The sequence below is a fragment of the Elephas maximus genome, chromosome 1 (assembly GCF_024166365.1).
Source record: "Elephas maximus indicus isolate mEleMax1 chromosome 1, mEleMax1 primary haplotype, whole genome shotgun sequence".
Taxonomy (NCBI): domain Eukaryota; kingdom Metazoa; phylum Chordata; class Mammalia; order Proboscidea; family Elephantidae; genus Elephas; species Elephas maximus.
The window spans coordinates 45,158,487-45,302,665 of record NC_064819.1 but is presented as its reverse complement, the minus strand read 5'-3'; the positions used below and the strand labels follow the sequence as shown (position 1 = coordinate 45,302,665).

The 144,179-nt window shown below is 39.6% G+C and overlaps 3 protein-coding genes across 13 annotated transcripts; 1 reads left to right on the top strand and 2 right to left on the bottom strand.

The window, feature by feature from the left end:
• Positions 1–14,486: 14,486 nt before the first annotated feature.
• FAM217A (family with sequence similarity 217 member A) lies at positions 14,487–21,225 on the top strand. Its single transcript, XM_049874633.1, has 6 exons — positions 14,487–14,549; positions 16,165–16,249; positions 16,456–16,469; positions 17,252–17,326; positions 17,417–17,484; positions 20,004–21,225. The coding sequence occupies exons 1-6, from the start codon at positions 14,487–14,489 to the stop codon at positions 21,223–21,225; spliced, it is 1,527 nt and encodes a 508-aa protein (XP_049730590.1).
• A 5,645-nt stretch (positions 21,226–26,870) lies between these two features.
• On the bottom strand, positions 26,871–36,039 carry LOC126058951 (polycomb protein SCMH1-like). The gene is made up of 3 exons (XM_049854449.1): positions 35,484–36,039; positions 27,371–28,108; positions 26,871–27,265 (listed from the first exon to the last, which is right to left on the bottom strand). The coding sequence occupies exons 1-3, from the start codon at positions 36,037–36,039 to the stop codon at positions 26,871–26,873; spliced, it is 1,689 nt and encodes a 562-aa protein (XP_049710406.1).
• A 13,702-nt stretch (positions 36,040–49,741) lies between these two features.
• Positions 49,742–95,289, bottom strand: PRPF4B (pre-mRNA processing factor 4B). Of its 11 annotated transcripts, none has more exons than XM_049869305.1 (18): positions 95,075–95,289; positions 83,572–84,771; positions 77,980–78,156; positions 74,317–74,472; positions 71,195–71,276; positions 69,547–69,757; positions 66,701–66,774; positions 65,185–65,275; positions 63,152–63,299; positions 61,917–62,054; positions 61,104–61,257; positions 57,763–57,877; positions 57,041–57,192; positions 55,637–55,723; positions 53,734–54,474; positions 52,131–53,225; positions 51,772–51,817; positions 49,742–49,924 (listed from the first exon to the last, which is right to left on the bottom strand). In XM_049869305.1, the coding sequence occupies exons 1-15, from the start codon at positions 95,209–95,211 to the stop codon at positions 54,271–54,273; spliced, it is 3,126 nt and encodes a 1,041-aa protein (XP_049725262.1). In that variant the 5' UTR covers positions 95,212–95,289; the 3' UTR covers positions 49,742–49,924; positions 51,772–51,817; positions 52,131–53,225; positions 53,734–54,270. The 11 variants fall into 11 exon arrangements, with proteins under 11 accessions (XP_049725262.1, XP_049727422.1, XP_049728155.1 ...); XM_049871465.1 differs by having other exon boundaries at positions 52,258–53,225; XM_049872198.1 differs by having other exon boundaries at positions 52,577–53,225.
• Between the last annotated feature and the right edge of the window lie 48,890 nt (positions 95,290–144,179).

Genomic DNA, 144,179 nt, shown 5'->3' with positions numbered 1-144,179 from the left:
TAAGTAAAATCTGTAAAGTTCTTCTTATTGAACATTCTTATCGTCATTCAGTTTAGAGAAGGAGAATTCTTGGGACTGATTCACAATACTCTGGATTCTGAGATTAGGGATTGATCAGAGTGCAAATGGTCAAATTTGCCAAGATGTTTTAAAATCATTACATCAATACCTACTTTCCTTTCTAGAACTCCTGTCTTAATCATTATAGCTGTTGTTAGGTGCCATCAAGTTGGTCCCGACTCATAGCGACCCAATAGGACAGAGTAAAACTTCCCCACAGGGTTTCCAAGGTGAATTCAAACTGCCCACCTTTTGTTTAGCAGCCAAGCTCTTAACTACCACATCACCAGAGCTCCTTAATCACTATAGCAGTTTCTATTTTGCTTTTCAAGTTCATGGGCACGGGTGCCTACCATCTGCCTTTGTTCTGCCTCTTAGCATGAACAATTCAGGAGGCAGACTCCACCCAATTATGCAAATCAGATTGGTCATCAGCCTCCCTGATAGAATTCCAGGAATGAGAGTCCACACCAAATTACAAAAAAGTGCAGGGTGCTGGGGTGGGCAGTGGTATCCAGCTTTTCTGTGGGGTAGTACAACTCTGGCAACAAGAGGAAGAAGTAGTAGGAAATAGAGCAAAAGAATAAACTTCAAAATCTAGCCTTCAACTTAGAAATTCTCTCACTAATCTTAAAATCAGACCTAAACTTTAAATTATAAATTTAGTATTATTTCCTACTTGATTGCCTTTCCATCTTTCCACGGCTTTGCCTTGCCTAAAGAAGAGTGAAAACTGTTCAACTAAAGTGGCATTGAGAAGGAATGGTTGGCCAGGCAGCGGAGCAAAGATGGCGGAATAGACAGCCACTTCTGACAAGCCCTCTTTACAAAAAAGACCAAAAAAGCCCAAGTGAAACGAGTATATTTATGATAAGCTAGGAGCCCTGAGCATCAAAGACAAGCTTAAAATGAACTGAGGGGCAGGGGGAAGAAGAGATGGTTCAGAAGCGGAGAAGAGTTGCCGGACCTGAATCGAGGGAAGCCTTCAGGCACCATTCCCAGGAGCAACTGAGGCAGGCTAGTACTAGTGTTCGGCTGCAGTTTCATCAGGAACAAGCAGCCAGCTACACAGCTTACTCACACCTCCGGAACCAGAGAAGAACAGCGCTCTCAGCAAAAGCTAAGTACGTGCGTATATTTACCGCGCCGCACCACCCGCTCCCCCGCCCACTGACCCCCAAGCTGGCTTCAGTGGCTACTGATCTCCCTGGGCCTGAGATATGCCCTGTTAAGCACCTAGAGCCATCCTCCTGGCCTTGGAGAAGGAAAAAATTTGCAACTGGGGGAAAAGATAATTTGCCAGATCCACTAACCGGGGGAGCTCAGGACAGAAGCAGCTCCTGTCCAGGTATAAACGGTCTGTGGACTTTGAGTAGCTTTCCTCTCTGCGTGGATCTGTGTGGGCCTATTTCAGGAGAACAGGCCCATTGTTAGCAGACTCCAACCATTTCAGCTCTGCTTTGTCTATTAAACAGGGTCCTCACCATATCAGGGGCTTAAGGACTGGTAGCACCGCTCAGGTCACCCAGCCACCTGCAACAGGGGTCCAAGGATAACTGGTAACTCCCAGTCCTTACAACCAAAAGTATTAGGTGCCCATGGTCCATCTGCAGAAACCATCCACCTGTACACTCTAGGGATCAGGGACACACTTTCCTCAGACACACGCGGGGGACGATTCTCAGCCCCCTGCCTTGTTCAGAGTGTGACCCCCTGCTGCAACCAGATACCGGTACCTACACCAATCACCTGTGTGCCCCTCTAAGACTGTAGGACAGAGCCTGTACCACACACTTGATGATCAGCTACCTGGACACCTGAGCTGAATTCATACAAGAAAAGTGAATGGACTCCTAGACTGATATACCTGATAACAGCTCTAGCCATCTGCGGACAGGACATCAGAGCTCCAAAGGCAAAAATAACCAAGCTAGCTCACTCAAACAACCCATTAGGGCATATCAAAACAAAACAAAGAAGCTACAACACAGTAAGCAAAGTTAAAATGAACTAATACAATAACTTATAGATAGCTCAGAGACAACACTCGATATCAAGTCACATAAAGAAACAGACCGTGATCACCTCAACAAGCTCTCAAAGAATCAACGGATCTTCTGTATGAAAGTGCCTGAGGCAGAATACAAAAGATCAATACACAGAACCCTTCAAGACATCAGGAAGGAAATCAGGCAACATACAGAACAAGCCAAGGAACACATAGATAAAGCAACTGAAGAAATTAAAAAGATTATTCAGGAACATAATGAAAAATTTAATAAGCTGGGAAAATCCGTAGACAAACAGCAATCAGAAATTCAGAAGATTAACAATAAAATTACAGAAGTAGGCAACTCAGTAGAAAGTCAGAGGAGCAGAATTGAGCAAATGGAAGGCAGAATTTCTGAACTTGAAGATAAATCACTTGGCACTAATATATTTGAAGAAAAATCAGATAAATGAATTTTAAAAAATGAAGAAACCTTAAGAATCATGTAGGACCCTATCAAGAGGAATAACCTACGAGTGATTGGAGTACCAGAAAGGGAGGGATAATGGAAAATGCAGAATTGTTGAAGATTTGTTGGCAGACAACTTCCCTGATATCGTGAAAGATGAGAAGATATCTATCCAAGATGCTTATTGAACTCCACATAAGGTAGATCTTAAAAGAAAGTCACCAAGACATCTTATAATCAAACTTGCCAAAACCAAAGATAAAGAGAGAATTTTAAGAGCAGCAAGGGATAAACGAAAAGTCACCTACAGAGGAGAGCCAATATGAATAAGCTCAGACTACTTGGCAGAAACCATGCAGGCAAGAAGGCAATAGGATGACCTATTTAAAAAATTGAAGGAAAAAAATTGCCAATCAAGAATCATATATCCAGCAAAACTGTCTCTTAAATATGAAGGTGAAATTAGGACATTTCCAGATAAACAGAAGTTTAGGGAATTCGTAAAAACCAAACCAAAACTACAAGAAATACTAAAGGGAGTTCATTGGTTAGAAAATCAATATCATATATCAACCCAAGACTAGAACACTAGGCTGAGCGATCAGAAGTCAACCCAGACAGGGAAATCAAAAAAAATAAAGATTAAAAAAAAAAAAAATGCTCAAAACAGGGTAACAGCGATCTTATTATGTAAAAGAAGACAACATTAAAACAATAAAGAGGGACTAAGAAATGCAGTCATAGATCTTCCATCTGGAAAGGAAGATAAGGCAATACAAAGGACTGATGGTTAAGTCAGTGCATGAGTTAATTCCACACCAAGCCCCCAGAGCATGGGCCTGCACAGTATAATCAGCACTGGACAAGCCCAACACCTCAATGGAAAGAAGCTCTTATCCATGCTAGAAGGAGAGGCAGTTTGTACAGGGAAAAAAATGTACGCTTCCTAAAAAGAGTTCGCACCCACACTACACCCACATACATTTTCTTTTGTCCTCTTCACTTTTGAGGGAGTAAAGCATCTCCATCAGACGACTTGGCAGCAGCTTGTGGAGGTCAGATAGAGTCTCAAAGGTGTCACGTAGAACTTCAGGAGAATCATAATTTTTCACCTTCTGACCTTTGTCAAGGGGTGGAAATTTCAGTGTAATTCGAGTATTGTTGCCTGTTTCCATGATGGTCCAATCAGTTACACAGAGGAAGAAATAGAGAATTTGAAAAGTGGCCGCCCTTTCTTCTGGCTTTCCTCCATCTCTAAGAAAGTATCATGGAACCTCTTTTCTGGTCTCTATTGCTAAGCATTCCGAGGGTCACAATGGCCCAGACTGATGATGTTAGCCTGAAACCCTGAGCATCACCCTGCATTGACAAAACAGAGGAAGTCAGTCCATCAAAAACACGCTGCCGGGGCCTTACAGAGATGTTAGGTAGAAACTAGCTCCCTGTCTGGACATGGACAATCCTTGAGGAAAACAGAGTAAGCTTTCCTGAAGGGGGAAGGGGGGAAGCAGGGCACACACCTCCAGTGATATTTCCCTGTCCCACATTTAGTAGAGGCCCTGAGGCCCTGCCCCCGTGTGTTCGTAATTAAGACTCCACAGACTTGTAAGCCCCAAGAGAGTGGTTACATCAGCAGAGTCCTCAAGCAGAACCAAGGAAAGAGCTTCACCATCCCATATTGAGGAAATGTCCAGACTAACACAGGTAAGAGCACAAACAGCTTCTGATTCTCTTATCCAAACGAACACTGAGGCAAAATAAAATAAGCAAACAAAAATGGTCAGGTCTAGCTTTGCTCGTAGGGGCCATACTTCTTTGTAGACAAAAGAGCAGAAGACAATAGAAATACTGAATAATCTTAAACCACCAAATTTGATAGCTCTGAGCAAGACAGAAGCTACCAAGAGCTACTCCCAGATTTGGGACAAAAATGCAAACAAGGTTTGTTACAACTGCTCTTAATTTCCCCATGGTCCTCTAGCTGACCCTGGCTCACCCTAATCACTCCATGAACTGGCTGGGTAACCACACTGAAAGTGGCTAGTATCGGGGAAAATAGTCACGTGACCAAGCACGCTATGGCAAAAGCTGGTAGTTTTCCAGGGCACCAAAGAAATCTCAGAAATGAAAAGGCAGAAGCTGGCAACAGAGACATGAGAAGAGGGCTAAACGGAGAAAGGTGAATTAAAGTAAATTGAACAAGGCCCTTGTTCAAAATAATACAGTCCTGGGAACTTGGAACCCTACCAAACCTAACAACCCTTGGCCAGGACAAGATAAACATCGTGATTATACCATGCCACGTTAGTGTTCAAAGCAGGAGATATAAAACGACACTGCTTAATTTTCAGCTGGCAAACTTAAAAAGTAAAGGTTTTAAAAAAGATATCAAAAGGTATCAATTAAATGTGAACATGTTCAAAATATGTTATAGAACTAACCAGAAACACTTGAATATAACTGTGTTTTTTAGAATTTTATGGGTCCTTTGGTGGGAGAGAGGGAAGTAGAATATCCTGGTGTCCAGAAGACATATCCCCTAACTTCTTTCATACACGAAAAGTTGAATATTTTACTCTAAATCCTCATTTACATAAGTAGCAAAGAACAAACCATGTTTTAAGCCTTTCAACACGCCAAAGAAATGATCTATGAAAATGTCATTCTTTACACTCCATGCAAATTAATCATTTTTTTTTAAATAGCAACTGAGGGAATGTTTATAGCTATCTGAAGCTTTTGAGCTTGATTGAAATTAGAGGTAGGCCTCAATTATTAAATTTTAAGTAAACTATCTGATGGATAAATCTTTTAGCAATGGGCAAGTCTTCTAACAATTCCACTAATTTTTCTCTAGTTATGGTGTGGTGGAAAGAACACTGTAAGATGGGAGTGAATAGTCGTGAGTGAAGGAAGCCTGGTCAAAGCTCTATGTGATCTTGGTCGGAGCCTGCCCAGGTCTCCACCTGTAGTGCCACTGTTCTCTGATGACACAAATGCTTCCATTTTGTATCTGGTCTTATACTCCACTTATTTCCAATTCTCTTCTTCAGTGATGAATATATTTACCTTTACAAAGTTTTTAATATATTCTCATGAGAAAAGATTCAAAAGAATCCTCCCCAGCCCGAGTTCCTGGTCTTATTGTGATGAGAAGTTGCTATGTAGGGCCTGCAGTGTGCTTAGGTGCTTGCAGTGTGTTATTAACTAAATTGATCCCACAGCAGAGCAGCTGCAGGGTGCTTGGTTGTTTTGCTAGTTAGGCTGGTCTTTCACTCGTGACTTTTAGGCAAACCACAATTCCTTTTTTTATTCCAAAGAGGGCTGTTGTGTCTCCTGAACACCTTCCCCTTCCCCCCTGCCATGGTGGATGTGACAAGATGAGCTGGCTTCCGGAAGGCAAAGTATTCAGTAATGTTCAAAGAGAGAAGATCATCACCAAGTTTCTCAAAGAAAGTGTTTTAAAGAGAGTGTTCCGCTCAAAGCAAATGAGGTGGGATGAGCCCAACTTCCAGAAAGAGGATCTAAATGACAGCATTCCTGGCACGAAAAAGTAAGTTCTAATTCTGAAATTTAAACCAAAATTGAAAACGAATTAGTGATATAAGGCTAGGAAAACACAATTACTGAGTATAGGCATCTGAAGGAGAGGAGGGCTTACAAAGCAATTCGAACGCAGGAATCAAGCCTTGCAGGAAAATCAAAAAAACGAAGGATATATAAGGTTGCAATGTATTCAAAAGTATGAGTTGCAACATATACAGACACAGAGCTTACTGCTTTGTGTTTATCTTTTTTCTTTCCTTTGGGAAATATTTCCATACACTCAATATTGCACTCGTTCTAGGAACAGATTTTAGACAAGATTTCTTATAATTAAAAAAAAAAAAAAATGGTGGCCCCCAAAATAAGGAAGCAAAGTATTAAAGGTTAATTTTTAAAACAAAACTACTAGCTAGAAAATATTTTAATATGTATTTCTTAAAAAGACATTCTACAAACACAAGAAAACTGGGATATTTGAGACGGATGTTCACAGAAGTGGACTGCTAAATTGGGATCAATGTAATTGGCCATTATTGAAAGAAAAAGTAGAAGCTGGAAAAGTGAAAAAGACCAGTTAGCTAAACCATACGCTTAGTATAAATTGCCCATAATTTAACTGAAAAGTTTCCCACAGACTTAGCATCTTATTTACTTGAGAATATGAAAGCATATTAATAATTAGAAAATACTGCCCTGACTTTCTGAAGATGTTTACATAATAACACTGAAAAAGATGTTGTTGTAGTACACGACCAGAAACAACCTTGGCAAACCTGTGCGGAAACATAAACGGAGGTGGAAGTGAACGCGTAGACAATGTAAAAATAGGAAAGGTACTAAAAGGGGTAGACTGAGATAGAAGTCTCCAGAATAATCAGAAACTAAGAAATATTGCTACTGGCATTTCTTTGCCATAACCTTCAACAGTGAAAAGGAATGTACATCAAAGTGCTTTCCAAAATAGTTATCTAGTGGTCACTATTGTCACTTTTTCCATAATAGAAGAAACTGAGGTGGGCAGTAAAGCATGCTTACTGGACCTACTGAATGATAGGCTCTGAAGCTTTCCTTTTGTTCTACAAATTTAAACCCCCTCCACTGGACTTATTGTATATGCACACACACGCACACGCACACGCACACACCTAGTTGCTGTCCAGTCAACTCTGACTCATGGCAACTTCATGTGTATCAGGGTAAAGCTTTCAATGGCTGATTTTTCAGAAGTAGATCACCAGGCCTTTCTTCTGAGAAGCCTCTGAGTGGACTCAAACTGCAAACCATTCAGTTAGCAGTCAAGTGCGTTTTAACAATTTTCACCACCCAGGGACTTTGTAATTAATAAAGAGGTTGTTAAATGCCATGAGACAGACAGCAACTACCTTACTTTATTCATGAAAGTATGGTTTCATTCTGCATTAGCTAAAAACTTCCAGACTTAAAATAAGCAAGCTTGAGGCTACCATTTAAAACTCTGACTCTTAGGAGTGACCTTGGAATGGCCTAGAAGGAAGATGAAGGTGCATTCTCTTGCGTCAAGAATTGATGTTAGAGCTGAGCCTGGGCTACCACAGAAAACTGCACACTGTCCAACTAACCCCTTCATTCCCAAGTTTGGACTAGAGCCAAACCAAACCCAAGAAGGTTCCATTCTCTTAGCGGTTTCCCCTGTATTTCACCCTCTCACAATATTCCGCACATATCTTAGCCTTGTCTCCTCACCACTTAGACTGGGGACCCCCCCACCTAAATACTGCACGGAAACACATGGGCACTATAGCTTTAAACCTGTAATACTAGAAACTCCATAAATTCAGTAGGTGACTCTGGAGTAGGGACAGACAGCCATGATGCTGACGTTGATGTCAAAGTATTCCAAAGTTTCCAGAGACAGTGAGAACAGTCAGATGGGGATGATGATAACAAAGGATGCTGTTTAAAAATATGTTCCATCTAGGGGAAAAAAGGACCTTAGACAATATGTTTATGGATGACAACTCTCAGAGGGTCTCGAAGAGATCAGGAATCAGCTCAAGGTCTGAAACAAAAGGAAAAAGCAGGAACAGTAAAATAACGCAGGAAGAATGGGTGATGCTTAAGACAGATATGTGAAATACACACGCACACACATGCACACATGTACACACACAATTTCTGTCTTATAGCCAAGGAATAACAACAAAATTAACCAGCTAAATCTATTTGTAGCAAGTATTAACTGGGAATATACAGACACCGATATTTACCCCAGCTTACTATTTTCAATAAGTTGGGAAAAGTTAATAAGTAATATAATAAAAGTTATTTAATAAGGCTCAGGTTACTCATTTATAAAACAGGAGTAATCAGTTGGTAATCTATATTACTGGATTCTTTAGGAATATTAAATTGGGTAATACATATAAATGCTCAGTACTATGCTTGGCACATAGTAACCATAGCATACATTCTAGCAAATATTATCACAGTATTTAAATTAACTCAAACATTTATAGTCTACTATGTGCATGTTTTTTTTTTATGTGCCAGGCACTCTGCTAGATAGAATAAGGCTGCCCAGGTGTTAAAACAAGAGTGAGATATTTTAAATGAATAATTATAACAGGGAGTAAAGAATTGTGAACAAATTATTGTAATATAACTTCCAATGCAGAGCTTTGAGGAGATCAGTAGCAATGTCAGGGAAGACGACTTGTGAGCTAGCTCTGCAGGAGTAGGGGAAGGGGTGTTACTACAGAAAAAGTAAAAATGATATGAAGACTGCAGGAGGGAATGTTTAGAAAACTGTAAAATATCTAGTGTGTTTGCCATGTAGTAGGTGTGAGATGTACACATTTTTCTGGGAAGATTCTCAAAGGGATCCCCTCATGTTAAGTACCAGTGCATTAGATGCTGAATGAAACATTTTGGAGGCTGAAGCTAGATTTTGGTGTTCAACCGAATACAATTCAACAGTATCATCAGAAAGGATCACAAAATTTCTTCTTTAAATGTCAAAGCTTTATTATAAAGAATATAATTGACAAACATGTTTTATTATTCATTTATTTAAATAAGTAATCAGTTTCTTTTATTTTTAATTTTTCTCTATATCAAACTGTTGGGGGAGTTCTGGGAAAGGGGATATTGTATATGCAGAGATACAAACATAGAGACCCACCACTCGTTTGTCAGTTTGTTGTACTGTGGTGGCTTGTGTTTTGCTGTGATTCTGGAACTTATGCCATGGGTATTTCAAATACCAGCAGGGTCACCAATGGTGAAAAGGTTTCAGCTGAGCTTCCAGAGTAAGACAAACTAGGAAGAAGTACCTGGCAGTCTATTTCTGAAAAAAAGTGGCCAGCGAAAACCTTATGAATAGCAGTAGAACAATGTCTGATATAGTGCTGGAAGATGAGCCCCTCAGGTTGGAAGGCACTCAAAATATGACTGGGGAAGAGCTGCCTCCTCAAAGTAGAGTTGAATTGAAGGACATTGATGGGGTAAAGCTTCTGGGACCTTCATTTGCTGATGTGGCACAACTCAAAATAAAAAAAACAGCTGCAAACATTCATTAATAATTAGAATGTGGAATGTATGAAGTATGAATCCAGGAAAACTGGAAGTCATCAAAAATGAGATGGAACGCATAAACATCGATATCCAAGGCATTAGTGAGCTAAAATGGACTGGTATTGACCATCAGGCAAGCATATGGTCTACTATGCCTGGAATGGCAGATTGAAGAGGAATGGCATCACATTCATCAGCAAAAGAACATTTGAAGATCTATCCTGAAGTACAATGCTGTCAGTGATAGAATAATATCCATATGCCTACAGTTAATATGACTATTATTCAAATTTACCCACCAACCACTAAGGCCAAAGATGAAGAAACTGAAGATTTTTACCAACTTCTGCCATCTGAAATTGATCAAACATGCAATCGAGATGCATTGATAATTACTGGTGATTGGAATGCAAAAGTTGGAAACAAAGAAAAGGATCCATAACTGGAGAACATGGCCTTGGTGACAGAAATAACACTGGAGATCAAATGACAGAATTTTGCAAGACCAATGACTTCTTCATTGCAAATACCTTTTTCCAACAACATAACTGGCAACTATAGACATGGACCTCGCCAGATGGAATACACAGGAATCAAGTCAACTACATTTGTGGAAAGAGATGGAGAAGCTCAATATCAACAGTAAAGACAAGGCCAGGGTTGACTGTGGAACAAACCATTAATTGCTCACAAGCAAGTTCAAGTTGAAGCTGAAGAAAATTAAAACAAGTCCACAAGAGCCAAAGAATGGCCCTGAGTATATCACACCTGAATTTAGAGACCATCTCAAGGATAGATTTGATGCACTGGATACTAATGATCAAAGACCAGATGAGTTGTGGGATGACATCAAGGACATCACACAGGAAGAAAACAAAAGGTCATTAAAAAGACATGAAAAGAAAAGGCCAAAATGGATGTCAGAAGAGCCTCTGAAATGTGTTCTCAAATGTAGAGTACCTAAAGTGAACAAAAGAAATGATGAAGTAAAAGAGCTGAACAGAAGACTTCAAAGAGCGCTGGAGAAGACGAAGTAAAGTATTATAATGAAATGTTCAAAGACCTGGAGTTAGAAAACCAAAAGGGAAGAACACACTTGGCATTTTTCAAGCTGAAAGAACTGATGAGCTGCAATACTGAAGGATTCTACTGGGAAAATACTGAACGACATAGGAAACATCAAAAGAAGATGGCAGGAATATACACAGTCACAGTATCAAAAAGAATTGCTCAACATTCAACCACTTCAGGAGGTAGCATACGATCAAGAATCAATGGTACTCAAGGAAGAAGTTCAAGCTGCAGTGAAGGCCCTGGCGAAAAACAAGTCTCCAGGAATTAATGGACTATCAACTGAGATGTTTCAACAAACAGATGCAATGCCAGAGGGGCTCACTTGTCTATGCCAAAGAATTTGGAAGACATCTACCTGGCTAACTACCTGGAAGAGATCCATATTTGTGCCTATTTCAAAGAAGGTGATCTAAATATCATTAATATCATGTACAAGTAAAATTTTGCTGTAGATCATTCAGTAGGGTTTGCGGCAGTACGTAGACAAGGTACTGGCACAAATTCAAGCCAGATTCAGAAGAGGACGTGGAACAAGGGATATCATTGCTGATGTCAGATGGATTTTTGCTGAAAGCGGAGAAAACCAGAAAGATGTTTACCTGAGTTTCATTGACCATGCAAAGGCATTCAAATGTGTGGATCATAACAAATTATGGATAACATTGTGAACAATGGGAATTTCAGAACACTTAATTGTGCTCATGAAGAACCTCTGCAGAGACAAAAAGGCAGTTGTTCCAACAGAATAAGGGAATACTGCCTGATTTAAAGTAAAAGCAGGCACGTGTCAGGGTTATAACCTTTCACCATACTTATTCAATCTGTATGCTGAGCAAATATCTGAGAAACTGAACTATATGAAAAACCCAGCATCAGGACTGGAGGAAGACTCGTTAATACCCTGTGACATGCAGATGACACAACCTTGCTTGCTGAAAGAGGACTTTAACCACTTACTGATGAAGATAGAATACCACAGCCATCAGTATGGATTGCACCTCAAAACGAAGAAACCAAAATTCCTCACAAATGGACCAACAAGCAACATCATGATGAAAGGAGAAAAGACTGAAGTTGTCAAGGATTTCATTTCACTTGGATCCACAATCAATACCCATGAAAGCAGCAGTCAAGAAATCCAATGATGCACTGCATTGGGCAAATCTGCTGTAAAAAGACTTCTTTAAAGTGTTAAAAAAGCAAACATGTCACTTTGAGGACTAAGGTGTGTCTGACCTAAGCCATGGTATTTTCAGTCACCTCATATGCACATGAAACCTGGACAATGAATACGGAAGACTGAAGAAGAATTGACACCTTTGAATTATGGTGTTGACAAAGGATATTGAATATACCATGGACTGCAAGAACAAACAAATCTGTCTTGGAAGAAGTACAGCCAGAGTACTCCTTAGAAGTGAAGATGGGAAGACTTGTCTCATGCACTTTGGACATGTTATCAAGAGGGATCAAGTCCCTGGAGAAGGACGTCATGCTTGGTAAAGTAGAGGATCAGAAAAAAAGAGGAAGACCCTGAAGGAGATGGATTGACACAGTGGCTCTAACAATGGGCTCAAGCAGAACAGGTGTTTTGTTCTGTTTTACATGGGCTTGCCATCAGCCGGAACTGACTCCACCACACCTAACAACAAATATACAGATACATGCTATCTCTTAATACAGCTTTATGAAAAGCTTTATGAAAGAGGCCCAAAATCAACCTCCTACGATCTAAAATATATCCTGGACAGAAAAAGAAAAAAATAATAACTTTTTTCTTCCGATTTTAAGACCTGTAACTGTCCTAATAACTGTCCTAGAACTAAGCAAAAGTGGGCTTGCACTCAGCAGGGATGCTTTTCTTCCTCCCCTTCTAATCATTTCATATACTAAATGGTAATATGCCTAGATACGGCTTTACATATATCCACACATAGACAACCACAAAACGAAGTCCATAGTACCAGGCACAGCTCCTGGCCTAGTTTGGATCAGGGTGACAAGGTGCTGCTCGGTCCGTAGGCGGGTGGGAGCGGCCCACTGGGCTCTGCGCGGAGGCCTCACGGCCCCCGGGCCACCCGTCGCACGGGGCCTCCAGGCCAGGAGACCCGGGAGGCTTAGGCCTCGCGGGAGCCCCGGGGACACTGGGGCCCTGACCTCGCCCGCGGGTGCGTGCAGAGCCCTGCAGCCGCCCCTCCCGCGATGGCCGAGCCGCCGCCTGAAGGGCCTGGCGGGGCGCAGGGGCAGGCCCCGAGGTGCGGGCCCTTCCCCCGGTGGCGGCGGCCGACCCGTGGGGTGACGGCCTACAGGCCCTGGTGGGCCAGGTGGAACGCCGGGCCGCCGCGGGCGCCCCTGCTGCATTGTAGTTGCCGGGAGACCCGGCCGCTCTGGCTGCCAGCGGAGCCGCCGTACCGGCCGAGGCTGACCTCGCTGGGTCCGGCCTGGGCCCCGGGCTCGACTCCCGCCGCCGCGCCCTCGCCAGCTGCCCACAGGCCCAACACCGCCGCCCAGGGGCCCGCGCGCCCAGCCGGCCGCCGCCCGCTGCCCCCCTTCTCCTCCCGCTGCAGGAAGGCCGAGTCGGAGGCTGCACCCCTCAAACCGCTCGCCCAGCTCGCCGAGGGACCCGGGCCTCGGGGCGGCGTCGCCCTCGGAGACGACGCAGGGAAAGACACGTGGGCGTGCGGCGCTGCGGGGTAAGAGGCCCGAGCCGGGGCGCCCCCGCGCGTCCGCCCCGCGAGCCCCCAGCGCGGCCTTCGTACCTCCCACCCGCGTCTCCTTCTAGGCTCCACCGCCTGCCCTCCCGCCCCCTTAACGCCTTTCCCGGACTCCCACTCACACAGGGCTTCTTGTCTGTGGGCTCCTGCTCCCGGTGCGGTGGCTTCTTCCTGGGTGCCAGTGTCCGCGGGCAGCGCCACCTGCTCAGCAACCTCCTTCCTTCTTCATTCTTCCATCTTAGTGCCTGGCATACAACAGGCCCGTCAGTACTTGTTGATTCAAAATTACCTGGACTGTATCTCCAGTTTCTCCAGAGCACACCTTTCCCCCAGGAGACAGTTGTAAAGAATTAGTAAATACACTGATTACTGCGATGGCTTTAATTTGGGATTCCTTTTTTTTTTGTTGTTTGTTTTTCCAGATAGATAAACGAACAAAAAAAAAGTTGCCGTGGAGTCGACTCCGACTCCTGGTGACACCTTACCGTACGTAATCTCTAATACATTTACCTTAACCGGTCGTAAACGTGTTAGGCGGCCGTGACAGTGTGATGTGGAAAATATTGTTTGGTCTGGTGGGCCTTTTGTGCCTCTGAAATTGCCATGTGTGGGTCTTGCTCTGCCTGTAGGTTAGGTTACCCTGGCTTTCAAATGAAGCACGTGTTTTCAGTGATTAAAAGCAGAGCTCATGGCGCCATTTTATACATTGCACTTAATTCGTCATGTTTTTTTCCAAATTTGTATTTCATCCTCTCCTCACATAACGTCTCCTTTCTCACCTTTGGCCCTAATTTCCAAATCTTGGGTTGAGGAAATCTTCCAGTTTGCTTTTGTCTCTGTCCGAATTTTCTCTGGCCTGCCTTTTATTTCTGGGTGATGTCAAGTTGTCCCCCACCACCCCGCCCCGGCCCCGTCCGCCCTCATAGTCCCTCTTCTGCTTTCGAAGTATTTTCTTAACCTCTGCTTAGATGAGAAGCCAAAGCTCAGCTCCCTTTTATATAAATGTTGTACCTTACCCATAAATGTGCCTTCCTGCAACCTTTGTAGGATTTTAAGGAAACAGAGGAACAGCTACAACAAAATGGGGAGAAGAAGTGGTGGCAACTGTGGCACCAATCTACGTGTGTCAAACATCTCTCACGAGGTATGGCAGATGATACTGAATTTGAATATTGTGGCAGCAGGACTCCTGTGGAATCTTACTGCCGAGATCCCTTGCTGTTTTGTCTTTGTGAGCGATTTGTGCTCAGTTTTCCTTTTGGTGCATTTAGAGTATCAAACAGAAAATTTTTTCTTTTAACAAAGGAAACTTTAACCAGCGTCTCTCGGAATTCAAAAACATTCCCAATTGCCATTGGATTTTCTTAAAGGTGCTATTTTGATTGATCGGGCAGTGTTCACTTTCCACATTATAAAAAAACATTGGTAAGGCAGAAGGGATACCAAAAAGAATAACCAAGTCCCAAACCTAAAGAAGTTTGAAATCTCCCTGACTAGCCTTCTGACCAACTGACAAGTTTGGTTATGTCAATGTTATAGTGTGGCCACAACAGCACAGTTGTCATCCAGTCTGTTAGTGTACCAGTGTGACATAGCTGAGAGGAGCTTAAGAATCCGTGAGGGAGGTATTTCAAATTCAAACAACTGGGCCTCACCCTCATCCTAGTGAACAAGAATCTGTAGGATTTCTTTTTTTTTTTTTTTTTTTCAACTAGCATCTTTAAAATACTAGGGCCCTGGTGGCATAGGGGTTTAGCATTGGGCCGCTAACCAAAAGGTTGGTAGTTCAAATCTACCAGCCACTCCTTGGAAACCTCATGAGGCAGTTCTTCTCTGTTCTTGAAGGGTCACTATGAATCAGAATTGACTCATCAGCAACAGGTTTATTTTTTTAAAAACTCCCCAGGTGATTCTCATGTAGAGACTAGACGTCATACATATTATCACAGAGAGCAGAGAATTAATTTTATTTTTCAAAAATCTCCAGAGAAAGATAATTTGCAGTCTCCCTACTATTTCCTTCCGATATTCAACTATCATTTCTATCAAGAGATACTTCCTTGTGGATAAATTAAATCCTCAGGCTGTATTTAAGCTTACTGCTCCCTCCTCCTTAGTGTGGAGATAGCCCCTAAGTTTCATTTGCATACCGCTCTAGAGTTTAATTTCTAAAAGGTTTTCTCAATTGAAATAGAAAATAGCTAAGTTCACCCTAAAAAAATTACTTTTGTTAATAAAATAATCACGTCTTCACTTTCCCTTTACCAGAATAAATTTTACAATCCTCCCCTATACACACCCCACACTTTTTTTTTTTTCCATAGCACTATGTACAATGTCAGGAACTTAAATAGTAGATGTTAGTACCTTTTTCTTTCAGTTCATCTTTTTGGCTTTCAGATCTGGTACTCAGTTATAGAAAATTTGATGAATGTGCCACTGTGTACCAGAGACACACCGCATAGCACATTTTATTTTTTTTAATTTATTTCAAAAACCTTTGTGCCATTATTTTTAATAAAATGAGAATGAAACCATAAATTATTGTAAAAGCCGTTCCATTTTCTGACTAGTAGTGTTCTCAAACTGAGCGTAGTTGGGTAAGAACATTGTATGCTCCTCAGAGGGTCTGATAGTCAGGTGAGAGAGCTTTGTGCCTTTTGTGGTCTTTACCTACCCAAAGGACATGTGAAATGATGTACTTGAGCTTCTTCAATTTTCTTAACGTTGAGCTTATTCTGAAACCAATATCGTTTTAGAACTTACCTAACTGGAGTTTGGATTCAGAAGTACCTGTTCCTGAAAATAAAAACCTCCCACCTGGAAGGGATAGTGCATCAGGTGGTAAGAAATCCGGAATGTGCATATTTATAATGAATAACTGTCATATTAATGGTGAACGTGTATATTTATAATAAATAACCTTCATTTAATGGTGAATGTGTATATTTATAATGAATAACCCTCATATTAACGGGGGCTTATTTCGGATATAACCAGTGTTATGTAACTATTAATTGTCATTTTCTTTTTCATACCTATTCTTTCAGGCACAATTAACAAGGTAAGGATAAATGTTTGGTTTTAAATAATTCACAAAACATATTGTTTTGAAATTATACGTACATTTTTAAAATTCCCTTCCTATAGGTGAAATTATAAATTGTATTTCTTCCAAGTTCTTCGAACAAGTTACAGCTTTTACAATTTTACAGGACTGTAAATTGGTCACTAAATTCATTTTTATTATTGTTTTTTTCAAATAAAAATACTTTAGCTGGAAATTAACATTATAGTGAATATAGCATCTTCTAGTCATTGCCAAAAGGGAAGTAGTCTCAGTCCTTAAGATGTCTTGAAGCTGTTGAAATGGTCAGTATCTTGTTATGAAGTAGTAAGAAAATCTTTCCATTTGCTCTTTTGATCAAAATATGAAACACTTAACTGTTAGTAAAATAAAGACCATCTTAATGATATTTCAGGCTTGTTCGTTAACACTGTTTAGTAGCATTTATAACCAAACCAAACCAAACCCAGTGCCTTCGAGTCGATTCCGACTCATAGCGAACCTAGAGAACAGAGTAGAACTGCCCCATAGAGTTTCCAAGGAGCGCCTGGTGGATTCGAGCTGCTGCCCCTTTGGTTAGCAGCCGTAGCATTTAACCACTATGCCACCAGGATTTCTATATTTATAACAGTTTGTGTTAATTTCTGCTGAAATCAGTGACAAGCAAATAATTTATGCATAAAAGCAGGTATCATAGGACTTTACTGTATAATCCTTGGTTAGAACAAGATTAGGGAACAGAGAGGTGTTGTGTTTAAAAATCTTCTGCTGATTTATAGAATCATCTGGAAATTCCAGTAGATCAGTTGATGCTAGAACTTAATTTGTCAGAGCATGCTCACAGAAGAACACAGGTGAGATTTTATTCATCGTGCTCTTAAACTATTCTGTTTGAAAAATTCATGCAGTTACTAAAATAATGACCATGACTTTTATATTACCAGAATAGTAAACAAGGCATATTTCAGTTATGGAGTTATCCTCTTAATGAAGGAAATACTGTGGAGAGCAGGTAAGAGAATATTTGTGTTTGTAGAACCCAAATTAATGAGATAAACTTAAATACAGATGAGTTAACTATCTGAAATACAAGGACAAAAATGAACTAGAAAAATACTGTGGGTGAATAGTGGGAAATTATGGAAACTCCCCCTAAATTTAGAAAGTGGCAGGCAGACCCCACAGACGTAATCATAATGTGGGTAGTTAAGAGTTGACCGTGCCCATACAATGAGGTTTAGATTGAGTTTGGACTTCAGATTGAAGGGGAGACAAACTAGAAGAGTAACATTCCATGTTCCAGGAACTGTCTTAATCCCTTGCATGTATTAACTCATTTAACACTCACGACAGTCCTATAAGGTAGGTACTAATATCATCATCCCTGTTTTACAGACCAGGCAACTCAGGCACAGTTAGAAGTTAAGTGACCTACCCAAAGTCACACAATTCATGAATGGTAAAGCCAGTATGTAAAAAGTGGCTTAGCCCAGAGTCTGTGCTCATCACCAGTATAGTGTATAGTTTCTCAGACCTTGCCTGGGTTTGAATTCTTCTTTTTTGGTTTTTAAACATTAGTGTGTATTAGATCCTCCAGGGTGCTTCATAAAAATGCAGGCTACTGTTATTTGGAGGAGAACGAACATTTATTGAGCACCTGCTAAGTGTTGCTCTTATAGACAGTGTAAGATACACAGTGTATTGTTTAATGGAGATCCTGAGTTCTCTTCCTCTCTTTTTTACTAATTTTTGACAGTAGGGCGGTTCACTTGCCAGCAGCTGTCTCCCAGTGAGAGGATTTTACCTCTGTGAGGCCAGGGTAAAGCTCACCTTAATGTTATAATTCAGGAGCGATAGGGAATTTTAGCGACTGATGCCCTAAGGGCATGTTGGTACCAGTAGGGATAGAAAAGGCTATTTTTTAAGAGAAAACTCATCTTGGAACAAGTATTTTCAAGGTAAGTGGTCAAATGAAGTTATGTTTCCAGAGTAGAATTTTGCCATAGTAACAGTGGAGCAAACCTATGGTAATGCAGGCAGGAGAGTGCAGTGGCTAAGATCTTGGGCATGGTATCCCACCACCTGGGTTCAAATCCCAGCTCCACCACTTACTAAATGTGTGACCTTGAGAAAGGTGCCTCATCCCCCTGTGCCTCGGTTTTGTTATCTGTAAAAGGTGTAAAATAGAAGTGCCTGTCTCAAGGGATTGTCATGAAGTTTAAACAGAATAATGTGCTTGATAGGTTAAAAAAAAAAAAAAAAAAACCAAACCCAGTGCCGTCAAGTTGATTCCGACTCCTAGCGACCCTATAGGTAGGTGAAAAAAATTCGCTATTATATTGAAAAGGGCTAATAATGTTGCAGAATTGGAAACTTGGTATCAGTGAAATATTTCATTACTGAGGTTTTTCTCAATGTACCTTCAAGAGGTAAACAGAATAAAAGCAATGGCAACTTTTATTTAGTGTTGAACATTTTACAAAATTGGTACATTCGTATCAATTGTCTTACTCACCTACTCTGAAGTTGGTGTTATCCTGTCCGTTTTGACTTCTCACTAGTGGTAAAAGGCTCAACCGTAGGTCTTCTGCCTCCAGACTTCAAGCTCTTTTACCGCACTACGTTGACTGTTATTAACTGTAGATTGAAAGTGATTTTCCTGTGGTTTTTCAAAGGCAAGGAGAATACCTAGTATTTGGTTAAATGAATAAATTTCTGTCATTTTGATAAAAATGAAAGTATTTTTCAACATTTTAGATATTACTTTGATATCTTTAATGTAAACTGCCTTAAAAGCTGCAAGAGGATATTGAAACTCTCTGTCAATTTATGCATCAAATCATCTTCCAACATCAGCATTTCTAGTAAACTTAAAAAAAAAATAAAAAGAAAGCAAAAGAAAAACTACCTAGAAACTCAATGTTTTTTGGCCTGGCTTTTTTACAATTTTCATTTTAATACAGTTCCTAGAAGCATTACTCCTAAAGTAAAAGTGCTCTCAGACGACAATCACCGTGGACTCAGCCTAGGGTCATCTTTGTTTGATAGAAGTTGTTTTGCTTCCTTTTGGGATAATTTTTAAGAGCCACAATGGCTAAAGTAGAAGCCTTTCTACAGTAACCGAACTACATTCTTTGTTTCCTTATCTGATTCTGGGTCAATAAACATTTCACTGTAATTTCAGTTCGAGTTGGATAGCCTCCTTTTTAGATCATAATTGCATTTTTAATATATTCATAGGCTGGTAGATACAATTAGCCACTTTAAACTGGTGGCTTTTCACAGCCGCACTTAGCCATGGTTAGGTAAAATGATCTACTGGTCCTCACCTGTGCTGTCACAAAGAGAGGCCTGCTTAATATTTTAGTCTATACTTGTACATAATGATGTAGTTTTGGAGTCAACATATTTCTGTGACAGATATACAACCATTGGAACTAAACATTTACCAATCTTTAATAAAGGTGACTTATTCATATCATTTCAATAGCATTTGAATTGTTACTCATTAATTAAATTTTTTTTTTAAAGGGATTTCAAAATATCTTCAGTAGAAACTGGCTTTAATGTGAGCGGTAATCCCATGAGGCTCTTCGCTCTGAACCACTCACTAACAAGTGCTGTAGTTGATCAGCAAGCTGGTCCTTACCCTGGTCTGCAGCAGCAGATGCCGTTAGGTCTCTGCTGGCCCTATGCAGATGGAGACTTTTTTAAGGACAGAAATGAAACTCATATTAATTTATCTTCAGCTATAGAAAGCAGCAGTAGTGAAACTTTATCTGCTTTGAATTGGAATTTTAAATATGCAAACAGCAGTGTGGAAGAAAATTTAACAGATGAAAGTGATTTATCAGAAAACGAAAAAGCAAATGATACTTTACTCAACTATTTTAAAAAGATGGACCTGAACTTAAAGCCAGAAACAATAGAAAACTTTGAAGAGTCTTTCACAGAGGAACCAAGTGAAGTCTTTCCATACCCCGATTTTCTCCCTCCACCTTTCAATACTCTGGACTTGCACAAATTAGCCCTCTCAAAATCTGAAAATTGGAAAGCCACAATGGAACCACCAGAAAGCTCTGTTGAACACTTGATAACTCGTTTACTGGAAATGGAAAGAATACAACATATGACAATACAGAAGGAGAGGACAAGACTGCAAACTAACTTGTATACTCCAGCGGTTACTGAACGACCCTCTTCCTCCAAAGCTATACCCAGAGTGAGACAGCCAAAACTTTCTGATTCTTTGAGTCTTCAGACATCTTGTGTAGATAAAAGTCGAGAAAAAAGAAAAAACAATTCTGGTTCTTGCAAGCTTGAACAAAATGTTTCAAAATGGAATTGGAGCCATGCTGGAAAATATAGGTGGAATTCTAGAGCAACATCTCTGAAAAGTTCATCCACCACAAAACAGTTGATTGCAACTTGTGATGACTTTAAGAATCCCAAAAACTCCATTTTAAATCCATGCCAAGAATTCTCAGCCAAGCCTAGTACTGCCCAAACAACTCAATCACTGGTTAAGATGGTCTCAACAAGATGTCTGCCAACAAGGTCTCCAATACCAATTTCACCCGTACCTCTGACTTTTCCTGAAAATCAGAGAGAAGAAATTAAGCCACCAAGGACCAAAAAGAAACTTTATCAAAAAAATATAGTACTGAATAGACCATTCTATATTCAGAAGCTAAACTGTTTATCACCTTCATTTATAGCTAAGGATAAGTGCTCACCCATTGACCAAAAATAACCCTTTTTTCCTCATACATCTCAATGTGAGCCAACCTATTCCAAGAAGCCTAGCTAAAATATGGCTCATCATTCCAAAACACACACACACACACACACACACACACAAACAATTGCTTGATGCAATGTGGAGTGGAAGTTGTGAAAATTACTGCTGAGATGTCTATATATAAATCCACGGGCTTCTGTGATGACATATTTGACAGTCTTTTGTATGTTATGTTTCAAAGAAATGTTTCGCTTAGTAAACTAAACCATTCTATTCAAAAGATTGTTCTTTTGTTATGAATATTTTGCAGTATAATTCCATCATCAATAAATGCATAATCGACTTATTGCTGCTATAGTTGTTTCATTATGTTCTTTTATACATAAGAGTTGCAGTGACATCTATCAATGATTTTTTAGCCCTTCCCACTCTGGTACCTTTCTTTCCCTTTCCATCTTCACAAATCTCCTTTATCAAGGATAGATTTTCACCAATCCTTTGGGCATTTGCTTGGCCTTTAAAAGCTAAAAAAATTGCTATTGTATTAAATTAATATATGAGGTCCTCTAGATCCTCCTATAAATCCTTTGAGACTTTCCATTTCCCAGGCTCTTCTTGGTCATACACATAAAAATAGCATCAGTTGTTTTTGTGGTCAAGCCACAGGTTTAATGTTGGAAACAACCCTCTTCTGGCTCAGACATAATGGTTTTAAAATGTCAAAGGAAAAATGGGGAAAAGGTCACTGTCCACACAGCAGCCAAACTCTGATGTGAATAGATTTTTTTTCCCCCTAAGAGAGGGCTCTGTATTGCTGGAAGTCTTAATTATTTGAAACTCAAATAGTTAAAGCTTAATTCATGAATCAGAGAAAAAGGAGATCTGCACATGACTGACAGACTTTACTGCACCTAAGAATCAGGGAAACAAAAAAGCAAAGCCTGGGGTTCTTTACCAGACATATTGAGACAATCTTTGGGAGTAGGACCCAGAGACCTGCATTATAAACACACACCCCGGTGATTTCCATGCAGGTGGTTCTTGGATCACGCTTTGAAAAACATGGTAAATGAAGAACTTGATGTAACATGCATAGATCAGAGGTTTGGATGTTTGGGATGTAGTGTGCTTTGGTTTTAGTGAATGGTTGGTGAATTCAGGCTAGTTTTTCTGAAACATTAAAAAATAATCATGGTTAAAACTTCAAACATTAGCCAAAGGTACAAAATGAAAAGTAAAAAGCTTCTTCCTACTGCACCCACCCCCCACACACAAAGGCAACCACTATTAACAGTGTTTGTGTCTCATTCCCAAAAATGAGATGGCATATTCGAGTGAGGGTTGGGTGAGATGAATTAAAAGGTAATTCAAATAAATGTTGAAGAGAGCACCTGTAGCTCAAGCTGCTTCTTTTATACCTTTAGTAAAAGAATAAGGCTCAAACCATTTTCTCAGAGGCAGGGGTCAGAGTATGCTTAGTTTTTAGGTTAATTACTTTCAAAGAATATTCTGAAACCATAGCAACACATTTTATAAGGCTTAAGTTTTTGTTTTTGTTTTAAAGTTCATAAAAAATAAAATTAACTAGACAGGGGCCCTTATTATAATGGAATTTTATCTGTATCCTGTGCAATTAGTCTATTATCCAAAGTGGTGTAACATCTCTCTCACAGAATTACAGTACAGAATGGACTTACATTTTCACTCAGTTCCTAACTTGCAGCAACCGATTCTTATTTCATTTGTCAACTATCTTTACTCTCATCTCTGCAATTCCCTATAACTTGAGTCCTGAACCTTACTTTTCTTTTTCAATAAACTTTATTATTTAGAGCAGTTTTAGGTGTACAGAAAAATGGGGCAGAAAGTATAGAGTGTTCTCACCACCACCCAACAAACACACTCCTGTTAACATCTTAGATAAGTCTGATACATTTGTTACAATTTATGAACTAATATTGATACCTTATTATTATTAACTACCATCCACAGTTTACATTAGGGCTTACTCTTTGTACAGTTTTATGGGCTTTGACAAATGCATAATATCATATATTCACCATTACAGTATAATGCAGAATAGTTTCACTGCCCTGAAAAGGCAACCACTGATCTCTTTGTCTCTGCAGTTTTGCCTTTTCCAGATGTCAAATAGTTGGAATTATGTAGTATGTAGCCTTTTCATACTGGTTTCTTTCACTCAGCAATACCCATTTGAGGTGCCTCCATGTCTTTTTGTAGCTTGATAGTTTGTCTTCTTACCTTTGAGTAACACTTTTTTATCTAGACGTACCGCAGTTTGCTCATCCAGTAACCTATTGAAGGATATCCTGGTTTCTTCCAATTTTTGGCAATTATGAATAAAGCTGCTATAAACATTCATGTGCGGGTATATGTGTGGCCATGTGCTTTTCAATCCGTTTGGGTAACTACCTAGAAGCACTATTGCTGGATCACATAATAAGCCTATGTTTAACTTTGTGAAAAGCTGCTGAATTGTCTTTCAAAGTGGCTGTACTATTTTGCTTTCCCATCAGCAATGAGTTAGAGCTCCTGTTGTTCCACTTGCTGCCTAGCATTTGGTGTTCAGTGTTTGGTATTCTAGCCATTTAAAAAGCTGTGTAGGGTTATCTCATTTTAATTTGCAATTCCCTAATAACATAAAATGTTGAGCATCTTTTCATGTTATTTGCCATCTGCTTATCTTCTTTGTTGAGCTGTCCAGGTCTTTTGCCATTTTTTAAATTGGGTTGTTTGGTTTCTTATTGTTGAGTTTTAAGAGTTTTTTTATATATCTTGGATATAAGCCCTTTATCAGATAGTTTCTCTCAGTCTGCGGTTTGTCTTTTCATTCTCTTAAAGTCAGTTTTGCAGAGATTTTTAATTTTAATGAAGTCTAACTTACCAACTTTTCTTTTATGGATTGTGCTTTTGATGTTTTATGTAAAAACTCATTGCCAAACTCAAGGTCATCTAGATTTTCTCCAGTGTTATTTTCTATAAGTTGTATAATTTTGTACTTAACACGTAGGTCAGTAATGAATTTTGTGAAAGGTGGAAGATCTGTGTCTACATTATTATTATTTTATTATTTTCTTTGGCATGTGGATGTCTAGTTATTCCAGCACCATTAGTTGAAAAGACTATCCTTTCTTCATTGGATTGCCTTTGCTTTGTTGTCAAAGACCAGTGAACTATATCTGTGTGGGTTGATTTCTGGGTTCTCTGTTCTGTTCCACAGATGTTTGTCTATTCTTTGTTTAATACCACATTGTCTTGATCACTGTAGCTCTAGAGTAAGTTATGAAGTCAGGTAGTGCCAGTCCTCTAACTTGTTCTTCTTCAATATTGTGTTAGCTCTTCTGGATATTTGGCCTCTCCACATGAATTTTAGGAGCAATCACTTTGCCAATGTCCACATGGCAACTTGCTGGGATTTTGATTAGGATTGTATTTGATAATATTAATTCTTGCTATCCACGAACATGGAATACCTGTCCATTTATTCAAATCTCTGATTTCTTTCATTAGAGTTCTGTAACTTTCCTCCTATCTTATACATATTTTGCTAGATTTATAAATTTCTTCTTTTTGGGGGGGTGGTGCTAATGTAAATGGTGCAGTGTTTTTCATTTCAAATTCCAGTTCTTCATTTCTGGAAAGCATTTGACTTTTGTATATTAACCTTGTATTATGCAACCTTACTGTAGTTGCTTATTAGTTCTAGGAGGTATTTGTTGATTTTTGAGGATTTCTACATAGACAGTCCTACCATCTGTGAACAAAGACAGTTTTATTTCTTCCTTCCAATCCATATACATTTTCTTTGATTTTTTTTGTCTTACTGCATTAGCTAGGCTTCCAGTACGATGCTGAATAGGAGTGATGAAGGGGGAAAACCTTATCTTCTCAGACTTAGAGGGAGAGCATCTAGTTTTTCATCTTTAAGCATATTAGCTGTCGGATTTTTGTAGATTTTTTTAAATCAAATTGAGGATGTTCCCCTCTATTCCTAGTTTTGCTAGAGTTTTTATAATGAATGAGTGTTGGATTTTATCAAATGACTTTTCTGCATCTATTGATGTGATAATATTTTTCTTCTTATCCTGTTGATGTAATGAATTAAATTAATTGATTTTTGAATGTTGAGCCAGCTTTGCATACCTGGACTAAATCTCACTCGGTCATACTGTGTAATTCTTTTTATACATTGTTGGATTTATTTTCCTAATATTTTGTTTAAGGTTTTTGCATCTATGATCATAAGAGATATTGGTCTGTGATTTTCCTTTCTAGTAATATCTTTGTCTAGTTTTGATATTAGTGTAATATGGGCCTTATAAAATGAGTTACGAAGTGCTCTCTTTGCGTCTATTTTTGGTAGAGCTAGTGCAGAATTTGTATATTTCTTCTTTAAATTTTGGTAGATTTCAGCAGTAAAGCCATCTAGGCCTAGTGCTTTCTGTTTTGGAATGTTATTAACTATTGCTTCAATTTATTTAATGGATGTAGGCCTATTCAGATTATTTCTCCTGTGTGAGTTTTTCTTTCAAAGTAGATTATCTTTCAAGGAATTGGTTTGTTTTATCTAAGTCATCAAACTTGTGAGCATAGAGTTGTTCATAATTTTTTTTTCTATATTGATTTTTATTTATAAACAAATCCACATAAAATAAGTCCAGATGGTAGCAGAGGCAGCTTGCTGCTGACTTGCTTACAAAGGAAGCAAATGGACAGCAGAGTGGGCGGAGCCAGACTCCAGCCTGGAGACCTCCCCTCCCATTCACTTTAGGGCTTCCTGGGCCTAAAATCGTTGGGCCCAATCTTCTTCTAAAGCATTTCTGGCCAGAGCAAGAACCTGGTGTTGGGGACAGACTGTCTGTGGACAGGGTAGGGCAGGGGCTCACATTCCCTTAGATGAGGCTCGGAGCTGCAAAAAGCCCAGTGGAGGAAGGGAGGAGAAGGTGACAGCGACCCTCTCCTCCCCATGGTGAATGATGTGGTCAAGGCTCCGTGGTCTGTCTACCCCAAAAGCAAGTACCCTAGGGTGGTATCCTCTGAAAAGAGGCCAGGGTAGGCCATTCTCCCACCTCCTTAAACGCAAGCTCCAAGGTGCAAGGACTATGAACTGGAGGGCTTGTCAAGTGCCAGAAACAATAAATTAACAATAAGAAAAGATCTTTTTTTAAAAAAGGTAGAGGTTTGCACCATCATTTTGGAGTCTAGAAAGCTGGTGGGGAGAAGGCAGGAGCTATGGGGCAATGGGGTATCACACTAGGCCTAGCAGGTGGTGAGGGGACTGGGCACCACTGCCAGTTCAAGGGCCTGTCTTCCAAGGTCCCAGGGTTGGCTCCTTCCTCCATCACTTGGAAGGTGACCAGTCTAGACTCCTGGGGAGAGGCTGGCCAGACTTGAGAAATAAATACAGGGGACCTCAGAGCCGAGGCAGGGCTGAGAGGAAGAGCAGTGCCAGCCCCGGGCCCCATGTTCTCCCCTCTTCAGTCCTTCATGGAAGGACGCATCTTGGCAGGAGAGGGTAGTGGTGGCTCCATACAGCCTCCTGGAGTCTTGAGGAGGCCCGAAATCCCACTGAGGCACCCGAGAGTGGGCTGACCACCCTCTTTCACAGGGGAAGAGCACCCCACCTGCTTGACCACTCAGTTGTCTAGGATGCACCTCCCTGCTCGGAATTTGCCGTGCTTCAGCCAGTCAACGTGGTAGGAGAGCTCGAGTGCCGGCCCCAGCTTCAGCCCCATGTACTTCATCATCACGTCACTGCGCAGCAGAAGCAAGGCCTTGCCGTCGAGCTCATGTTTGCGAAAGAGGTCAGCGTGGGGTCCAAGCTGAGGATCAGCACCCCGAACAAACTGCATCACGTCTTCGACTGTCCACGAGGAAGGGTCCCGGCCACTCAGACGCGAGCCATCCCGGCATTCCAGGTATCGATCTGACCCCCGGAACACAGCCTGTGCACAGCTGAGCCTGTGCTCTGTGGGAGCCCACACGATGGAAGCAAGGGCCAGTATGCTGGGCTCGAAGATCTTAGGAGGTGCTGACAAGGTTGTTGGGATTCAAGGCAGTGTCCATCGGATCTGAGTGAGGTTCCAGGAACCGGGCCTGGCTATTTCCCAGGACAAAGGTTTCACCTGGTAGGTACCTGTCGTGGCTGTGGCTGTACTCTGTGGCAGTGACAAGTAACTCTGCATAAAGGGCTGGTTGCCAAACAGATTGTCACTACGAAGGTTGTGGCAGAGTTTCTCCAGGAAGCAGAGGACGTAGGTGATGCTGTTGACTACTGGGAGGTTGAGGATGTGCTGCTCCCGGTCAAAGACGGCTGAGATAACCTCACCACCGTGGCCCTGTTTGAGGAAGCTGAAGACAGTTTTCTGGTGATAAACACAGTCGATGCAAGCCTGGACAGCCTGCTGCAACACCACAGAAGCGCGGGCTGGCCCAAAATGGTCAGGGAGCTGCTGGACCTTCTTCTTATCTAAATGGGGGCCTGTGTTGCCGTTCTTGTTCAAGTAAATACAAACTGTGGGGGCCTGCATGGCTGAGCTGGGAATAGTGGCAGCATCTTGGGGCACAGTGCTGGTATCCGGTTCAGGGGTGCTGGTTGTTGGTGAGGTGGGTGGTGGGTTCAGCAAAGTCTGAGGTTTTCTCTTACTGCCAGGTTTGGGACCCCTCTTCTTTGGGAATTTCAAAGGTTCAGCTGACTTAGATGGGGTAGAGATGGGATGGGGAATTAGGGTCTTGGGTGTCCGGCCCCATTTCTTTCCTGGTTTACGCCCCTTCTGCCCCGGTTGATGCTCCAAGATAGTTTTGGTGCTGCTGTGGGTGCTGGGCTTCTCAGTGTTCACATCAGATGCAGGATAGGGATTTTTTGGAATCATGACTTTTTTTTTTTTTATCACTTTTATTAAGCTTCAAGTGAATGCTTACAAATCCAATCAGTCTGTCACATATAAGTTTACATACATCTCACTCCCTACTCCCACTTGCTCTCCCCCTCTTGAGTCAGCCCTGTCAGTCTCTCCTTTCTTGACAATTTTGCCGGCTTCCCTCTCTCTCTATCGTCCCGTCCCCCCTCCAGACAAGAGTTGCCAACACAATCTCAAGTATCCACCTGATATAATTAGCTCACTCTTCATCAGCATCTCTCTTCCACCCGCTGACCAGTCTCTTTCATGTCTGATGAGTTGTCTTCGGGGATGGTTCCCGTCCTATGCCAACAGAAGGTCTGGGGAGCATGGCCGCCAGGATTCCTCTAGTCTCAGTCAGACCATTAAGTTTGGTCTTTTTATGAGAATTTGGGGTCTGTATCCCACTGATCTCCTGCTCCCTCAGGAGTCCTCTGCTGTGCTCCCTGTCAGGGCAGTCATCGATTGTGGCCGGGCACCAACTAGTTCTTCTGGTCTCAGGATGATGTAGGTCTCTGGTTCATGTGGCCCTTTCTGTCTCTTGGGCTCATAGTTGTCGTGTGGCCTTGGTGTTCTTCATTTTCCTTTGCTCCAGGTGAGTTGAGACTAATTGATGCATCTTAGATGGCCGCTTGTTAGCATTTAAGACCCCACATTTCAAAGTGGGATGCAGAATGATTTCATAATAGAATTATTTTGCCAATTGACTTAGAAGTCCCCGCAAACCATGTTCCCCATACCCCCGCGCTTGCTCCGCTGACCTTTGAAGCATTCATTTTATCCCGGAAACTTCTTTGCTTTTGGTCCAGTCCAATTGAGCTGACCTTCCATGTATTGAGTGTTGTCTTTCCCTTCACCTAAAGCAGTTATCTACTGATTAATCAATAAAAAACCCTCTCCCACCCTCCCTCCCTCCCCCCCTCGTAACCACAAAAGTATGTGTTCTTCTCAGGTTTACTATTTCTCAAGATTTTATAATAGTGGTCTTATACAATATTTGTCCTTTTGCCTCTAATTTCGCTCAGCATAATGCCTTCCAGGTTCCTCCATGTTATGAAATGTTTCAGAGCTTCGTCACTGTTCTTTATTGATGCGTAGTATTCCATTGTGTGAATATACCACAATTTATTTAACCATTCATCCGTTGATGGACACCTTGGTTGCTTCCAACTTTTTGCTATTGTAAACAGAGCTGCAATAAACATGGGTGTGCATATATCTGTTTGTATGAAGGCTCTTGTATCTCTAGGGTATATTCCCAGGAGTGGGATTTCTGGGTTGTATGGTAGTTCTATTTCTAACTGTTTAAGATAACACCAGATAGATTTCCAAAGTGGTTGTACCATTTTACATTCCCACCAGCAGTGTATAAGAGTTCCAATCTCTCCGCAGCCTCTCCAACATTTATTATTTTGTGTTTTTTGGATTAATGCCAGCCTTGCTGGTGTGAGATGAAATCTCATCCTAGTTTTAATCTGCATTTCTCTAATGGCTAATGATCGAGAGCATTTTCTCATGTCTCTGTTGGCTGCCTGAATATCTTCTTTAGTGAAATGTGTGTTCATATCCTTGCCCACTTCTTGATTGGGTTGTTTGTCTTTTTGTGGTTGAGTTTTGACAGAATCATGTAGATTTTAGAGATCAGGCGCTGGTCGGAGATGTCATAGCTGAAAATTCTTTCCCAATCTGTAGGTGGTCTTTTTACTCTTTTGGAGAAGTCTTTAGATGAGCATAGGTGTTTGATTTTTAGGAGCTCCCAGTTATTGGGTTTCTCTTCATCATTTTTGGTAATGTTTTGTATTCTGTTTATACCTTGTATTAGGGCTCCTAGGGTTGTCCCAATTTTTTCTTCCATGATCTTTATCGTTTTAGTCTTTATGTTTAGGTCTTTGATCCACTGGGAGTTAGTTTTTGTGCATGGTGTGAGGTATGGGTCCTGTTTCATTTTTTTGCAAATGGATATCCAGTTATGCCAGCACCATTTGTTAAAAAGGCTATCTTTTCCCCAATTAACTGACACTGGTCCTTTGTCAAATATCAGCTGCTCATACGTGGATGGATCTATGTCTGGGTTCTCAATTCTGTTCCATTGGTCTATGTACCTGTTGTTGTACCAGTACCAGGCTGTTTTGACTACTGTGGCTGTATAATAGCTTCTGAAGTCAGGTAAAGTGAGGCCTCCCACTTTCTTCTTCTTTTTCAGTAGTACTTTGTTTATCCGGGGCTTCTTTCCCTTCCATATGAAATTGGTGATTTGTTTCTCTATCCCCTTAAAATATGACACTGGAATTTGGATCGGAAGTGCGTTAAATGTATAGATGGCTTTTGGTAGAATAGACATTTTTACTATGGTAAGTCTTCCTATCCATGAGCAGGGTATGTTTTTCCACTTAAGTATGTCCTTTTGAATTTCTTGTAGTAGAGCTTTGTAGTTTTCTTTGTATAGGTCTTTTACATCCTTGGTAAGATTTATTCCTAAATATCTTATCTTCTTGGGGGCTACTGTGAATGGTATTGATTTGGTTATTTCCTCTTCGGTGTTCTTTTTGTTGACGTAGAGGAATCCAAGTGATTTTTGTATGTTTATTTTATAACCTGAGACTCTGCCAAACTCTTCTATTAGTTTCAGTAGTTTTCTGGAGGATTCCTTAGGGTTCTCTGTGTATATAATCATGTCATCTGCAAATAGTGATAACTTTACTTCTTCCTTGCCAATCCAGATACCTTTTATTTCTTTGTCTAGCCTAATTGCCCTGGCTAGGACTTCCAGCACGATGTTGAATAAGAGCGGTGATAAAGGGCATCCTTGTCTGGTTCCCGTTCTCAAGGGAAATGCTTTCAGGTTCTCTCCATTTAGAGTGATATTGGCTGTTGGCTTTGCATAGATGCCCTTTATTATGTTGAGGAATTTTCCTTCAATTCCTATTTTGGTAAGAGTTTTTATCATAAATGGGTGCTGGACCTTGTCAAATGCCTTTTCTGCATCAATTGATAAGATCATGTGGTTTTTGTCTTTTGTTTTATTTATGTGATGGATTACATTAATGGTTTTTCTGATATTAAACCAGCCTTGCATACCTGGTATAAATCCCACTTGATCAGGGTGAATTATTTTTTTGATGTGTTGTTGGATTCTATTGGCTAGAATTTTGTTGAGGATTTTTGCATCAATGTTCATGAGGGATATAGGTCTATAATTTTCTTTTTTTGTAATGTCTTTACCTGGTTTTGGTATCAGGGAGATGGTGGCTTCATAGAATGAGTTGGGTAGTATTCCGTCATCTTCTATGCTTTGGAATACCTTCAGAAGTAGTGGTGTTAACTCTTCTCTGAAAGTTTGGTAGAACTCTGCTGTGAAGCCGTCCGGGCCAGGGCTTTTTATTGTTGGGAGTTTTTTGATTACCGTTTCAATCTCTTTTTTTGTTATGGGTCTATTGAGTTGTTCTACTTCTGAATGTGTTAGCTTAGGTAGGTAGTGTTTTTCCAGGAATTCATCCATTTCTCCTAGGTTTTCAAATTTGTTAGAGTACAATTTTTCGTAATAATCTGAAATGATTCTTTTAATTTCATTTGGTTCTGTTGTGATGTGGTCCTTCTCGTTTCTTATTCGGGTTATTTGTTTCCTTTCCTGTATTTCTTTAGTCAGTCTAGCCAATGGTTTATCAATTTTGTTAATTTTTTCAAAGAACCAGCTTTTGGCTTTGTTAGTTCTTTCAATTGTTTTTCTGTTCTCTAATTCATTTAGTTCAGCTCTAATTTTTATTATTTGTTTTCTTCTGGTGCCTGATGGATTCTTTTGTTGCTCACTTTCTATTTGTTCAAGTTGTAGGGACGGTTCTCTGATTTTGGCTCTGTCTTCTTTTTGTTATGTGTGCATTTATCGATATAAATTGGCCTCTGAGCACTGCTTTTGCTGTGTCCCAGAGGTTTTGATAGGAAGTATTTTCATTCTCGTTGCTTTCTATGAATTTCCTTATTCCCTCCTTGATGTCTTCTATAACCCAGTCTTTTTTCAGGAGGGTATTGTTCATTTTCCAAGTATTTGATTTCTTTTCCCTAGTTTTTCTGTTATTGATCTCTAGTTTTATTGCCTTGTGGTCTGAGAAGATGCTTTGTAATATTTCGATGTTTTGGACTCTGCAAAGGTTTGTTTTATGACCTAATATGTGGTCTATTCTAGAGAATGTTCCATGTGCGCTAGAAAAAAAAGTATATTTTGCAGCAGTTGGGTGGAGAGTTCTGTATAAGTCAATGAGGTCAAGTTGGTTGATTGTTGTAATTAGATCTTCCGTGTCTCTATTGAGCTTCTTACTGGATGTCCTGTCCTTCTCCGAAAGTGGTGTGTTGAAGTCTCCTACTATAATTGTGGAGGTATCTATCTCACTTTTCAATTCTGTTAAAATTTGATTTATGTGTCTTGCAGGCCTGTCATTGGGTGCATATATATTTAATATGGTTATGTCTTCCTGATCAATTGTCCCTTTTATCATTATATAGTGTCCTTCTTTATCCTTTGTGGTGGATTTAAGTCTAAAGTCTATTTTTTCAGAAATTAATATTGCTACTCCTCTCCTTTTTTGCTTATTGTTTGCTTGATATACTTTTTTCCATCCTTTGAGTTTTAGTTTGTTTGTGTCTCTAAGTCTAAGGTGTGTCTCTTATAGGCAGCATATAGATGGATCGTGTTTCTTTATCCAGTCTGTGACTCTCTGTCTCTTTATTGGTGCATTTAGTCCATTTACATTCAGGGTAATTATAGATAAATAAGTTTTTAGTGCTGTCATTTTGATGCCTTTTTATGTGTGTTGTTGACAATTTCATTTTTCCACATACTTTTTTGTGCTGAGGCGTTTTTCTTAGTAAATTGTGAGATCCTCATTTTCATAGTGTTTGACTTTATGTTAGTTGAGTTGTTACGTTTTTCTTGGCTTTTATCTTGAGTTATAGAGTTGTTATACCTTTTTGTTGTTACCTTATTATTTACTCCTATTTTTCTAAGTAAAAACCTAACTTGTATTGTTCTATATCGCCTTGTATCACTCTCCATATGGCAGTTCTATGCCTCCTGTATTTAGTCCCTCTTTTTGATTATTGTGATCTTTTACCTATTGACTTCCATGATTCCCTGTTATGTGTATTTTTTTTTTTAATTAATCTTAATTTGTTTGTTTTTGTGATTTCCCTATTTGAGTTGATATCAGGACGTTCTGTTTTGTGACCTTGTGTTGTGCTGATATCTGATATTATTGGTTCTCTGACCAAACAATATCCTTTAGTATTTCTTGTAGCTTTGGTTTGGTTTTTGTAAATTCTCTAAACTTGTGTTTGTCTGTAAATATCTTAATTTTGCCTTCATATTTCAGAGAGAGTTTTGCTGGATATATGATCCTTGGCTGGCAGTTTTTCTCCTTCAGTGTTCTGTATATGTCATCCCATTCCCTTCTTGCCTGCATGGTTTCTGCTGAGTAGTCTGAACTTATTCTTATTGATTCTCCCTTGAAGGAAACCTTTCTTTTCTCCCTGGCTGCTTTTAAAATTTTCTGTTTATCTTTGGTTTTGGTGAGTTTGATGACAATATGTCTTGGTGTTTTTCTTTTTGGATCAATCTTAAATGGGGTTCAATGAGCATCTTGGATAGATATCCTTTCGTTTTTCATGATGTCAGGGAAGTTTTCTGTCAGGAGTTCTTCAACTATTTTCTCTGTCTCCCCTCCCTGTTCTGGGACTCCAATCACCCGCAGGCTATCCTTCTTGATAGAGTCCCACATAATTCTTAGGGTTTCTTCATTTTTTTTAATTCTTTTATCTGATTTTTTTTCAGCTATGTTGGTGTTGATTCCCTGGTCCTCCAGATGTCCCAGTCTGCATTCTAATTGCTCGAGTCTGCTCCTCTGACTTGCTATTGCGTTGTCTAATTCTGTAATTTTATTGTTAATCTTTTGGATTTCTACATGTTGTCTCTCTATGGATTCTTGCAACTTATTAATTTTTCCAGTATGTTCTTGAATAATCTTTTTGAGTTCTTCAACAGTTTTATCGGTGTGTTCCTTGGCTTTTTCTGCAGTTATCCTAATTTCCTTTGTGATATATTCAAGCATTCTGTAAATTAGTTTTTTATATTCTGTATCTGATAATTCCAGGATTGTATCTTCATTTGGGAAAGATTTTGATTCTTTTGTTTGGGGGGTTGGAGAAGCTGTCATGGTCTGCTTCTTTAAGTGGTTTGATATGGATTGTTGTCTCCGAGCCAGCACTGGGAAACTAGTTTTTCCAGAAAATCCGCTAAAAAAAAAAAATGCAGTCAGATCCCTATCAGAGTTCTCCCTCTGGCTCAGGCTATTCGGATGTTAATGAAGCCGCCTGGGGAGGGTGGGGGAGGGAACAGAGATATAGGAGAGTAGCCCCTCAGAATATAGCCAGAGTTGCTTGTCTTGCTTGGAATGACTATTATATCTGAGATTCCCGCGGGCGCGTCACCTATGTGTGCTGGCTGTGTGGAGATTGCCCCCGGGGGGTCTGGCCCGCTGGAGTCACGTTCAGATCCTCCGCTTCCAGCCCTACGCCCAGCGTCAAGGCTCCCCTACTGGGACGGTGCACTCTCTACTCCAAAATCAGTCGCTGCCTCCCAGGGACTTCTCGTCCCTCCAGCCGCGTGCCGTGCCGCCTCCACGAACCAGTTGGGCCGCCTCCCGGGGTTAGTTCAGATGGGTGGAGCAGCTCCCCGTGCTTGTGCCGTGACCGAGTGTCCCGGCTGGGACGCTGTTCTCCCTGCTCCAATACCAGTCGCTGCCTCCCGGGGACTTCTCCTACCGGCTGCGTCCCACGCCGCCCGCGCAACCCGGCTGGGCCCCTTCCCGGGGTTAGTTCAGGGGGGTGGAGCAGCTCTCCGTGTTTATGCCGTACCTGCGTCCAGTCCAAATCCCGGCGGGACAGTTCTCCGACTGGGACGCTGCTCTTCCTGCTCCAAGACCAGTCACTGCCTCCCGGGGATTTCTCCTACCAGCTGCGTCCCACGCCGCCCACGGAACCGGCTGGTCCCCCTCCAGGGGTTAGTTCAGGGGGGTGGAGCAGCTCTCTGTACTTGTGCCGTACCTGACTGGTACGCTGGCTGCAGGCTCTGGAAACAATTGCTGCTTCCCCGTATTAGTTCGTTCTCCGTGTCTAAATCTGTGTTTGTTGTTCAGGGTTCGTAGATTGTTATGTATGTGATCGATTCGCTTGTTTTTACGTGTCTTTGTTGTAAGAGGGATCCGAGGTAGCGTCTGCCTAGTCCGCCATCTTGGCTCCGCCTCGGAATCATGACTTTTGTGCCAGGCGGCTGTAGGTTGTCTCCAGTCAAAAAACACCAGCCCACAAGGAAGATGTCCCGGGAGTCGAAGCGGCACCAGTAGTCAAAGGCCCCTCGCCACGCATCGAAAGTGACGAGCACCTCAGAGCCCCGCACCTCCCCAATAGTGGCTGGGCAGATGAAATGAGGGTTCTTTCTGTCCACAGCTTCTAGCTTCATTCCCACTTTGAAGAAGTTGTGGGAAGGAGATGGTGGTTCCTTGTGGAAAATCCTGATGGGAGCCATCTCCGCTCCATTTAATGTCTTCAAAAGGAACATGGGCCAAGAGGAAGCATTCAGCCAAAAACCCAGAGGGGGCTGCAGCGTACCCCCATCCTTCTCACAGTTCCCAATAGGCTGGATTTCAGCTGAGTCAACCAGTCGCCAGAAGTCATTCTTGTTGTCACTTCCATCAAGGCACAAGCGAAGGCGGGCATCTGTCAGTCCAACTACTGTGGCAATACAGATGGATGTGGTGTTCCTGGGGTCCCGTGCTTCCAATTTCATGCTGATCTTGAATTCATTGCTTGGAGGTGTGTAGGACTTGACATTGGGATGTAGACTCTGATAGGTGACCATATTTGTGTTTCCTAACATCATTCCAGTCTATTACACTAGGCTGCATAGTTGATGAACTAGAACTGGTCAAGGAGTTAAGAGGCTTGGGATTTATCCCTGGATCCACCAATACCTTGCTCTGACCTCAAGCAAGTTAGCTCCTCTGCATGTTAATGTCTCCATCTTTTTGAGGATCTGATTTTTGCACGATACCATCAGCTATACCAAATAGGACATTGTTCCTCCTTAGCAAGATGGAGAAATCTGCGGGCGCGGCAGCAGCGACGTGGGGCGCTGCGAGGCTCACTCCCTTCCCACCGCCATGTTTCCGCTTCATAATTTTTTTTATTCTTTTAATGTCCATGGATTGAATTGTGTCCCCCAAAAGGATATGTTGAACTCCTAATCCCTGTACCTGTGAATGTCACCTTGTTTGGAAATAGGGTCTTTGAAGACATTATCCATTAAGTTAACATGAGGTCATACCAGGGTAGGTCCTGATCTCATTTGAGTGGTGACCTTATAAAAGAGGAGAAGCAACAGAGACGAAAGATAGCCATGTGATGACAGAGTTTGCTACAGCTGCAAGCCAAGAATCACCAGGGGCTCCAGGAGCTGGGAGAGAAAGAAGAGATCTTCCCCTAGAGCCTTTGGAGAGAACATGGCCATGCCAGCACCCTGAATTCAGTTGACAGGGTGAGACAGAATGGTGAGACAACGAAGCTCTGTTCTTATAAGCTGCCTACTTTATGGTACTATGTTATGGAACCCATAGGGAACACTCTGTTATAAGTATGTACGACCCATGAAGCAATATATTACTATTTGAAAGTGGAGTTACATTAATTGTAAATATACATTGTAAACTCTAGGGAAACCATTAAAAATTTTTTTTTTAGTGACCAACTCTAGAAATATTTTTATTAAAGTCAAAAATAAGAAAAGGATATGCACCAACACCACTATATATAACATTATTTAGACTGAAGTACTAGCCAATTAAAATAGGAAAGAGGAATACATATTGGAAGGGAGGAGGTGAAAATATCACTCTTCACAGATGATGTGATTTTTAAACTTGGAAAACCAGCAATTAATTGAAAACTACTATAAACAATAGTTCAGGAAGGTGAGTGCTACAAAATTAACATGTAGAAATAATATATATATAGACAACAACCAATTAGATGGTATATGAAAGACTCCATTTATAATAGCAATAATACATTTTCTAGAACGAACTTAAGAAGAAATGTGCAAGGCCTATAAGAAGAAAACATTATAAAAAAATTTAAAGCATAATTGATATGCTAGGAGGACAGAAAATGGAATCATATAAAATACTCAACTAAAACCAGAAAAAGCAGAAAACACGAGGAAGGAAACAAAATAAAACAAAACAACAAAGAACAAGTGCAAAGAGAAAAGAGCTACAAATTGGTTTAAATGTGCCCATTAAAAGACAATGACTGTCTTAGTTATCTAGTGCTGCTACAACAGAAATACCACAGGTGGATGGCTTTAGCAAAGAGAAAATTATTCTCTTGTGGGCTAGTAGGCTAGAAGTCCAAATTCAGGGCGTCAGTTCCAGGGGAAGGCTTTCTCTCTCTCTGTTAGCTCCGGAGGAATGTCCTGGTCATCAATCTTCCCCTGGTCTAGAAGCTTCTCAGCACAGGGACCCTGGGTCCAAAGGAGGTCCCCCCATCTCTCTGCTCACTTCTCTTTTTTGTCTCAAAAGAGATTGACTTAAAATACAATCTAAAGTAGATTGAATCCTGCCTGATTAACGTAACTGCCCACAATCCCACCTGGTCAACACCATAGAGATAGGATTTACAACACAAAGAAAAATCACATCAGATGACAAAAAGGTGGTCAGTCACACAATATTGGGAATCATGGCCTAGCCAAGTGGACAGACATTTTGGGGGGACATAATTCAATCCATGACAGCGATTATCAGAGTGGATTAAAAAAAAACCAACTGTATTTTGTCACACCTTAAATATAAAGACACAGATAGATTTACAGGAAAGGAATGAAGAAAGATATACCATGATAACACTAATTAAAAGAAAGCTGGAGTAGCTATATTAATTTCAAAGCAAGGAAAATTATCAGGGACAAAGACGAATATTACATAATGACAAAATGGTCAATTCTAAAAAAAGATGTAACAATTAATTGATTTTTGAATGTTGAACCAGCTTTGCATACCTGGGTTGATTTCTGGGTTCTCTGTTCTATGGTTCCAACTTATAGCAACTCTATGTACAACAGAACGAAACACTGCCCAGTCCTGTGCCATCCTCACAATCGTTGCTATGCTTGAGCCCGTTCTTGCAGTCACTGTGTCAATCCATCTCATTGAGGGTCTTCCTTTTTTTTTGCTGACCCTCTAATTTACCACACATGATGTCCTCCTCCAGGGATTTGTCCCTCCTGGTGACATGTCCAAAATATGTAATATGAGGTCTCACCATCCTCGATTGAAAGGAGCATTCTGGCTGTACTTCTCCCAGAAGAGATTTGTTCGTTCTTCTGGCAGTCCATGGTATATTCAATATTCTTTGCCAACACCGTAACTCAAAGGTATCAATTCTTCTGCTGTTTTCCTAATTCATTGCCCAGCTTTCACATGCGTATGAGGTGTACCTTAATCTTCAAAGTGACATCTTTGCTTTTAACACTTTAAAGAGGCCTTTTGCAGCAGATTTGCCCAATGCAATATGTCATTTATTTCTTGACTGCTGCTTCCATGGGCATTGAATGTGAATCCAAGTAAAATGAAATCCTTGACAACTTCAGTATTTTCTCCCTCTATCATAATGTTGCTTATTCGTCCTGTTGTGAAGGTTTTTGTTTTCTTTAAGTTGAGGTGCAATCCATACTGAAGGCTGTGGTCTTTTATCTTCATCAGAAAGTGCTTCAAGTCCTCTTCATTTTCAGCAAGCAAGGTTGTGTCATCTGCATATCACAGGTAGTTAATGAGCCTTCCTTCAATCCTGATGACAAGTTCTTCTTCATACAGTTCAGCTTCTGTCTTAGTAATATCAGAATAACCACAAGTGGATAACTTCAACAAAGAGAAATTTATTCTCACACAGTCTAGCAGGCTACAAGCCCAAATTCAGGGCATCAACTCCAGGGAAGGCTTTTTCTCTGTCAGCTCTAGAGGAAAGTCCTTGTCATAAATCATCCCTGGTGGAACAGCTTCTCAGGCACAGGACCTCGGGTCCAAAGGACATCCTGTGCTCCCAGTGCTCCTTTCTTGGTGGTATGAGGTCCCCCAACTCTCTGCTCACTTCTGTTTCCTTTTATCTCTTGAGAGATAAAAGGTGGTGCAGGCCACACACCCAGGAAACTCCCTTTACATTGCATCAGGGATGTGACCTGGTAAGGGTGTTACATCTCCACTCTAATCCTCTTCAACATAATCTAATCTTGCTTAGACAGAGATTAGGATTTATAACACACAGGAAAATTACATCAATCACAAAATGGAGGACAACCACAGAACACTGTCTAATTAACCATAGACAGAGATTAGGATTTATAACACACAGGAAAATTACATCAATCACAAAATGGAGGACAACCACAGAACACTGGGAATCATGGCCTAACCAAGTTGACACGTATTTTTGGGGACACAATTCAATTCATGACAGTTTCTCGTGTTATTTGCTCAGCATACAGGTTGAATAAGTATGGTGAAAGGATACAACCCTGACACACACATTTCCTGATTTTAAAGCACGCACTTTCCCCCCTTCTGTTCAAATGACTGCCTCTTGGTCTATGTACAGGTTCCTCATGAGCACAATTAAGTACTTGTTCTGGAATTCCCATTCTTCACAATGTTATCCTAATTTGTTATGATCCACAGTCGAATGCCTTTGTATAGTCAATAAAACATAGCTAAACATCTTTCTGGTGTTCTCTGCTTTCAGCCAAGATCCACTTGACATCAGCAATGATATTCTTCATTCCATGTCCTCTTCTGAATCCTGCTTGAATATCTGTCAGTGCCCTGCCCATGTACTGCTGCAACCATTTTTGAATGATCTTCAGCATAATTTTGCTTGCATGTGATATCAATGATATTATTCGATAATTTCTGCATTCTGTTGGATCATCCTTCTTTGAATGGGCACATATATGGATCTCTTCCAGTTGGTTAGCCAGGTAGCAATCTTCCAAATTTCTTGGCATAGACAAGTGAGGGCTTCTAACGTTGCATCTGTTTGTTCAAATATCTCAACTGATATTCCATCAATTCCTGGAGCCTTGTTTTTCACGGATGCCTTCAATACAGCTTGGACTTCTTCCTTCAGTATCATCACTTCGTGATTGTATTCTACCTACTGAAATGGTTGAATATTGACCAATTCTTTGCGGTACAATGACTCTGTGTATTCCTTCCATCTTCTTTTGATGCTCCCTGTTGCTGTTGTTGTCAGGTGCTGTCGAATCAGTTCTGACTCACAGAGACCCTATGTACCATAGAACGAAACACTGTCCGGTTCTGTGCCATGTTCAGAATCGTTGTTATGCTTGAACCCATTGTTGCAGCCGCTGCGTCAATCCATCTTGTTGAGGGTCTTCCTCTTTTCTGCTGACCCTGTAATTTACCAAGCATGATGTCCTTCTCCAGGGACTGATCCCTCCTGACAACATATCCAAAATATCTAAGACGAAGTCTTGTCATCCTTGCTTCTAAGGAGCATTCTTGGCTGTACTTCTTCCAAGACAGATTTGTTCTTTCTTTTGGCAGTCCGTGGTATATTCAATATTCTTTGCCAACACAATTCAAAGGCATCAATTCTTCTTTTGTCCTTGTTATTCACTGTCCAGCTTTCACATGCCTATGATGCAATTGAAAACACCATGGCTTGGGTTAGGTGCACCTTAGTCTTCAAGGTGACATCTTTGTTTTTCAACACTTTAAAGAGGTCCTTTGCAGCAGATTTGTCCAAAGCAATGTGTCTTTTCATTTCTTGACTGCTGCTTCTATGGGTGTTGATTGTGGATCCAAGAAAAATGAAATCCTTGACAATTTGAATCTTTTCTCCGTTTATCATGATGTTGCTTATTGGTCTAGTTGTGAAGATTTTTGTTTTCTTTATCTTGAGGTGTAATCCATACTAAAGGGTGTGATCTTTGATCTTTATCAGTTGATGCTTCCTACATCATTCAATTTTTTGTTCATAGAATCCTTCAATATTACAACTCAAGTCTTGAATTTTTTCTTCAGTTCTTTCAGCTTGAGAAATGTCAAGCATGTTCTTTCCTTTTGGTTTTCTAACTCCAGGCCTTTCACTTCTCATAATACTTTGTCTTATTGAGTTGCCCTTTGAAATCTCCTGCTCACCTCTTTTATTTCATCATTTCTTCCATTTGCTTTAGGTACTTGTCATGGATTAAATTGTTTCCCGCCAAAATATCTGTCAACTTGGCTAGGTCATGATTCCCAGTATTGTATGATTGTCCACCATTTTGTCATCTGATGTGATTTCCCTGTGTGTTGTAAATTCTATCACTATGATGTAATAAGATAGATTAGTGGCAATTACAAGATTAGATAGTGTTTTAAGCCAATCTCTTTTGAGATATAAAAGAAAGACGCAAGCAGGGAGACATGGGGACCTCGTATTTCCAAGAAAGCAATGCCAGGAGAAGAGCGTGTCCTTTGGACCTTAGGTTCTTGCACTGAGATGCTCCCAGACCAAGCGAATACTGATGACAAGACCTTCCTCCAGAGCTGACAGAGAGAGAAAGCCTTTACCTGGAGCTGAAGCCCTGGATCTGGACCGGTAGCCTATTAGACTGTGAGAGAATAAATTTCTCTTTCTTAAAGCCATCCACTTGTGATATTTCTGTTATAGCAGCATTAGATGACCAAGACAGTACTCTACGTTCAAGACCAAGTTTCAGAGTCTCTTCTGACATCCATTTTGGTCTTTTCCTTCTTTCCTGTCTTTTTAATAACCTTTTGCTTTCTTTATGTATGATGTCCTTGATGTCATCTCACAACTTGTCTGGTCTTTGGTCATTAGTGCTCAGTCAAATCTATCCTTGAGATGGTCTCTAAATTTGGATGGAATATACTGAAGGTCATAGTTTTCACAGAAGGTTGTACAATTCCATCCATAACAGAGTATTCCCAATTCTTCCCTCCTTTCCATTACATTTTTGTCATACATTTCACTTATACATAAGCTATAATCATTCACTATATATTTTTTATATTGTTGCTATTGTTAATTTGAGCAAACTGTTATCAGTTAGATCAGTTAGGAATAAAATATTTTATCTTCATTTATTTCTTCTTGACTACTCTTTCTTTATGTAAGTGCAACTGTCTGACCTATATAATTTTCCTTTTTTCTGAAGAACTTCTTTTAACATTTCTTGCAAGATAAATTCCCTCAATATCTGTTTGTCTGAGAAAGTCTTTATTTCTTCACTTCTGAAGGATAATTTCGCTGGTTACAGATTTCTAGGCTTTTTTTTTTTTTTCTTTTCAGCACTTTATAAATATTTCACTCCACTCGATTCCTCCTTGCATGGTTTCTGAAGAGAAACACAATGTAATTCTTACCCTTATTCCTCTATATGTAAGATGTCTCTCTCCCCACTGCATGTGACTTCTTTCAGGTTTTTTTTTTTCCTTTGATTTTCTGCAGTTTAGCTGAAGCTTTTGTTTGTTTGTTTTTTAGTATTTTTCCTGCTTTGGTGTTCTCTGAGCTTTCTGAATCTGTCATTGGGTGTCTGTCAACAATTTTGGAAAATTCTCAGCCGTTATTACATCAAAGAGCTCTTCTTTTGTCTCTTTTTTCTCCTTCTGTTATTCCCGTATATTACACCTTTTGTAATTGTCCCACAGTTTTTGGATTTTCTGTTCCATTTTTGTGTTTTTCATCTTTTTTTTCCTCTTTGCTTTATTGATTCTTTTCTCAGTCATGTCTAGTTTACTGATGAGCCCATAAAAGGCATTCCTCATTTCTCTTGCAGTGTTTTTGCTTTCTAGCACTTTTGCTTATTTCTTAGAGTTTCCATCTGTTCTTGCATGTTGTTTGCTTTCCATTAGAACCCCGGTGGCTCAGTGGTTAAGAGCTTGGCTGTCAACCAAAAGGGGGGCAGTTCAAATCCACCAGCTGCTCCATGGAAACCCTATGGGGCAGTTCTACTCTTTCCTATAGGGTTGCTATGAGTTGCTATGTGTAAATTAGTCATTGTTGCTATTGTTAGGTGCCGGCGAGTCGATTCTGACTCATAGCGACCCTAGGTACAACAGGACAAAACACTGCCCAGTCCTGCACCTCACAATTGTTGCTATCTTTGAGCCTATTGTTGCAGCCACTGTGTCAATCCATCTCATCAAGGGTCTTCCTCTTTTTCCCTGACCCTCTATTTTACCAAGCATGATATCCTTCTCCAGGGACTGGGCCCTCCTCCTAACATGTCCAAAGTATGTGAGATGAAGTCTCACCATCTTTGCTTCTAATGAGTTTTCTGGCTGTATTTTTTCCAAGACAGATTTGTTTGTTCTTCTGGCAGTCCATGGTATAGTTAATATTCTTCCCCAACGCCCTAATCCAAAGGCATCAGTTCTTCTTTGATCTTCCTTATGCATTGTCCAGCTTTTATATGCATGTGAGGTGATTGAAAACACCATGGCTTGGGTAAGGAGCACCTTAGTCCTTAAAGCAACATCTTTGTTTTTTTAACACTTTAAAGAGATCTCTTGAAGGAAATTTGCCCAATGCAATGTTGTTACTGGAGTAAGGTTCTTGCCTCTCACTGGTCAAGAATGAGTAGGTAAGGCACGAAGTTTTCCACATGACCAAAGCTTTATTGAAGAGGCTTGCAAGCGGAGACAAGGAGGACCTAGAGGAATGCTTACCCTCATCTCACAGAACAAAAGACAGGCCCGAGTTTTTAAAAGTTATTGGGTGGGAAAAGATTCATGTTTATTCATAGACACAGGCAGGGATATGTTAACTAAAGTGCATGCGCAGCAGCTTTCCAAGATGGCTCCTGTCCCGGAGGCCTCTGGGATTCGTAGCAGGACTTATTATGGGGTGTTGCGTCTACGCAGTCTCTCGCTCTCCAGGTTCGATTCCTTGGCTGGGGCTGTAGCCCCTCACTGCCCCTGGTGGGAGGTCACACACCGGTCACAGGTGGATGTTCTCTGCATGTACCTGGGCCTGGTTTTCTCCAGCTGCTTCTGAAAGGCAACTTTAAAGAAGTTTGCGGGCTATTCTTAGATACCCTGCCCCATTGTTCCGGGAAATGGCTTTGTTTCTGTGCCCTGGCCCATCTCTTGTTACTTTGTTTGCAGATTTGGGGGCCCCTCTGTTCCTTGTCTTACTAAGCCTCTAGGTTCCACACTCAACCCCCTATTACCTCCCTGATAAAAAAAAATAGTATAGTCTTATTTCTCTATTACTTGTTTCTCCTCTAACCACAGCAGTCTCTTCGCTATTTCTCAAACAGGCACCCTCTGATCTCAGGGCCTTTGCTCCCTGTCTTAATGTGTGGTCTGATTTCTTGACTGCTGTTTCCATGGGCATTGACAGTAGATCCAAGCAAAATGAAATTCTTGACAACTTCAATCTTTTCTCCATTTATCATGATCTTGCTTATTGGTACTGTCATGAAGATTTTTGTTTTATGTTGTGGTGTAATTGATACTGAATGCTGTGGTCTTTGATCTTCATCAATAAGTGATTCAAGTCCTCTTCACTTTCAGCAAGCAAGGTTGTGTCATCTGCATATCGCAGGTTGTTAATGGCTAGAAGTTAGGCTGTGTTCAGTATTTGTCATAGCTCTAGGTGTCACAGGCTAAAATTTCATGTGGTGTCCTTGTTTTTGTCTCCCCTGTTTTTTTGTTTGTTTCCCTAGAGATTCCTTAGTGTCTGGGCCTTGCAGTTCTCCTTAACTCTATGTCATGGATTGAATTATGTCCCCCCAAAAGTGTGTGTATCAATTTGGCTGGGCCATGATTCCCAGTATTGTGTGGCTTTCCTCCATTTTGTGATTGTAATTTTATGGTAAGGAGGATTAGGGTGCGATTGTAACACCCTTAGTAAAGCCACATCCCTGATCCAATGTAAAGGGAGTTTCCTTGGGGTGTGGCCTTCACAAAAGATAAAAGGAAAGGAAAGCTGAGAGTGGAGGACCTCAGAGCACCAAATAAGCAGTGCTGGGAGCAAAGAGTGTCATTTGAACCCAGGGTCCCTGCACCGAGATGATCCTAGTCTGGGGGAAGATTGATGAGAAAGCCAACAGAGACAGAAACCCTTCCCCTGGAGCTGACGCTCTGAATTTGAACTTTTAGCCTACTTTCCTGTGAATAAATAAATTTCTCTTTGTTAAAGCCATCCACTTGTGGTATTTCTGTTATAGTAGCACTAGATAACTAAGACATTGTAATTCCAGTATTGTACAAGGGCCCTAATGATGTTGCGGTAAGGTGGGGGAAGAAGGGGAGTGTTCTGCGATCATATAATTAGGTCTCAGTCTTTTAGTGAGCCTGGGCCCCTGGGCTGTAGCCTTTACACGCGTGCTTCTCAGCCTTTTTTCTCCTCACCCTTAGGCGAGGCAGAAAGGTTACAAAGCGTTGGAGTTGGGTATTTTTCTTCTTTCTCATGGAAACTAGTGAGGGCTGTCGTTGAGTATTTCTGTTCCTTCAGGTCAGTTAAGATCTGGTAAAATTCACATTGGTTACCACAAACCAAATCCACTGCCAAAAAGCCGATTCCAACTCATAGAGACTGTATGGGACAGAGTAGAACTGCCCCATAGAGTTTCTAAGACTGTAAATCTTTACAGAAGCAGACTGCGACTTTCTCCTGCACAGTCACTGGTGGGTTGGAACCTCCGAACTTTCCGTTAGCAGCCAATTGCTTTAACCACTGCGCTACCAGTGCTCTGGTAAAATTATTTCCTTTGAGGGCAGGCTATTGTTAAGGAGAATAGAGCACAATTTCAAGATGGTTACTTTCCCCCTCTTCCTGCTCAAAGCCCTCAAAGATTTTTCATGATCTTCAGTGAGAACCTCTGGGACTCTGGGAGGTGGAGCTGCTCCTAAGACTGGGCTATAGGAGTTTTTATCTCTGATTTTATCCTCGCTCCATCCCCAGTAGTCAATTACGCTTAGCATATTCCTACCTAAGGAGCCTTGGTGGAGCAGCAACTACTAACTGAAAGGTCAGCTGTTGGAAACCACCAGGGGCTTTGTGGGAGAAAGATGTGCAGTCTGCCTCCAGAGAGATTTACAGCCTTGGAAACCCCAAGGGGTCGATTATGAGTCGGAATTGACTCGGTGGCAATGGGTTTTGTATTGGTGGGTATTCCTACCCATGTGGGTACAGTGGTGGTTTCTGCTTCAGGTATACTGGGATTTTTTTCTATTTGCCTATATCTCCAGTTTTGGGGCTGTGGCTTGCTCTGCGACCTCAATTCTCTGATAGATCTAAGAAGAGTTGTTGATTTTTTTTCCTCCTGTTTTGAGGGTGAGTGTTGACTTTCAGTCTCTTTACATGTTGGTTCAGAAATCCAAAGTCCTGAACCCTACTTTTAAACAACCGTTTACATCCATTTTCATTTCTACCTTTATCCGCCTGGATTTTATCCCCTCATCTTTATCTGTAAAACTCCAGGAATTTTGGTCACCACTATATCCCCAACAACCATTTCCTGGCATGTAGTAGATACACCATAGCCAACTGTTTGAATCTGAACCCAGGGTTTGCTCCTTAACAGATTTCTTAGCTGTGCTTTACTTTCCTAATTTGTAAAATGGGTAGAATACCTCTTATAGAATTATGTGATGACTAAGTGAATGGAGCAAAAGTGCCTGACATGTAGCAAAAAAAAAAAAAAAAAAGATACACCAGGAAAATAGGCATGGCTCTTGTCAGTTCAAGATGCAATGAGCCACTTTAGGGTTGAACTGTCACTGGAAGAATAACAATTCATAACACATTATTAACACCCTACTGCTTGCAAGCAGGGGCAGATTAACCACTAAGCAAGTATGCATGGGCTTACTTGTGCTTACTTGCTAGTCTGTAGTGCACAATTTCATGTGAAAACAGGTGAAATTGTGCACAGCAAATTAAACCCATAGGTACCTTGCTTATTCCTAGGTTTATCTAGGGTATGGCAGGTATACCGTGTGCCCTGGGCCCTGCTTGAGGGGGTGAGGGTTGGGGGAACTGTGCCAACGGGCAGTTTCTATAGGCCATCACCTTTTCCAGCGCCAGTTGTGCGCAATCGTTCGGCAATTTAAAACTAATTGCTATAGGCGCTATTTTCCATAGATACTCTGGCTCGCTGGTTTTCAGCATGGCCAGGATTGGGAGTGGGCAAGGGAGATGGGAGACAGGAGATAGGGTAAATAATTCTGTCAGGTAAGTTGTGAAATAAGACTCCCGCACTAGGTAATTGGTTTGGTCCCTTTGAATGCACGTGTGTGCGCGCACACGCGCTGGGCAAGGGAAGTGCTAAAGTTAAACTTCTTACTGGAAACACAACCAGGCTACTTCATTTAGGATGCCATTAAACCTAAAAAAGGAGCTACTGAATCATCTAATAGTTTTCAATCATAGTTCAAAACTACTTTAAATGTAAGTGTAAATGTTAGAACTACCAGCAGCATTCAGTCATGGAGCAAAGGGACTAATGAATTCAACACGTCACGATCACTTAGTAAAGATACCGTTGCTGGGATTCTGTCCTTTGTGTTTGAGTCCCAAAATGAGGCCAGAAGTGGTGCTTTTGTAGGAAGTACACGATGCAGCTATCTCAAGTTCATCTTGAAGCCTGATAGGGGAAAAGATTTAATTAAAATAGGCAATACAAATGATTTCTATGAACAGGAAAACTAGTTATGAACTAACAAATACAAACGTCTTGGGTGTTTTTCAGACCTTTGAAAGCCAACTTCTACCATTACTTTTGAAGAAACATTTGGAAAAGTTCACGTGGATACATGTTTATAAATTTAGGTGATTCTGTTCAGGAAAATTTAGATGAGCTTGGCTGCTTGGCTTGCTCATCAATTTCCACATTTGGCTCTCCTGTAGAAATACTTTTACTCTCCCGCCAACAAGAAGACGTAGTATGTCCCAGGTGTTCCTCAGCCTGCAGTGCTGCCACCCTGACCCAGGACAGCCTGCATTTGAGGTTCACTACTTTCCCTACATGTACCAGAATACAATCACCTCAGAACCCTTCAAAGTCAGGCAGAGATGGATGTAAATGTAGCTTCTGTCCCCTGCCAGGCCAATGCAGCCCATTTCTTACAAAGGCGTGGTGCCGGCACTCTTCGGGAGCAGACTCTACCCGCTGCTCTTGTGTTATAAGCCCCAGCTGGGTTAGGTGTCATTCTCTATAGCCATGGGCTCTTTCCCTCCACCCTCAGCATAAGCTGAAGGTTTACACAACTTCCCTGGCCCTCTTAAACATTTCATTCACTGTTTTGAAAAGCTGAAAACTTCCATAGGAGAATAAAACTTGGGTAGACCGAGAATAAAAGCCCCATATTTGTCAGGCTTCTACATGTACTATGAACTAAATTACCTAAATAATTACAGGAAAGTTACTATGTTTCTATTACTAGGAAAACCAAATCAGAAACATACAAGCAGGAATACAACTGTGACACTCCCTCCAGTGTTTTGCACTTAGTGCTTTGAATGTGTTTTGATATCTGTGAGGAAAGTCAAACTAAATCAGCTGTTTCCAGGCTGTAGGTTCTGTGAAAGGGCAGATTCTGCTAAGTAGTTTGCAAAATGTTCGTCCCCACCTCCTCCCTCTCTGAGATCCACAATGGGCATCAGTATTTTGCTGACTTTTTTAAAACTGTGGTGAAAATTTCTGGTGGCTTCTACCTTACTGAATTTAATCCAGCAGTTCCCAATCAGATTTGAGCACTGAATACTTCTCAAAGCACACCTATTAACATCAGTAAAACATTTCTGAAAAACGTCAGGTAAGAATTCTTTAAGAAATATTTTTAAGTGCGTTAACAGTTGTGTTTTTTGGTAACAAGCTCAACAGACATTGTTTAAATGGACAGTTGAAGACAGAAATAGCCTAATTTTATATGACTTTTTAAAAAGTTACTAAAACACACCTCTTCCTAAGTATTTCCATGGTTCCTGTTTATATGTAATTCTTGGACTGTAGACAAAAGAGGTAACTGAACTTAAACAGAGTATCTAAGATCTGAAAAAAATTCAATATTTGATCTCTTAATAGTTTGTTTTTTAAGTTCCTTATTGAGTTGTAACTCCATTTCAAAGGGTCAATTTGTATAAACTCAAATTATCCTCAACTTCTCTCTCAAGTTACTACCTGATGTGTTGTAAATTTTGGACGAGTTTTTAAGAAGCCAAATCATTTCTCACTGTTTTTTTTTTTTAGAGGTTTTTATTCTTAAAGTTATATTTAATTTTTGGTGAAAATATATACAAAGTAAAAAACATGCAAAACATGCTCTCACTTAACAATTTTCTACACATTTTGTTCAGTGACATTGGTTACATTCTTCACATTGTGTCAACATTCTCATTATTTCTGCTCTAGTTGCTTCACCCATTAGACTCACTGCCCCCCAAACTTTTCATCTATGCAGAAATATTGTTTTAATGTAAAACTAAGTGTAAAAATACCCAACTCCAGCAAAGGAAAAACCAGGAGACAAAACGGCAGTAAGAGACATATTTTATTAAGTTTCCCAATAAGTTGACTGGGAACATGTGCTGCTAAATGCAAGTTACAATTCCAATGATACCACCACCAATTAGGATACACAGTGAGCATCTCAGAGATCAGCTTCCACGTCTTGATCACTAAATGGAAAGGTTCATCAGGAGAACAGTCCCTTACCCTACATACAGAAGAAGAAACATTAAGAAAAAGATACCATATGATATCAAAATAACTGCCAAACATTTTTTATGTCAATTTAGTGTACATATCATTGACACGTAAAAACCATGAATGATAGTTTGTAGTGAACATTTCTACAGCGGGCATTCCATCTAGAAGGCGCACTGATAAGATTCATGTAGAATATACGCTGGAAACTAAGGTACTATGAAAACAGAAATAAACATTTAGGAAGCCTGTTTTTAACAATGTCTTTATAACTAAAGGAGGGAAATTACATATTTGACTATCTGGCTTTTTCCCCATCTCCAACATTTGAAAGGACATTCTTAACTCTTGGGCTAAAATTTTAGTAAAAGAATTCCTTTATTTCATTTCAAAGGTTTTATCTGTACCTACACAGCTACAGTTCTGCTTACAAATGATGATAAAGCACAGGGAAGGCATAGTAGGAAGAATGCAAAAATGAAACCAATCTGAGAACATTACATTTCACTACCTCTACCACATACCCTGCAGCCCTGGTGGCGCAGTGGTTAAGAGCTACGGCTGCTAACCAAAAGGTCGGCAGTTCGAATCCACCAGCCGCTCCTTGAAAACTCTACGGGGCAGTTCTACTCTGCCCTATAGTGTCGCTGAGTCGGAATCGACTTGCTGGCAATGGGTAGTGGGTACCACAAACCCTATAACATTATATATATCTGTCTGTATTATCAATATAGCCTGTGTGTTATTGTTAGGAAAAAAGTGGTAATTACAATGGCAAGTAAGATAAAAATTATATTACTTTAAAACATGAAATTATTTTGATAAGAGTGAAATGAGATAGCCATTGGGGAGTGAAGCAGCAGGACGTTACCAAGGACTTAAAGGTGGAAACAAACACAGAGAGGGTCTTAAAATTTATGACAAGATGCTCCCCTTCAAAACTGGACAATTCCAACCTCATTTCTGAGGAGCTGTTAAGAGTGAAGTCTACTCAGGGAACAGAGTGTTTTAACAGTACATGCTTTCTGACCTCAGCTGTTCCCTGAAAAGTGGAAATAATACGATCTTTTTGAGGGCTATGTCCTTAGGCTTTTAAGAATCCTCAAGCCTGATAGTCACTTTACATAAGCTTTGACAAAAATGTAATCCTAAAGCAAAACTTCACGAGATACTTGTATCTGAAAACTATATAGCTACCCTGAAATATGAATGCAGGCTTGTTAAAAACAGCTCACTCACCTCAATCTAACAGAGGTCTTGCAGAGTTCCAAACTTATACCTTAGCAAAATTACATATTCTAATAAAGTTAGGGGCTGTCTACAGGGTTCCTTTCAAATAGATAAATTTAGGGAGGCTAGATTTGAGAATACCAAAGATCTACAGACCATCATCTTCCTCACTTTCCTTAAGAACAACTGACCATGGCTCAGGATATTTTGTCTGTTAAGACCAGGACTGAAGCAATTGTTACAAATGTTCCTAAATGGTAAGCTAAAGATAGAAGACACCTAAGGTTGCAGATGACTTTTAGATGTATGCAATTTTGGCAGTTGCTGTTTTCTAATAATCCTTAAAACCAATTTCAACCACCATGTGTTATGTGGGATCTCACCACTCAGAGTTTTTTATAAAATCACTCAATGTGACAAGTACTTTTTTGGGGGGGTCGGGGGGGAAGGCAGGAGAGGCAAGGAAGCCTGACAAATGAGCACTTTACAGATGAACACCACGAAAGCACTATTATTCTAAGTACCAAACATTAATGAAACCCAAATCATAATGCTGAAAATGAAAAAATTAAGACAAAAATTAAATGGAGTTCTTTTTTATTTGTTAATCTTTTATAGGACAGAAACCTTAGCTCATGTCTTCTGGTTGTCGTCATCCTCCACTGAGCTGCACCTAAAACACAAAGAACAAGTAACAAGCAACTTTGTTTTTTAAAGAATTTGTAATAGTTTTGAAGGCATAAGACGAACTGTTTCTAGTAGAAGTTAAATTACTTAACAATTATATAAAATGAAGCCATGAAAATCATCAGAAGCATCACAATGCTTATTTCATGTGGTAATAACTCCAAAAGACTCGAATATGCAGCATGTTATCACCAAATAAGTAATGGTGGGAAAAATCACTACCCATTTATTCAGGTGGAAAAGCTGCACTCGTGATGCCTTATTTAGAAGGCTTCACTCTACTTGAAGGGGAAAATCACCTGGTATTGATTTTAGTAAGTCTAAACCATGAGGAGACGGGCTGCAGGTTCATAGGTGGCACATTATCCCATCTATCACCTTCCTGGCTGCAGTTCATTTCATGGCTTTAAATGGAGCAAAACCCACCAGAAGAATGCTGCTATTCTGATTTTCCATTCTTGAATGCACCAAAATGTGCATGCTTGTTGTAATTAGGTGCCTGGGTGAATAAAAAAATCCCATTTACAATTTAAAAGTATGATTGAAACCCCTAAAATCTGATTTTTTCTACATTCCTCAGGGAGGCAAGCAGTAATTTTAACAAAAAGACTACATACACTTCTGAAATCTCTCTCCTACCATGTTAAAAATGCTAACTCCTCTGTGCTGCAAAACCAAGCTGATTTACATGATTTTGTTTTAAATTGTTGCTAAATGTTTATCTACACATGCTGTCAGAAATAACCTTGTAAAGAAGGTGAAGCTGGTGTCTCAGCAAATCAGACCCCTTGGAGAAGGCGTTGAATGGCCTGTGCCCCGTTTTCCTTTTTCTCTTTCCGCACCATCAAAAGGAAAAGTGAGAAAATAGCAGAAACATTAGTTAAATCCTGAATTATACCCCATAACCTACAGGAATAATCTCACTACACTGAAAGCTGACAATACTTGTAGGGCTTTTTGGGATATAATTAGTATCATTATTACTAATAAAATGATAAAACTTTTCACTAGGTTTACATTTTTAACAAATAAGTACTTTTAATTAAAGACTTACAGGAAAAATGAAAGGTTGCTTTTAACTATTTAAGGTTTACCTGACTTACCAGCACTGAAGACAAAAACTTTTAAAAATGGCTACAAATGCCTTGTTGACAAAAGACTTTATTATCTAATGATGCATCCTGAAAACATACAGAAGTCTGCATGGTCCACTTTACATGCAGTAGAACAATCTTCACTTTACAATAAGTGAGTGTCAACTGTTTTATGCAATAGACAACACTTTAAAGTCACATTCTTAAAGAAAAGCTTCATTTACAAAAGAAATAAAAGGTAAAGAAGCAATTACCGCTTTTAAAAAGCAGCTGCTTTGTTCAAGAGTGGAAGGTTTATGCCTGTATTGAAAGACAACATGATCACAAATAATGAAAACAATGAACAAATGAAAAACACTTTTACCATAAAGCAGTACACTTTCAAAATGACATACAAATAGTTAAAAATTTCATTATGTTGTCTAAGCTTTAAATATGAGGACTTTCAGAAGTAGGCCTCAACATCTGAAATTAGTAAATGAAAACTACGCCTGGTTTCTATGTCTCTAGGAACTGTATTTAACAAAATGTATATAAAGTCTATAGCAAGTTGATTAAAAAAAATTAAAGTTAATAAGAAACAGTACACTGAAGGTGTTCTATCCATCAAGAGCATACTCTCCAAATTTTAAATGTGATGAAGAGAACAGAAATTGTAACTATGCCACAGTTGCAATGCCAAAAAATAAAACAAGATCGGTTATCACACATGCAGGGAATTCTGTCACAAAACTAATATCCCTCATTTGTCAATCGTTCCAATAAAATAACATTTTAAAACACCAGTGATGTTGATGGTTTAGCTTACCTTCAGTGTACTGAATGTTGTACACAACCTGCTTTAAAAGAGGAGACCATCCCTGCAGGCAGGCTCAAGAAGGAACAGACCCCTTTCGGCACTGACTACACCAAGGGCATGCTGCTGTGGCCTGCACACACAAACCTAGGAAAACGTGAATATAAACAGCATTTATGCTGGCCATTTTATCTGAAGACCAAACTGAAGCCAAGTCTGCTAAAAACAAAGCAACCACCCAGTATTACTACTCATTTTATAACAGATGCTTTTGTCTTGATGTGAACTGCAATCATATACATTAGGACTGTAATTCTGAGCAGTCTTGGCAACTAAAACAGTTCTACGGTGAAATTTCACATAAGACACGCAACAGATTATCTAACATTTCTAAAAGAAATATCACCCTTGGTGTTAATTCAAATATATCATGCTTCCTCAAATTTGCTGGAGAAATATTTATAAGTTTATATACATTAATAAACTGCTGTGACATCTCTTCAGTCTTTGTATTTAATTACTCAAACCCTTAGAGCTTCTTCATCTGGTTTAAATTTTTTCCTGGATGAAGGCATGCTGTAGGGCCTGGTTGATGCTAATTCGTTTAGCTGGGTCCAACATTAGGATCTGGTCCAACAAGTCCTTTAGCTGGTGCACTTTTTTGCGTTGGTCTTCAGGAAGTCGCTGGCACCCAATCAAATCAGCCAATAGGTCCTTAGTTGGATTAATGGTACTCATGACAGTAACTTTCTCCTAAAAATAATTTTTAAAAATACACCTCTAAATAAGATACTAAAATATCGGACTTTTGGGTCTATATTAAGAATATATGTGTGTTTATCACCTACTCATTTAAAACTTGTACATGGCTTGCTGTGCCCTCTACATCTTTTCAAGAAGCGCTAAAAACACTTCAATGGACAAAGTCAACCCCGTTAGCTATAAGCATTTTCTTCTTTTTATTTCGGAGAAGATATACACAGCAAAACATACATCAATTTCTATGACAGTTTTTTTTTTTAAAGATCATTCTAGAACTTAATTTTATAAAAAAGATCACAACGATAACAGAAAATAATTCTATGATATTAAGAAAAAATAGTTAAAACATTAAACTACTTAATAGTAGCCATTTGCTGTTTGAACTGGACTTTTCCTACCCTGAAGGAGATTGCAGTCCAGTTAAGAGACAGACATGTAAAAGGACAATACAATGGCATGTTAACTGCTCTGACAAAGTTAGGAAACCATAAAATAAGGAGGAAAATAAGGAAGTCATTACTTCATCCTAGAAGTTTTAGAAAGGCACATACAGAACTCAGTATTTCAGAGAAGACTTGAAGTTGAGATTTTTTAAAGGAATTAGTATAGGAGATGAATTACGAGTACAGGGAGGTCTGGGAGCAGACACAGAGGTTTAAAACAGCATGGTCCTTAGATAACGGCCAGGCATGGACTATGGGCTTTATGAAATACTGTGCAGAGAGAGAAAATTGTTGAAAAAGGCAGAGTTCCTATCATGGAGGACTTAATTTGAAAAACTTAAATATTATCTTACAGGGAATAAGGAGCTAATGAAGGGTTTTTAAATAGAGAGAGTAACATGAACAGATTTGTTTCCAGGAAGGTCACTCTAGTATGAGTGCTCACAGAAGGTGTTAAGACCAAGAAAGTGATCCAAACGACAGACGATGGATGCTAGATGTCACCTACGATAAAAACAAACTCATTATACTAGAAAAGCATTTAAAAATCCCTTAATCTTTTCCATAATATGGTGTTTTATCCAAGAGTTGGCCAACAGCAGAAAAAGAATTATTTTTAATGTTATTTAAAAAATAAATATGCATAGCTCCTAGTACCACCCAGTACTCAATTCATTAACAGTAAGATATAACAATTAAAAGAGACTTACCCTCTCTGTTACTTTATCAACTTCTATGTACATGAAGTTGAGATTTTGATCAAAATGTTGGTCTTTGAATACGCCTTTTCGAATCATCTAAAGGGGAAAAAAAACTTTGGGTTTTCAACTATTATGAAAACAATGGCCTAAAACAATACATAACAAGTCATGCAAATTATTTAATCTCTCTGGATTTGTTTCTTATTTGGAAATGAGCTCAGATTTCCTTGCTCTCAAGAGTTTATCAGTATCTTTGAAAATGCTAAAACGAATGTTGCACCTAAACTACTTAACATGAAATTATATTTTTTCAGGCAGTGACCTAATCTAATTTGCATATCAAGTTTTGGTTTCATTATTCAAAATTTGGGATTAAACAAAGACTTAAAATCATTTGTTCTTAAGACAGGGAAGATATCAGACAATTGGAGCCTTTTCTCTTGGCAGTTAGGAAGCCGAATGGCATTTTGCACATCATGTTCTAAGAGTGCTAATACAGTACAGGCTAAACCCAATTAAAACAAGTAACAACAGAACTAAATTCAGTGTAACTAATTCTAAACAAATCCAACCTAACAGAATTTGAACAGTATCTAAAATCCATAATAGCTTCTGACCTACAGGGAGAAAAATCTCTCAGAAATTCAGCAAATAAACCGAAATCTTAAAAATCTAAGATACGGCCTTCAGACATTTTTATAAAGCCAAAAGTTCCTGCTTCACGTTAGACACACGAGAAACTGATATTACAGCTAAAGTATTAAGGGTGGATTTCTAAGAAAGACGTCTTATCAAATGAATTTTCTTTGTACCTTCCCTTCCCAAATAACCTCTAAACTTTAATAAACTGACTGCCATCAAGTTCCTCTTACAAAATCAGCCATTCATTCTGATCAGTAGGCACTAGTTTACATTTAAATAACCTCATCTGCATCTTTTTCATGCTATCTCCCAGGGGTGTCTGGTACTCTTACCAGTTCCAGTTGTATTCCCAAGAATATTGCTGCTTCTCTGCCCAGCACTGAAGGGCAATAAATGGAAGAAGTGGGACAGAGATATCAAATAGTTATGTTATGATGCTTAACAAATGTATGCTAACCAATTCTCTCCTAAACCACAGGGGGCTGCCCTCCTGCTTAATTCAAGAGGCTAGAGAATGAAGAAAAACACGAAGGGTAGACTTAAGAGGGAAAAGGAAAAAAGAGTTCTTTAGTTATCCTCTTAGCTCTTGGCTGATTATAACCATTAATTATGAGACTAGAAATGGGAAAGGACCTAAGGAATCACAATAACCATCTACCTGCCTCTCAATTTTTGTTTTATAGCCATCAGAGTTAAGTGTCAGCAGTCCATTAGTCTATAAGAAATTACTACTAAGACCATGGAAAAAACAAGCTTGTACTAATGTCCTACCTTATTTGGCATCTTTCCTTTGAGATCCATGGCGAGCTTCAACATATGGTTATTGGTTTTGCCAGGAAATAAGATTTTTCCGGTATAAAGTTCATATAAGGTACAACCTACAGACCACATATCTATGCCGTAGTCATAGCTTTTACCTATAACTGAAAACAAAATGAAGTTTTAATACATGAGCACAATAATCAACCATTAATTTTTATTTCCATTAATAGGGGAGCTTGGACTATAACCGCAATATTAATACCACAGCAGTCTGACAACTAGTTTCATGGCCTTTTCCCTTAACAGAGACCCTTCAAAATCTTAAAAAATGGGGTAAACTAATGTGGCAAAACTAAGAAAATGTGTATCTCTTCCTTTTCCATTTCACCTTTGGTGGAGGTGCTAATCAGCCTCAAAAGGGCAAAAGGAAGAGAAAGAAATAAAGGTCCCCTGTAATTCACAAGTTTGATAATCAGACCCTGAATAATCAAGAGCAGTCTTCTAAAGTTGAATTCTTTCCACAATTGTTTTGCTAGTCTTGCCTGACATGATCAAGACTCCTGTCACAACCACCACCATGCCAACAGAGGGGGATGAACTTGCTACAGTTCCCTCCTCATGAATGAGCCACGCAGCTGCTGAGGTGTGATGGAAAACAGAACCTGGAAATTAAATGTGCTGTTTTCACTGCATACCATAGCCTAGATCAAAAAACACCTGAAGACACTTACTGATTTCAGGAGCACGATAAAATCTACTGACAAGATACGGCGTTATGTCGTTATCTGCAACATGTGATGCTGACCCAAAATCGCAAAGCTTTAAAATAGTTTTTGATTCATTAACCTGCAAAACAAATTAAATTTCAAGGAAACTTAATTCAACCTAAGGGTTAAGACACATAATAAAAATAACTGGCTTTGAGAAGCTATACAAACTCCAATACTGAGAACAAAACCACTCATTTTAATATTCTTCTTCTATTTTTAGGTCGATTTCCTAATCATAAAAAATGAGAGGAGCTATCAAATATTTGACTACAATGAGTACATAAAAAAAAACTTTTCAGTAAGGGAATGTGGGGCAACGCCAAATTCATTTAATTTGAACAAACACCATTTTTAAAAAGGGTGGGGAGAGAAAAATCTCACGAAGCAAAGCCTCTTTAAAAAAACCCCAAAATACCTGAATACAGTCAAGTTACTATTTAAGGGAACATGAATACATTTCATTAAATGAAGAGATCAAACTTAACTTTCAGTTGCCAGAATTTATGATGGCAATGAAATCAGAAGGATGATTCAGGTTAAATTTCCACAAAGACCAAATAAAAACATTCTCTTCATTTGAAGCTGCTAAACCATCCCAAATTTAGCAATCACTTCAAGTCTAAAAAGTACTTAAAAAAAAAAAAAAAAGTACTAAAGTCCCTTAAATATAAAGAAGGTATTAGCCAAGAAAATGTTAAATATATTTGGTAAACTTGATAAATATGATCTCTATATTAGTCAATTGTTTCCCTTTTCCTTGGTAAGTACATCAACATACACAGTGACAGTGACATCTGCTGAGAAAGGCTGGAGGTGCTCCCATGACTGCTGCCACTCATGAGTCAGAGGAATGTTCACGATTAACAAGTGAAGACAATTCATATTCCAGAGTCCCTTCCCCCCTTCAAAAAAGACACACACAAATTTCGAGTTGGGACTTGAACTTGGCCTACTATTCCCACCCCAAATAAAACAGATCACTTAAAATAGACCTAAGCGTTCTCTATTGGGATAGCATGAAGCTTGGCCAGTATTACACACTGGTCACTGGTCTAATACAGATGACAGCCACAGGATTATGATAGTAACAGAAACAATTATTTTTAACTAACACATCAATAACCATTCTCTTTATTTTTGGGATCAGGAGTTATCTGAAAATGGAAAAGTACTTTTTTAAAAATGTTTTGAAGCATAAGTCGCATTCAGCTACTAAAAGATGGGTAGTTTCAATACCCAGAGAAAACTAAAGACCATTTTAAAATTAGAATCTCTGTGGCCTGATTAAAATGTCTTAAATAATAGCAGAGTACCCACACTCGTATGCACTTTAGTTTGTGACATCTATTCCCTCCATAACGAACGTGCTGTTCCTGCCAGTTGGCTGAAATCATGGGCAAAATGCTTTGGATTTCCATTAACAAAAATCGCCTTTATGTGGTCTCTGAGGTGTATTTATTTCTTCCTCAAGAAGTAGGAAAAACCTAGAATTTCTGAAATCCATGTAAAAACCTGTACTAGTTTAGGATTAACTCAATGACAAATGAAGTTCCAAAACAGGAGCTTCTCTACAGTGAAACCTGTGAGAACTGGCACTCAGTGGGACTGCCTTGACTTGTCTGGGCCTCGCCAGTGTCCCGCCTTTGACAGGGTGCAGCTTACCACTTTTCTATCTCTCTCTATTAAGAGAAATACTTGAGTTTTCATTCTCTGACAGGTTTCTGCCTTACACAGGTTCCGGCTTTCGCAGGTTTTACGTCCACTGTATAATTAATTACTTTTTAAGTTGTTGTATGTTTTATACATTCTTCAGTATGGATGATACATTTCACAATTAAAGAAAATAATTAAAGAAAAAGAAAAAGCTAAGGTAAAAATCGACTATGAAGTTGACTTGGCAATGCTGTAATTCATTTACAATGTACCTACCATTTCACTGTAATTACTGATCTCCTCTATCCCCAAGTTATAATTGACATACAATATAAACTAAGACAAAATATATGAAAATAATGTGCTTCATTATTAATGTGGTAGTCCAGAAGAAATATTTTTAAGACATTAAAAAAGAAAAGCAAACCTGAGCTAGGAGCTACATATTCTTGATAAAGTCCTTATCAAGCTTTAATTGAGATCACAACCTATTTTGTCACAGCCCAAACAGTTCACAATAAAGGGCACCTTACATACGTACTCGGCCTTTTCCAAAGGTCTCTCACAGGCATTAATTGTATGAGAGTTGACATAAGGTACCCATTAACCAACCAAAACCAAACTCACTGCCGTCGAGTCGATTCTGGACTCATAGTAACCCTTTCCAAAGAAAAAAAACAAACCCACTGCTGTCAAGCCGATCCTGACTCAGTGACCCTACAGAGTAGAACTGTCCCACAGGGTTTCCAAGGAGCACCTGGTAGATTCTAACTGCCAACTTTTTGGTTAGCAGCCATAGCTCTTAAGCACAATACCACCAGGGTTTCCAACGAACTTTTAGAGCAAGATATAACAAAATGTGGAATATGTTACTGGCAGGTAAGTTAGGAATTCTCCAAATTGTGAGCACTCCCCCAACAGTGAACAGCACAGGGCAGAGCCATGATACACTGGGGCTAAAGGGGGGTGCCCACGCACGAGTGCACATTAGTCACTCTACTGTGATAATATGTGATGCAGATTTTCAGATTTTAAAAACACAAACCCGTGAAATCTGCATGTTATTAGACCAGAAGTCATTAGTAGGAAAAGTCAAGACATTAAAAGGGATGCCTTTCAATATAATACCTAACCACGCTGAGTTTCACTGTGTTTGGATCCCCAGAAGCCAAAGCTCCTACACCAATAAATAAACCAAAGAGTTACTCTGGGACACCTTCAAACATCTGCTTAAGAAAGGTAATTCTATTAAATCTCCCCAACTCTCAATCTATAAAATAAGAGAACAAGGATAGAGAATACTCCTTAATTTCAAACCAGTAACATGTGCAGCACATTTTTAGATATCAGAGGAAGTCTCTCATTACTGTATTAAAGCACTCTTTGGCAGTCTGTGAGTACTGCAAATCCAACAATCAAATGAAAAAACTGGGATAATAGCCTATTTCCTCTTTCTGCATACTTTTTTTTTTTTTTTTTATAAAATCACATACCTGAATTTCCAAAAAAGTAAAAACTGGCAAAGTCATTCAGTACTGGTCAACTAGTATACTAAATTATGCTTTTAAGATGTCATTTATATCGTTAACAACCACACTGCTAGAAAGAAGGGATACGGATATATACGGTAGTGTAGCTGTTTGACTTACCAGGATATTGTCTGGCTTGATATCTGCATGCAAGATATTGCATCTTTTAAGGAGTTTCAATGCCAAGAACAACTGCTGACTATAGGATCTTACTGCTTTAATGTGAAGACCAACATCCTTACCATATTTTTTTAATACCTCTCGTAAATTCATACTTTTTGGAGAGATGGAAAAAAAGTGAAATTACAGGTTAGAATGCAATATGGAAATACAAAAGGTAAAAACATGTTCATGCATAAAGTCAAGACCAAAATACATTTTATAATAAAAATGTCCTGTTTGAAAACTTCCCCCAAAGTTTGATCAATTATTACACTGAAACAAGAGCATATGGAGCTGCGTGTACATATCCAAACAGGATTTTCCAATAAAACCCAATTTTCAAAATTAACAGAATGGAAGATATGCATGAAAAAATTTCTATTTTGACTTTAGAATGGGTTTACGTTTGAAGGCACAACAATGAAGCCATACACTGAAGATCAAAATCCTATTTCTGTCCGCACCAGTCCCATTTCTTTACATCCTGGCTTAACCCTTCCCTGAAGTATTTAAATCTCAAAGAATCTCTCTGTTGACCTGTAGGTTACATGAGATTAGTTCCTGGTGCAGAGTATGCAGTCAATTAAGGTTTACACATTAATGAATTCCAAGAAGTTCTAACTAACAGTTAAAAAACAATAACTAGCGCTGCTTAAAAAAAAAAACAAAGTCAAATATCCTGCAAATCTGTCACGGCATTTTTCCAAAACGAGGTCGGTAAGGGTGAAGACATGAACTCCTCAGTTTAATATGCACGTTTTGACAATGTACCTGAGAGGCTCAAATACGAGACAGAGATGCTGTTTGTGATAAAAGTGTCTAAAGAGTCGCAAACAATGAAACTTGTCATCAGGATCAGCATCATTAAGTTTTTTTAAGAACTCGAGTTCTTTTAAACCAGTTTTTTGCCTGAAATAAAAAGGAAAAATTAGGTCAAAATTGAATATATGCAGAATTCAGGAAAATCAAATAATATATATTTGACAGTCCCAGTCTGACTTGTGTTAAGTATTTCATGTATTTTCAAGAACTTATCTGTTGAGGGATGACATGTCTATGTATCGTTCACATAATATTTGATATTTAGCCAAATATCATTTTCATGGATGGAGTTATTTTCCAAAATAATCACTTAGTAAAACAGAAAGAGTGAAGAACAAATCTACCTTGTTTGAAACGAATCTGTACATTGTAATATAATAAAACACTGTGATGTAATTATTTCTTAATAAAAATGGAACTACATGCTATACTAGTCTCAGTTCCTTTAAGGATCTAATGATGGATATATCTTAACAAATTCTAATACTCAGATATTCTTTGAAATTCTGTTTATAATTTTCAATTATCTACATTTTAAAGTTGGCATCTAGAAAAAGAAGTTGGAGCTTACCATTCAAAGACACAAACTTTCTAAGCATGGGATGCCTAAGGCCTCAGCCAAGATCCACAGCACTGCTAGCTAGCTTTTCAGATCAGAGGGAAGCTGACTCTAACTCCAGTTCACTGTGTGGCACAGATTGTACATTAAAGCTTAGGCAATTACCTACTCTATTAGAGAAAAAGGCAAGGAATAAATGAGAGACACAAATAATACCCGTCACTATCTGATGAATCAGCTATATGTTCAGTGACAGCTAATCAATGTGATTTTTTTCATTTCTCACCTCCGGTCTTAAGACATTCACAGCAAAAAATGGCCATACAACAGGCAGTAGAAGGAATGGAGTCTACTCATATTAGTGCCTAATGCAGTACTCTGCACACAGAAGTACTGAGATGAACTAAATACAATCGGCCTATGGTTCTAGAACTTTACATATTTAACACAAGGCTATAAATAAAAAATCCACATTCAAAAAAAAAGTTTGTCACTTTGTAACCACAATACTTGTTTTGCAGATTGTGTTACACTTTTAAAAGTATATGTGAAATGGCATGTGAAAACAGGTTCATCTGTGAATACGTGCGTTACCAAAGACTCATCACATCTACTGTAAACGTACATGAGCTCGTTGTTCCTGATGATCTTCACAGCCACTTCCTGGTTGGCTCTTGCATTATCTCTGGCTCGTACAACATTACTGAATACACCTTGACCCGTGTAGCCATACACATTGTAACGCTTATCAAGGACTTCACCTATGTTCACACCTAAAAAGTAAATTAAAAAATTAGAACTTTACCATAATAAAATCAGGTTACTAAACAAAACCATGAGATATACATAATAAATTAGAAAGTACGAAAACACAGTGCACCACCAGCCCGAAAGCAGAACGAGATAGTGCCTGGGTACCACCAATGACCACCTTGACAGAGAAAACAACAGTGTCCTGAACAGAGCAGGAGAAAACTGCAGAACGGAATTCAAATTCACATAAAAAGACCAGACTTAATGGTCTGACAGAGAGCAGAGGAACCCCCAAAACTATGGCCCCTGGATGCTGTTAGCCCAGAAGTGAAACCATTCTTGAAGCCCATTCTTCAGACAATGATTAGACAGGCCTATAAAACAAAAATAACATGTGAAAAACATGCTTCTTGGTTCAATCAAATATACAAGACCAAATGGGCAGCTCCTGTCCAAAAGCAGGGTAAGAAGGCAGGAGGGGACAGAAACTGGATGAAAAGACACAGGAAACTGGGGGTGGAAAGGGGGAGCATGTTGTCACATTGTAGGAACTGTACTCAATGGCACAAAACGTGTAAATTTTTCAATGAGAAATTGACTTGAGCTATAAACTTCCACCTAAAGCACCAAAAAAAAAAAAAAAGTGTCACTATAAGCCTAGTCTCCTAGATACAACAGAGAATGGAAACCATAATGCCACTGGCCACACACTCCATATGTGGTCAGAAGTTGCATGCCAAACTTCACATCATTACATGAAGAGTTTCGGCTGTTCTATCAACTGCACTTGTGGCGCAGTGGTTAAGCACTTGCCTACTGTCATGGATTGAACTGTGCACCTCCCAAAATATCTGTCAACTTGGCTAGGCCACGATTCCCAGATTTGTATGATTCTCTACCATTTTGTCATCTGATGTAATTTCCCTATGTGTTATAAATCCTATCACTATGATGTAACGAGATGGATTAGTGGCAGTTATACTGATGAAATCTACAAGATTAGATAGTGTCTTAAGCCAAACTCTTTTGAGATATAAAACAGAGAAGCGAGCAGAGAGACATGGGGACCTTGTACCACTAAGAAAGCAGTGCCAGGAACAAAGTGTGTCCTTTGGACCTGAGGTTCCTGAGCTGAGATGCTCCCAGACCAAGGGAAGACTGATGCATCACAAAGACCTTCCTCCAGAGCTGACAGAGAGAGAAAGCCTTCCCCTGGAGCCAGTGCCCTGAATTTGAACTTCTAGCCTACCGGACTGTGAGAGAATAAACTTCTCTTTGTTAAAGCCATCCACCTGTGGTATTTGTTACAGCAGCACTAGATGCCAAGACACCTATTAATTGAAAAGTCAGTGGTTTGAACCCACCAGCTGCTCCACAGGAGAAAGATGTGGCAGTCTGCTTCCATGAAGATTTGCAGCCTTGAAAACCCTGTGGGGCAATTCTACTGCTAGACTCAATGGTAAAGGGTTTGGCTTTATCACCTGCTGATGATTTTAACACTGAGTAGGGAAAGAATCTGCTCAACGCAGCATTTCCGGTTGTAGTCCTACATGACAAAAACTGTGTGACTGGCATCCCAAGTCCTCGAGTGTTGTTTTTCTTGGTTTCAGATCAAGACATGCAAGTGAGGTACCCCTTTATTCTGGAAGATTATCTCATGGCTGAAAATAACTTTGAATACATTTAAGTAGTACATCAAGTTTTTACCTCACTTTAATTTGTGATGCTCTTGGGGTGCTCCCTAGAACATGCACGGGTTCATGCAGCTGTGAGAGGTGCCACAGTTTTTAAATGATGGAGCCATGGGGTGACTTTTCAGAGTTCTCCAGTGATGTGAGACTGCATCAAGAACAGGCTTTTACAAGGGATTACAAAGAACCGTAAAGTTACTAAGTGCGTACTTACGATAATAGCCTTCTGCATCAGTCCAGTTGTCCCTGAGGTTGGGATTCTCTTTGAAATCTTTGCCAATGCCAGCAGCCCGAAGACGAGCACTCTGAAATTGTGGAGGCAACATGAGCTATCTACGCACTAATCAATTAGACAGACACTTAATAGCACTTGCTTTAAAAGAAGGCAAAACCAGCTATAATTTAGTAACAGTATTTTCTATAAAATTAGATGAACTACTATTATCATTTATGTAAATGCGACATAGCTGAGACACGATTACCAAAGCCTCTTCTGTCATAACAATGCTCGGGGGGAAAAAAACCCTAGCAAATTATTTTCAAAAGCTTTTAGGAGTATAATTAACACAATATAAATGAAATTAAAAACTCTAAGTTTGCTTTTCCATAGTTATTGATAGACAGATTGGGATAAAAGTTAGACTGGCACTCAGTTAATTATAAGTTTAGAAAACTAGGGTCCAACTCTTTACCTTACCAATTTTCACCATTTCTTTCCCTGCCCTGTCCACAGAAGACATGTTTCTTTCCACATATGCATAAAATATTACCTGCCTCAGTTAACTCTGTGAGGAAAATTGAAAATTTAGAATACCTGATAGTTCTAATCAACCTTTATTACACATCAGCCTCCATGGTACCTAGAAGATCCTTCAGCATCATACAGGCAAATGATGGGTGCGAGTGTTTTAACTGGTTCAGTAATCATTTCATCACTTCTTAACCCATCTGTTTTTTGGTGTTTGATTGCAAAATATATACAGGTGATATATCTACTTGAATCAATTAACACCATCTTCAGGGTCCAAGACACTGACTGCTTATACTACCCCATTTTCAATTTCCCCGTTATGTGTTTATCTTCCCCACCTCCCCGAACTAAGGCTCGTTTCTCATGTGCGCTTAAATTTATAATGAAAATGGCCCATACTTTTGAATGTTTATAGTTTAAGACTTTTCAAGAAAAACATTAATACATCTCTAAGGAAAAAGCTACATGACCAAATTTCTAATTTTACTTCTTATAAAATTCTCCAACTCTTCAATGAATTCTATTAGGCTCCAAATCCTTAAGCTCTTGATCCCTTTTGATATAGATGCCCAAAGTGTTCTTATTAAGGCCTGGAAGATATTCACATCACCTTATCTTACATAACTACTAGACACACACACACACACACACACACACACACACACACAAGTGGTTTGTGAATGTGAGAATAAATTAAAAATACAGACCCTTTTAAGTTGTTTAATGTGTGACTTTTATGAAGTTCTCAAATTGTTCTCCTATACTCATAGTGACTTCAATTTTTAAAATGTTGATATTAATTGTACATAGAAGTTGCATAATTAGTACAGAGTTTCAGATATTCTTCACCCAGACTGTCCAAATGTTAACATTCACTTTAGCTTTCTAAATGAAAATGAATACACACGTTTATGATACATTTTTTTCTGAACCATTTACTGTTTAATAGTTGTGTTTTTATAACTCTAAAATGACTTACATCAAAATATGCAGCGAACATGTCATCGGATTCTGTAAACATATCAGGTGCCAACAGCTTCTTCTGAGATGAACCTTAAAAGAAGTTAGTAGTCGAAAAATGAACAGGTACAAATGAAACCAAAAATAACAACTCAACGGGAAAAATCACTAACAGTAATTCAAGTTTTTTCTTTCATGTAAGAAGTTTTTTTTGATTAATATTCAATTTAGTAACCCTTTCTAACAATTAAGATAAATACAATTATCCACTTTTTCTAAAGGATGCATTATGGAAAATCTAAAGACCTAAAAAACACAAATTCACTATCAGTCATTAAACTAATATGCTAATAGCTAAAAAAAATAGCCTATTAAGCAGGTGTAGCAATGTGGAAAATCATTTCAGACTGGACTGCTAGGAGTATGTATAGACTGCTATTCTCTGTAGGTATTGTAGGTAGGCTACAAATACAAAAACACACACACGAAAAATACATCAAAAACTTTCAAAACTGGTGAAACGTACCTTGTTTTATAGCTTTGACTTTGGAACCATCTAAATGTTTTAATAATTTAAAAAAAATCCTAAAACTCAAAAGTAAACAGAAATAAATAAAACTATATATCAAATTGGTGGTATAACCACACAAGAATTATTTCAAATGACTTTAAAACAAAATTGTGACTATAAACTTTGGAATATATACCCTAAGGACAAAAAGAACTGTAATTTCAAACTGCATTCAGTACACAATATTGACAATAAAAATGATACGTGTGTGTCTAAAAGTTTCAAAGTTACAATGAATCAGTATTAATGTTATTGTTTTCAGTTGCCATCCAACTGATTCTGACTTACGGCGACCCCATGTATGCACAGTAAACTGACCCATGGGGTTTTCAAGGCAGTGACTTTTTGGAAGCAGATCACCAGACCTGTCTTCTGAGGCAACCTCTGGGTGGGTTTGAACCACCAACCTTGTGGCTAGCAGTCGAGCACTTAACCATCTGTACCACCCAAGGACTCCGAGAGATATAAATATAAAATCAAAGAACATAACCTATGACCTAGAATTTGAATTGGCAGTATTAGTATGGGCTCTTCCTTTTCAGAAAAAGCACGTATTTCTTAGCTTTGTCCACTGAAAGGATGCAGAAACAATGGGCACCATTACGTGCCCAGATCACGACCTCTAAATGGTATTTCCTATTAAGTGGAACCAGATTATGTGGAGAAATGGCAGATTTTAGTTCTGGGGCAAGACATGTAGGGGATGAGCCTGTGACATCTTACTGTGCTAGAACTGGAGCTGTCAAACTTGGCCCACAGCTTGTTTTTGTACAGCCCAATTAGCTAGATTTACATTTTCATATGTATGCAACAACAAAATCAAAATAGTAGTTTGTGACACATGAAAAGTACATAAAATTCAAATTTTAGTGTACATAAATAGCTTTTCTGGAACACAGCCATACTCATTCACTAATATATGTCTAAGGCTACTTTTGCATTATGACAGCAGAGTTTAGCAGTTGGAACGGAGAAAATAAGCCTAAAATATCTACTAACTGCTCCTTTGTAGAAAAAATATGCTGACCCTGTCCTAGAAACTAATAAAGGGGCTGGGTCAAAGAGATATTAGAAGCCAACTTAAGGGGGCTCCTGCCCCACCCTGGATGACAAGAGAACAATTTGAGCTTCAACAAGAAAGATAATGGCAATAGTTCGAAACACCATAAACTACATAATGATACTAGACAATAAAAATCCCAACAGCAATCAAAATCTCATTCATTGGTCAACTCTGGAAACTGCTAGGACGCCAACCCTATGCTATTCTAAAAACTGGTTGATAGGGGGAATAGCTCAGGATGTATGTTGCCTTTCCTATACAAACTATATTTTGGGGTAATCAAATGTAGAAATGTCTTTTTTCATGATTTACAGCTAACAGTTCAAAAAGACAGACAGAAAAACAAACAAATCAACCCATTTTGGACTCCCCCAAAATAATGGAGCTAAGTAATGACTATCAGTGGCTGCTAAAACCATGAGGTGAACAGCTGGAGGGCTGCTCTAGACTGGACAGATGCGGTTCATCTATCTAAACACGGAATCAACATTAATGTCAACAAAAATAGGACAGCTAATGACCATGTGCCACCAGATGTGATGCAAGTATACAGCACACCTATGAAATGTTCTTGCCAAAAAATTAAGCCTAAGTCTATTCAATTCCTCAAAGTTTGCAAGAGTTACTGGAGAGAGAGGAAATGAGTTAAGTGACAAAAAAGTATGGCCAATCAGAATCACAGTGGAAAATTTTATAGGACACATGACCCGGTATCCTTAAGCAAATGGCACGAGGGGGAAAGAAAAAAGGATGGAAGTAAAAGCTATTAAAGACTAAGAGAGACTTACAGATATATACCTCAAGTGCAATGTGTACACCTTGTTTTGGATTCTGATTCAAACAAACTGAATAGACGTTAGATGACATTTAAAAATTATCAATTTTATTAAGTATGATAAGAAATGTTTTTTAAAAAAGTCTTTATCTCATATAGAAAAAACTGAAGTATTTATGGGTATGATGAAATCACAGCTGAGATTTGCTTTAAAATACTCCAGCAAAATGTAAAATGGTAATGACTACCTGAGTTCAGCATACTGTCCAGTACATATGAACCGTGTATGAAAAACACTGACAGCTTTCATTACATACATTTAATATTATTATAATTAGCAGGAGCAACATTCCTAATCTTCTGCTCTTCCTTAACCCAAAATAAGGTCTCTCATTATAACGTTACAGAAATTCAGCGAAAACCACGCTAATAATGTCAAAACAAAAATAATCTTACCATTATTCTGTTCAACTGTCATGAGATTATGCTTGGCTTTTACTGAGGCCTCAAATGTATCAACATTCTCTCGTTCGTACTCCTTAACGTCAGCAGCTACACGTTCCAAAATATCATCTGGAGAAGGAGACCGTGAACGGGTACTGCTCTGGGGGCTGCTTGGCTCAGATGGCACAGACATATTACTATCTTCAGCAAGGTATTTATACTTCTGAAATAACAATCCAATATGTTATTTTCATACAATCGGATGCTATCTGGATACATTAATTTGCTAAGAGTTGCTGAACTGAAAAGTTAATAGTACATAAATATTGAATAATGTAAAAAAAAAAAAAAAAAGGTATTTATACCTTGGGTTGAATCAGATCCACAATCCCTTATATGTAATGCCAAAATCCACAAAGGTCTGAACAAGCCTTTTCTTTGCTTGGTGTATAACATGCATGAGGTGGCAAAACCTGCCCAGGTGGGAGGCTTTTTACAGTCTTATTAAGCCCCCTCAGTGTGAATATTAACATGTCCTCACAGCAGAAATACTCATGTGCTTGATTATGGGGAGCTGCTCCAAACCTCACTGCTGGTATAAAGTGATACACATACACGCGCCATATCACCTTTCTACAATTCAAAAAATTTTGGGTTCTGAAGAACACCTGGCCCAAGGGGTTGGAAATAAGGGATTGTGGACTCAGGCAAGAACAAAAGGGAGTCAGCCATGTCTTCAGGGATAACAGTTTAATCAACAATTTCATCAGTGTCCCAGAAATGTAAGCTTCCTTGGGAATTCCCACTGGGCCCTTGTAAAGACACAAACCACAAGTCTTCTTATTATTTATATTACCTTCCCTACTCCTCTCTGCTGATTCAAGTTATCTCCTTCACTGTGACACTGTCACCTGATTTGTGGTTTGCTATGTATTTTCTTCTGCTGTCCATCTTACAGTACCCAAATGTATTTTTCAACCTTCCATAATTCTCTCTTCTAACTCCATCACTCAGCTTCCCATTCTAAGAAAATTCTGATGATCATGAGAGAAGTCACTCTACAGGGGCTGCCAGGCCACAAAGGGTCCAGTGGCCATAGCTTTACCTCAGTATGGCCAGGAAGAACTGACAATCTTCCAAGGCAGCAAACCTTTTTATTAAATGATCATGTCAGGATTTTGTATAACATCCTTCCCCACCCAATTTTATTAATCATTTAGTACTAACCCTATCTTGAGATGTTCCATTTAAACACATAACGTTTGCGTTAAAAAAAAGCGCCATTATTTTTTGTTAGTCGCTAAAATGCTTCTGAGGTCTCAAGCAGTAACAGGCGTGCCTTCTTTTTGGCTAAATGAAACTCCTCCCATCTACTGTACTCATTTGAGGGTTTGTCCATTAACTTACAAATAAAAACAAAAAACTAAACTTAAAATTTTCACATCTTACAAAACTTGGTTTATATCAGAATTTTATCATTTCAGCTTTAGTAAGAAAAATTCTTCTCCAATCTCACAAAGAATTTTGTGTATATTCTCCTTTTTTCAGACCTATTCAACTGCCACTACTATGTCCCTTCTTTGTTAAAGATATCTTCATTTTACTAGAAGAGCGATTACTTAACAGAGAGGCTGATCAAAATTTCACTAAAATCACGTACTTGAACAATAGCCTGCCTCTGTATTCTTCTCTGTTCTATTAGGGCTTCTTCATCTTCTTCTTCTACATCAAAGTCTTCAAGGCTTAAAAAACACAACAACAACAAAAAAAACACATATAATTCCAAACATCCTTCCAAAAACCAGAAACAAACACACACCACTGCCATCAACACAATTCATTCACAGTGACCCTACAGGACAGAGTAAAACTGCCCCAGAGTTTGCAAGGCTGTAAATCTTTATGGAAGCCGGTTGTCACATCTTTCTCCTGTGGAGCTGCAAGTGGGTTTAACTGCCAAACGTTTAGTTAGCACCCGAGTCGTAACATTTATACATTTTAATATTAAAGGCTGGAAAATGTAGGTCATGATTAGGTTAGAGAAGATGTCTTAAGCCATCTTATTCCTTTTCTTTTTTAAAAATAAATTTTTGTTGTTGAGAATATACACAGCAAAAGCACACACCAATTCAAGTTTCTACACGTACAATTCAGTAACACTGATTACATTCTCCAAGTTGTGCAACCATTCTCACCCTCCTTTTCTGAGCTGCTCCTCTGCCATTAACATAAACTCATTGCTCCCTAAGGTTCTAATCTTTCAAGTTGCTGTTGTCAATTTGGTCCCATATAGGTAAATCTGAAAAGAACACAATGGCCAAGGCAGACAGCCATCACTAGTTAAGCTAAACTACTGTTTGGTCTTAAGATGACTTCAGGGACTATTTTTAGTTTAAGGTTTAAAGGTTATCTTAGGACAATAGATTCTGGGCTTTATCCAGTCTCCATGGATCCAGAAAGTCTGGAATCCAGGAGAATTTGAGTTCTGTTACTCATTTCCCTCTTTTTGATCAGAATTCTTCTACAGAATCTTTGATCAAAATGTTCAGTAATGGTAGCTGGGCACCATCCAGTTCTTCTGGTCTCATGTCAAAGGAGGCAGTTGTTCATGGAGGCAATTAGCCACAATTCCATTTCTTCTTCCTTGTTGCTCAGGGAGGATAGAGACCAATCACTGTCTTGGATGGCCAAGTGCAAGCTTTTAAGACTCCAGGCACTATGCAACAAACTAGGAGGTAAAACAGATGCACTGAACACCTTATTAGGCCAATTAGCAGGGATTTCTTATGAAACCATGACTGTAAACCTCCAAATCAAAGAACCAAATCCCATAAGGTATCTGGTTGTACATAAGCAGCCTCAGCAGCTACCCTTTTTTGGTCATTGTAAATACAGAACTATTGTCAATTGTACTTTTCACAGGTGTACAACTTATTGACAACAATTACAGCAATCGGCTGTGCAATCCTACCCTCAATCAATGTAATATTTCCATCACTGTTAACTCTTCCTTGCCCCCTCCCTACTGTCCCTGATAACCACTAATAAACTTCGTTCTCTACACATTTTGCGTTATCTTTTTAAGTAAGTGAGGTCACATGATAATTGTCCTTTTGTGATTGACTTATTTCACTCAACATAATGTCTTCCAGCTCCATTCACATCGCAGCATGAATCCAGATATCATTTCTCTTTCTGGCTGACTAGTGTTCCACTGTTTGTATGTACCACATTTTGTTTATCTATTCATCTGATGATGGGCATTTAGGTTGTTTCCAGCTCTGGCTACTGTGAATAGTGCTGCAGTGAACATTGGTGTACAAGTCTCTTTTCGAGCCTCTGCTTTCAAGTCTTTTGGGTATATATCTAGGAGTGGAACTGTTGGGTCATATGATAGTTCTATCTGCAGTTTTTTGAGTAACCGTCACACTTGTTTTCTACAACGGGTGCACCATTTTGCATTCCCACCAGCAATGGATAAGGGTTCCAGTTTCTCTACATCCTTGCTAATACTTGTTATTTTCTTTTTTTCCCCTTTTATCTTAGCCATCCTAAAAAAAAAAAAAAAACCTGCTGCTATCAAGTCGATTCCGACTCATAGCAACCCTACAGGATACAGCAGAACAGCCCCACAAGGTTTCCAAGGAGTGGCTGGTGGATTCAAACTGCCACCCTTTTGGTTAGTAGCTGAGCGCTTAACCACTGCACCACCAGGGCTCCTTGGCCATCCCAGTGGGAAGGAGATGGTATCTCATTGTGGTTTTGAGTTGCACCTTTCTGTTGGCTGATGATGCCAAGCATCTTTTCCTGGGTGTGAGGGCCAATGAGAATGTTCTCCTTGGTGAAGTATTCTCTTTATTCTTGTTTCTAAATTGTCTCAGTTTCCTGGTTTGGAACCGTGGCCAGAAATTTAACCTTCCTTGTCTCTCAGTTTTCTCCTCACCTGTTTCATGGCACCAAAACTACGGACAAAAGAAAGGGCTCCTAAGTCTCAAAAAGAGTCATGGCCGACTGTCAGTGCCTTAGTAAAGTCATTTAACCTCCCTGTCTTCTTATCTATAAAACGATAGGGATGGGACAGGTAAATTGTTACCTTTGCGGGGTCACAGAATTCTTTGAAATCTCATGAAAGCTACATATCCTTTCCCCGTCAAAAATGCACAAATAACCTTTGCATATAGTCTGAAGGGGCATTTCGCTCTACTCTAGAGCAATGCCCAACCTCTCCCACTTATCTTCCAAAGAATTCCTCTCTCCACAATCTTGATTTATTTTTGAGACGTTCCATTTAGACAACCAAGTCTATGCTTGAAAAGTTTTCCTGCTCTTTTACTAGATATGCAAATGTTTCTGTATTTTCACATACTTACACCAGGCACACCTGCCACCAGATAGCCTCCATTCCAAAGTATTTATCATTTAACACAAATCCAAAAGTCAAAAGTTTGTATAAATCCCATCCCCCACCAAAACACACACACAAAAAAACACCTAGTTAACTTAGATAGGCAGGACTGATTATTAAAAATACATCCATCGTTCCTAATAAAGGAAGGGTCATAATAAAGGGATGGTCCAATATTAACTCCAGCCAAAACTGAAGCCTAAAGTTAGGAAAGCCACTCCCTGGGCCATATAACTTAGGTAATATCCACAAAAGTTACATTCAGGACCAGATTAACTGGTTCACTTATGATATTCTGTGGAAATTATGTAAGATTTCCAAGTCTAACAGTATTTCTCCAAACTGAAAAAAGGAAATACAGGAAAGTCCATTCTTACTTATCATCAGATGAAGATTCCTGCTCAACTTTCATTCCTTCAGAAAGGCTTCCTTTAAATTTATCTTCCTTTACTTTACTTCTGCTTCTCCGTCTACGGCCACCTCGTGATCGAGACCGCCTTCTCAAGCGTGATCTGCTCCTGCGACCTCTGTCTCTATTTGAAGAGAAAAAAGATATATTTTTAAAAGGAAAATTAAAATAACAAAATATCAGAAAGACTGAGATAATCACCTTACCTGATGAAAACGAAAACACACCTACTGTTCTTATCAAACTTTAAACTCAATAATATCTCTCATAAATATGAACTCGAATGCAATAAACTCCATGGGGATAAAAAAAAAATCTAGTCTTTTGTATTCTTCTAGCCTCAAGATGTGATGCATACGAAGGTGCTGAATATGTACTTGTTAATTAACAGAGTAAAAACTAGTAAGACTTTTTTTCCTAGTCTGACCAGTTGAGTTATATAATTACAAGAGTCAGTTGTGTTTGTTCTCTAACTTGTTTATGTGCTAGCTGTGCTTTTGTAATTTTAGACTACATTATTATGAAAACTGATGAAATAAGAGTGTAAAAAGAGGCGTTACTTTTATGAAAACTGTAGGGGCAGAAAACAGATGCATGGTTGCCAAAGACTGGAGGGAAGGGAGAGGCTAACTATAAAGGGGAACAAGAACACTTTTCGGGTGATAAAAATGGTCTTTCTCTTAACCATGGTGATTATATGATTGTATGTGTTTAAACTCAGAAAACAATAATTTTACTGTACATAAATGACGTTTCAATAAACCTAATTAAAAAAAAATGCTGCTGCTGAAATATGTGATAAAAATCCTAAAAATCTAATACGGCCTATAGACATTTTTAAAAGGCTGAATGTTACTGCCTTACGTTAAACAAACAGAAGCTGGTCTTACAGTTTAAGCGTTAAGGGTGAAGGTTATGTTAGAAAGAAGTTGTGGAACTCCAAACAGAAAAGGCCGTGGGGTCTAAATATTAAAGGACTGGCAAGCTCCCTGTTAATGTCACATTTAATTACCATATTTATCTGATTTCTTCTGAAATCTAACAAAAATGACAGTAAAAGAACAATTATAAAGAAAAACCTGCAAGCAAAGAGAATGTAAAGAGATACGACATCAGTGGTTGCAACAAAATTTTGAAATATGCAAACCGAGTGGAAAAGTAGTAACCAATCCAAAAGGTATAGACGGGTGAACAGGAAACAAGTGAGGAATCTGAGGTGCCAATATCCCCTGAGGGATAGAGTGGGAGGTGAAAGCAGAAAATAGAACTGTTTGAAACCTTTAAAAGGAAGAGCTCTAGTTTGCATATCAAAAGGCCAACCACCCTCCTTCACATTTCTAACAGAACATTTAAAATTTACTTTCTGGAGAGGTGCTTGCCATTGTAAAAACTGGCACAAGGCACAGGGGAAGCACTGTACTGAAAAAACAGAGGGATTAAGTTGAGGTCTATTTAATGATCGATGACCGATGTTTGCTGGCAGCCAGACCTACAGTCCACAGCAGGAGGTTAGAGGATTACAGAAAACTTACCAGCCCTGGACACTGATATCCAGTCCCTGGGTGGCACAAATAGTTACGCCGTCAACTACTAGCTGAAAGGTTAGAGGTTCAAAATCACCCAGAGGTATCTCGGAAGACAGGCCCGGCAACCTGCTTCTGAAACGTCAAAGCCTTGAAAACTCCGTGGAACAGCTCTACTCTGACACGCGTGGGGTCGCTGTGAGTCAGAAATGACTCAATAGCAACTAACAACAAGTAACCCTGTAGTGAAATCCACTAGTTGACAAGCCTACACATGTTCACAAGGAACCCTTGTGGCACAACGGTTAAGCAGCTGGCTGCTAACCGAAAGGCTGGCAGTTCAAACCCACCAGCTGTTAACGTGGGAGAAAGATGTGGCAATCTGCCTCCGTAACGATTACAGCTTTGGAAACCCTATGGGGGCAGCTCTACTGTGTCCTATATGGTCACTATGAGTTGGAATTGACTCAATGGCACACAACAACACACATGCACACAAACACCTATTCAGCTTTCTTAGTACCTAACTTTTAATCCAAACAAGCAGCCAATTGAGGATGCCAGCTGTTTGAGAAAAGTCTTCAAATGAAAGGGAAACAGCAAAAAAAAAAAAGAATCTAGAAGAAACAAAGTACAGGGGAGAGAAGGAAACTATTAAGAACAAAAACTTCACAAATTAAACTCAATTATTGTCTAAGAGATGAGATGCTGCTTCCATGAAACAAGAGAAAAATCTCATGAAAGATAAACAGCCAACAAGGTCTTAGAAATAAAAAACTGCATGATTGTAGAATTAAAAGAAAACTCAATAGAAGGCTGAGAAAGTGGAATGAGAAAGAAAATCTCCTAGACTGAAAGCAGAACACAAGGACAAACATGAAAGATGAGTGAGAAAAAATAATCAGTGGGTCAACACAGAAGGTCCAACTGGGAAACACAGGATACAACGGAAGAAATAAAATAATACAAGAAATCTCCCAGAATACTAGATTATAATCCTCCTGAATGAAAGGGCCTACCAAGTGCCTAGCAAAATAAATGGAGAAAAGACCCACATATCAAGGCATATTACAGTTGAAATGTCAGAATACATTTACTTTAAAAAGAAACAAATGAGTAAATAATTCTAAAGAATCCCAGAAATGGGGAGAGGAAAAAAAAGCAAGTCACATCATAAGGTCCAGGACTCAGAATAGTGCTTATTGACTCCTCTTCCCTCAATCCCTGCCCTCACACCTACCCTGCTATTGCTCTGTGATAACAAAATTTAAGATCATAACAATGATTTTACTGGTTGTTGAAGCATATGAAAACGTGATGAAACGAGGCAGAAATGTGTTAGTATAAAAAAAAATCATGGTCCAAAGTAGGTAATCAATAGATAATATAGCAATATAACTTTCAAAAATTTGAACATCCATACTTAGATGACACATTTCCATGTCCAGGAAACTAGCTTAAAAAGATACTATGTAAAGATATATTTGTTGGCTATAATATGAGCCTATGGTGTGCTGCCTTTTTAAACTAGATTCATGTATTACGGTTCAATTAAAAATGTTAAAAGACTGACAAATGTCCTGTGTATGTGGATATTTTAAAATAATTATCTGCTTCAAAAACCAAGCTTTTTGATTAACCAACCAACTACTATGTGTGCTTCAGACAAAATAGTTTCTACTATAAATTAAATAGGTCTTTGCCTAAAGGCTTTCAGGAATATCAACTTACAAAACTACAATTATAAAATGACAGGAAACTGGACTTTATTTTTACCATATGACTTATCTTGCTAGTTAATAATAATCTCTAAGCCAAGCTCATTCAGCATTTCTCTCTTACATAAGCAGAAGAAAAAATGCTTTAGTTTTAAGGGATTAAAGAGTTTTTAGTGAGCAATGATTTGTTTAAATTCAAAGGAAAACTATATAAAAGAAAAATCAGTGTGTGAACTATCATGTTGGTAAAAGGAAACCATATGGGATCACAACTACAATTTTCCACAGAGAAAAATGGTCTATAAAAAAACCTACCAGCTGAGATAACATGCAGCTTCAAACACATTCAGAGTTTCATATTTCAAAAGGAAACATGTACTATATGTTTACCTTCTCCGAGGAGACCTGCTTCTTCTTCGGGGAGACCTGCTCCGTCTGAGTGGAGAACGAGATCTCCTCCTAATGGGAGATCTACTCGCTCTTCTTCGGGTTGGAGACCACCTATTGATTGGGCTGGCATCTTTGGATCTTTCCCGTCTGCTGAGGATATCATCTCGAGGTCGTGTTCTTAAGGGGACCAAAACAAGTTAATATAAAAATAAATCAAACTAAATGAATTTCTTCCACTTGTAAAGAACGTCTTAGGAAACAACAATACCTAGAGACAGCAAATGACAATTAACTCATTTTTAAATAAAAGGTCCATTCCCTTAGCTCTTACAGTTTGGGCAATTACTGAAGGTTATCCATACTGTTAAAGCCAATGATCCAATTTCAGATGAATAGGGCAAATAAAACATGCCCAAGTGAGTAATACTAGTGCACTTCTTCAATCTGAAGGCTTTTTTCAACCTTCATTTTAATGCTTCTGCAATTAAGAGTCTTAACGTTAATGTCAGTTAAGTATAATAGCATCTTACAATCGATGTTAACCTTAAAACTGGGTAAATATAATACGCCTCTCAGTCTCTCTCACTCAAAGTTTACTTTTCAACACCTGTCTCACAAGTACCTTCCAATGAGCCTTGTGGTTGTTAGGTGCTGTTGAATAGGTTCCAACTCGCAGAGACCCTACATACAACAGAATGAAACACTGCCTGGTCCTGCGCCATCCTCACAATTGTTCTTATGCTTGAATCCACTGCTGCAACCACTGTGTCAATCCACCTCAAACAGTCTTCCTCTTTTACACTGGCCCTCTATTCTACCAAGCATGATGTCTTCGATCACGGACGGCTCCCTCCTGAAAACACGTTCAAAGTATGTCAGACGTAGTCTCGCCACCCTTGATTCTGAAAAGCATTCTAGTTGTAGTTCTTCCAAGATAGATTTGTTCTTTCTTTTGACACAAGAATATTCAATATTCTTTCTGAACACAATTCAAAGACGTCAATTCTTCAGTCTTCCTTAGTCACTGTCCAGCTTTTGCATGCGTATGATGTGACTGAAAATATGGCTTGGATGAGGCACGAAGCCCTGGTGGCACGGTGGTTAAGAGCTATAGCAAATTATGGCTGCTAACCAAAAGGTCGGCAGTTCGAATACACCAGCTGCTCCTTGGAAATCCTATGGGGCAGTTCTACTCTGTCCTACAGGGTTGCTATGAGTCAGACTCGACTCGATGGCATTTTTTTTCCATGGGTTGGATCAGGTGCACCTTAGTCCTCAAAGTGACACCTTTGTTTTTTGACACTTTAAAAGAGGTCTTTTGCAGCAGATTTATTCAATGCAATACGTTACTGGATTTCTTGACGGCTGCTTCCATGGGCATTGACTGCGGATCCAAGTAAAATGAAATCCTTGGCAACTTCAGTATTTTTTCTATATATAAACGATGTTGCTTATTGGTCCAGTTGTGAGGACTTCTGTTTTCTTTATGTTGAAGTGGAATCCATACTGAAGGCTGTAGTCTTTGATCTCCATCATCAAGTGCTTCAAGTCCTCTTTGCTTTCAGCAACCAAGGTTGTATCATTTTCACTTCACAGGTTATCATTAAGTCTTCCTTCAATCCCAAAGCCAGATTCTTCAGAGTCCAGCTTCTCGAATTATTTGCTCATCATACAGATTGAATAAGTGTGGTGAAAGGATACAACCTTGACTGTACCTTTCTTGACTTTAAACCATGCAGTATCCCTTGTTCTGTTCAAAAGACTGCCTCCTGATCTATGTTTAGGTTCCTCATGAGCACAACTAAGTGTTCTGGAATTCCCATTTTTCACAACATTATCCATCATTTGTTATGATCTACACAGTCAGATGCCTTTGCATAGTTGATAAAACACAGGTAAACATCTTTCCGGTATTCTCTGCTTTTAGTCAGGATCCATCTGACATTAGTAATGATACCTCTGGTTCCATGTCCTCTTCTGAATTTCGCTTGAATTTCTGGCAGTTCCCTGTCGATGTACTGCTACAACCGCTTTTGGAAGATCTTCATCAAAATTGTACTTGTGTGTGATATTAGTGATATTCTTCGATAATTTCTGCATTCTGTTGGATCACCTTCCTTTGGAATGGGCACAAATATGGATCTCTTCTAGTCGGTTGGCCAGGTAGCTGTCTTCCAAATTTCTTGGTATAGATGAATGAGCACTTCCAGCACTGCATCCATATGCTGAAATATCTCAACTCTTATTCCATCAATTCCTGGTGCCTTATTCTCACCAATGCCTTCAGTATTATCAGTTCTTGATCACACGCTACCTCTTGAAATGGTCAAATGCTGACCAATTCTTTTTGGTACAGTGAATCTGTGCATTCCTTCCATCTTCTTTTAATGCTTTCTGTATCCAATATTTTCCCCGTAGAATCCTTCAACACTGCAACTCGAGGCTTCAATTTTCTCTTCAGTTCCTTCAGCCTGAGAAATGCTGAGCGTGTTCTTTCCTTTTGGTTTTCTAACTCCAGGTCTTTGCACATTTTATTAGACTTACTTTGCCTTATTGAGCTGCCCTTTGAATTATCTTGTTTGGCTCTTTTACTTCATCGTTCCTTATCTTCACTTTAGCTACCCTACATTGAAGAACAAATTTCAGAGTCTCTTCTGACATCCATTTAGGTCTTTTCTTTCTCTCCTATCTTCTCAATGACCTTTTGCTTTCTTCGCATATGATGTCCTTCCACAACTTCTCTGGTTTTCAGTCATTAGCGTTCAATTCAATGCGTCAAATCTATGCTTGAGATTGTTTATTATGATATCTGTATTATAATAGGCCTTTCTACAACTTAAATTTTTAAAGTAAGTTTTGGAAATTTCTTAACGTTGCTGCGGATTTGGATAGGACTACTCATCCTGAACAGTAGGGCCAGCCTATAAGTGACAACAATAAAAAAAACCCACTGCCGTCGAGTCGATTCCGACTCATAGCGACCCTATAGGTCAGAGTAGAACTGCCCCACAGAGTTTCCAAGGAGCGCCTGGTGGAAGATTACAATATTTTTCCCATTTAATAAAAACGTAAAAAGACACAACTCATCAGCCATGGAAGGGACTGGACAATGGGTTGGAGAGAGATGCTGACGAAGAGTGAGCTACTTGTATCAGGTGGACACTTGAGACTGTTTTGGCATCTCCTGTCTGGAGCGGAGATAGCAGGATAGAGAGGATTAGAAACTGGCCAAATTGTCACGAAAGGGGAGACTGGAAGGAGGGAGCAGGCTGACTCACTAGGCGGAGAGTAAGTAGGAGTATGGAGTAAGGTGTATATAAGCTTATATGTGACAGACTGATTTGATTTGTAAACTTTCACTTAAAACACAATAAAAATTATTAAAAAAACGTAAAAAGACAACCTGCCTTACATTTTTGGACATGGTGTGCAGAAACTTTAACAATCTTTTTCTAAGCCAGGCAAAATGGGCAAGGTAGACTTTGACTCAGATCTGTAGTCCTTCTTGGTAGGACCATTGGAGCAGATGCACACACACACACACATACATACATAGTCCTCAAAGCAAAGACTGGTCAAAAAATATAAAGGGATGGGATAAAGTAAAAGGGTATGGAAGGAGGAATACTGTTTTTAATCTCCTCAAATGCAGTAAAAACTAAAATGTTCAACCTTACTAGTGATATAAGAAATTTAGATTAAAACAAAACAAAAAGAAAGGCAAAATGATAATATATAGTACTTGGGTTAGTAAAGGTTCGTGGGAAAGGACAGTTCACAGTCATCAAAGTACAAATTAGTAGAATTTCTTGGAAGGAAATTTGGCAGTAACTTTCTAAAACGTAAATGTACAAACTATTAGACTTTGCAATTCCATTTCTATGAGTCTATTCTACAAAAAACCTCACATATAATCAATGGATATCTTTGCATACAATAGCAAAAAACTGGGACCAAACCATATTATTATCAGTTTCGAAAGGGAATGACTAGCAAATTTGGTGCATCCACAGTGTGAAAACCCATGTTGCTCTTATAAAGAATGAAAAAAGATCTACACGTACAGTCATGGAAATGTTTCATGAAAAAAGCAAAGCCTATGAAAATATGACTCCATTTTTATAAGAAATAATTTATAAAATTGCGCACAGAAAAGGAGTGGAGAAGAATTTAATGTTTCTACATTATCTGAATTTTCGTTAATTAGTTATGTACTTGTTCTACACAGTAATAAAAAATGTTTCATAAGCTCTGCTGTAGTTCTTAATAAAGTCCTCAAATTTCCTCTTGAAACTGAAAGACTACCAGGGGAATTAAAAAACACTTTAGATCAGAGAACCAGTAACACTTGCAACTGCCTCAACGGAGAAAGTTAAAGGAAAAGGGGGCCCATCTCAACTCACTATGTCTGTATAAGCAAAGAATGAGTCTCTTAAGATTAGACCACTTTGAAAGCATTCTTCAAATTTCTGTGAAAATATGATATGAACCTCAGTAAATATTAATCTAAATATAATGTCTAGGAAGTAAGAGTATCTTTACGCAGTTGAAGATGACAGTCCTTTAACGGGCAAAACTTGGTTGATAACTTCACAATGCATAATTGTTGACTATAAAGCAGATATTGAAAAATTAGTGTCCAAAGTAGTTTACATCAGTCTAACAGTAAGAGCAACAGCACCCTTTCTGTACCTTTACTAGATCCCAAGTAAGTGGTATAACCTCTTTGAATCTATTTACTGATTTATAAATATTAACATGAAAATAAGTATGAGCGTCTCTCCATCTCAGGAGTTAAGTGAAATGAGAACTTATGAGAAAGAACTCTGATAAACTGAACATATTATAAAAACATAATCTGTTATTGTTACTGGTACAAAACAAAATCATTTTTTACATTTCTTACACATTAATGAGATTATATGGCGACAGGAAAAAACGCCCATTTTAACTTTATATTTTTAGAGCCAAAAAACTGATGTTGGGTTCAATATATATTGTTAAAATTCAAAATCATGCAAATGAAAGAGAAGCATCATGGGCAGATCACAATCCTTAAACTTAGAAGTTTCTGCCTATACTGTTCAATTAAGTAGTAATCCCCCACCCCACCCCCAAATGAATGGGTCCACATAGACTTAATCAGCCAAATTATTTGGATTTAAAGTACTGATTTAGCAAACCAGACAGCAAATTAATTGAACTTAAAAAAAAAAAAAAAAAGGATTCTGTCACCAAACTCAGTATTTGTAAAACAACTCCCAGAATCATACTAAAAAAAAAAACAAACGAAACCCAATTCCGACTCATACCAACCCCATAGGACAGAGTAGAACTGCCCCACACAGTTTCCAAGGAGTGCCTGGCGGATTTGAACTGTCGTCCCTTTGGTTAACAGCCGTAGCAATTAACTACTACACCACGAGGGTTTCCTGAATCAAGACACTTATTGATAAAAAGTACAAGTATCAATATAGTTAATACATACAATTTTATATATAAAATCTTGAAACTCACTCACTTTTAACTGTCCACAAGTTCTAGTTTCTCCTTTAAGATTTGGTGTGTTGGTAAAAAGTATAAACAAGTTACCTTGGAGAAGAAAGTCGCCTCCTGTCTGGTTCTCTTCGTTTTCTTTCTAAGGATCGGCTCTTGGCTCTTCTACCAGGAGACAGAGTTCGAGAAGGTGATTTGCTCTGCTTAGATCTTCTATCATTTAAAAGTGGAGATCTACTTCTTCTTGACCTATCACGTTGTTTTGGGGATAAACTTCTTCTTTTAGGACTACGACCAGGTCTTCTACTGGGTGATCTATTTTCCTTCCCAGAAGAAGCATCTTTAGAGGGAGACTTAATTGGCTTCTTTTCTTTCTCAGTTTCAGAACGTTTTGATTTTCTCTCTTTGGATCGTGACCTTCGGTCTTTGGATTTACCTCTTAAATCAACTGGGGATCTGGATTTTTTGCCTCGATCTCGACTTCTACTTTCATTTATAATTGGGGACTTTTTTCTATCCTTTGACTTGTTTTTATCTTCGATTTTAACCTTATCATCAGTAGGAGATCTGGGCTTCCCAATTTTCTCTAGAGAACGCCTTCTAAGGGCTGGAGATTTTGATTTTCTTGCTTGATCTTGAGACTTACTTCTTTTAGATGGACTTTTGGACTTTTTCCTCTCTTTTGACTTGCTCCTAGTTGTTTTCTCTTTAACTATTTCAACACCTCCCTTACTCTTCTTTTTATCAGATCTATGTCTAGTCCGTTCTTTGGATCTGCTTTTACTTCGTTTTTTTGCACTATTTTTATTGTCCACAAGTTCAAGTTTCCCCTTCATATTTGAAGATCTAGTACTAGACCTATTTCCATTTCTTGCCTTTTCATGAATCTCTCCCTCTTCTTCAGAGCCAGACTCATAACCTTGTAATATCAGCCCCATCCCAGACTGGACCTTTCCTTCCATTAACTCATTATCAAGTTCAGCTTTAATCAAGGCTCTCTGTTTTTCCAAATCTTCTAGCAAAGCTAAATCATCAAGTTTAGTTCTTTTTGCTGGAGACATGCCTTCTTTGTCGGAAGCATCAATAACCTCTTTTCTTTTGTGTTTCTTATGTTTATGCTTATGTTTATGTTTTTTATCCTTGTCATCTTCTGAGGAATGTTTATGTTTCTTATGTTTACTTCTGTGTTTATGCTTCTTTTTTTTGTGACGACTGTGTTTATTTTGAGATTGGTCTTCTGATACTTCTCCATTTTCTTCATTTACACTCTTTTCAGAATTATCAGCATCTTCTATCCTATAAATGTATCAAACACATTTTAAAATCACATCATTTATCAAGTACTCAAAGAGTTGAAACGAAACAACAGTAATGACAAAACACACCTCAACGTAATACATGAAATTAGATAATCACTAAAATTTTCTCAGAATAGTTTCAAGCATTTAATTTCAAGGAAGGTATATATGGCAAAAACTGAGCTGGCTGCAACTTAGTTTACATATAAATTTGTTTCTAATGGTTGAATTCACGTATCATAAATGTTGGAGGAAATGCACAATGCGGGGAGGTCAAAAGTTATATTTAGCAGAGAAAGGGAATCCAAACCAGATATGGGAAAACCTTGAAGTGAATACTGAATAGTTAACAGAGTAACCAGAATTTCCCACACATACTTAAGGACACCCCCCCCCATTTTCTTTTTTTTATAAAACACATTAACATATATGTGGGACTAATGCCCTTCTTCACTTGACATTCAGAAAAAAGCTTCATGTCTCATTTGTTTTGAGAAGATTTCATCTTATATCTTTTTAATCTCTAGAGCCAGTATTGACCTACAGACAAAAAAAGCACTCAATTAGCCCTGGTGGCTGATGTTGACAATGTAAACACGCTTCCAAGAGTTACAACTTTAAAAAGAACTAACCAGGAGTTAGGACTCTCTCAATTCACTTCTAGTACCTACCGCCAAGAAACTATGTGCTTATTAGGCAGAACCACATGGAAATGCCTTTTTTGGCAGGTCAAAATCAGTCAAATTATCAGTGATTTCACATGGTTCAGCATGCATCTAGTTCAACAAGTTATTTAATCTCTCTGAATTTCAACTGGAGAGATCAGTTTCCCAAAATATGTCCATATTAACAAATGCTATGCAAAAAAAAAAAGCAAATGCTCAGGAAATGTCAAGATTAGAGCTTATTATTCTAAACTATCTCGTTAAGTCCTTGGTGTTCAGTAATTCCAAGTTAAAATACAGGCTATGATAGCATCATTTAACTTTCCCCTTTAACGTCACTCCACAATAAACCATCACATTCTAGAATATGAGACCAAAACCAGATTTTATTTGGATTCAGGCCATCATACTGTTTATTTCTGGAGGAAGGCATTTTTTTGTCCAAGTCTTTCAAATTACATACTCTTATACTTTTAGTGAGTTTATTATTTGTGGTGTATGCTACAGATGCTATTGTAAGAATTCATCAATCTATTTGTTCAATCTCTTTTAACATTTTAAAAAACCTTCTGCCACATGTAGGCACTAGGCTAGGTAGTAGGAAAACAAAGACATACGAGACCAATATTTGCCTCCTTCAAGGAAATTACAGTCCAGTGGAAAAGTCACATGAAAAAACCTCAGAACACTGGAGAACTACAATGATAAAGACGTGAATGAGGGCATTACGGAAACAGTGAGGGGTTCCTAAAATTACTTTGAGAATGGTCAGGGAAGGTGTCCTGTAGGATATCCCAGACAAACCCAAGCTAACTGCTAAGCAGGGACTCTGGGGGAAGAGAAGAAATATTTATTGAGAGGGGACATGGATTAAAAAATAAATGTTGAGTAACGCTGTCCTAGAAAATGAGTAAAAACTAACCAGAGGGGAAAGGGGCATTTTAAAGAACCAACCAATCAATTAATCAACTGCTCCGTTGATTTTGACTCATGGCAACCCCATGTGTGCCGAGTAGAACTGTACTCCATAGGGTTTTCAAGTGTGAAAATGGCACAGTGGTGGCGTCTGACCTCGTCTAACTTCACGAGGGGAGAGAATCACTATCAGCAGCATCAGCCCAGGGCTGGTTCCTATGAGGCAGAAGTCAGCCATAACTCTTCTCTCCAACTTCTTTACCAATTCCGACATCAGCTGTCCCTCCCATGGTACTCTCTACTTCTCTGCTGAGTTTCATAATTCAGGGCTGGCCACACAGAGCTCTCAACCACAGTCACAGTTACAGGGCTTATTAGGGAAGTTAACAGTTCACAATTCAGCATCAGGAAGAACTCAGGATACAGTTCTTCGATCAGGACAGCCTCTTCTCAGCTGTGCCACAGGCAGGACTCTCTTCTTCCCTCGGCCTTACTTGGACAAGTGTTACAAAGCTCTTTAGCTCTGCCAATAAGTGCCTGGGGGCACCCTACTCCGTCATCGCACTCAGTGGGTCAGCAAGCCTAATTCCCCCAACAAGTGCCCGGAGGCAACCCACTCCACTAGGAAGCCTCCTGCCTGAAGATGCTCAGCTTTCTTGCTCCGTGGGTCAGCACACCCACTGTTGCCTTGTTTTGTGGGCTGTGAAGCCTACCATGCTACCTCACGCTGGTCTCCTGGTTCTGCTGGCATTTCTCTGCCAGTGCTCCTTGCCATTTCTGATGTTACCACTCTCTGTCTCCTGGGTCTAGGAGGTTCTCTTGGAGCAGGGACCCCAGGCCCAAAGGATGTGCTCCACTCCCATCTCTTCTTCCTTGGTGGTAGTGAGGTCCCACCCTGCCTACCTCTGGGATGACTCATTTGAAGCCTAGCAGGATGGCAAAACTGGGACCAAACCCCTTGTAAGGGTTTCCACGCACCTTATTTTCATGATTTCACCCTCACAAGCATTATTAGCAAGCTGTCCAATTCCGTTGGTGGGCCATAAGCACCTAAGTTGTACAGCCCCACCCAATCATTTGGGGGGAGTTACAAGACCCTGATGACAAAGACCATATAAAAGTGATCCATGGCACGGCATCAAAGGCTATGATCTTTCAGAACCAGTGTGCCAGGCCTCTCTTCCAAAATGCTTCATGGTGGGCTTGAACCACTAACCTTTCGATTAGTAGTTACCTAACCGACAATGCCACCTAGGGACTCCCATTTTAGAGGAAGCAGATGACAAAAGGCATAGTTAACTACAAACTGATGAGTGTTGCCAAGGCACCAAACTTGTGGAAGGAATTGGTCTAACAAAGGTTAGGATCCCAAATGGTCCAATTCCAGATGATAAAATATACTATGTAATCACATACATACTATATTTTATCATGGAGACAGAATTAAAGGTTCACTGGAGTTACAGAGGCCCAGGAACTGCAAAGCTAGGTCGTTGGATGGGTTGTCTACGATGACACCACTATTTCTGAAGATTATGACAGAAGGTGGGTATAGAGTCTCACAGTCTTCAGTACACTTGGGATGGGGTATGACTGAAAAGTTAGTAAATGACAACAATGAGGAAGTGTAGAGAACGAGACAGTCATCGCATGACATAAAACTCAAAGAACTTTGACTTTTGGATGTCAGAACACTAACCTCTGTTTTGGTATACGAAAGGAAAAAAGTATCCTCTACTGAAAGATCTAGGAACCTTGGTGGTGTAATGGTTAAGCGCTCAGCTGCTAACCTAAAGGTCAGTGGTTTGAACCCATCAGCCACTCCATAGAAGAAAAGACCTGGCAATCTGCTCCTATAAAGATTACAGCCTAGGAAACCCCATGGGGCAGTTCTACCCTTGGAACAAAACAACAACACCTAAAAGATCTACAGAAGAAGATGTGTCTTCCAAGGGCAGTCGGGTTTTAGTTTCGGCTGACTTCTCTCTAATGGGGTATGGGAAGACATTCTCTGCATCATCAATTTTTCTCCATCAATTGCTACCACCTAATATACCACATGGAGCCCTGGTGGCGCAGTGGTTCAGAGTTAGGCTGCCAACCAAAAGGTTGGCAGTTGGAATCCCCCAGCCGCTCCCTGGAAACCCTACAGAGCAGTTCTACCGTGTCCTATAGGGTCATCATGAGTCAAACTGACTTGACGGCAACGAGTGTTGGTTTGGCATACACCACAAATTTTACTTGTTTAATTCTTGATTGTCTCTCCCTTTTATAATGTAAGTCTTATGAGAGCAGATTCCTTTTCTGTTTAGTTAACTGCTCTATCCCTAGGTACTAACCAGGTTGTCATTAAGTGTCATAGTAGCTACTCAATAAATATTTACTGAATCAATGAAATGAACTATACAAAATAACATATAAAGCTATATACGTCATTATGTTAATCTCTTAGCTCTTCATAGAGAAGATGTATCTTTAATGTCTCACAGTGTACACACAGTAGTTGTTAGTTGCCCTTGAGTTGATTCTGACTCATGGCGACCCCATGTATTAGGGCAGAACTGCTCCATTGAATCTTCTTGCCTGTAATTCTTAATGGAAGCAGATCACCAGGCCTTTTCTTTCATGGTACTGCTGGGTGGATTTGAACAACCAACCTTTAGGTTAGCAGTAGAGGGGGCAAACCATTTGAGCCACCTAGGGACCTTGTTGTTGTTGTTAGGTACCACTAAGTCAATTTTGATTCAGAGTGATCTCCCGTGACAGAGTAGAACTGTCCCGTAGGGTTTTCTAGGCTGTAATCTTTATGGGAGTAGAACACCAGGTCTTTCTCCTATGGAGCCACTCAGTAGGTTCAAACCACCAATCTTTCAGTTAGCATGCAAGCGGTTGCACCACCAGGGCTCCTCTAGGGACCTCAGCACACAACATTTGTTGAATGTGCAATACCACAAATTATTTAAATTTATTCACCCCTTTCCCAAAGAAGGAATCCCCAGATGATACAAATGGCTAACACACTGCGCTGCTAACCAAAAGGCTGGAACTTCAAGTCAGCCACAGGTTCCTCAGAAGGGAGGGGTAGCAATCTACTTTCAAAAAATCAACGATTGAAAACCCTACAGAGCACACCGTTCTATTCTAACATCCTTCCCTTGTCAGAATTAACTGAATAGCAACTGGTATGGATTTTCCCAAAGAAAAATCCGCTCTCTGAGCTTTTATCTTTTCTAATGCTAAAGGCAGCTTACAAGTCTTCTAAGGAGTTTCAGTTCAAAATTACTAGAATTTACCCACAGAGGAAATAATTTCCTTCAAAAGAAAATATCATGATCCCAAGTGTTACTTAAGATTCATTACCAAGAGTAACTCCAGTTTCTGTTATAATGAGTGCTATCTCAAGAAATAATGCCTAGATTACTGATAAAAAGGCTAAAAGCACCTTAGAGCTAGCCAGGCTAACATTAGTAATCTTTGAGTTCTCCTACACTGGACTTAGTCATAGAGCAGACCTTCACCCTCCTCTCAAAGCAAATTTCGCAGAAAATAAAAGATCAAGGTCTGACAAGGTACATCAGGAAGACCTGAACTCAAAATGAGTCCACAGTATATTACATATAAAGCACTTCTGCTAAGGCTGCTTTTTAAGTTGTTATTAACTTTTTTTCTAAAGCTTTAGAAAACTTGATGCTCTTCTAGAATGCTGTGTACTGACAACAAATACAGTTGAATTTGAAAGGCAGACAATATGGGGGGTGTTTAACATTGTTAATTCGTTTTGTTAAGCCTAAGGTACAAGTTTTACTCTTCAAACAACCTAGGTCACCTGGCACAATAAAAACAATTACAGAACAACTTTAAAATAGCATTAAGTGATCAATCACTAGCTTCTGCTGCATAATCTATATATAAATATTCCATAGTGTTATCTTATTCCCTCTTTCACATACTTTTTCAAAGAATATTCTTAATGGCTCTTATTTAGGAGACATTCAATTTATAATCTGGAGACAGAGAATTGATTAACTTAAATATGCATATGAATAAAACAGTGTTCAAGCTAGACAGTTTTTCTTAAAATAATTCTTTAACACTAAGCCAAGTGAATGCGACTCCTTCTTTCCAAGAAAGAAACTAGGACTGTATCTCTGAGAAGTTAAAAAACACTTTTAATACAGAAAGAATTCATGTCAATGTAAAGATAAAAATGGACCCAAAAGACCAGCCAGTCTTAAAACAAATACCCTGCCCCATTTCCTCAATTCACATATCAGAAATTAAGTTTCAAAGAATTAGAAATGCCCCATTAGAAAACTGAAGGCAGACTATTTCAAACCATACAGGTTATTTTTAAAAGTGGGTATCACCGGATAGTGAGAGGCCAAAGAGAGTATAGTCGTTAGATCCGGGAAACAGACTTAAAAAAAATAAATAAATAAAAAGCCCATTGCCATTGAGACAATTTCGACTCGTAACAACCGTATAGGACAGAAGAGAACTGCCTCACAGGGTTTCCAAGGCTGTAAATCTTTACGAAAGCAGTCTGCCACATCTTTCTCCCGTGGAGCAGCTGGTGGGTTCAAACCACTAACTTTCTGGTTAGCAGTCAAGTGCTTAACCATTGTGTCACCAGGACTCCTTGGAACCAGACTGCCTGAATTTAAATCCTGGGTCTGCCACTTAGTGTGACCTTGGGCAAGTTACTTAATTTCTCTGTGCTTCAGTTTCATCATCTGTAGAATATGGCAAGTAACAGTATCTACCTCCATACAGTTGTCATAAGGATTAAATGAGTTTATTTGTTCAGTGTTTTGATATAGTACCTGTGACTTAGTGCAAATAAGTCAGTACATACAAAACATTAAATGTTTAAACCATTAAAAAGGCTGAGCTAAACCAAACTGACATATGCCACTACGTTAAAAAGCCTTTGGGAGCTTATGATCTTTTTTATATTTATTTCAAGTTTAATATTTTGAAAAGATCCCATATGTAAGAATGGTACGGCAACAGGGGCGTCTGACCTCCTCATCTAACTTCACAAGGGGGAAGGAGAATCGAGAACAGCAGCATTGCTCCAAGGCTGATTCCTATGAAGCAGAAGTCAGACATACCTCCTCTCTCTAACCTTTTTTTTTTTCTTTTTTTTACCAATTCTGACACCAGCTGTCCCTCCCATGGCACTCTCTACTTCTCTGCTGGGTTCGAAAATTCGTTACAATGGCCACATAGAACTTACAGGCCATACTCACGGTTATGGGGTTTATGAGGCAAGTGTTGTTGTTAGGGGCCGTTGAATTGGTTCCAACTCATAGCAACCCTATGTAAAAGAGAAAGAAATGCTGCCCAGTCCTGTGCCATGCTCACAATTGTTATGCTAGAGCCCACTGTTGCAGCCACTGCGTCAGTCCATCTCCTTGAAGGTATTCCTCTTTTTTGCTGACCCTCTATTTCACCAATCATGATGCCCTTCTTCAGGGAAGTTAACAAGATACAATTCAGGGTCAGAAACAACCCAGAATACAGTTCTTTGATCAGAACACCCTCTTCCCTGTTGCCCCTCCAAGCAGACCTTTCTTTGGCTCCTGGACCCTTGGCCTGGCCTTGGCCCTGCTTGGGCAAGATAAACAAAGCTCTTTAGCTCCACTGAGAAGTGTCCTGAGGCACCCAACTCTGCCAGAAAGCCTCCCGCCCGAAGGCACTCAGATTTCTCGCTCTGTGCACCAGATAGCCCCCGGTTTTGCTGCCTCTTCTTCTCGCTGTCTCCTGGGTCTAGCAGGCTCTCAGTGCAGAGATCCCGGGTTCAAAGGACACGCTCCACACCTTGCTCTTCTTTCTTGGTGGTAGTGTGGTCCCCCTTGTCTGCCTCTGGAATGGCTCATTAAGGCTAGAGGGATGACAAAACTAACCAATCCACTCAGAAGACATGGTCCCCAGACTCTCTGTTAACCCAGAACTAAAACTATTCCCAAAGCCAACTCTTCAGACTAAGATTAGACTGGACTGTAAAACAAAATAATACTCATGAAAAGTGTGCTTCTTGGTTCAATTAGACACACAAGACTAAATATGCAACTCCTGTCTGGAAACGGGATGAGGACGGAGAGAGGGACAGGAGCTGGCTGAACGGACACAGGAAACCCAGGGTGGAAAGGGGGACTGTGCTGTCACATCATAAGGATTGCAACTAGGGTCGCATAACAGTATGTGGCTAAACTTTTGTATGAGAAATTAACCTGAGCTGTAAATTTTCACCTAAAATGTAATTAAAAAAAAAAAAAGGACATAAAAACTCAAAAATAAAAAAAATAAGGATAGGGAAGTAGACAGAGAGTTGGGGACCTCAAATCACCAAGAAAGGAGTGTCAGGAGCCTTTGGACCTGGGGTTCCTGCACAGAGAACCTCCTAAGCCAAGGGAAAATTGATGACAAGGACCTTCCTCGTGAAAGTCCACAGAGAGAGAAAGCCTTCCCCTGGAGCTGATACCCTGAATTTGGACTTTCAGCCTACTAGACCGTGAGAGAATAAATTTCTGTTTTTTTTAAAAAAAACTAACCAATTCCCTCGTTAGGGTTCCATACACCTTATTTGTATTGTTTCTCCACAAGGGTGCCATATACCTTATTTGCATTATTATCAAGCTGTCCAATCCCTCTGATTGGAAAAGCATATTATTTGCATAGTCCTACCTAGTCACTGGAAACCCTGGTGGCATAGTGGTTAAATGCTACAGCTGCTAACCAAGAGGTTGGCAGTTCAAATCTGCCAGGCGCTCCTTGGAAACTCTATGGGGCAGTTCTACTCTGTCCTATAGAGTCGCTATGAGTCGGAATCAACTTGATGGCAGTGGGTTACCCGGTCATTTGGTGGGAGTTACAAGATAATACTGAGAAAAGCCATATAAAAGTGATTCACTGCACTGCACCATAATTGTAAACTACTCAATGTCTTCTGAAGAACTGTTCAGACACTGTATTTGAGCACTCTATTGAGCAGCATGCATGGTTCTTGCTTTCATATCAAACTCATTTTCTTTGTTAAATATTTCCAAATAAGTGAAAGTGGGACACGTTAAGACCAAGTAAAATGCCATTAACACCAACTGCTCTGTTGGCGGGGATGGATGCCATTCATACTGCAAGAGTTTCGATATATACATATGTATATACACACACGAGTGTGAGCGCACACACACACAAAGTTTATTTTAAATTTAGTATTATTCGAATGTGAATAAAATATCGCTGAACCACTGCTCAAAATGAATCTGAACCATCCCCTGAAATCAAATTTGTTGTTGTTAGGTGCCACCTAGTCACTTTAGACTCACAGTGACCCCATGTGACAGAACAGAACTGCCCCACGAGGTTTTTTAAATGGACATACTACTACAGAACTTTTCACAGACTACTAGAAAAATCAACTGCATAGCATGAGATTTGTGCTGCATTGGTATAAATGTTATAACTGTACCACAAGTGAACTCAGTCAGAAAAATAGGAGACTAAGTCTATATGACACTAGTTCGGAAATCTTAAGTCAAACTGTGAAGATACTAAGTAGCTTTCAAAAGTCTTTACTGAAAAACTTCGTATATTCTCTGCCCAGTAAAGCAAATCACACGGAGGAGCCCATAACAGGATGCACACAGGCCGTCTAGTGGCAAAGGTTTCTCCCATCTTCCAGTCACAAGTTGCTGCAAGACTTTATCTACCCCTTTCCTAAGATGGCTAGAAACAAATCTGATAACACCCGTGCAAAAAACGGTCGCTATAGGAATACTGTTTAACGATCTATTTCTTTCAGATTGTTTGCAGTTTTCCCAACATAAACACGAAAAATAAAATACTGCTTTTAGTTAAGCAATGTTGAGCCTGTGCAGCACGCAAAAGTATGTTTTCACTTGGCTTAGACTCTTATATTAACTTAATTATAAACATAAAATCCTTTGGTTTGGAAATAACTAATAATTTCCACTATTTCTTCTTCTCGTCCTAAAAAGCTCAGGTCAAAAATGCTAGGCCTCAACACTAAAAACTGCTACCTTACTTTGACTCAAGTTTGCAAGTTGGCAAGTAAACTGCCAATGAACAGGAAAAAAAAAAAAAAAAATACCGGGCGGTCGCTGGAAGAGAGTACAAGGTTGAGGATATGGAAGTATCCCGCTGTCCACAAGCTACAGATCTGGGATGGTCAAGAGTGTGACCCCAGCACGGATTCTCTCCCTCTGCTTCCAGATCTTAAAACTAACACCGATAACACGGCGACCGGAGGTGTTGCATAGGCAAGAAAAGACTTAGGGCTTGCGACGCCTGCCGCCACTGCCTCTCGGGTCCCCAGCACCGATGCCGGTGAGTGCGCGTACAGGGAGCTCCGCTCCACGTCGGAGGAAGAGCAAGGCGCGACCCTCAGGGTCGCTGCAGCCGCCCCGCGCACCGCACCTGTAGAGGCCGCTCGCGCCTACGCCTCCCGGGGCAACGACGCGCGGCAAGCCGCCGACTCCTCCGACCCAACAGCCACGGTCTCTGGGGGAGCGAGGCTCCAAGGCCGCCCGCCCTCTCCCCACGCCTGCCGCCCCACAACGTACCGCGCGGGGAAAGAAAGTTTGCCTCCCGCCGCTAGGCCTCAACTTTCCCGCCCGTCCGTGCAGGTCCCCGCCGGCTCCCATTCGGCATTACCCAACCCCGACCTTTCGGACCCCACTAACAGAGACCACTTACTCTGGCTGTTCCCGCAGCGACGGAGTCTCCGCGGCGGCCATCTTGAACTTCCTGACTTCTTGGCGGTAGCGGCAGCGGCTGGCCGGACCGTGCAGGCAGGCAGTAGTGCAGGAAGAGGAAAAGGAACCGTCGCGCATGTGCTGAACGCGTTGGAGAACACGAAGCTGTGAGTCCGCTCTAAGAATCCGGATATAAAACACTGCATCCGGGGACAAGCGCCGAGCGTCATGATGCCACTTCCGGGGTGTTGGGGGCGGTGCTTGCGTGTGGGTTAAGGGCGGACGACTTGGCGTTCTGGGTCGCTTCGTCAGTGCGGAAACCCGGAATGTGGTCCTGAGGTTTCTGGAGAAGGCAGCAAAGGGAGTAGGATGTGGGTTTCGCGTGTGCAGATCCAAAAACTGATTTGCTGTGGGGCCCAGAAATTGGGTTAGAATTTTTCTTAAACCAGGGCAAACGAAATAATTATTTTGAGCCTGGGCTGTGTTACGGGAATAGTAACCTGGCTAGACGATTGTCTGAAGGGGCGTTAAGGGAAGGTTTGTAGAAGTGCACTTTGAGAATACTGTACCTAGAATGTAAACGTCTTTTAAAATGGAACTATTATTGATATATTTATTTGGAACTTTGGAACTTAGTTTCAACTTTTGCTAAGTCTGAGAATAACACGATTCAGGAGTCATTCAGTTCGTTGGTTCTGACGATTGATTTTTTTAATGAATTCTTTTTATTTATTGGTCCAAATTGTTTCGTGTGGTTTTGTTTTTCCTTAATGATGGACTCTAGTAATGAAATATTGTATGTGACAACATTTACTGGCTCTTGGTGAGCCAGGTAAGTTCCTAAATTCCTCTCAAAAAAAAAAAAAAAAGACAGCGTTCTCCATACTCTTGAGTTTGGATTTTTCCTCGAGTACGTTTCTGGATTTCCATAGGGGAACAGTTCCAAATATTCTACCAAATAAGGCACTGATTGACTAAATTCCAAAAGTGTTGAAAGTATTAAGCCTCCCTCCCCCCTTAATAATGTGGAATACGAAATTATTCCTTAGATAATTGTTGACTTTTGTGGATTTTTTTCCCCAGGATTGTAGCATATCTTTATAGGATCTTTAATTATATTCTCTTAAGAAAGAATTACTCCCATCCTTAACAATCAGATTCAGGTGTAATAACTTAGAAGACTTCTTTTGAAGGAAAAGTTTTCAGAAATATATCAAGAATGGTTTTTATTTTCAACCATATATCTAGATACTGAAACCCTTTGCCATCAAGTCGATTCATAGCAGCAGTATGGGACAGAGTAGAACTGCTCCATACTGTTTCCAAGAAGCTGCTGGTGGATTTGAACTACGACTTTTTGGTTAGCAGTCAAGCCCCTACCTACTATACCACCAAGGCTCCAATTTTGCACTGTTAGTACAGTAGTTAAGATCTTGGCTGCTAACCAAACAGCCTGTGGGGCAGCTCCACTCTGTCCTAGCGATGGCAACAGGTTTGGTTTTAAGGATAAGAGTGCATAATTTGGAATTTCAGAGCCCTGGTGGTGATGAAGAGCCCTGGTGGTACAGTGGTTAAGAACTCGGCTGCTAACCAAAAGGTTGGCAGTTCGAGTCTACCAGCCACTCCTTGGAAACGTGTTTGGTTTGAGTTGGGTGGTGCAGTAGCCCTGGTGACGGCGCTGGTTAAGAGTTGAGCTGATAACCAAATGATCAGCATTTCGAATCCACCAGGAGCTGCTTGGAAACCTTATGGGGCAGTTCTACTCTGCCCTACAGGGTCACCATGAATTGGAATTGACAGCAATGGGTTTGGTTTTTCTTGGTTTAGTGATGCAATGGTCAAGTGCTCCGCTGCTAATCAAAAGGTTAGTGGTTTGAACTCACTCCACAGAGGAAAATGTTCCATAAAGATTTACAACCTTGGAAACCATGTGGGGCAGTTGTACTCTGTCCCACAGGGTCGCTATGAGTCTGAATCCACTCTGCTGCAGTGGGTTTTGTTTTATTTTTTGGTATTCTTACCTCTAGATTCCCATCCCCATATATCTTTTTAAACATATTACGAATTCAGCCTTGTATTTACAGCTAATGTTCATATTACCTATGAGGTAATGTTCATATTACCCCATGAGGGCAAAGACGTGTTATTGTATCAAAAATTTCTCAAATATGTCATTAAAATAAAAAAGTAACAAACCGTTAGTTTATTAATAATTATTATTAATAAACTATCTTTAAAGTATTTTAAAAATTAAAATGAACTGATCAGTGTATTTATACAAATCTGTAAAGAGACCGCATCTTGGAAATAGAGTAATATACTTGAAGGCAAAAGGAGAGGGCTGGGTCAGATTCTATTAAATGTTTTGTGAGTGAGAAAACTGGCCCTAAGAGGTAAGGTAATTTGCTTATGATAACGCAGTTCCTAAGTTGCAATCCAGGATTTGAAATAAAATCTGACTCCGCAGTCTGCTCTTTCCTTCATACCTTGCTGCTTCTCACAAAAATGCCATCTTGTTTACTATCTACTTGTGAACACCGACCCACAGCTCTTTAGTACTCAAATTTTATTTGTTGAACGAAGGTAATTGGAAAGAGCACTGGATGGGAACCCAGAAATGCCTATTTTCCCTTGTCTGGAGGTTGTAGTGCCTTCCTGGTTGCTGATTAGTCGGGAATTCATAGGCCAGGTCTGTTTCCTCAACCATTAACTCTATCCAAGGTTCCTTTCTCCACTAATTCTTGACAGTTTGCTTCAGGTAGAGTTTAAACTAAAGCACTTGAGTGTAACCAAAAAAAAAAAAACCAAAACCGTTGCCGACTCATAGAGACTCTATAGGACAGAGTAGAACTGCCCCAGAGTGTTTCCAAGGAGTGCCTGATGGCATCAAACTGCCAACCTTTTTGTTAGCAGCGTAGCTCTTAACCACTGCACCACCAGGGTTTCCCTTTGATTATAGGAGGGGGACAATAATAGGCGCTAAGGTTGCTCAGGCAAACATTCAGCTTTTTTAAAAAAAGCGCACAGTAAAAATAGTTTCAGAAAATGATGCCGGCAAGGTTTCCTTTAAAAAATTCTCACCAAATGCATTTGCACAAGGCCACCAGTTTGGTGAGTGAAGTAGGAAGGGGATTTGAGAGGACTCACCCAAAACTATGTTGGTGTAGTTTTGGGGAAGTCTGGTGTTTTGAAGGCTTCCACATGTTTAATCATTCGCCAAAAATATTTATTAACCACCGAAGTTATGTCGAACATTTCCTTGCAGCTGCTTTTCACCGCGAACTTGGCGGGCACCACCAACCCACACGCAGCGCCCTGAGGCGGCGAGGTTCTGTGAGCGCGCTGCGCCAGGGAGACGCGTGTGTGCGTGCGTGAGTGCGTGCGTACGTGCGCCGGGTAGGGGAGCGGGGCTGGTCTGGGGACAGCCGGGCGGGTAGTACACCTCGAAATCCCGCCAGGGGGCCTGAGGAACCACAGGATCTTTCCTTTCGGAGCCTGAACTCCCTGCGGTCTATAGGATCTTATTACTGCCTCCTTCCCGGGCCCTGGCACGCTCGCCACAATCCGTTATTACAGTCGAGGCCGTTTTCCATCGCCTCCGGGCCGCCCCGAGGAGTAAGGCAAGAGCCGGGGACGCCACCGTGCGCTCTCCCCGGACACGCCCCTGAATCTCGCGGAAGCCGCCTTCTTTTGAGTGGAGGTAGACACACTTGGTGACAGAAACCGCAAAAACCCCAGCACTTGTGCCCCTATACCCCCAAACAATCCAAACGTCTACAGGCGCGGGGACAAGCATTTTTAAAGACTACAACTTGTTCTTATCGCCTTTCGTGCTTCCTTTTAAGTATTATTAATTCAATTTCATAGATAAACATGCTTGAAAATGTTTTTGATTATGTGCCTCCGGTAGAAGGGGATTGTTGAATTTTCATCGAAGCTACGCTGACATCAGTAATCCCAATAAGCTCTTAATGGGCTCCTTATAAAGTAGGCTACGAGCAAAAATAGTGTCGTAAAATCCTTTGAAGACAACTTTTGGTCGATGTTGAGTTCCCTGATGTCAAAACAGTATAGATCTCTTTCTAGATAATGCTTAAAGCTCTAGTTTAGACCTAGTCTTGGAATTTGTAACTGTGTTGGATTTTTCTTTTATTCCAACGCAAAAGAACAAAATCTTTTCCCTATATTTGGTAAAAATGTATTTAATTTTTTGTTTATTTTAAAAATAGTTGTGCTTTTATGAAAATCTGGAAAATACAAAGGAAAGGAAGAAAAACCATCCAGTGTCCCACTACCCAGACTTAACCAGTGTTAACATATTGATCTATTTTAATCTTTTTCCATATGAAATAATAAATTTTTTGTAGTCATATATATATAGAGTGTGATAATTTTTTTATAACATGTCCATCAATTTTTACATAATCCTTGTTTCGGTAAACATTTTCTTAACTACACAATATCCCTTTCCCTTGTTATTGGTTACCTAGGTTGTTTCAAGTTTTGCTCTAGATATTGGGGCAATATCTAGCATACCATTCAGAACGCGAACATTCAGAATGCGAACATTCAGAACGCGAACATTCAGAACGCGAACATCGCACGTGGGCTCTGCCACTTACTGTGCACCTTGGAACAATTTGTTTTCAGCATCAATTTACACATGAGTAATAAGGGAATCGACTCAGTGGCAACGAGTGAAGGAACAAGGGGATAATAGTTCTCATTTCAGGGTTATTGTGAGAATTACATGAGATAACGAATGATAGTGCCTGGCTCGTGTATTAGTAAATGCTAGCTATAACTATAAGCAAGGATTTCTCGTTTGTTGTGACACATACTTTCAGATTTTTGTATGTAGTTAAATGCCATTGCCACATTGAGTGTAAGGACTTTTGTACACAGATTTTCATATATTTTATTGCAAAAGTAATAAAAATCACACAAAACGTCATAACTTTTTTTTAATAATATACTTTTTTGGGAAATAAGACAAAAATGCAAATGTTCAATCCTACTACCTATAATTGTAATTTACATTTTGTATCTATGCTGACCTTTTTTAATGAAAAAAAGATATTAAAAAAATACAATTGTAGTATAAATTTGGTTTAATAATTTGCTGAGGACAGCAAGGAGGCCAGTGTGATGACACAGCTGTGATTAAGGGAGTAGGAAAGAGAGCTTATAGGGCCTTATAGATATGACTGAGATTTAGATTTCATTTAAAATTTACTGTGACAGCTTTGGAACATGGAGGGTAGAGGAGTGACATTTTAATTTGCTTAGAAGGTTCAGTTGGCTGCAGTATGGTGATAGACTGCAGGGGGCCAGGGAAGGAAAAATGGAGACTAGTTAGCCTATTTCAGCAATCCAGATGAGAGATGGTTGTGGCTTAGACTAGGGTGCTATCAGTGGAAATGGGTAAAAGTAGTTAGATTGTAGATATATTTTGGAAGTAGAGGCTACAGGATATACTGATCAATTGGATGTGGAATGAGAGAGAAAGACTTAGAAGTTTTTGGCTTGAACAACTGCCAAATGGCAAATGAAATTACCATTTACAGAGACAGAGACTGAAGCAGGAGCAGATTTTAGGTTGGGTGAAAATGAAGACTTCTGTTGTAGTCATGAGTTCTGTTAAGTTTCAGAGTCTAATTAGACATCTGTACTTGGTTGAATAGTGTCCCCCCAAAATTCACGTCAACCTGAAACGTTAGTGTGACCTTTTTTGGAAACAGAATCTGTCTTAGTTATCTAGTACTACTATAAGAGAAATTTATTCTCTCACAGTCTAGAAGGCTAAAAGTTCAAATTCAGGGTGCAAGCTCTAGGGGGAAGCTTTCTCTCTGACAACTCTGGGGGAAGGTCCTTGTCATCAGTCTTGCCCTGGTCTAGGAGCTTCTCAGCACGGGAACCCTGGGTGCAAAGGATGCACTCTGTTCCTGATGCTGCTTTCTTGGTGGTATGAGGTCCCCATGTCTTTCTGCTTGCTTCTCTCATATATCTCAAAGGAGATTGACTTAAGATACAACCTGTTCATGTAAATTGAGTCCTGCTCAGTAACATAACTGTCTCTACTCCTGCCTCATTACCCTCATAGAGGTAGGATTTACAACACATAGGAAAATCACATCAGATGACAAAATGGTGGACAACCACACAATACTGAGAATCATGGCCTAGCCCAGTTGGCATACATTTTGGGGAGACCCAGTTCAATCTATGACAAGGTCTTTGCAGATGTAATTAGTTAAGATGAGGTCATAGTAGATTAGGGTGGGCCCCAAAAGCAATATGACTGATATCTTTATAAGAAGAGGAGAGACACAGAGACACTGATGGACACAGAAGAAATATGGCTATCTGAAGACAGAGGCAGAGATTGGAGTTACGCTGCCACACAGCAAGGAACACCGAGGATTACTGGCAAGCACCAGGAGCTAGAAGAGGCAAGAAAGGATTCTTCTCTAGAGTCTCTGGAAGGAATGTGGCCCTGTCAACACCTTTATTTCAGACTTTCAGCCACCAGAACTGTGAGAGAATAAATTTCTGTTGTTTTAAGCCACCCTGTTTGTGGTACTTTGTTATGACAGCCCTAGGAAACTAATACAGATTTTCATACCAGGAAGTTAGGTGCTGCTGTAAGAAATACCTAAAAATATGGAAGTGGCTTTAGAGTTGGGTAATGGGTATTGGCTGGAAGAGTTTTGAGGTGCATGGTAAAAGCCTAGATTTTCTTGAAGAGAGTGTTGATAGAGATATGGATGTTAAAGGTGATTCTGGTGAGGGCTCAGAAAGAAGTGAAGAGACCTGTAGAGAAATGTCTGCCATCTTAGAGAATACGTTTATTGTCATGAAAGGAATGTTGCTAGAAATATGAACATTAAAGTTGCTTCTGGTGAGGTCTCAGATGGAAAAGAGGAACATGTTATTGGATAATGAAGGAAAAATGATCCTTGTTATAGCATGGCAGAAAACTTAGCTGAATTTTACTCTACTCTTAAACTTGTGATGAACTTGGATATTTAGCTGAGATTATCAGGCAAAGTGTGGAAGGTATAGTCTGATTTCTCCTTGCTACTTACAGTAAAATGGGAGAGGAAAGAAATAAATTAAGGAATGAACTGTTAACTAAAATGTAACCAGCACTTGGTGATTTGGAAAATTCTCAGCCTGTCTGGATAGAATGTTCTGGAGACAAGGCCAAGAGTGTGACTGTACAGCTTTGGTGAAGAGATTAGGTGTGTGACTCATGGGTCCAATCAACCATATCAGTCAAAGTCAGGAATAGAGATGGGGTTATCCAGGGACACCTTGTGGAGAGCCCTTGTGTCTAATGGCATGGATTCTGTATAGACAGGTGAGGCAGGATTAGAGGCAGTTATGTTAATGAAGTAAGACTTAATCTACAAGATCAGGTTGTATCTTGAGTCAGTCTCTTTTGAGATATAAAAGAGAAGAGAGCAGAAAGACAGGGACCTCATTCCACCAAGAAAGAAGCACTGGGAGCGTAGCACACCCTTTGGACTCAGGGTTCCTAATCTGAGAAGGTCGTCAACCAGGGCAAGATTGATGACAAGGACCTTCTCCCAGAGCTGACAGAAGAAGCCTTCTCCTGGAGCTGGTGTCCTGAATTTGGACTTCTAGCCTCCTAGACTGTGAGAGAATAAATTTCTGTTTGTTAAAGCCATCCACTTGTGGTATTTCTGTTATAGGAACATTATATAACTAAGACAGAATTTGATACTGGGAGTGGGGTGCCTCTGGCCACTTGTTGGCAGAGCTGGGTTTGCCACCTGATGGAGCAGGAGTGCTGAGTGCCTTCGGGCTGTGGCTTACTGTCAGAGTGGGGTGCCTCTGGATACTTATTAGCAGAGCTAAAGAGTTTTGTAACACTTGCCCAAGTAGGGCAGAGGCTGGGCCAAGGGGCCAAGGGGCCAAGGGCAGGGAGAGGCCTACCTGCAAGCATGGCTGAGAAGATGATGCCCTGATCAAAGAACTATATCCTGAGTCCTTTGTGATTCTGAATTGTAATCTATTACTTCCCTAGTAAACCCCACTCCTGGTACCAAATTCTATCTTACTTATCTAGTGCTGCTATGACAGAAATACCGTAAGTGGATGACTTTAACAAACAGAAATTTATTCTCTCACAGTCTAGGAGGCTAGAAGTCTGAATTTACAATGCCAGCTCCAGGGGAAGGCTTTTTCTGTCTGTTGGCTCTGGGGGAAGGTCCTTGTCATCAATCTTCCCCTGGTCTAGAAGCTCATCAGGTGCAGGGACCTCGAGTCCAAAGGACATGCTCTGCTTCTGGAGCTGCTTTCTTGGTGTATGAAGTCCACCCTCTGCTCTGGGATTGGCTGTCTTTTAAACCTAACAGGATGGTAAAACTGACCAACCCCTTGTTAGGTTTCCATACACCTTATTTTCATGGTCCTTTTACCCCCACAAGGGTGCCATGCACGTTATTCATGTTATTGGCAAGCTGTCCAGTCCTCTTGGTGGGCCACAAGCACCTTATTTGTGTAGTCCCATCCAGCCTTTCAGTGGGAGTTACAAGATCATGGCTAGAAAGGCCATGTAAAAGCAATCCGTCACACCACAAAAAAAGTCTAAAGTTTCATATTGTTGATTCCTCCCCAGGTTAGGAAATGAGCATGGAGGACCACCTCAGCTGTGGGCAAACACAGGGAGGAGTGACTAGAAAGCCCAGGGGCCCATACCAGCTGTTCATGCACCAGGCCGAATCCCGGTGCCTCAAGACCCTAGAAGCCTCCTTTGTGTCAGATGGTGAGACTGTGGTCTCCCTGGGTCTTGAGCACAGCTGCTTGTTACCCATAAAATGAAAGCTACCCATAAGGCTGATGACCATAGACAAGAAATCCTGCCCGTCAGTTCTGTGACATTGCGGGAATACACCCCCATTGAGTTAATGAATTGTGTGGGAAATTCCAGCAGAAAGGAAAGGAAACCATTGCAGCTTGATTAGTACATCTATGGGATATTGGGGGAGATGCTATCTCTTTAAATGGAGCCAAGAAAGAAAAAATGAGTAGTATAACCCCTACCCCGAACTCCAGCAGCATTTACACGAGGCTTGAACAGAGGGCACACATGCCCACATGGATTGGATCATCTTGTATTGTAGAAAAGCGTGACCAAATGGGGGTTATCTTGCCGGTACAGTTGGGAAGTGGTCTTCTGTAGAGGAGTCCCAGGAAGCTAGGTGTGCACCACGCCATTTATGCCTAGCACTTCCAGGAACCAGAGAATGAACTCTTTACTGCAAGAATGAAAGCGAAGACCCTGCAGGGAGCCCTACCCTCCCGGTATGGCATTCTGGTGGCTATAGTTAGTCCCTTAGTGGGCCAGATGGTCTACCAGGTGGGACAAACTGTAGCCAACTTGGGTGAAACTGAGAGGGCTAGAGAGGAGGGAGTGCATGCTGTGGGAAAAGAAAAGAAAGGCTGAAAACCCTGTGAGACAACTGTGCAAGGGCCACTTGAAAGTAACCTGAAAGCAGATGTGAGTGGATTTAGTGGCTGCCAGGACAGCAGTAGAAAAGATAGATAAACAACCAAATGTGGTTTTGGTCAGCCTTTGGAAAAGTCTGAAACTGGAGCAACAATACCACCCTCTGGGTCCTACTGCTCCCTATGAGGAAATTCCCTTTGCCACTGCTTGGATCCCACCAATCCCTAGGGATTAGGGGTGAGGCTGAGGTCACCTGCAGATCAGGGCCCTGCAGGGAGACTGGAGGCCCCATGTAGAGGTCACAATACATTGGTCAAGAACAAACAAGCAGCAGGTGCTAGCTCTGGTTGATGGAGGGGCAGGATACACCCTTATCTTTGGAAACCCTGAATAGTCTTGAGGACCCCCCCCCTTGGCAATTGATGGGTATGGCAGAAAGTTCATCCGCATATGCCAGGTACTGTTGACCCTACAGATAGGACATGCTCCCCCTAAACTGTATCAAATTTTTATTTTCCCAGTGCCGGAATACATTCTAGGGGTGGATGTCCTCATGGGTTTGGCTTTGGCCATGTCTGTGGGAGAATTCCAACTGCAGGTGAGGTGGTAAAAGCAGTCTTGAGGGGAAATACGGCATGGGAAATAGTGACTCTGCCCCCACCACGAAGAGTAGGAGACATTGGGCTATGTAAGGAAATCAGTGAAACCATTTTGTAATTGAAAAGGGTAGGTATCCTCCAGGAAGCCCATAGGGCTTTTAATAGCCCTACTTGGTGCTCATTGGAAACTGCATGGGGCAGTTCTACTCTGTTCTGTAGGGTCGCTATGAGTTAGAATCGACTTGATGGCAACAGGTTTTTTTATATGGCTGTAATTGCCTCGTATGCATGTGAAAGCTGGACAATGAATAAGGAAGACTGAAGAAGAATTAACGCCTTTGAGTTGTGGTGTTGGCAAAGAATATTGAATATACCATGGACTGCCAAAAGAACAAACAAATCTGTCTTGGAAGAAGTACAGCCAGAATGCTCCTTAGTAGCAAGAATGGTGAGACTATGCCTCAGTACTTTGGACATTTTATTAGGAGGGATCAGTCCTGGAGGAGGACATCATGCTTTGTAAAGTAGCAGGCCAGTGAAAAATAGGAAGATCCTCAACAAGATGAATTGACACAGTGGCTGAAACAATGGGCTCAAGCATAAGAAGATTGTGAGTATGGTGCAGGACCAGGCAGTGTTTTGTTCTTTGTATGTGGGGTCGCTATGAATTGGAACTGACTTGACAGCACCTTACAACTTATGGCCTGTGAAGAAACCGATGGGTCTTGGTGTATGACCATGAACTACAGAGAATAAGGTGATCCCTCCTATACATGCTGCAGTCCCAAACATAACTTCCTTGTTGGAAACCCTTAGTTGAAACCTGGCATGTATCATGTTGTGTTAGACCTGGCCAATGTGTTCTTTAGCATCCCTCTAGCCCTGTCCACTCAGGACCAGTTCGACTTTGCCTGGGAGGGACAGCAATGGATGTTCCAGGTGCTACTCCTCAGGTATCTAATAATCCCACCATTTACCATGGTGTGGCTGCTGGGTGTCTAGTTTTTTTCCCCTTCCCTGCTACTATCCTTTGGTTTCATTACATTGATGACATCATGTTAACTGCTGAAGCTGTTTCTGTGTTACAGGAATATCTAGACTCCAATCATCCACCTACAGGGGAAAGAATGGGCCATGAATCTCCAAAAGGTGCAGGGGCTGGGAATGTCAGTAAAATTCCTACAGGTCGTCTGGTTGGGTAAGACCTGTGTGTTGCCTGAAGCCATAGTTGATAAGATACATGCTTATCCCACCCCTAGGACACCGAAAGAAGTGTAGGCCTTCTTGGGTCTTTTGGGGTATTAGAGAGTATTTATTCCCCACTTGACTTAGTGCTTAAGACCACTGAGTAAAAAGGGGTGCCTCTTGCAGCAAGCTTTTGAGAAGGCAAAGGTATTGGTTGCACAAGTGAAAGTGCTATGTACAATATGGAAAGAGTTACCCTTCTGGTTAGATGTAAGCAGCACTGAAGATGGCTTTGACTGGGCTTTGTGGCAAGATCAGGATGGAACTAAAGTGCCCCTAGGCTTTTGGTCCCAGCTGTGGAGGGGGACATAAAATCAATACAGTCCTATGCAGAAACAATTGTTGGCAGCTTATAATGCTCTCTGCCAGGTAGAGCCCTTAACAAGGGTGGGAGCTGTAACCCTTTCACAGCTTTGCCCATAAATGGGTGGGTCAGCGGGCTGTTTTCCAAGCCATCATCAGCTATCGGACGGTGTCGTTAAACAAATGGCATGAATAACTGCATCAGCACAGTACCCTTTCCACCAGTCTGTTGTTTCAAGAATTGTACTTGCTCCAGTGACATATCAAGATTACCCCCACCCACCCCTCCCCAGCACAGGCTAACGTGCTGCTGGATCTGCCTTCCCTCTCCTCTAAGAAGCAGAAGTCTTGTATACAACTGATGGCTGGTCTGCTATGGTAGCCTGGTTTTCCTCTTTCCCCTCTGACAGGCAAGGACTTTTGTTGGGTCTTGGTTTTTTCCTGGGCATAGGGTTTTTCTGCTGTGTTTGCCTATATCGCTGGTGTGGTCTGTGCTTCCAACTACAGCAATGCTGTATGTCCTGACCTGCAAAGGTGTAACACCTCTTCTCGAGGCCCTCAGGTACCTTGCAGAAGAAAGGCAATGTGCCAGATTGTAAGAGCTAGCCTCAAGGGGTGGACTGAAGGGAAAAAAGGTTTTGTGAGGCCAAATATGGCTGCCCTCATGCTTTCCAGTTAGTTCACTGCTATTTGCTAAATCATTCTTATGTAATTCTTGCTGAAGCAGCCTTGTGTAAGTCTAGAGGCATCCTTGGTTTGTAACTGCTTGGGTCTTGGTTTTTTCCTGGGTATAGGGTTTTTCTGCTGTGTCTCCCACTGTGGGCACACAGGTGTGCTTGGTCCTGCTGCTGCCCAGGACCTGCCTTGTAAGTAAAGTCTCCGTAATAAACTTTTGCTGCCACCTTGGAGTTGCCTGCCTCTTTCTTTGGTCTCTTGGTGCCCTCCATTTTTGGAAGCAAGTTTCCCATTACTGGTCCATGCTAGTATGACACAATTGCTTGTTAAATCAGTTAAGAGAAGAAAGGAGATAAAAACATACACGTACTGTCTTTTGTAATTACGTAATTACCGATGCTCTTGTTTTTTCATGTGGGTGTGAATTACTATCTTGGGTCACTTGCCTTCATCCTGAAGAATTTCCTTTAGTATTTTTATAAAACAGATCTACCAAAAAAAAAAAAAAGACCAAGCCTGTTGCCGTCGAGTTGATTCTGACCCATAGCGACCCTATAGGACAGAGTAGAACTGCCCCGTAGGGTTTCCAAGGAGTGTCTGGTTGATTCAAACTGCCAACCTTTTGGTTAGCAGCCATAGCTCTTAACCACTGCACCACCAAGATTTCCAAAGCAGATCTGCTAGCAACAAATTCTCTTAATTGTTGTTTATCTGGGAATGTTTTTATTTCATTTTTGAAGGATAGCTTTATTGGATATGGGATTCTTGGTTGACAGTTTTTTTTCCTCCTTCAACACTTTGAATGTTATCTCACTGCCTTCTGGTCTCCATCGTGTCTGCTGAGAAGTCAGCTGTTAATCTTACTGGAGTTCCCTTGTAAGTGATGAGTCATCTTTCTCTTGCTGCTTTTGAGATTTTCTCCTTGTCTTTGGCTTTCAGCATTTTTGCCACTATTTAACTGTTTGTGCATCTATCCTACTTGGAGTTCTTTGATTGTGTACATTATTGTTTTTCAATGAATTTGGCATGTTTTCAGCCATTATTTCTTCAAATACCTTTTCTACTCCTTTCTCTCCATTCTTTCTGGTACTACCATTACATCTATGTTGGCATACTTAATAGGGTCCACAGTTCCATGAAGCTCTGTTAATTTTTCTTTATTCTTTTTTTCTTCTGATGGCATAATCTCTATTGATCTATCTTCAGGTTCATGAATCTTTTTTATACCAGTTCAGATACACTGTTAAACCCCTCTAGTAACTTTTTTATTTCAGTTATTGTACTTTTCAACTCCAGAATTTTCCTTTTTTAAATAATTAATGTCTTGATGTAAATAGTCATCATACCTTCCTTTACTTCTTTATTATGGTTTCCTTTAGTTCTTTGGCATGTACTCCTTTAGTATATTTATAACGGCTACTTTGAAGGCTTTGTTAACTCCAACACCTGGTCATTCTTACAGGCAGTTTCTGTTGCCTGCTTTTTTTTTTTTTTTTTCCTGGTGTCATGGTTATAATTTCCTGTTTCTTTGCAGGTCTTGTAGTTTTTTTTTTTTTTGAAACTGGAAATTTTTGATATATATGTTGTAGCAACTGTAGGTACTGGCTCTCTTATCTCCAGGGCTTATTATTATTTACTGATTTGTTTAGCGACTGGATTATTTTAATGGAGTCTACCCCCCTCTTTCCCCATGTATAGTCTCTTATGTTGCTCCTCAAGGGATGTAACCTTGGATATGTCCACAGTCACCCTTGGGTGAGTGGTTTTGGCATGGCTCTCTTTAACCATCTTTTTACTTGGCCACACCCAGATTTTAAGCTCCACTAATCGACTCAACAGCAGCAGGTTAGTAGCTGGCCGATTGCTCTGTCATTATAAATTGGGAAATAAATATCTCCATAGACTAAACCAATCAAATTTGGGCTAATTTGAAGGATGATTTCCAAGGTAAGTGTTTGAGGTTTGTTCAACCCTAGGCAAACTACTTCCACCTGTCTCTTTCTCTGATTGTCTCCAGCAAACTGGCCAGCCTACAGTTTAGCCTGTATTCCCAATGAATCTAAGTGTCTCCTCCCAGGTGCCTTTCATCATAGCCTGAGGTGTTTTTCAGAGTGCCTTTTTTCTTTAGGCTTGACCTTCTCCATACTCTTACAGTTGAAGTCAGCTCCTTTGGGAAGAGATTAGGAGCTATCTGTTGTATAGGTTGTTTCACTCCAGGCAAGATCTCCGCCAAGACTCTGGAGCTGGCAGTAGGGACAATGGCACACTTCTGCCCGAGTGACAGCCCTAGTTTAGGAGCTGAGCATTCAGTGAAGAGAGGGAGGAGGTAGCCTCAGGTCTTGGCTTGCCTCTCCCAGCATGGAACCCCTGCCATGAGCTGGAACAAGGGAAATCAGGGCCCTAGTATTTGCGATAAACTGCACCCAAGGTAGAACCTCCATCTCACAAACGGAGGCTGGGCAGAAGAAGGGATCCCCCACCTCTTGGCTGCACTCACCTGAAACTTAGCCTCAGCAGCAGGTGTCTTGGGGCAGAATGAGAAATACTGATGTCCTACCCCTCCTGGGAAAATAACCTCTAACTGGGAGCTGAGGGGATTCAAATCACTGTGTTCTTGGTTACCCTCGTCTGTGGTGGAGTTTGTTTCTCTGAGTTGGGAGAGGGGAAGATAGCAGTTCTCAGTTCAAACACCACCATTGTTCTTATTGAATTTTAGTAGATTTTCTTGAATACATGTTCCTTCATTTGTTTTTTGTCTTTGGGAGTGTTCCAGAGGCTTTTAATAGGTTTTAAAAAATAATTTTTACCAGCTTTGCTAGGGAGTAGTTCCACAGAACTTCTCATACTATCAGGATGGTTAGATGTCTAATTTTAGATTCAAGAAGGCAGTTGGATACATGAGTCAAGTTCAGATGAGAGGATAGGGCTGGAGGTAAAAATTTGGGAGATCGTGGATAGCATTTTAAGTAATGAGATTGGATGAGCTTATCTAGGCCCTTTGATTGAGGGTAGATAGAGAAGAATATATGCAAGGTTTTAAAGGTCATTTTCATTTTAAGGTGACTGGAAATAAGCATTATCTCTTACATGCTGTTAAAGAAAAATTACTAAGCCTAGATAAAGAGTCAGGAGACATTTAACAGTTTCCTTTACCACTGTGCAGCTAAGTAGTAGCATATAACCTTGGGTGGGTTATTTAATCTCAGTTTCCTCAATTAAAATGAAGGAGTAGAGCTAGGTAACTTCCAAGGCCTCTTTGTGAGCCTCACCTCCTATCTGTGATTCTTTATAATCAAATAACTGCAAATAAAAAGAAAGGATTCCATTTTTGCTATCACAAATTCCTTTATATAAATGTCTGCACTCAGTGCTAGCGATAGTGTGGTGAAATGGGGTTGCTTATACACTGCTGGTAGGAACAAATTTAGTAATGCACATCAAGATCCTTGGAAATGCCATTTGACTCAGTAATTCCTTTTCCAGGAATCCCTTTTAATTTACCATTAAATTTTGTTAATAAAATACCCTGCCTTTGAAGAGTAGAAGATTATACTCCAATAGTTTTCATATTTCGGTTGTACATACAGTTGCTATGAGTCAGAACCGACTCAACAGCACCTAACAACAGTTTTTATATTTACTGCAGCTCTTTACATCACCAATCAAACTAGAATTTTGATGTATATTTTATTTCTAAGTGACTTTAAAAGCTTTTTGAAGTGATGATTTTCTTTTTCAGGTAAGATTAATCTGCGTAGGAAGTAAAGGCAGGCTGTATTGTTTAAAAAATTAAAAAATTAGGACTTGAAAACTCAGCTCACCAGTTTGTGAAGTACACCTGTATATGCTATAAGTGCATGCAGGGAGTGTCTTTGTATTAGTGGAGTCACTGCTAACTAGAAGTCATTTCAGCAGCATTACTTCCTTATAACCACAAAAGATTATTTTAAAATTTTATGCTTAATAATGAAGATGTAATACCAGCAACTTTGAATATTTTTAAGATACATTCTTTTTCTATTTGTAGGTATGCATTTCTAAATTAATGAATTCAAATTAAATTCTTGTTCATTTCTTTGCGATCTTGACATTTATCAAAGGAAAGTTAAATTTCCAAATCTTTTTCTTTCCTCAGGGGTGAACTTGAAGTGCAGACTGCAATGTTGGTAGAAATTCTTTGTTACAGATGTATAACAGTGTATTTTGCTAGTTTACTAGCAGCAAAAGAATAACCTCAAGTACCACATTTTTAACTTCCTTTTACTGAGAAGGTGCCATCACAGTTCTGAATTCCCAGAAATGAATATTGACCAAAAGAAAACTTCTATGATATTACATTTGAAATTAGTCATAAATCAAGGAAATTCTGGGAGAAAAATGCATTTTTCTATTATCTATAAATATAGTGGAAACCCTGGTGGCATAGTGGTTGAGAGCTATGGCTGCCAACCAAAAGGTTGGCAGTTCAAATCCACCAGGCGCTCCTTGGAAGCCCTATGGGCAGTTCTACTCTGTCCTATAGGGTCGCTATGAGTCTGAATCAACTCAACGGCAATGGATTTTTTTTTCCCTAATGTATATATAACAACTTCAAACCCAAATCCTGTGTGCAGAATATGAGTTCAGTCCCCATGTCCCCTATACATGTGAGGCAAGCAAACTGAAGAAGCTGGACAATTTCTGCTAAAGAGCTGTTCTCGCCTGCGGCTAATGTCCTGTGACTGCCCCATAGGTTTCCAAGAAGCATCTGGTGAATTCGAACTGCCAACCTTTTGGTCAGTAACCAAGTGCTTAACCACTCTGCCACCAAGGCTACTGAAAAATAAGCAGGAAAGATAAAAAGACCCCATCTGAACACTTTACATCTGTTAGTTTATGCTAAGTTTCTAGTGTCTGATTTCAGAACCTTAGTGGAACTAAGAGTGCCTGTGGTATAGTGAGTTACTTAATATGGCCCTTCTAGCCATGCATGGCTTATCACTCCTGCAAAATGATTGGGTGGGACCATGCAAATAAGGTGTATGGAACCCTAACGAGGGGATTGGTCAGTTTTGCCATCCCTCTAGGCTTAGAAGAGAGCCAATTCCAGAGCAGAGGGGGGACTTCGCTACCACTAAGAAGAAGAGACAGGAGTGGAGTGCATCCTTTGGACTCAGGGTCCCTCGCTGAGAACCTCCTAGACAGAGAGAGAGAGCTGTAACACCAGAGATGTCGAGAAGCAGTGGCAGAGAAATGATAGCAGCAGAACCAGGAGAACCAGCCTGATACAGCACGGTGGACTTCCTGGCTCATGGAGCAAGGTGGCTACAGTGGGTGTGCTGACCCACAGAGCAAGAGAGCAGAGCACCTTCAGGCAGAAGGTGTCCTGGCAGAGTGGAGTGCCTCCAGGCACTTATTGTAACACTTTCCCGAGCAGGGCAGAGGCCAGGCTGAAGGGCCGAGGGCCAGAGAGAGGCCTGCCTGCAGACATAGCTGGGAAGAAGCTGTCTTGATCAAATAACTGTATCCTGAGTCATTCCTGGTCCTGGATCGTAACCTGTTGCTTCCCTAATAAACCCCATAATCATGAGTATTGTCTGTGAGTTCTCTGTGGTCATTGCAATGAATTAATGAGCCCAGCAGAGAAAGAGAGAGTGCCTTGGGGGCGGGGGGGAGGGACAGCTGGTGTCAGAATTTGGAAAAGGTTTGGCACCTCATAAGAATGAGCCTTGGGCTGATGCTGATCGTGATTCTCTTTTCTACCCCTCCTGAAGTTAGAGGTCAGACACTCGCAAGCCACCATTTTTAGTGTCCAAAACAAACAAAAAAAGACCAAACCAGTTGCCATTGAGTTGATTCTGACTCATGGTGACCCCATGTGTTTCAGAGTAGAACTGCACTCCATAGAGTTTTCAATTGCTGTTACCTTTTGGAAGTAGATTGTAATGCCTTTCTTCTGAGATGCCTCTGGGTGGATTTGAACCACCAGGCTCTTAGTTAGCAGCTGGGTGCTTAACCATTTGTGCCACCTAGGGATTCCTAAGAGTGTCCAAAGTAGATTCAAAATAAGAAATTGATAAAAGGCAGAGATAAAAATGGAGTTCACCTCTTGAAATTCTGTGATGAAAGAATTCTTCTATGGAGCCTGATATTTTAGACCAGAGTTCTACTGAAATTTCATTATAAATGTCAAAAGAGACCAAGGATTCACATGCTTTTATTATAATCAAGACAACTGGGTAGAATTTAATGAAAAGACAGTAACAAATTCACATGCAGCAAAAGTAATCCTCAGTGCTTGATGGAGAAAAAGTTTGACACAAAATAATGCAAGAAAACATAGGATTCAGCCATCAAGGAAAGCCTCATGCTGTTTTATTTAGTGTCCAAAATGTTTGACTTTGTGTGGAACAGAACATGAGAAATTTCTGTGAGGCTTCTCATTATGATAATCTTCTAAAAAAATAATTTATTTTTGTTGCTGTTGAGAATATACACAGCAAAACACACAACAATTCAAGAATTTCTACATGTACAATCAGTGACATTGGTCACATTCTTCAAGTTGTGCATCCATTCACACTCTCCTTTTCTGAGTTGTTTCTCCCCCATTGTCTTAGGTTGGATTCTCTAGAGAAGCAAAACCAGTAAAGGTGTAAATATGTGTATATATATGGAGAGAGAGATAGAGAGATTTTTATTAAGGAAATTGCTCACGTGGTTGTAGAGGCTATAATGTCCCAAGTCCATGGGTCAGGATAGAGGCTTCTCCTAGTTCCCTTAAACACAGGGACTGGTGAACGCAAAATCAGCAGGTTGGAGAAAGGGCTGTTGCTCATAGGCTGTGAAGATCACTGAATCCCAAGACTGGCAGGCAAGACTGCAGGTTAGCTGCTAACTCAAGTACCAAGAACTGGAGGTCAGACGAACAGGATCCAGCTGCAGCATCTAGAATAAGCAAAAGCTCCCAAGCCCTGCTTAAATGTCTGTCCACACTTGATGCAGGCCACATGCCCAAGGAAACTCACTTTCAACTGGTTGGCTACTCACAGCAGATCCCATCATGTATCAAATCTCAACAGGAAAGTGACCACAACATCACGTGACTACCAAAACACTGAGAATCATGGCCCAGCCAAGGTGACAAACAAATCCAACCATCACACCCCTTAACATAAACTCACTGCCCCCTAAATTTCCTATGTAATCCTTTGATATGCTGTTGTCAGTTTGATCCCATCTAGATTCCAAAAGAGCATAATGCTCAAGGCAGATGTTCTTTACTAGTTAAGCTAGACTATTTTTTGGTTTTAAGAAGACTTCAGAGGATATTTTTAGTTTAAGGTTTAAAGATTATCTCAGAACAATAGGTTCAGGGCCCATCCAGCCTCCATGGATCCAGAATTTCTAGATTCCATGAGAATTTGAAACCCTGTTCTGAATTTTTTCCCTTTTGATCGGATTTCTTCTATAGAATCTTTCATCAAAAAGTTCAGTAATGTTAGCCGGGCAGCATCCAGATCTTTGATCTCATGGCAAAGGAGGCAGTTCATGGAGGCAGTTGGCGGCACATTCTATTTCCTCCTCTTATTCCTGACCTCCTTCTTCCTCTGTTTTTCTCAGGAAATAGAGACCAATTGCTGTACCTTGGATGTCTGCTTGTAAGCTCTTAAGACCCCAGGCACTATGCAATGAACTAGGAGGTAGAACAGAAGCACTGAACACAGTATTAGGACAATTAACTGGGATGTCCCATTGAACCATGACCCTAAACCTCTAAACTAAGTAACAAAATCCCATGAGGTGTTTAGTGGTGCATAAGTGCCCTCAGCAGCTATTTTTAAAAAAAAATCTATCACAGAACTTTTGCCAATATAATTTTTTACAGGTGTACAACTTACTGACAGCAATTACATTAATCAGCTTGCAATCCTACTCTTAATCAATGTGATTTAGTCTCTGCACTGTAGATTTACTGGTAAGTTTAGAGCATTTCTTTTTGTTTTTATTTATTCATCTTTAATAAGATTAGCAAATTATGTTTTGGATGTGAACAACTGTGGCACCTGTGATTTCTTGGTGCAACTGGTTATTTATAATTACTATCTTATAACTCGAACAACTTCAGTCAATTGATTTAACTAGGCATAATCAAAATATGTGGAAATAGAAATAGATTTTCTACTGTAGTTTTTACATTGTTTCATTTTAATTTGTCTCTAAAATAAATGTCTATGATTTTTTGGTGTTAAAGACTTTTCTACATATCTGTACAACCCTCAGTCTGACAGTTGTCTTTTTTTTTTTCTGTGAGTGTGTTAGGACAGAGTAGAACTACCCCTTAGCATTTCCAAGGAGTGTCTGGTGGATTCGAACTGCCAACCTTTTGGTTAGCAGCCATAGCTCTTAGTCACTACACCACCAGGGTTTCCACACAGTGCCTGTTAAAAAAAAACAAACAACCACTGTCATTATGTCAATACCAACTCATAGTGACCCTATAGGACAGAGTAGAACTGTCCCATAGAGCTTCCAAGGAGCACCTGGTGGATTTGAACTGCCAACACTTTGGTTAGCAGCCGTAGCACTTAACCACTGTGCCACCAGGCGTGAATCAACAGGGAACAATTAGTATATTGGTCACAAACAATAGGTTTCCAAGAGCAGAAAGACAAGAGCTTGTGGCTCTCCTGCAATACTTAGAATATTGAAATCAAAGCGCTTGGAAGAGGCACTAAAACAATTGACTATAGCCCACCAAACAAAACCAAACCCAGTGCTGTCAAGTCGATTCCAACTCATAGCGACCCCATAGGACAGAGTAGAACTGCCCCACAGAGTTTCCAAGGAATGCCTGGCAGATTCGAACTGCCAACCCTTTGGTTAGCAGCAATAGCACTTAACCACTATGCCACCAGTGTTTCCGACTATAGCCCACATGAAGTAATAAATCCCTGAGAAGTGGGAGAAACAGATTTTTTCTGTATCCTGCCTTTTTTTTTTCTCTCCCTGAACTACAAAGAAACTCCCTACAAGACCCTAGGAGAACACAGGCTCTGAATCAGAGTCTTTGATATCCACATGCTTTTGGAGGGCCGTCTTTTCAACAGTAGTTAGAGCAGGATGTTAAGCAGACAGACTATTACAGTTTTCAATGATTAGGAAAACAAACAACAAACAAAAAATTCACAATTGCTGGGGAAGGAAAAGTATCTGAGTTTCAGAATTACCACAGTATAATATTCAAATATCCCAGTTTTAACAAAAAATTATAAGACATACAAGAAATAGAAAAGGATGACCCAGACAAAAGAACAATATGAACAGACAGGAATCGGCCCTATAAAAACCAGATAATAGGCAAAATAGAAGACTTTAAAACAATAGTATTAAATATGCTCAAAGGGCTAAAAGAACACATGAAAAACAAACTAAAGGAAATCAAGAAAAAAAAATGAGAATTTAAATAAGGAAATAGAAAAAATAAAAGAGATCCAAACAGAAATATTGGAAATGAAGGATACAATAACCAAAATAAAAAATACATTGGAGGGAGTCAACAGTAGATTTGAGCTGGCAGAAGAAAGAATAAGTGAACTAGAGGACAAGACAATTGAAATTATTGAGTCTTGAGAGAAACAGGAGAAAACAATACAGAAAAATGAGAAAAGCCAAATGGAATTGTGGGAGACCATTAGCTAAACCAACATATGCATAATGGAAATTCCAGAAGAAGATAGAAAAAGGGACAGAAAGAGTATTCAAAGAAGTAATAGCAGAAAACTTTCCAGGTTTGATGAAGGAATTTAATTTGCAAATCCAGGAAGCTTAATGAACTCCAAGCATAATAAACTTGAAGAGACCCACACCCCACACCAAGACATTTCATAGTCAAACTCTTAAAAAACAAAGATTATTATTATTGTATGTATGTAAAAACTCATGAAAAGGTTTACACACAAAAAGAAATAATTTTTCAAAATTGAGAGGGGGAGGGGCAAGGATGGAAAAAGACTAGATAGACAATAGATAAGTGGTAACTTTGGTGAAGGGTAAGACAGTACGCAATACTGGGGAAACCAGCACAACTTGTACAAGGCAAGGTCATAGAAGCTCCATAGATACATCCAAACTCCCTGAGGGAACAAATTGCTGGGCTGAGGGCTGTGAGGACTGTGGTCTCAGGAACATCTAACTCATTGGCATAATATAGTTTATAAAGAAAATGTTCTATATTTTACTGTGGTGAGTAGTGTCTGGGGTCTTAAAAGCCCGTGAGCAGCTATTTAGGATACTCTACTGGTCTCACCCTTGGGGAGCAAGGAAGAATGAAGCACAGATAACGGACTTACTAGACAAAAAGTTTAAGGCAACAGTATTAAATATGCTCAAAGATCTAAAGGAAAACAGGGACAAAGAACTAAGGGAAACTGGGAAAGTGATGCATGATCAAAATGAGGACATCAGTAAAGAATTAGAACCAGAAAAGGGAAACAAATAGAAAAGCTGGGGCTGAAAAGTATAATAACTGAAACGAAAAATTCACTAGATAGGTTCAGCAGCAGATTAGAGTAGACACAATAAAAAATCATCAAATTTAAAGATAGCACCAGTGTCGTCGAGTCGATTCCGACTCATAGCGACCCTATAGGACAGAGTAGAACTGCCCCATAGAGTTTCCAAGGAGCACCTGGCAGATTTGAACTGCCAACCTCTTGGTTAGCAGCTGTAGCACTTAACCACTATGCCACCAGGGTTTCTGTAATTTAAAGATAGGACAATTGAAATTATCAAGTCTATTTTTTTTTTTTATAGAGCAAACAGAGAAAAGAATGAAGGAAAGAGTCCAAGGGACTTGTTGGACACCATCAAACAGGCCAATGTATGCATTATGACAGTCTCAGAAGGAGGAGAAAGGGACTGAAAGAATATTTGAAGAAATAATGGCCAAAAACTTTCCAATTTTTTTTATATTTTCTTTAATTTTTTAAAATAATTTTTATTGTGCTTTAAGTGAAAGTTTACAAATCAAGTCAGTCTGTCCCACATAAGCCTATGACACCTTACTACATACTCCCATTTACTCTCCGCCTAAATGAGTCAGCCCACTCCCTCCCTCCAGTCTCTCCTTTCGTGATCGTTTTGCCAGTTTCTAACCCTCTCCACCCTCCCATCTCCCCTCTATACGGGAGATTCCAACACAGTCTCAAGTGTCCACCTAATACAACTAGCTCACTGTTCATCAGCATCTCTCTCCAACCCATTGTCCAGTCCCTTCCATGTCTGATGAGTTGTCTTCGGGAATGGTTCCTGTCCTGGGCCAACAGAAGGTTTGGGGACCATGACCGCCGGGATTCTTCCAGTCTCAGTCAGACCATTAAGTCTGGTCTTATGAGAATTTGGGGTCTACATCCCACTGTTCTCCTGCTCCCTCAGGGATTCTCTGTTGTGCTCCCTGTCAGGGCAGTCATCGGTTGTGGCCAGGCACCATCTAGTTCTTCTGGTCTCAGGATGATGTAAGTCTCTAGTTCATGTGGCCCTTTCTGTCTCTTGGGCTCATAGTTATCATGTGACCTTGGTGTTCTTCATCCTCCTTTGATCCAGGTGGGTTGAGACCAATTGATGCATCTTAGATGGCCGCTTGTTAGCATTTAAGACCCCAGATGCCACTCTTCAAAGTGGGATGCAGAATGTTTTCATAATAGAATTTATTTGCCAATTGACTTAGAAGTCCCCTTAAGCCATAGTCCCCAAACCCCCGCCCTTGCTCCGCTGACCTTCGAAGCATTCAGTTTATCCCGGAAACTTCTTTGCTTTTGGTCCAGTCCATTTGAGCTGACCTTCTGTGTATTGAGTATCGTCCTTCCCTTCACCTAAAGTAGTTCTTATCTACTAACTAATCACTAAATAACCCTCGTCCACCCTCCCTCCCTCCCTCCCTCCCCCATCTCGTAACCACAAAAGGATGTGTTCTTCTCAGTTTATACTATTTCTCAAGATCTTATGATAGTGGTCTTATACAATATATGTTCTTTTGCCTCTGACTAGTTTCACTCAACATAATGCCTTCCAGGTTCCTCCATGTTATGAAATGTTTCACAGATTCGTCACTGTTCTTTATCGATGTGTAGTATTCCATTGTGTGAATATACCACAATTTATTTAACCATTCATCTGTCGATGGACACCTTGGTTGCTTCCAGCTTTTTGCTATTGTAAACAGAGCTGCAATAAATATGGGTGTGCATATATCTGTTTGTATGAAGGCTCTTATTTCTCTAGGGTATATTCCGAGGAATGGGATTTCTGGGTTGTATGGTAGTTCTATTTCTAACTGTTTAAGATAACGCCAGATAGATTTCCAAAGTGGTTGTACCATTTTACATTCCCACCAGCAGTGTATGAGAGTTCCAATCTCTCCGCAGCCTCTCCAACATTTATTATTTTGTGTTTTTTGGATTAATGCCAGCCTTGCTGGTGTGAGATGGAATCTCGTCGTAGTTTTAATTTGCATTTCTCTAATGGCTAATGATCCAGAGCATTTTCTCATGTATCTGTGAGCTGCCTGAATATCTTCTTTAGTGAAGTGCGTGTTCGTATCCTTTGCCCACTTTTTGATCGGGTTGTTTGTCTTTTTGTGGTTGAGTTTTAACAGAATCACACAGATTTTAGAGATCAGGTGCTGGTCAGAGATGTCATAGCTGAAAATTTTTTCCCAATCTGTAGGTGGTCTTTTTACTCTTTTGGTGAAGTCTTTAGATGAGCATAGGTGTTTGATTTTTAGGAGCTCCCAGTTATCTGGTTTCTCTTTGTCATTTTTGGTAATGTTTTGTATTCTGTTTATGCCTTGTATTAGGGCTCCTAACTTGTCCCTATTTTTTCTTCCATAATCTTTATCATTTTAGTCTTTATGGTTAGGTCTTTGATCCACTTGGAGTTAGTTTTTGTGCATGGTGTGAGGTATGGGTCCTGTTTCATTTTTTTTTTTGCAAATGGGTATCCGGTTATGCCAGCACCACTTGTTAAAAAGACTATCTTTTCCCCAATTAACTGACACTGGTCCTTTGTCAAATATCAGCTGCTCATATGTGGATGGATTTATATCTGGGTTCTCAATTCTGTTCCACTGGTCTATGTGCCTGTTGTACCAGTACCAGGCTATTTTGACTACTGTGGCTGTGTAATATGTTCTAAAATCAGGTAGAGTGAGGTCTCCCACTTTCTTCTTCTTTTTCAGTAATGCTTTACTTATCCGGGGCTTCTTTCCCTTCCATATGAAGTTGGTGATTTGTCTCTCCATCACATTAAAAAATGCCATTGGAATTTGGATCGGAAGTGCATTGTATGTATAGATGACTTTTGGTAGAATAGACATTTTTACTATATTACGTCTTCCTATCCATGAGCAAGGTATGTTTTTCGACTTATGTAGGTCCCTTTTAGTTTCTTGCACTAGTACTTTGTAGTTTTCTTTGTATAGGTCTTTTACATCTTTGGTAAGATTTATTCCTAAGTATTTTATCTTCTTGGGGGCTACTGTGAATGGTATTGATTTGGTGATTTCCTCTTCGATGTTCTTTTTGTTGATGTAAAGGAATCCAAGTTGTTTTTGTATGGTTATCTTGTAACCTGAGACTGCCGAACTCTTCTATTAGTTTCAGTAGTTTTCTGGAGGATTCCTTAGGGTTTTCTGTGTATAAGATCATGTCATCTGCAAATAGAGATAATTTTACTTCTTCCTTGTCAATCCAGATGAACTTTATTTCTTTGTCTAGCCTAATTGCTCTGGCTAGGACCTCTAGCACAGTGTTGAGTCAGAGCGGTGATAAAGGGCATCCTTGTCTGGTTCTCTTTCTCAAGGGAAATACTTTCAGGCTCTCTCCATTTAGAATGATATTGGCTGTTGGCTTTGTATAGATGTCCTTTATTATGTTGAGGGATTTTCCTTCAATTCCTATTTTGCTGAGAGTTTTTATCATGAATGGGTGTGGGACATTGTCAAATGTCTTTTCTGCATCAATTGATAAGATCATGTGGTTTTTGTCTTTTGTTTTATTTATATGGTGGATTACATTAATGGTTTTTCTAATATTAAACCAACCTTGCATAAAAAAATACCTGGTATAAATCCCACTTGATCGTGGTGGATTATTTTTTTGATATGTTGTTGAATTCTATTGGCTAGAATTTTGTTGAGGATTTTTGCATCTATGTTCATGAGGGATATAGGTCTGTAATTTTCTTTTTTTGTGGTGTCTTTACCTGGTTTTGGTATCAGGGATATGGTGGCTTTATAGAATGAGTTAGGTAGTATTCCTTCATTTTCTATGCTTTGAAATACCTTTAGTAGTAGTGGTGTTAACTCTTCTCTGAAAGTGTGGTAGAACTCTGCAGTATAGCCATCCGGGCCAGAGCTTTTTTTTGTTGGGAGTTTTTTGATTACCATTTCAATCTCTTTTTTTGTTATGGGTCTATTTAGTTGTTGTACTTCTGATTTTGTTAGTTTAGGTATGCAGTGTTTTTCTAGGAATTATCCATTTCTTCTAGGTTTGCAAATTTGTTAGAGTACAATTTTTTGTAAGAATCTGATATGATTCTTTTAATTTCAGTTGGGTCTGTTGTGAAATGGCCCATCTCGTTTCTTATTTGGGTTATTCGTTTTCTTTCCTGTATTTCTTTAGTCAGTCTGGCCAATGGTTTATCAATTTTGTTAATTTTTTCAAAGAACCAGCTTTTGGCTTTGTTAATTCTTTCAATTGTTTTTCTGTTCTCTAATTCATTTAGTTCAGCTCTAATTTTTATTATTTGTTTTCTTCTGGTGCCTGATGGATTCTTTTGTTGCTCGCTTTCTATTTGTTCAAGTTGTAGAGACAGTTCTCTGGTTTTGGCTCCTTCTTCTTTATGTATGTGTGTGTTTATCGATATAAATTGACCTCTGAGCACTGCTTTTGCTGTGTCCCAGAGGTTTTGATAAGAAGTGTTTTGGTTCTCATTGCATTCTATGAATTTCTTTATTCCCTCGTTAATGTCTTCTATAACCCAGTCTTTTTTGAGCAGGGTATTGTTCAGTTTCCAAGTATTTGATTTCTTTTCCCTGATTTTTCTGTTATTGATTTCCACTTTTATGGCCTTGTGGTCTGAGAAGATGCTTTGTAATATTTCGATGTTTTGGATTCTGCAAAGGTTTGTTTTATGACCTAATATGTGATCTATTCTAGAGAATGTTCCATGTGCGCGAGGAAAAAAAAGTATGCTTTGGAGCTGTTGAGGGGAGTGTTCTGCATGAGTCTATGAGGTCAAGTTGGTTGATTGTAGCAATTAGGTCTTCCATGTCTCTATTGAGCTTCTTACTGGAAGTCCTGTCCTTCTCTGAAAGTGTTGTGTTGAAGCCTCCTACTATAACTATAAAAAAAAAAAAAGAGGTGTCTATTTCACTTTTCAGTTCTGTCTAAGTTTGTTTTATGTATCTTGCAGCCCTGTCATTGGGTGCATAAATATTTAATATGGTTATGTCTTCCTGGTCAATTGTCCCTTTTATCATTATGTAGTGTCCTTCTTTATCCTTTGTGGTGGATTTAACTTTAAAGTCTATTTTGTCAGAAATTAATATTGCTACTCCTGCGCTTTTTTGATTGGTGTTTGCTTGATATATTTTTTTCCATCCTTTGAGTTTTAGTTTGTTTGTGTCTCTAAGTCTAAGGTGTGTCTCTTGTAGGCAGCATATAGATGGATCATGTTTCTTTATCCAGTCTGAGACTCTCTGTCTCTTTTTTGGTACATTTAGTTCATTTACATTCAGCTTAATTATAGATAAATATGTGCTTAGTGCTGTCATTTTAATGCCTTTTTGTGTGTGTTGTTGACAATTTCATTTTTCCACTTTCTTTTTTGTGCTGAGACGTTTTTCTTTGTAAATTGTGTGTTCCTCATTTTCATAGTAGTTGAATTTTTGTTTGCTAAGTCGTTATGTTTTTCTTGGTTTTTTATTTTGAGTTATGGAATTGTTAGAGCTCTTTGTGGTTACCTTAATATTTACCCCTATTTTTCTAAGTAAAAACCTAACTTGTATCGTCCTATATCGCCTTGTTTTCCTCTCCATATGGCAGTTCTATGCCTCCTGTATTCAGTCCCTCTTTTTGATTATTGTGATCTTTTACGTAATGACTTCAATGATTCCTTTTTGAGCATTTTTTTTTCTTTTTAAAATTAATCTTTGTTTTTGTGATTTCCCTATTTAAGTTGATATCAGGATGTTCTGTTCTGTAACCTTGTGTTGTGTTGATATCTGATATTATTGATTTTCTGACCAAACAGTTTCCTTCAGTATATATAAAAAGAAAAGAAAAAAATTTTTTTTCTTTTCTTTTTATATCTTGTAGCTTTGGTTTGGTTTTTGCAACTTCTCTAAGCTTGTGTTTATCTCTAAATGTTTTAATTTCACATTCATATTTGAGAGAGAGTTTTGCTGGGTATATGATCCTTGGCTGGCAGTTTTTCTCCTTCAGTGCTCTATATATGTCATCGCATTGCCTTCTTGACTGCATGGTTTCTGCTGAGTAGTCTGAACTTATTCTTATTGATTGTCCTTTGTAGGAGACCTTTCTTTTATCCCTGGCTGCTTTTAAAATTTTTTCTTTATCTTTGGTTGGCAAGTTTGATGATAATATGTCTTGGTGATTTTCTTTTTGGATCAATCTTAAATGGGGTTCGATGAGCATCTTGGATAGATATCCTTTCGTCTTTTGTGATGTCAGGGAAGTTTTCTGCCAACAGATCTTCAACTATTCTCTCTGTATTTTCTGTTATCCCTCCCTGTTCTGGAACTCCAATCACACGCAAGTTATTCTTCTTGATAGAGTCCCACATGATTCTTAGGTTTTCTTCATTTTTTAAAATTCTTTTATCTGATTTTTCTTCAAGTGTTTCGGTGTCAATTCCCTTCTCCTCCAGCTCCCCTACTCTGCATTTCAGTTGCTCAATTTTGCTCCTCTGACTTCCGACTGAGTTGTCTAATTCTGTAATTTTACTGTTAATCTTTTGGATTTCTGAATGCTGTCTCTCTATGGATTCTTGCAGCTTATTAATTTTTCCACTATGTTCTTGAATGATCTTTTTTAGTTCTTCAACTGCTTTATCATTGTGTTCCTTGGCTTTTTCTGTAGATTGCCGAATTTCATTTTTGAGGTCATCCCTGGTGTTTTGAAGCATTCTTTAAATTCGTTTTTTATATTCTGCATCTGGCAATTCCCGGATTGTATCTTCATTTAGGAAAGACTTTGATTCTTTAATTCAGGGAGTTGTAGAAGCAATCATGGTCTGCTTCTTTATGTGGTTTAATATCGTCTGCTGTCTCCGAGCCATCTATAAGATATTGTAATGATTTATTTTATATTTGCTCACTGAGTCTTATCTTGTTTTGTTTTCTTTCAGTATACATAGATGGGCTACTAGATAGCACTGTCTTGATTGTTGTAGCCTTTGAATCACTTATGTCCTATTACCAGCTGGTTTGGACTGTTACCAGATATATAAGCCTAAGAGTCTATTCACTATTCTTGAGTAGAATCTGATTTTCGGTCACCAAGTGTGTGGTGTAGACTGTCACCTATTCACTTAGAGGAGTAGTGGCGATAGTTGTGTGCACCAGATTCTAGTCGCAGCAGGGGTCACACTCCAGGGGAGGCAGGATGCTGACAGGCTTCCGCCAAATGCCTGTGAGGTAGGTGTGTCTTTGTTCCTAAAGCACTTTGGTGGGTGGGCTCTGCAGCTGTACCTCAGGCACCCAGTGCATGTACCTCTACAGATGGTAGGTGTCACTATCCTCAGACCCCTATGGCAAGAGGCTAGGTGGTTTGGGTGGTGCTTCTGCCCTCAGCTCCCCATTGTGGGTCAGTTAGGGCTTTGTTGAATATGCGGAGATATCAAACCTGGGAAACTTGTCTTTCCAGTAATCTGCTAAAACAATTACAGTCAGATCACTATCAGAATTTCCTTTGCATTATAATAGCCACCTAGTTGCCTGTAGGGATGAAAGCCCGACTGTGTATCTCATATGCTTGGCTGGAGCTGGTTCGGTATTTTTAGTCCAATTTTGGGAAGTCAGGGAAGGATTTTTGGTCCCTGGGTTTTTTGTCGCTGCTTCTCTCAGGCCAGGAGAATGGGTTAGGAAAAGACAAAAACAAAAACAAAACAAAAAACCTGCAGGGCACTTCAGTCTCTGGCCCAGGAAATTCCAATGTTAATGAAGCTGCCTGGGAATGGGAGGGAAGGAATCAGATAGGTAGGAGAGAGTGGCACCCATGAATATAGGCAAAGTTACTTATCTTGCTTGGTGATGACTGATTTATCTGAGATTCCTGAGGGGCGTGTAGCCTGTGTGCTCTGGCTGGGTCAAGATTGCCCCCAAGGGTCAGGCCTGCGTCCTGTGCTTGTGCTGTCTCAGAAGCCGTGGTCAGTTCCTCCGCTGCCAGTCCAAAGCCCAGTGCCAAGTTTCCCCAGCTGGGACGCCACACTCCAGGCTCCAAAACTAGTCACTGCCTCCCAGTGACTTCTCCTCCTGTCAGCCGCGTCACTGCACTGCCTACGTGCACTGGCTGGGCTCCCCCTGGGGTCACTTCTGGCGGCTAGGGATGCATCCCGTGTCTGCGCTGTCTCAGGATGCTGTGCTCAGCTCCCCTGCGCCCAGTCCAAAGCCCGGCACCAAGGTTTTCTGACTGGGACGCTGGCTCCAGGCTCTGAAAACAGTCACTGCTTCCCCGTGGTTGATCGTTCTCTCATTAGCTGCGTCACTGTGCAGCCTGCTTGCGCTGGCTGAGTCTCTGTCACTCAGGTCAACTCTTTAGATCTGTGTTTGATGGTCGGGGTTCATAGATTGTCACGTATGTGATCGATTCACTTGTTTTTCTGAGTCTTTGTTGCAAGAGGGATCTGAGGTAGCTTCTACCTAGTCAGCCATCTTGGCCCCCATTCTATTTCTGATTTGTTGATATTTTAAATTCCCAAATTTTTGAAAGATAGAATCTATACATGCAAGAAGCTCAATGAACTCCAAGTAGGTTACACCCAAGGTAGATTCAGACTGAAACACATTATAATTAAACTCTCAAAAACCAAAGATAAAGGGAAAATCTTCAAAGCAGCAAGGGAGAAGTTACTTAATATGCACAAAGATTCCTCAGTAAGATTAATTGCCAATTTCCCCTCAGACATTATGGAGGCCAGAAGGCAGTGGGATATCATATTTAAAGTGCTGAGGGAAAATAATTGTCAACCAAGAATTCTGTATCTAAAACTACCCTTCAGGAATGAGGGTAAAATTAAGACATTCCCTGATAAACAAAAGCTGAAGGAGTTTGTTATGACTATATCTGCCCTACAAGAAATGCTACAGGGAGCCCTTCCAGTTGAAATGAAAGGACACTAGACAGTAACTCAAAGCCATAAAAAGAAATTTAAAAATCTGGTAAAAGTAATTTCAGGGGCAAGTAAAAAGGCAAATTTTAATGTGTTTTTGGCTTATAACTCTATTTGTTTCTCCTACACTATTTAAAATGCAGATGCATAAAATGATTATAAATTTATGTACTGAGAGGCCCACAATGTGTAAAGATGTAGTTTGTGACAACAACATAAGGGGATTGGGAAGTGGTATAAAAGCAGAGTTTTTGTATGTTATTTATCTTAAGTTAGTATCAGTATAAACTAGATTGTTATTAATTTAAGATGTTAAATGTAATCCCACTGATAACCACAAAGAAAGTATTTTAAAAATGTGCACAAAAGGAAAGGAGAAGGGAATCTAAATGGTTCACTGCAAAAAATCAGCTAAATACAAAAGTAGGAAGTATTGGGGGAGATGAGGAAAAAATGGATAAGACACACAGAACAAACAGCAAAATGGCAGAAGTAAGTCCTTTCTTATTGGTAATTACACTAAATGTATTAAACTCTCCAGTCAAAGACTGAGACTGACAGAATGGATGAGAAAACATGATCCAACCATATGCCATCTACAAGTTGAAGGATGGAAAAAATATTCCATGCAAATAGTAACCAAAAGAGAGCTAGGGAGGCTATTAATATAAGATAAACTTTAACTCAAAAACTGTGACACATGACACAGAGAGACATTATATAATTATAAAAGGGTCAATTCATCAAAAAGATGTAACAATTATATATATATGTGTGTATGTATGGATGTATATTCATACACACATACCTCAACAGAGTTACAAAATACATGAATTAAAAGGAGAAAGAGACAGTTCTAAAATAATAGTTGGAGACTTTAATACATCACTTTCAAAAATAGATCATCTAGACAGAAGATCAAAAAGGAAATAAAAGGCCTGAACAACAGTAGAAACCAGCTAGGCTAACAGATATTTATATAACACTCCACCCGACAGCAGAATACATACACATTCTTCTCCAGTGCACATGGGTTATTCTTCAGATTGTTCATATGTTGGGTCACATACACACAGAAAAATCTCAGTAAGCTTAAAAAGCTTGAAACCATACAAAGTATCTTCTCCAACTACAATGGAATAAAGTTAGAAATCAATAACAGAAGGAAAAACAGGAAAGCAGAAATATGTGGGAACTGTCTTAGTTATCTAATGCTGCTATAACAGAAATACCACAAGTGGATGGCTTTAACGAAGAGAAATTTATTCTCTCACAGTCTAATACGTTGCAAGTCCACATTCAGGGTGTTAGCTCCAGGGGAAGGCTTTCTCTCTCTGTCAGCTCTGGAGGAAGATTCCTTGTCATCAATACTCCCCTGGTTGAGGAGCTCCTCAGGTGCAGGGACCTCAGGTCCAAAGGATGTGCTCTGCTCCTGGTGCTGCTTTCTTGGTGGTATGAGGTCCCCAACTCTGCTTGCTTCCCTTTCGTTTTATCTCTTGAGAGATAAAAGGTGGTACATGCCACACCCCAGGGAAACTCCCTTTACCTTGGATCAGGGGGTAACCTGAGTAAGGGTGGTGTTACAATCACGCCCTAATCCTCTCAACATAAAATTACAATCACAAAATAGAGGACAACCACACAATACTGGGAATCATGGCCTAACCAAGTTGACACATATTTGGGGGAGTGGGGAACAATTCAATCCATGACATTAATCAAAACACTGTTAAACAAGAAATGGATCAAAGGGGAAATCTCAAGGGGTATTAGAAACTAAGAACTGGTGGAAATGAAAGCACCACATACCAAAACTTATAGGATACAGTGAAGGTAGTGATTAGAGGGAAATTTATAGTTGTAAACACTACATTTAAAAAGAATAAAGGCCTGTTATTAACAACCTAATTTTACACCTTAAGGAAATAGAAAAAGAAGAGCAAACTAAACCCAAAGATAGCAAAAGGAAGGAAATAATAGTTTATAGTGGGGAAAAATGAAGCAGAGAAGGAAAAAACAATAGGAAATCAGTGAAACCAAAAATTGTTTTGAAAAGATCAACAAATTTGACAAAACTTGAGCTAGACTGTCAAAGACAAAAAGAGAGAAGGCTCTAATAACTAAAATCAGAAATGAGTATGGGGCATTACTATTGATCCTACAGAAATTAAAAGGATAATAAAGGGGGGAAAAACAATTATACAGCTACAAATTAGATAATCTAGATGAAATGGAAAAATTCTTAGAAATACACAGATTACCTAACTTGACTCATGAAGCTCAACAGATCTATAACATGTGAAGAGATTGACTCTGATCATAAACATTCCAAGAAAGAAACGTCCAGGGCCAGACAGCTTCACTGTTGAATTATACCAAACGCTTAAAGGAGAATTAACACTAATCCTTTGCGATTTCTTACAAAGAAAAGAAGGGAAGGAAAAACTTCTTAACTCATTCCCCTGATACCAAAGGCAGACACCACAGGAAGAGACCAATATCCCTTATATATAAAATAGATGTAAAAATCCTCACCAAAATACATGCCTGTTGAATCTAACAGCATATTCAAAGGATTATTCACCACGACCAAGTGAAATTTATTCCAGGGAGGCAAGAATGGTTCAACATAAGGAAATAAATCAATGTAACACAACCACTTTAATAGAATGAATGAAACACACATACACATAATCATCTCAACTGATGCAGAAAAGACATTTGACAAAGCCAACAACTTTTCATGACAAAAACACTCAGCAAACTAGGAATAAAAGGGAAATTACTCAACACAATAAAGAACATTTCTGAAAACCCACAGGTAACATCAAACTTAATGGAGAAAGACTAAAAACTTTCTCCTTAAGATAGGGAACAGGAAAGGGATGCACACTTTCACCACTCTAGTCAAAATTGTGCTGGAATTTCTAACCAGAGTGACTAGGGAAGAAGATGGAAGGCATCCATATTGGTAAGGAAGAAGTAAAACTATTTCTATTTGCAGATGACAAGCTTTTATATAGAAAATCCCAAAAGTTCTACAAGAAAGCTACTAGAGCTAATAAATGAATTCTGCAAAGTGGCAGAGTACAAGGTCACCATACAAAAATCAATTGTATTTCTATATGCCAGCAGTGAACAATCTGAAAAGGAAATTAAGAATATATTTCCATTTAATAAAGTGGCTAGAAGAATAAAATACCTAGGCACAAATTTAACCAAGCAGGTGAAAGACTTTTATACTGAAAACTAAAACATTGCTGAATGAAATGAAAGGAGACCTAAATAAATGGAACGACATCCCATGTCAATGAATTGGAAGACTTAATGTTAAGATGTCAGTACAACCTGAAGTGAGCATCTCTATAAAAATTCCAACAGTCTTTTTTTTTTTTTTAAGAAATGGAAAAGCTGATCCTTAAATTTGTATGGAATTTGCACGTGGCTTTGGATAGGCAAAACAATCTTGAAAAAGAAGAACAAAGTTTGAAGGTGCACATTCTCAATTTTAAAATTTACTGCAAAGAATTAGTAATCAAAATTGTATGGTAGTGGTATAAGTATAGACATATAGACCAATGGGATAGAATTGAGAGTCCAGAAATTAATCCATATATTTATGGCCAGTTGATTTTTGGCAAGGATGTCAAGTCCATTGAATGGGGAAGAATAATTTCTTTTTTTCTCATACAAAAATTAATATATGCCTTGCCATACAATCCTAGTTGCTCTCCCCCTAATGACAGAGCACACTCCTTCTCTCCACCCTCTATTTCTGTGTCCATTCACCCAGCTTCTATTCACCTCTGCCTTCTCATTTCCCTTCCAGACAGGAGCTGCCCACATGGTCTCATATGTCTACTTGATCCAAGAAGTTCACTCCTCACCAGTATCATTGTCTATCCCATAGTCCAGTCCAATCTCCTGTCTGAAAAGTTGGCTTTGAGAATGGTTCCTGTCTTGGCTTTGGGAATGGTTCCTGTCTTGGGATAACAGAAGGTCTGGGAACCATGACCTCTGGGGTCCTTCTAGTCTCACTCAGACCATTAAGTCTGGTCTTTTTACGAGAATTTGAGGTATGCATCCCCCTGCTCTCCGGCTCCCTCAGGGGTTCTCTGTTGTGTTCCCTGTCAGGGCAGCCATCCGTTGTAGCCAGGGACCATCTAGTTCTTCTTGGCTCAGGTTGATGTGGTCTCTGATTTATGTGGCCATTCCTTTTTCTTTGGCTCATAATTACCTTGTGTCTTTGTGATCTTCATTCTCCTTTGCTCTAGGTGGGTTGAGACCAATTGATGCATCTTAGATGGCTGCTTGCTAGCATTTAAGACCCCATATGCTACTGTCCAAAGTGGGATGCAGAAGGTTTTCTTAATAGATTTTATTATGCCAATTGACCTAAATGTCCACTGAAACCATGGTCCCCAAACTCCTGCCCCTGATACGCTGGCATTTGAATCGTTTGGTTTATTCAGGAAACTTCTATGCTTTTGGTTTAGTCTGGTTGTGCTGACCTCTCCTTTATTGTGTGTTATCTTTCTCTTCACCTAAAATAGTTCTTGTCTACTATCTAGTTAGTGAATACCCCTCTTCCTGCCTCCTTCCCCACTCTTGTAGCCATCAAAGAATATTTTCTTCTGCGTTTAAACTATTTCTTGAGTTCTTATAAGAGTTTTTTATAAGAGTGGTCTCATACAATATCTGTCCTTTTGCAACTGACTAATTTCACTCAGCATAATGCTTTCCAGATTCCTCCATGTTATGAAATGTTTCACGGATTCATCATTGTTCTTTATCGATGAGTAGTATTCCATTGTGGGAATATACCATAATTTATTTATCCATTCATTGGTTGATGGGTGCATTGGTTGCTTCCATCTTTTTGCTATTGTAAACAGTGCTGTAATGAACATGGGTGTGCATATATCTGTTTGTGTAAAGGCTTTTATTTCTCCAGGATATACTCAGAGGAGTGGGATTGCTGGATCGCATGGTAGTTCTATTTCTAGCTTTTTAAGGAAGCAGCAAATCGATTTCCAAAGTGGTTGTGCGATTTTACATTCCTACCAGCAGTGTATAAGTGTTCCAGTCTCTCCACAACCTCTCCAACATTTTGTGTTTTTTGGATTAATGCTGGCATTGTTGGAGTGAGATGGAATCTCACTGTAGTTTCCATTTCTCTAATGTTTTTTTTTAATGGTTTTTTTTAATGATAGTGAGCATTCCCTTATATATCTGTTAGCTACCTGAATGTCCTCTTTAAGTGAACTGTCTGTTCATACCTTTTGCCCATTTTTTAATTGGGTTATTTGTCTTTTTGTTGTTGAGTTTTTGCAGTATCATGTAGCTTTTAGATATCAGGCACTGGTTGGAAATGTCATAGCTAAAATCATTTTCCCAGTCTGTAGGTAATCTTTTTACTCTTCTGGTAAAGTCTTTGGATGAGCATAGGTGTTTGATTTTTTTGAGCTCCCAGTTATCTAGTTTCTCTTCATGTGTTTGTGCATTGTTAATAACGTTTTGTATACTGTTTATGCCATGTGTTAGGGCTCCTAGCGTAGTGCCTATTTTTTCTTCTGTGGTCTTTGTTGTTTTAGATTTTATATTTAGGTCTTTGATCCATTCTGAGTTAGTTTTTGTTCATGGTGTGAGGTATGGGTCTTGTTTCATGTTTTTGCAGATGAATATCCAGTTATGCCAGTACCATTTGTTAAAGAGACTATCTTTTCCCCATTTAACTGACTTTGGGCCTTTGTCAAATATCAGCTTCTCATATGTGGATGTATTTATGACTTGATTCTCAATTCCATTCCATTGGCCTATATATCTGTTCTTATAACAGTACCAGGCTATTTTGACTACTTTGGTGGTATGATACATTCTAATATTAGGTAGTGTGAAGCCTCCCACTTTTTTCTTCTCTTTCAGTAATGCTTTACTTATCTGGGGCCTCTTTCTCTTCCATATGAAGTTGGTAATTTGTTTCTCCATCTCATTAAAAAATGTCATTGGAATTTGGATCAGAATTGCATTGTGTCTATAGATGGCTTTTGGTAGAATAGATATTTTTCCAATATTGAGTCTTCCTATCCATGAGCAAGGTATGTTTTTCTACTTATGTAGGTCCCTTTTGGTTTCTTCCAGCAGTGTTTTGTAATTTTCTTTGTATAGGCCTTTTACATCTCTGGTAAGATTTATTCCTAAGTATTTTATCTTCTTGAAGGGTACTGTAAATGGTATTCATTTGGTGATTTCCTCTTTGATGTTCTTTTTGTTGGTGTAGAGGAATCCAACTGATTTTTGTGTGTTTATCTTGTATCCTGATACCCTGCTGGACTCTTCTATTTGTTTCGGTAGTTTTCTTGAGATTCTTTAGAGTTTTCTGTGCATAAGATCATGTCATCTGCAAACAGAGATACTTTTACTTCTTCCTTACCAATCTGGATGCCCTTTATTTCTTTATCTAGCCTAAATGTCCTGACTAGGACCTCCAGCACGATGTTGAATAAGAGTGGTGATAAAGGAAATCCTTGTCTGGTTCCCGTTCTCAAGGGGAATGCTTTCAGACTCTCTCCATTTTGAGCGATGTTGGCTGTTGGCTTTGTATAAATGCCCTTTGTTATGTTGAGGAATTTTCCTTCTATTCCTATTCTGTCGAGAGTTTTTATCATGAATGGATTCTGAACTTTGTCAAATGCCTTTTCTGCATCAATTGATAAGATCGTGTGGTTCTTGCCTTTTGCTTTATTTATATGATGGATTTCATTAATTGTTTTTCTCATGTTGAACCATCCCTGCATACCTGGTATGAATCCTACTTGGTTGTGGTGAATTATTTTTTTTATATGTTGTTTCAATTCTATTGGCTACAATTTTTTTGAGGATTTTTGCTTCTGAGTTCATGATGGATATAGGTCTGTAATTTTCTTTTTGACTGGTGTCTTTACCTGGTTTTGGTATCAGGGATATACTGGTTTCACAGAATGAGTTTGGGAGTATTCCATACTTTTCTATGCTCTGAAATACCTTTAGTTGTAGTGGTGTTGACTCTTCTTTGAAAGTTTGGTAGAACTCTGCAGTGATGCCGTCCAGGCCAGGGCTTTTTTTTTTTGATTGGGAGTTTTTTAATTACCTTTACTATCTCTTATTTTTTTATGGGTTTATTTAGTTGTTCTGCCTCTGTTTATATTAATTTAGGGAGGTACTGTGTTTTTAGAAATTCATCCATTACTTCTAGGCTTTCAAATTTGTTAGAGTACAATTTTTCATATTCATCTCATATGATTCTTTTAATTTCAGTTGGGTCTGTTGTGATATTGCTCATCTCATTTCTTATTTGGGTTATTTTCTTCATCTGTTTTTGTTCTGAGTTTGGCCAATGGTTTATCAATTTTTTTTTTATTAACTTTTATTGAGCTTCAAGTGAACGTTTACAAAACAAGTCAGACTGTCACATGTAAGTTTATATACACCTTACTCCGTTCTCCCACTTGCTCTCCCCCTAATGAGTCAGCCCTTCCAGTCTCTCCCTTTGTGACAATTTTGCCAGCTTCCAACTCTCTCTATCCTCCCATCCCCCCTGCAGACAGGAGATGCCAACACAGTCTCAAGTGTCCACCTGATATCATTACCTCACTCTTCATCAGCATCTCTCTCCTCCCCACTGTCCAGTCCCTTTCATGTCTGATGAGTTGTCTTCGGGAATGGTTCCTGTCCTGTGCCAACAGAAGGTTTGGGGACCATGACCACTGGGATTCCTCTAGTCTCAGTCAGACCATTAAGTATGGTCTTTTTGTGAGAATTTGGGGTCTGCATCCCACTGATCTGCTCCCTCAGGGGTTCTCTGTTGTGCTCCCTGTCAGGGCAGTCATCAATTGTGGCCAGGCACCAACTAGTTCTTCTGGTCTCAGGATGATATAGGTCTCTGGTTCATGTGGCCCTTTCTGTCTCTTGGGCTCTTAGTTATCGTGTGACCTTGGTGTTCTTCATTCCCCTTTGATCCAGGTGGGTTGAGACCAGTTGATGCATCTTAGATGGCCGCTTGTTAGCATTTAAGACCCCAGATGCCACATTTCAAAGTGGGATGCAGAATGTTTTCATAATAGAATTATTTTGCCAATTGACTTAGAAGTCCCCTTAAACTATGGTCCCCAAACCCCTGCCCTTGCTCCGCAGACCTTTGAAGCCTTCAGTTTATACCGGAAACTTCTTTGCTTTTGGTCCAGTTCCTTTGAGCTGACCTTCCATGTATTGAGTATTGTCCAACCCTTCACCTAAAGCAGTTCTTATCTACTAATTAATCAGTAAAAAACCCTCTCCCACCCTCCCTCCCTCCCCGCCTTGTAACCACAAAAGTATGTGTTCTTCTCAGTTTATACTATTTCTCAAGATCTTATGATAGTGGTCTTATACAATATTTGTCCTTTTGCCTCTGACTAATTTCACTCAGCATAATGCCTTCCAGGTTCCTCCATGTTATGAAATGTTTCACAGATTCGTCACTGTTCTTTATCGATGTGTAGTATTCCATTGTGTGAATATACCACAATTTATTTAACCATTCATCTGTCGATGGACACCTTGGTTGCTTCCAGTTTTTTGCTATTGTAAACAGAGCTGCAATAAACATGGGTGTGCATATATCTGTTTGTGTGAAGGCTCTTATTTCTCTAGGGTATATTCCGAGGAGTGGGATTTCTGGGTTGTATGGTAGTTCTATTTCTAATTGTTTAAGATAACACCAGATAGATTTCCAAAGTGGTTGTACCATTTTACATTCCCACCAGCAGTGTTTAAGAGTTCCAATCTCTCCACAGCTTCTCCAACATTTATTATTTTGTGTTTTTTGGATTAATGCCAGCCTTGTTGGAGTGACATGGAATCTCATCGTAGTTTTAATTTGCATTTCTCTAATGGCTAATGATCGAGAGCATTTTCTCATGTATCTGTTAGCTGCCTGAATATCTTCTTTAGTGAAGTGTGTGTTCATATCCTTTGCCCACTTCTTGATTGGGTCGTTTGTCTTTTTGTGATTGAGTTTTGACAGAATCATGCAGATTTTAGAGATCAGGCGCTGGTCGGAGATGTCATAGCTGAAAATACTTTCCCAGTCTGTAGGTGGTCTTTTTACTCTTTTGGTGAGGTCTTTAGATGAGCATAGGTGTTTGATTTTTAGGAGCTCCCAGTTAATCTGGTTTCTCTTCGTCATTTTTGGTAATGTTTTGTATTCTGTTTATCCCTTGTATTAGGGCTCCTAAGGTTGTCCCTATTTTTTCTTCCATGATCTTTATCATTTTAGTATTTATATTTAGGTCTTTGATCCACTTGGAGTTAGTTTTTGTGCATGGTGTGAGGTATGGGTCCTGTTTCATTTTTTTGCAAATGGATATCCAGTTATGCCAGCACCATTTGTTAAAAAGACTATCTTTTCCTCAATTAACTGACACTGGTCCTTTGTCAAATATCAGCTGCTCATATGTGGATGGATTTATCTCTGGGTTCTCAATTCTGTTCCACTGGTCTATGTGTCTGTTGTTGTACCAGTACCAGGCTGTTTTGACTACTGTGGCTGTATAATAGGTTCTGAAATCAGGTAGGGTGAGGCCTCCCACTTTCTTCTTTTTCGTTAATGCATTGCTTATCCGAGGCTTCTTTCCCTTCCATATGAAGTTGGTGATTTGTTTCTCTATCACCTTAAAAAATGACATTGGAATTTGGATCGGAAGTGCATTGTGTGTATAGATGGCTTTTGGTAGAATAGACATTTTTACTATGTTAAGTCTTCCTATCCATGAGCAAGGTATGTTTTTCCACTTAAGTATGTCCTTTTGAATTTCTTGTAGTAGAGCTTTGTAGTTTTCTTTGTATAGGTCTTTTACATCCTTGGTAAGATTTATTCCTAAGTATTTTATCTTCTTGGGGGCTACTGTGAATGGTATTGATTTGGTGATTTCCTCTTCGATGTTCTTTTTGTTGATGTAGAGGAATCCAAGTGATTTTTGTATGTTTATTTTATAACCTGAGACTCTGCCAAACTCTTCTATTAGTTTCAGTAGTTTTCTGCAGGATTCCTTAGGGTTCTCTGTGTATAAGATCCTGTCATCTGCAAATAGAGACAATTTTACTTCCTCTTTGCCAATCTAGATGCCCTTTATTTCTTTGTCTAGCCTAATTGCTCTGGCTAGGACTTCTAGCACAATGTTGAATAAGAGCGGTGATAAAGGGCATCCTTGTCTGGTTCCCGTTCTCAAGGGAAATGCTTTCAGGCTCTCTCCATTTAGACTGATGTTGGCTGTTGGCTTTGCATAGATGCCCTTTATTTTGTTGAGGAATTTTCCTTCAATTCCTATTTTGCTGAGAGTTTTTATCATGAATGGGTGTTGAACTTTGTCAAATGCCTTTCTGCATCAATTGATAAGATCATGTGGATTTTGTCCTTTGTTTTATTTATATGGTGGATTACGTTAACGGTTTTTCTAATATTAAAGCAGCCTTGCATACCTGGTATAAATCCCACTTGGTCGTGGTGAATTATTTTTTTGATATGTTGTTGAATTCTATTGGCTAGAATTTTGTTAAGGATTTTTGCATCTATGTTCATGAGGGATATAGGTCTGTACTTTTCTTTTTTTGTGATGTCTTTACCTGGTTTTGGTATCAGGGAGATGGTAGCTTCATAGAATGAGTTAGGTAGTATTCAGTCATTTTCTATGCTTTGAAATACCTTTAGTAGTAGTGGTGTTAACTCTTCTCTGGAAGTGTGGTAGAACTCTGCAGTATAGCCATCTGGGCCAGGGCTTTTTTTTTTGTTGGGAGTTTTTTGATTACCGTTTTAATCTCTTTTTTTTGTTATGGGTCTATTTAGTTGTTCTACTTCTGATTGTGTTAGTTTAGGTAGGTATTGTTTTTCCAGGAATTCATCCATTTCTTCTAGGTTTGCAAATTTGTTAGAGTACAATTTTTCATAATAATCTGATATGATTCTTTTAATTTCAGTTGGGTCTGTTGTGATGTGGCCCTTCTCGTTTCTTATTCAGGTTATTTGTTTCCTTTCCTGTATTTCTTTAGTCAGTCTAGCCAATGGTTTATCAATTTTGTTAATTTTTTCAAAGAACCAGCTTTTGGCTTTGTTAATTCTTTCAATTGTTTTTCTGTTCTCTAATTCATTTAGTTCAGCTCTAATTTTTATTATTTGTTTTCTTCTGGTGCCTGATGAATTTTTTTTTCAAATAATTTTTATTGTGCTCTAAGTGAAGGTTTACAAATCAAGTCAGTCTCTCAGACAAAAACCCATATACACCTTGCTACACACTCCCAATTACTCTCCCCCTAATGAGACAGCCTGCTCTCTCCCTCCACTGTCTCTTTTCTGTTCAATATTAAGTTGGTTCAAGTACTTTGCCATAATCTCTAATTGCTACCCCCTGCTCCCAACTTTAGTAAATGTTACTTATAATGCTATTTTAGGGAATTTTTTTTTTAAAGAGCAGGGTCCTGGTCCTCCAAAATGAAGCCTAATTTGCAGTATACGTGTGTGTATATTTATGCGTGTATGTATATCTGTAGTGTAAGCATATGTGAACACAGGAAGTGGGTGATAATCATCTGAGGTAAGAAACAGAACAGTCATGAATTCAATGGGAAAAGTGAATCAGATGACCAGAAAAGTCCTAAACCTCTTAAGAACTCTCAGAGATTTAGGGAGGAAGACAGGTTTCTTGTGCAATGAGAGTTTAAGCTATACTGTTTCAATATTAAAATGATGGTGTGATTCCAAAATAAAGGACTTGTGTCTCCCATGTGATTGGCATTCATGTTTCCCATATTAAAGAATTAGGACTAAACCCTAATGAAATATGAAGCCAGTAAGTGATTTTAAGAAGGGGAGAGGCATGATCATGGTCACAATAAGCAAGAGTTGCTCAGGAAACATTAAAGAGAATGGGCAGGAAGGGCAAGACTAGAGAGAGGACCTGCTTTGAAGCTATTGCAGTAATCCAAATAAAGGAGGAAGGTATTATAATCTGTGGGGTGGGGGGGAGGACAGCTGCAGAGATGTAGAAAAGTAGACAGGTAAAACAGATGTCTGACCTCATGAACCTTCACCCATTGAAAAATCCAGAATGACACATAGATCTGTCTGAGTTCTTCACTAAGACAGGAAAGAGAAGGCAAAGCCAGTTTGGGAGAAACTATGATAAAGTCCATATTGAACACATGGGGGTTATGATCACTGTGAGGCATTCAAGTGAAATGTTTAGAAAGTGATTAGTTGACTGTGAAAACCAGGAGCTCAAAAGATAAGATAGAGTAAAAAAATAAAGATCTGAGAGCATCATTGCGTAGAAGAGAGTTTTAAGGACATAAGAGACAGGGACAGGGAAGTATGGGAAATTGGCAAAATTGCTACCTTTTGGATGAATGGAAGAAATTATTTTCCCAGGAGTAACCCATTGAAAAGTAGGAATTGGGTTCCCCTTCCTCCTTAAATTGTTGTTCTTGTGAAGAACATGTAAAATATATATTTTTAGAAACCACTCATGTAATCACCATATTGCCAGGACTTTAGAAGCCATGCATGTGCCTTCTCGTATTCTCCCTCCTCCTTAAACTTTCTATGTATCTCACCTGTTTTATAATTATTTATTTAATCACTTCCTTTGGATTGCTTCTTTTTCTCATTGCAAATTTTTCTTCTACTAGTTTGGAAATTACATACTCTGTTGTAATTCTTTTTTTTTTTTTTTTAACTTTTATTAAGCTTCAAGTGAACATTTACAAATCCAATCAGTCTGTCACATGTAAGTTTACATACATCTTACTCCCTTCTCCCACCTGCTCTCCCCCTATTGAGTCAGCCCTTTCAGTCTCTCGTTTCGTGACAATTTTGTCAGCTTCCCTCTCTCTCTATCTTCCCATCCCCCCTCCAGACAAGAGTTGCCAACACACTCTCAAGTGTCCACCTGATTTAATTAGCTCACTGTTCATCAGCATATCTCTACCCCCTGCTGACCAGTCCCTTTCATGTCTGATGAGTTGTCTTCGGGGATGGTTCCTGTCCTGTGCCAACAGAAGGTCTGGGGAGCATGGCCGCCGGGATTCCTCTAGTCTCAGTCAGACCATTAAGTATGGACTTTTTATGAGAATTTGGGGTCTGTATCCCACTGATCTCCTGCTCCCTCAGGAGTTGTCTGTTGTGCTCCCTGTCAGGGCAGTCATCGATTGTGGCCGGGCACCAACTAGTTCTTCTGGTCTCAGGATGATGTAGGTCTCTGGTTCATGTGGCCCTTTCTGTCTCTTGGGCTCTTAGTTGTCGTGTGACCTTGGTGTTCTTCATTTTCCTTTGCTCCAGGTGGGTTGAGACCAATGGATGCATCTTAGATGGCCACTTGTTAGCATTTAAGACCCCAGAAGCCACATTTCAAAGTGGGATGCAGAATGTTTTCATAATAGAATTATTTTGCCAATTGACTTAGAAGTCCCCTCAAACCATGTTCCCCAGACCCCCGCCCTTGCTCCGCTGACCTTTGAAGGATTCATTTTATCCCGGAAACTTCTTTGCTTTTGGTCCAGTCCAATTGAGCTGACCTTCCATGTATTGAGTGTTGTCCTTCCCTTCACCTAAAGCAGTTCTTATCTACTGATTAATCAATAAAAAACCCTCTCCCTCCCTCCCTCCCTCCCACTCTCGTAACCACAAAAGTATATGTTCTTCTCAGTTTTTACTATTTCTCAAGATCTTATAATAGTGGTCTTATACAATATTTGTCCTTTTGCCTCTGACTCATTTCACTCAGCATAATGCCTTCCAGGTTCCTCCATGTTATGAAATGTTTCACAGATTCGTCACTGTTCTTTATCGATGTGTAGTATTCCATTGTGTGAATATACCACAATTTATTTAACCATTCATCCGTTGACGGACACCTTGGTTGCTTCCAGCTTTTTGCTATTGTAAACAGAGCTGCAATAAACATGGGTGTGCATATATCTGTTTGTGTGAAGGCTCTTGTATCTTTAGGGTATATTCCGAGGAGTGGGATTTCTGGGTTGTATGGTAGTTCTATTTCTAACTGTTTAAGATAACACCAGATAGATTTCCAAAGTGGTTGTACCATTTTACATTCCCACCAGCAGTGTATAAGAGTTCCAATCTCTCCGCAGCCTCTCCAACATTTATTATTTTGTGTTTTTTGGATTAATGCCAGCCTAGTTGGTGTGAGATGGAATCTCATCGTAGTTTTAATTTGCATTTCTCTAATGGCTAATGATCGAGAGCATTTTCTCATGTATCTGTTGGCTGTCTAAATATCTTCTTTAGTGAAGTGTGTGTTCATATTCTTTGCCCTCTTCTTGATTGGGTTGTTTGTCTTTTTGTGGTTGAGTTTTGACAGAATCATGTAGATTTTAGAGATCAGGCGCTGGTCTGAGATGTCATAGCTGAATATTCTTTCCCAGTCTGTAGGTGGTCTTTTTACTCTTTTGGTGAAGTCTTTAGATGAGCATAGGTGTTTGATTTTTAGGAGCTCCCAGTTATCTGGCTTCTCTTTGTCATTTTTGGTAAGGGTTTGTATTCTGTTTATGCCTTGTGTTAGGGCTCCTAACTTGTCCCTATTTTTTCTTCCATGATCTTTATCGTTTTAGTCTTTATGTTTAGGTCTTTGATCCACTTGGAGTTAGTTTTTGTGCATGGTGTGAGGTATGGGTCCTGTTTCATTTTTTTGCAAATGGATATCCAGTTATGCCAGCACCATTTGTTAAAAAGACTATCTTTTCCCTAATTAACTGACACTGGTCCTTTGTCAAATATCAGCTGCTCATACATGGATGGATTTATATCTGGGTTCTCAATTCTGTTCCATTGTCTATGTGCCTGTTGTTGTACCAGTACCAGGCTGTTTTGACTACTGTGGCTGTATAATAGGTTCTAAAATCAGGTAGAGTGATGCCTCCCACTTTCTTCTTCTTTTTCAGTAATGCTTTGCTTATCCAGGGCTTCTTTCCCTTCCATATGAAGTTGGTGATTCGTTTCTCTATCCCCTTAAAATATGACATTGGAATTTGGATCGGAAGTGTATTATATGTATAGATGGCTTTTGGTAGAATAGACATTTTTACTATGTTAAGTCTTCCTATCCATGAGCAAGGTATGTTTTTCCACTTAAGTATGTCCTTTTGAATTTCTTGTAGAAGAGCTTTGTAGTTTTCTTTGTATAGGTCTTTTACATCCTTGGTAAGATTTATTCCTAAGTATTTTATCTTCTTGGGGGCTACTGTGAATGGTATTGATTTGGTGATTTCCTCTTCGATGTTCTTTTTGTTGATGTAGAGGAATCCAAGTGATTTTTGTATGTTTATTTTATAACCTGAGACTCTGCCAAACTCTTCTATTAGTTTCAGTAGTTTTCTGGAGGATTCCTTAGGGTTTTCTGTGTATAAGATCATGTCATCTGCAAATAGTGATAGCTTTACTTCCTCCTTGCCAATCCGGATACCCTTTATTTCTTTATCTAGCCTAATTGCCCTGGTTAGGACTTCAAGTACGATGTTGAATAAGAGCGGTGATAAAGGGCATCCTTGTCTGGTTCCCGTTCTCAAGGGAAATGCTTTCAGGTTCTCTCCATTTAGAGTGATATTGGCTGTTGGCTTTGATGCCCTTTATTATGTTGAGGAATTTTCCTTCAATTCCTATTTTGGTAAGAGTTCTTATCATAAATGGGTGTTGAACTTTGTCAAATGCCTTTTCTGCATCAATTGATAAGATCATGTGGTTTTTGTCTTTTGTTTTATTTATGTGATGGATTACATTAATGGTTTTTCTGATATTAAACCAGCCTTGCATACCTGGTATAAATCCCACTTGATCAGGGTGAATTATTTTTTTGATGTGTTGTTGGATTTTATTGGCTAGAATTTTGTTGAGGATTTTTGCATCTATGTTCATGAGGGATATAGGTCTATAATTTTCTTTTTTCGTAATGTCTTTACCTGGTTTTGGTATCAGGGAGATGGTAGCTTCATAGAATGAGTTGGGTAGTATTCCGTCTTTTTCTATGCTTTGAAATACCTTCAGTAGTGGTGGTGTTAAGTCTTCTCTGAAAGTTTGGTAGAACTCTGCAGTGAAGCCGTCCAGGCCAAGGCTTTTTTTTTTGTTGGAAGTTTTTTGATTACCGTTTCAATCTCTTTTTTTTGTTATGGGTCTATTTAGTCGTTCTACTTCTGAATGTGTTAGTTTAGGTAGGTAGTGTTTTTCCAAGAATTCATCCCTTTCTTCTAGGTTTTCAAATTTGTTAGAGTACAATTTTTCGTAGTAATCTGAAATGATTCTTTTAATTTCATTTGGTTCTGTTGTGATGTGGTCCTTCTCGTTTCTTATTCAGGTTATTTGTTTCCTTTCCTGTATTTCTTTAGTCAGTCTAGCCAATGGTTTATCAATTTTGTTAATTTTTTCAAGGAACCAGCTTTGTTAATTCTTTCAATTGTTTTTCTGTTCTCTAATTCATTTAGTTCAGCTCTAATTTTTATTATTTGTTTTCTTCTGGTGCCTGATGGGTTCTTTTGTTGCTCGCTTTCTATTTGTTCAACTTGTAGGGACAGTTCTCTGGTTTTGGCTCTTTCTTCATTTTGTACGTGTGCATTTATCGATATAAATTGGCCTCTGAGCACTGCTTTTGCTGTGTCCCAGAGGTTTTGATAGGAAGTATTTTCATTCTCGTTGCATTCTATGAATTTCCTTATTCCCTCCTTGATGTCTTATATAACCCAGTCTTTTTTCAGGAGGGTATTGTTCATTTTCCAAGTATTTGATTTGTTTTCCCTAGTTTTTCTGTCATTGATTTCTAGTTTCATTGCCTTGTGGTCTGAGAAGATGCTTTGTAATATTTCGATGTTTTGGACTCTGCAAAGGTTTGTTTTATGACCGAATATGTGATCTATTCTAGAGAATGTTCCATGTGCACTAGAAAAGAAAGTATATTTTGCAGCAGTTGGGTGGAGAGTTCTGTATAAGTCAATGAGGTCAAGTTGGTTGATTGTTGTAAGTAGGTCTTCCGTGTCTCTGTTGAGCTTCTTACTGGATGTCCTGTCCTTCTCCGAAAGTGGTGTTTTGAAGTCTCCTACTATAATTGTGGAGGTGTCTATCTCACTTTTCAATTCTGTTAAAATTTGATTTATGTATCTTGCAGCCCTGTCACTGGGTGCATAAATATTTAATATGGTTATATCTTCCTGATCAATTGTCCCTTTTATCTTTATATAGTGTCCTTCTTTATCCTTTGTGGTGGATTTAAGTCTAAAGTCTATTTTGTCAGAAATTAATATTGCTACTCCTCTTCTTTTTTGCTTATTGTTTGCTTGATATATTTTTTTCCATCCTTTGAGTTTTAGTTTGTTTGTGTCTTTAAGTCTAAGGTGTGTCT

What these genes read in the sequence shown, in the direction of transcription:
- LOC126058951 (XM_049854449.1), bottom strand. Translation starts at nt 36,039, where the DNA reads ATGGTCACCTATCAGAGTCTACATCCCAATGTCAAGTCCTACACACCT. An exon ending in CCGGGACATCTTCCTTGTGG is followed by an intron (nt 28,109 to 35,483) that starts GCTGGTGTTTTT and finishes AAAAAAAAAAAG; the next exon opens with TCATGATTCCAAAAAATCCC. An exon ending in TACAGCCACAGCCACGACAG is followed by an intron (nt 27,266 to 27,370) that starts GTACCTACCAGG and finishes CAACCTTGTCAG; the next exon opens with CACCTCCTAAGATCTTCGAG.
- PRPF4B (XM_049864596.1), bottom strand. Translation starts at nt 95,211, where the DNA reads ATGCGCGACGGTTCCTTTTCCTCTTCCTGCACTACTGCCTGCCTGCAC. An exon ending in AGCAGGTCTCCTCGGAGAAG is followed by an intron (nt 74,473 to 77,979) that starts GTAAACATATAG and finishes CTCTTCAAATAG; the next exon opens with AGACAGAGGTCGCAGGAGCA. An exon ending in TGATGCAGAAGGCTATTATC is followed by an intron (nt 63,300 to 65,184) that starts GTAAGTACGCAC and finishes TTTACTTTTTAG; the next exon opens with GTGTGAACATAGGTGAAGTC.
- FAM217A (XM_049874633.1), top strand. Translation starts at nt 14,487, where the DNA reads ATGGGGAGAAGAAGTGGTGGCAACTGTGGCACCAATCTACGTGTGTCA. An exon ending in ATGCTCACAGAAGAACACAG is followed by an intron (nt 17,327 to 17,416) that starts GTGAGATTTTAT and finishes TTATATTACCAG; the next exon opens with AATAGTAAACAAGGCATATT. An exon ending in GGAAATACTGTGGAGAGCAG is followed by an intron (nt 17,485 to 20,003) that starts GTAAGAGAATAT and finishes TTTTTTTTAAAG; the next exon opens with GGATTTCAAAATATCTTCAG.